Source organism: Heteronotia binoei, chromosome 15, assembly GCF_032191835.1.
Source record: "Heteronotia binoei isolate CCM8104 ecotype False Entrance Well chromosome 15, APGP_CSIRO_Hbin_v1, whole genome shotgun sequence".
Taxonomy (NCBI): domain Eukaryota; kingdom Metazoa; phylum Chordata; class Lepidosauria; order Squamata; family Gekkonidae; genus Heteronotia; species Heteronotia binoei.
The window spans coordinates 25,492,212-25,635,498 of NC_083237.1; the positions used below are offsets into that span (position 1 = coordinate 25,492,212).

A 143,287-nucleotide genomic window follows, 5' to 3' on the forward strand; every position below is an offset into this window, starting at 1 on the left:
TTTCTCCCTCCTCACTTGAGGATGACCTTACCATCTCTGGCTTTCTCAAAAGATAAAAGTTTGCAGTTTGGCTGGTTCCCTCTTTTGGGTGTGATGTACTAGGAGGCTGTGAGGGTAGTAAACCTGTCTCAACCAGAGTCATTAACATAGCAGAGCTTGAACACTCTGTGCTTGGTGTATGAGGACTACTTCCTTCAACCCCATCCGCTCTTTATGCCAGCTACTAGTTTCCAGGTGGGTTCCTGAGAACACAGAGCATAATCACAATAATTGAAATATTGGCGGTGAATTCTTGGGTGGAGCACATTTCTCCGCACAAGCCATGAGGAACAAACCTAAAGGTGGAGGCAACCACCCCTCCAACTTAGGCACTGTGGGAAGGATTTTGAGCAAGAAAGGAGTACAGGGGGAGTTATAACCAGAGAAGGGACAGGACTTAGGACCAGAAAAGCACCCGCTCAGACTGCTCCAGGTGTTTATGTGACGGGCATGAAAACCTACTCTTTCCTTATTACCTGCCTTGAGTGAGTGTGCAAAAATGTTTTTTTGTGAGGTTAAAAGGTTAAAGAGTAGTTAATTTATTTATTTATTTATTTTATTTATTTATTTTATGACTTCTATCCCGCCCTTCCCAACAAGTGGCTCAGGGCGGCTTACAACACAAGAATATAACATAAATAGAAGTTAAAGATAAAACATTTAGATTTAAGTATTAAACCATTAAAACATTAAAACATTTAAAACATTTGGCATTTAAAACATCGGGGCAGCGGACATCCAGTATAGCTACACTCACTTTCTTGTACCAGCTAGTCATAGGCCAGCCAGAAGAGGGTTGTCTTACAGGCCCTGCGGAACTGGGCTAAGTCCCGCAGGGCCCTCACCTCTTCCGGCAGCTGGTTCCACCAGGAGGGGGCCATAATAGAAAAGGCCCGGTCCCTCGTCGATTTTAAGCGGGCTTCCTTTGGCCCGGGGATAACTAGGAGATTTTGTGTTCCTGATCTCAGTACTCTCTGGGGAACATGCGGGGAGAGACGGTCCTTCAGGTAGGCAGGTCCTAGGCCATATAGGGCTTTAAAGGTAATAACCAGCACTTTGTACCGGACTCGGTAAGCTATCGGCAGCCAGTGCAGATCCCGGAGCCCCGGCCGGATGTGCTCCCTTCTTGGGAGCCCTAACAGCAGCCGGGCCGCGGCATTCTGCACTAGCTGCAGCTTTCGGGTTCGGCACAAAGGCAGCCCCATGCAGTAGTCCAACCTCGAGGTGACCGTGGCATGGATCACTGTTGCTAGATCGTCACGTTCCAGGAAGGGGGCCAGCTGCCTTGCCCGCCTAAGATGAAAAAATGCGGACTTGGCAGTGGCCGCTATCTGAGCCTCCATCGTTAAGGAGGGCTCCAATAGTACCCCCAAGCTTTTGACCTTGTCCGCCGCTATCAGCGGCGCACCCTCAAAAGCTGGTAGGGGGATTTCCCTCCCCAGGCCCCGACGACCCAAGCAAAGGACCTCTGTACATTAAGTGATCCTGAGCAAGTGCTCTTTGAAAGTGATTTTCCCATAGGAGAAAATATCAGGAAACATTCCAACCAAGCCTCTAAAAACTGACTGTTCCAATAATTTCTCTGTAACCTTTTCAATCCCAGTTCCTTATCCAATACCCAGATCCTAAACCTAAAATAAGGTGCAGCCCCATGGTGCTTTTTTTGCCCCGTCTGCTACAGTGTGAGAACATAATCCTAAACATGATAATAATATCCACTTGTAACTTCTTTTCCTTTCTGTGCATGAGGTAAGCTTGTCACCAAAAAATTCCTGCATCAAGCTAATCCAGCCATTTTTTTCTTATGACGCCTCCCTCTACTGACCCTTCTTCATGTTGCGTCTCATTGGTTCAGTCCCTTTTGCAGACACCCTGGATTCTTTGCTCTAAGACGGTCTCCCTTCTCACTCTCTCAGCCGCTGGGAATAAAACTGTGGAAGGAAGCAATGGCGATTACGGAGGTGGCACCAGACACTGAGGACAAAACACTTCCCTTCTTTTGTGACAAAGCATGTCCGAATGCGACCTTTCCCCCACCTCCTTTGGTGCATGGACTATTATATTAATATACTATTTACTTATTTATTACTGAGATATATGTATCTTCCAAATCTCTGTTATCCTAAATGGACACCTACCAACCTGCATTTGTTCTCCTAAGTTGTACCCGGCAATCTCTTTCCAGCTTTAAAACCGAGGTGTGGTAAACCGAAGGTGGTGCATTCAGCCCCCCAGTCCCCACCCTCCTTGTTCTCCAGAGCTGTTCTTGAATGGCAAGTTTGTCTAAGTTCAGTCATGATTGTTTTTGCTTCACCTTATTGACCTAGGAATTTTTGTGCAATATAAAGATTGGTCAGAAGCAGGCAATGGCCAACCACCTCTGAACATCTCTTGCCTTGAAAACCTGCTGGGGTCTCATAAGTTGACTGTCACTTGAGGACACTTTCCACCCCAAAGACTGGTACGCACTACTTGAGGGGAAAAACCATCAGACTCAAGTTCTTCTGTGGCTCCTTCCACATGAAGTTTCCACAAGTTTCTCCAGTTGCTAAATGCAGGGGCATTTGCACTGGCAAGGAACCTCCCACATGGGAATTTTGTACACGCTTGCCTGCCATCAGCCTGTTGGGTCCTTTGCTGTTCCACGAGGGTGTTTTTTTTTTTTTTTGCTGTTCCACCAGGATTTTTTTTTTAAATCTCAAATTGTTACGTTTACAGTGCAATCCTAAGGAGAGTTACTCCAGTCTAAGCCTATTCATTTCAATGGGCTTAGAATGGAGTAACTCTCCTTAGGATTGCACTGTTAGTGTTCTAGCTTTACAGCTGCTTCACAGGGTTTGGTTTTTTTAAAGCCTTCTGACAGCATGGCTGGGGAAATGGCTGTTGTGAGGGACTGGCAACAGGAAAATAGTACCAGAAGGGTGGGATCTTTGGAAAGGAGTGCCTTCCCTTCTAGATGGTACAATAACAGACTTGGGCAGCATTGTGGTGAAACAGGCCCAAAGGCAAACCTGGAAAGAGGACTAACTCTCAGACAACTTTGTGTAGATGTCCCTTTTTTTTTTTTTTTAAAGCTCCTAGTTGGAAGCAAATGTGGAGAAAAAAACTGTGGTGTGGAAGCAGCCTGGATGTGGTAAATACCAACTTTTGCCACAAGTGGGCACATTCAAACAAAATGTTTGCTGTGCTAATCTGACATGGTTCAAATTGTCCTTCTGGCTATTTCTGCTGTGCCAAAAAGTAATATGAAAACTATGCCTGAATTGGCAATGGAAGGGGGGGGGGGGAAGAGGAGAATGATTCTGTTTCGAGAAAGCTTTGCACTTGGTGGAACGTTGAAATGTTGCTCCCTTTGCCTTATGGAACAAGACTCCCAGTCTTGGAGCAGCAGGGTCAGCACCCCTGTTTTGATTATCCCGTGTCACCCTGAAGCTTTCTGAATGCAGATGAATCCTCTGTCGGTCCACACATTCATCAAACTATGCTAGGCAGCCACACATGGTGCAGGCCCCATGTCTTCCTCTTTGGAAGGCTGCAAACGTTGAGGAGTCTAACAAGTACCCAATAGCCCATGAGGGAGGCCTGGCCTAGATTACTGTGTGTGGGCAAGAGGCTATGAGTTTGGTAGGTCTGAGAAGGCAAGCACTGTGCAAATTGGAGGGCACAGGTGCCATTGTACATAGGTCTTGCTGCCTATTGGCTAGTCAGACCATCACTGAAGTATGGGAGAGAGGGAGGCTCTGACAGACATACACGGGCTCCAGCTGACATGTATTTTTCTTCAGCTACTTAAGGCAGTTTGGGACTAGTGCAAAGGATGATGGGCAGCAGAACGCCTGAGTTCACTGGGAGGCAAGCAGGTTTCTCAGCACAACAAAAAGCTTTACCTGTGCCCTGAGTCAGGACTTCCTTGTTAGACTCTCTTCTGTAGCTCTTTTTCTTCCAGCTATTCCTGATCCCTCCAGCCCACCAGTCTTCCATCAGTTTCCTGCCTCAACCTCTTCACTTTGCTCTTAGCTTCCCTGGTTTGGGAATAATTGTAACATCCTTCACACTTTCTTTCCTTTGGCTTGCAGTTCCTTGTAGCCCGGGCCCCGTACCATAGACTAATGCATTTGTCTATGCATTTCAGTATAAAAGGTATTTATCCAACCCATGGCATGTCTTGTTTTTCTGTTCATTTTATCCTGCAGCTGATAGAGGATTTGGATTCTTGGCTCCAGGGCTGTGGATGTGGGGAGGGCAGTGGTATTGGAGCTGGTAAGATTCTGGCGGGTCCTGTGACATTGAAGAGGTCAGCAGAGGGCTAATAAGCATTTTCCTACTGCTGGGAAAGGCTGGAACAAAACCAGTTTAGCAAAACAGATACTGGAAATGCAGGGCCATTGGAAATTCTAATCCCTGTAAAGCTTATCTCCCCAAGGACCCTTGAAGAAAAGTTAGTGTGTATCTGAAGACAAGCACCCGTAGCCTTTCCCCCTCTTCCAAGCCTGAACTCCTTTCTTCCAGAAAATGGTTCCAGAAGTAATTAAAGGCAATGGACACCAGATGCAGCTGCAGGTACCTTTATTTGCCCCTTGGCAAAACTCCATGCCTTAACCTGCAGCCTCATAGACAGACAGAAATTAAGCCAGTTTGGTGTAGTGGTTAAGTGTGCGGACTCTTATCTGAGAGAACTGGGTTTGATTCCCCACTCCTCCACTTGCACCTACTGGAATGGCCTTGGGTCAGCCATAGCTTTCACAGGAGTTGTCCTTGAAAGGGCAGCTGCTGTAAGAGCTCTCTCAGCCCTACCTACCTCACAGGGAGTCTGTTGTGTGTGTGTGTGTGTGGGGGGGGAGATAGAGGAGATTGTGACCACTCTGAGTCAGATTCAGAGTATAGGGCAGGATATAAATCCAATATCTTCTATTGTGTTTGTATTGTATTGTGTTTGCGGTGATCCCTCAGAAGCTATTGAGTAAACACACTAGCTCTGTTCACAAGTTACACTGGATGCATGTACATCTTACATGCATGTGTGTACCTGTTTGTCAGCAAGAGCAAACATTAATTCACTTAACAAATGAAACCCGGGACTACTACCTGGATAAATATGCATTTTCAGTCACACATTCAACTATATATGCATTGACCATAAAGAATTCCCCCTTGCTATAACAAAAATTAATAGACATATAAAGAAAGATAAGTGTATGGATTATGTGTTTTGTCTACACCTAATAAAAGGGAGGTGCTGTTCTTCAGATCTATTATCTTCAGCCAACAGATCAGAATTAGGTGAGGCACCTTTGAGTTGTGAGCCCATGTAAAACTTCCATTTTTGCAGTGTCTTGTAAGGACCTAGTTTAGAACTGTCAACTCCAGAATGTGAGGGCAGGGTTTGGGGAGGGGATGGACTTCAGTGTGGTATAATGCCATAGAGTCCACCTTCCAAAGCGGCCATTTTCTCCACATGGAAATGAGTTCTAATCCCAGGAGAACTCCAGCCACCACTTTAGGGGTGCCAATCTCCCGGGCAGGGAATCCCCCGGTTTGAAGGTCCTCTCCCCACTTCAGGATCATCAGAAAGGGAGGGGGAAGGGAAGTGTCTGTTGGATAGGGTTGCCAAGTCCAATTCAAGAAATATCTGAGGACTTTGGGGGTGGAGCCAGGAGTCATTGGGGCGGAGCCAGGAGCAAGGGTGTGACAAACATAATTGAACTCCAAGGGAGTTCTGGCCATCACATTTAAAGGGACTGCACATCTTTTAAATCCCTTCCCTCCATAGGAAATAATAAAGGATAGGGGCACCTTTTGGGGCTCATAGAATTGGACCTCCTGGTCCAATCTTTTTGAAACTTGGGGAGTATTTTGGGAAGAGGTACAGGATGCTATGCTGCAAATTTGGTGCCTCTACCTCAAAACCAAGCCCCCCCCCCAAGCCCCAGATACCTGTGGATCAATTCTCCATTATTTCCTATGAGAATAAGTCTCCATAGGGAATAATAGAGTTCCCTCTCCCCCCCCCCCCCCCGCTTTCTCTCTCTCACTCACACACATGCTTAACTGTCTCTGGTGCCTCCACAACGAGGTCTGGAAAGTATAGGGGCTACGCTGCTATCTTTTTCACACACACTCACTTGTCAGAAAGGAAAGCAAAACAAACGGAGGGGCTGCACTCTGAGGAGGTCTGCTGTTGCTAACCCTTCCCCATGAAGTACTTCCTGCTCCAATTTAAAGGAGCACACACGTTTTAAAACCGGACCTATTTGCAGGTCCTGCCCTAGATCTAGAGGTACATGGTGGCTGTGGGGGAAGCCTATAAAACTGCAGGATCCCCGACTGGGACCTGGGGATTGGGAAGCCTACTGCTGGGCACTCCATTATAACCTATGGAGACCAATTCCCATAGGGTATAATGGAGAATTGATCTGTGGGTATCTGGGGCTCAGGAGGACAGAAGCACCAAAATTGCAGCATAGCATCTGGTGCCTCTCCTCAAAACACCCTCCAAGTTTCAAAAAGTTTGGACCAGGGGGTTCAATTCTATGAGCCCCCAAAGAAGGTGCCCCTATCCTTATTTCCAAATGGTGGAAAGTCATTTAAAAGGTGTGCGGTCCCTTTAAACGTGATGGCCAGAATTCCCTTTGGAATTCAATTATGTTTGTCACACCCTTGCTCCTGGCTGCACCCCCAAAGTCCCCAGATATTGCTTGAGTCGGACCTGGCAACCCTACCTGACCACCTGGAGGTTTGCAATGCTAACCTGATTAAAGAACAAGGGCACCGTACCCTCCCTTCTCCTCTTCGTGCACACACTAAGGAGCAGCAGGACAACAATCCATGCTCAATCTGTGGGAGGAAGGACTATGTCTTTTAGCAATAGGAAGGTTTGAAACCTCTGCTCCACCCTTTCCTGTCACGTGATCCTGCCACATCCTTTCTACTCCATGGGTCACTGCTGCTGCCTAGACTAGAGTTTAAACCTGGTCCTAAGTATGTAAGTGTAAGGTGACCTCTACAGCGAATAACAAACAAACATGGTCCTGGCCTATGGAGCTTGAGCTCCAACATTTGCCCTGGGTAAACACCAAAGGAAAGGGAGGTAAGCAAGAGTCAGAACCTTTCAGTCCTGAAGCTTCTGTCTAGTTCTGAATATGAATCTGAGAAGGCTAAAGACTTTTCAAAGAGGTTGATTTTGAGGAGGACTTTGAAGGACAAGGTGAGCCTGCTGTCAAGGTTGCAACCTACCACTGTTTCACTGGTCTGATCATATTTGGTCAGGTAACCCAAGCTATGTGCTCATGAACCAGTAGATTCTGCTAGCCTTACTACCTGCTGTATCATCCAGGGCTCTGCCCAGGGTTAGGGTTGTCAGCCTCCAGGTGGGGCAAAATGTGAGGTGGCTGTGAATTTTGCTCAACCTTGACCATGCTCCCCTTGTTTAGGTGCCAAGCCTCCAGGTGGGGCCTGGAGATCTGCTTTTACAACCAATCTCCAGCTAGCAGAGATCAGCTCACTGGGAGAAAATGGCTGCTTTGGCTGTGGACTCTATGGCATTGTACCATGCTGAGGCCCCTTCCCTCCCCAAACCCCATGCTCTTCTGGATCCACCCCGAAAAACTCCAGGTATTTTCCAACATAAGATCTGACAACCCTACCCAGGGTTGTCAGGTCAATGGAGGGAAATCCCTGGAGATTTAGTGGGGTGGAACCTGAGGAAGGCAGGAGTCAGAGAGGGGAAGGCCTTCAATGGGGAGTAATGCCAAAGCCATTTTCTTCATGTGAACTGATCTCCAGGCACCACTTGGAGGCTGACAACTCTACTGTAACCCCATCAGGTTCCAACTCTGGTCTGACATCCTTTCTGCCCCTGATCCTCCATGTCCAACGCTGCGCCTGCTCCTTACCTCCTGTCTTTCCACAGATGCTCTCAGTTGACCCAATGGGTTCTGTTCTGACTTTGCCCTCATGTCAAAGTACAGTTAAATCAAAAGTGGGCCACCTTCTGCGAAAGAATTCTGTAGCAACGGAACCGAGTAGAGCTCTCTAAGAGAGCAGGAGTTGGTATAAATGAGAGTGTGATAGTAGTCAGACAAATGTATGATGTGCATATTGCTGCAATCCAATGCCACTGAACACAGTGGGAATTTCTTCTGATTCATTGTGCCTGCATGTATTTCTTTGTCAGCTGGCTGATGCCTACAAGATTATTTCTGCTGTTTTGGATTTATTCAAGTGACCGGCTTGAAATCTGCCTGATGTTGTAGTCCATCCACTCCCCCCCCCCCCCCCCCCATTCCCCTCACCCGGTTTTGGCTGCATAGTAAGTTTGGTTCAAATTTCCAAGGGCTTAGGCAATTGGATTGTGAAAGTGTTTTCTCTTTATATGACTCTGTAATGACAACATTAAGCAGGAGTTGATCCTGTTTATTGCAGGTGGAATTCCCGTTATGCAAATGCAGGCAGCTGTTATTGTTATGGAGGCTCTTGAATTGCTTCCTGTCTTGGCAGTTTGTGTGCCCTCCTGGGGAGAAAGCAAATTCTTAAATCATTCCTTGTGTACGTTTAGGTCTGTCATCACAGCCAGCGTGCTCACTCTCTCTGCAGTCTGGCTAATGCATATTTTGTGCGTGTGTGTCTGTTTTCATGTGGAGCCTATTAATCCGCTAGGTGACTGTTTTGGTGGGTTGTGTCTCACCAGGTGTTCAGGCTGACACTGCATGTGTAAGTGAGAGTGCTGTGCGTGCGTGTGTGACGTCCCTCTCTGCAGTCGCAGTGGATTCGTATTCTAGTCACCCAGACTTAGACCTACACAGAGACAGGCGGCTGGGCATCCCTCAGCCTTCCTCCTCCTCCTTTCAAAAGAACTAAGAGGACAGAGTGTTGGAAGAAAGCCATTTTAGTCGACTTGGTGGGAGGAACATTTTTTGCATTCAGGCCTCATCTCAGATGCGTTCAAGGTAACACTTATATAAAAAACACAATGCAAGTGTTACAATATTGGCTGCTGTTGTCCTTTTAAAAAGTTTCCCATGCTATCAATAGTAGACTGGGCAAAGAAGCACCCCCTGCCCCCACCCCACCTCCCAGCCAAAGAGTTGGAGGCTTTGACTTGTACAGCCAGTGCAATGGGCCCCTTTAATTCAAGATTGCCAGTCAGTGCAGTGAATGAGAGAACTGGTGAAGGAGGTGGGTACTCTTGAGGAATAATTATGTGCTCTGAAATGCAGCTGCCAGTCTTCTCCAAATAGTGCCTCTGGAGGGCTGGCAGACTGGAAAAATACCTTGGGTACTCGGAGGCAGAATGTGGAAGATGCAATTGGTTGCAGAGCTTGGGCAGGACTGCTGAAATGTCTTCTACCAAGTTGCCAACTTGGGTAGTAGTTTCTGCTCCTGTGCCTTTCACAGAAGCCTGATTCTGCAGGCATTTACTGGTGCTTCTCCCCCTCTGAAAAGTATCAGTGCTGCTATCTTATAGAGGAAGGACCTGTTCAAGGCACAAGAACAAGTGCTTCCCCCATCAGTTGGCAACCCTGTGTTTTTAGGGATAGAGTTTAGGGCGTGACATATGGCTAGCAAGAGCCCAGACTCCTTGGTTTTCAAGTGGAGTGAGCATACTGGAACTGGTCAGGGCTGCCACCATGAAAGAAGCAAAAAGCCTGCCTTTAACAATTGACCCACTTAACTGCATCTCTGCACTGGAAAAGCTGCTCCTCTGCTGCCAGAAAAGTGATAATGGCCTTATGGAGGTGGTTGAGGGGGGGGGGTGGCAGCGTGGGAAGCTGAAGCAGAACCCAGACTTCTAGTTTACCTCATGAAGGAGGACAGATGAGTGGGTTTCTAGGTACCAGGACTCTGGGGTTCTATTCCTGACCTCTTTCTCCCTTGCTGCAGCAGACTTTGCTGATCCTGATAAAGCTTCTTTGCCCTGTTTACGTCTCTGGGTGTAACTGGAGAGGCTGAGAGCAGGACCAGAATAACCAAGGAGAGAGCCGTGTGCCTTGCCGGAGAACCCCTTCTCCCTCCTGTGGGGACGCCCTGTCCCTGGGCTGAGATGCTGACAGGGAGGAATGGAACCCAGCCCTCTGTGCTGCACCAGCCTGTGAAAACCCACACAGCTTCCAAGGCCTGGTCCCCCGAAGTCGCCTGACTCCTCGCTACCCCCCAACTGTTCCTCTCCGAAAGGTAAAATAAGTAAATAAATAGAAGGTTCAGTGACAGGCCTCAGCACTAATGTCTGGCACCCTAGGCAATGTCTGGTCCTAGAATGTCTGGAACCCTAGGCAAGGCTAACTTCTGGCACACACACCCGCCTGCACCGATAACGTCACTGAGTCACATGGGGGCACCCAGTTTGGTGCCCCCAGAAGGCCAGTGCCTTAGGCAATCACCTAGTTTGCCTAGTGCAGGGCTGGCCCTGACTAAGACACAAAGAAGAAGACACCTCAAAGAAGTCTCTTGGAGGATTCCTGGATGTCAAGCTAAAATCGTCTTTGGGGTTCCTAAGTCCCTGATGAAAGCATAACCTCCTGTGTTTGGCTAAAAGGGTGCATCTGATTTTTCAAATGCCTGCTTTCCACCTTGCGTTAACTGTCGTTCAGAATAGCATGCTTCAAAAAGCTCTAGATCTGATTTAAACATGAGGCCAACTGAGGCAAAAGAATTTGTCTGTGGGACTTTGTGCCTGCAAAACATTTCCTTGAAACAGGGCTGTTACTTGTGCAAAACAGCTGCACGTGCAGATGGCCCCAGAAATGGACTCTTTTTCAAACTTCCTGCCCCCAGGGCCTTCTGCATGTATTAATGTATAAAGTAAGGAATGTTTATGCATATGAAGGAATCTGTGTGTGTGGCAGAGCATTCTGGGAGGCCCTATTAGTAGCAGTCAGCTGTGACACACCTAACTCTTGCCTGCAGGTCGAGAAGCTTGTAAATGACAGACGGGTTGTTTTCATTACTGACCTTCTGCATGGGAGATCCCAGGTAGGGCTGCCAATTCTGGGTTGGGAAATTCTTGGAGGTTTGGGGGTAGAGTCTGGGAAGGAAGGATTTGGGGTCCTTAGCAGGGTGTAATGCTGTAGAGTGCACCCTCCAGAGCAGCCATTTTCTCCAGGAGAACTGATGTCTGTAGTCTGGAGAGCAATTGTGATTCCTGCAGATCTCCAGGCCCCACCTGGAAGTTAACAACCCTAAGCTGACAAAGATCTTCCATTTTAGTCACAGGTTTTCTGGTACTACTGAATTGAAAGTGGCACTAATCAAAAACAATAATAGACTGTGGGTAAAGGCACTCTAATGATGTCATTATAATTTTTAATATTTTATTCATTTACTTCATTTATACCCCACCATTTTCCCCAGTGGGGGCTGAGGGTGGCTTCCATCATTCTCCACAGGGTTCTTTTAAGTGTCAGGGGAAGTCAAAATGCTTCTCATAGGAACAAAATGCTTCCTAGGGCTACCAACCTCCAGGTGGTGACTGGAGATCTGGGATTACAACTGATCTCTAGGCAACATAGATCAGTTCACCTGGGGGGAAAGGCTGTTTTGGAAGGTGGCATGGAAGGTGGCCCCAATGAAGTCCTTCCCCAAACCTTGCCCTCTTCAGACTCCACCCCCAAAATCTCCAGGTATTTCCCACCTGGAGGTGGTAACCCTACTGCTTCCCCTTCACCCATGTTCAACTAATTCAGAACCCATCTGGACTAGTTGTTCCAGGTCTAATGAAATAACTTTGAGGCAGGTTTATACTCCACCATTTACTCTGGTTAAAAATTAAAGGCTTGGTGATGATTCCCATCCCTGCCGTTGTGCTGCTGTCCTTGATACATCCTGTGCTTCAGAACTCTCCGTCAAGCTTCTTGTTAAATATTGCAGTAAAATTGAGGTGGTCTTTCATTTGTAGCACAACTGAAGTGAGGATTACCATCTTAATAAAAAAATAATCCCTTAAAACAGTAGGCTATTAAAATTAATTGGGATTGGATATCAAGGGAAGATTACTGTGTCTTAATACTGCACCTCAGGAATGGTAGGAAAGCAAGAATGTAGGGAGGCTGAGGTAAACGTGACAAATGTTGGGCAGTTGTGGGCAAAGATAGATGAGAAGCCAGGAACATTCAGAGCTGTGAGGAAAAGGCTGTGTGTGTGAAAATGCCTTGCCGTGTCCAATGTGAGTCTCCCTTGGCTTGTGAATATTTGGCCAGCTCTGTGGTTTGTTTTCACACTGTCTTGGTTTGCTCTTTCTTGTAATGACCATGAGAAATAAAACTGTATTTTTGGTTGTTTGAAGTGTAAATTTTAGTAATCCCAAATTCTGAAAGGTGCCAGTGTGTGTTATCGATGCACACTGTTGATCCTGACTGACTTTTAACCTCCAGCCATTGCTCCTTGTCATGAGGGCTCCCTCCCTCCTTGGTTCTTCTTTCCATCACAGAAATGTTTTTTCTTTCTCCAGGAGGCTTGCTTTTGTGCCCTTTGATTTGGGTTTGTTTTTTTTGCTTGTCACCTGACTCAGAAAACTCCACAGCCGTCTCTTCCCATCAACCCAAATGACACATGAATTTTCAGGGCACATCGTGCACCAAGGAGAAGACAAAAATGACACCCCGTGCATCCTCTTTTGAGAAATTCACAGGATCTAAATTAGAAGAGACAGTTCAAATGGTTCCTTGGTGGCTCATATGCGGCCAAGCTTGAACAGTGTGCCGCTGTAAATATAAGAACATTCAGGCCCTTTCCAGATGATGGAAAAAGTTTTTTGCTTCCTTAAAATAAGTAGCCTTGCTTGGGGAGACAGCAGTGCTACAGGGGGAGTCATCTGTTGTTTTGTTTTAAACATTGAAAGTATGGAGTCCAGCAGTGGAGAGGAAGGGCATGATGGAGAAAAGGTGGTTATTATGGAGAGTGGGGTAGCTTTGCTGGTATTCTGCATCCACTACCCCTTTAAAAGACTCCACAAGGACTCTTTCTAGCATGGTGCTTCTGGGTTTGTTTGGTGTAGTATAGAACCAATTTGGGATAGTGGTTAAATGTGCAGACTCTTATCTGGGAGAACTGGGTTTGATTCCCCACTTCTCTGCTTGCAGCTGCTGGAATGGCCTTGGGTCAGCCATAGCTCTTGCAGAGATGTCTTTGAAAAGGCAGCTTCTCTCTCAGCCCCACCTACCTCACAGGGTGACTGTTGTGGGGAGGAAGGTAAAGGAGATTGTGAGCCGCTCAGAGACTTTGAGATTCAGAATGGAGGGTGGGATATAAATCCATTATCATCATCGTCCTCTAAAGGGGAGAGACCAGCATAAACCGGAAGAGTGGCTCTGGGAAAAAAAACACCTTTTCCTCTCCCACTCTTTCCTGCCTGAAGCTTGCCCCCAGCAAACTGCTGTTACCCAAGCTGAGGGGAAAAGTACATGTACCCCAATGTCTTTCCGTGGCCCAAGTGAGACCATTTTCAGTGGGAGAGCAACCCAAGGTTAGAAAGATCCCTCTCCTCTTGTGTTGGCCTTTTTCTCTAGAATGCCATCCCAAGAAACTATATTTTGCTTTTAAAAAGAATGCTGGAATTCCATGTAATGTGCTTAGAAGAGGCATGGCCACCCCTATCAGTAGCCTGGGAGAAAATTTTGGAAGAAAGAAGTTCTGTGCTTAGAAGAGGCATTCTATTGCATGTGAACGAGAAGGACGAATGCCTCCTCCAAGATTGCACCTGCCACTTACAGTTTTTGTATTAGAAGTAGTTTTAAAATATATAGGGGCCACAATTTAATCAATTGAACTAATGGATTCTTTAGCAGACGAGTTGGTAGGATCCAACCCATACTCCCTATCTCCCCCCATGCCAAACCTTAAATATTTATCACATTTCAGGAAACCATGTGAGAGTATCTGGAATTCAGGGCATGATCTACCTTTTTTTTGTTTCATATCTTCCCCTTCCTTTCCTGCCCACTGTTCTGCATCTTTTGCCATTTTGCAGGCCTCTCCTGAGTAAATAGGCAACCGCATCAAGCTCTCAGAATTTAATAATTTCCTACCAGTTAGTTCTCTAAAACTTTACTTTCAGCAGCATCAATAATTAGGAATATTGCCTTTTTTTAAAGTTCAGATAAGGAGAATTTTAATGTCATTTTTTGTAAGCAAAATAGTTTTTTGAGAGTTTTGTCCCTAATGAAAATAGGTCTGTAAACTGCAGTGGAACCAGCATAATCTTTCCCAAGTTTGTGGAATAACTGGTTCTGAAATTACTCTGTGCTCCAGGGTACCCTGCTGTGGTAACCTGCTGCAATTCCCGGGAACTTTCAGGTTGATAAGCCTCATGGATTCCTTACATCCTGTAACAGTCACAGGGCCCAGCAGGGATGGGATGCTCGAACCTATGTGTCTGAGTTTGAGCATTTGTGTGCTATGCACACACATAAGCTCAAGGAACTTAATTCTCTGCTTGGTACAGAATTTCATGAGGTCAAGGGGCTGTGACCGACAAAGCAATTTTAACAAACTCCAAGGCACAGCCCCTCCATTGAGCCATTTATAAAAACCAGGTTTTAAAATACAGCCCTTTATCCTCCCTTCCATCGTAATTGCTCCGTTCATTAACACTGCTTCCCCCACATTCACAAAGAGAGCCCTTTCCTTTCAGTCCCTCCCACCCTCGACCCATCCCCCATCCCAAACAAAACAAGCACTAGTGGTTCTATTTACAAGTCACAAAATGGGGAGGGGAACTCAGTCCAGATGGAGAATCAGGGCGGATGTGTGGGGTGTGTGTGTGTGAGGGGTCAAGGTTGATTCTTCCCATCCGCTAGAGGTGGGTGGAGATACAAATATATATGTGTGTGATTGTGTGTTGCACAGTGATACCAAGAGACTTGGGGGGAGTCTTCCCTCCCATCCCAAAATGGGTTTTAGGAAGTGGTGGTGCTGCTTCTGCCTTTGATGCAGTATTCCCAGGGCTTTTTGGGCAAGCTTGGGATGGACAGAAGGATAAAACAGCCCCCGCCGAAGATCAAGATGGATCCAGCGGCCACCGCACAAGCCACAGACCAGGAATATTCGTACTCCAGGGGGACGGTCTCATCAGAGGTGATAAGCCACCGGACCGAGTGTCGGAAAACCTCCAAGCATACCAGCACCATGATACCTGAAGAAAGAGAGAGAAGATGGGGTTGGGCATTTTACACAGAGGCCTTGACTCCTACTTGGGAGAGGAAGACAAATGTATTTGATGTGGCGAACCTGCTTTGGCTCTACATTCACCTCTGCTTGGACAGCATACAAACTTCTGAAATGACTCAAGCCCAAAGTAACTGGTTCTTCCTGTTTACTGGAAAAGATGGCTGCCCAAAGGCCAGCCAAGAGCCAGCCAATCACCACCTCTGTCCCCATGAGACAGCGCTGATAGCCACAACAGCTAGCTAATCATCAAGCAGCTCCCACCTCTCCTTTGCTTTATTTAGATTCTTATACCCCACTTTTCTTCTCTGTGAAGACCCAAAGCAGCTTACAGCATCATTCTCCCTTCATCCAATTTCTGTCCACCACAGCCGTCAGAACTACGTTAAATTGATAGGAGTGACTGGTTTAAGGTCACTCAGCCAGCCTCCTTGGCAGATAGGGTTGCCAACGCCGGGTTGGGAAATTCCTTGAGATTTGGAGGTGGAGCTTCAGGAAAGTGGGATTTGGGGAGGGGAGGGGAGGGACCTCAGCAAGGTGTAACGCCATACTGTCCACACTCCGAAGCTGCCATTTTCTCCAGGGGAACTGCTCTTTCTAGTCTGTAGATCAGATGGAATTCAGGCAGACCGCCAGACCCCACCTGGAGGCAGAGTGGGACCTTTGAACCCGAGTCTCCAAGATCCTAATCAGACACTGGGCACAACACCACACAAAACACTAGCTTAAAGGAAAGGTGCCGATTAAACACTCAAATGAAAACGTCAAACATCTGAAAAGATGAGGCTAAAAAAAAGCCTGCCTAAAGCATTGTAAATAGAAATCCATGGCAGTTCATGTGGAGGAGGGGGTGCGGAGCTTGCCCTGGACCCAAAGAAGGAAGGACTGTTCAGGAGTCTTTTCTTACCTGATATAATAAAGAAAATGGATGCTGGTTTCAGGAGAAATTCAATCCCTTTACTCAGAGCCATAGTGATGCAAAGTGATCCCATGGCCATGAGCGTGATGCTGAGAAGGGACACCACAGCGGCTGTAATGTTGAGCTCTACGCAGCATTGCCGGGTTGGAGGGGGAGAGAAACAGCAGTTTATTTATTTAGGAAAACTTTTGGGCCGCCTCTTCAGGAACCTGCCTGAGGTGACTTAGAAAATAAAAATAATAAAAAAATGAAAAAGATATTACTTAAAATCCAGTATTAAGGACTCAGCCCAGCATAAAAATATAGACTATCAAAAACAGACTACTGCCTACTTAAAATAAGCTTGGGATCAACATACCAGCAGGACTGCCTAATCCCTTATAAACCCACCTGACTGTTAGTCAACTTTGGAGGCCCTACTTCAGGTGCCTCGCATTGTGAGATTAGGTGAGTGGCAGTCTGGGAGATGGCCTTCTTGATCATGGCTCCAAAGCTCTGGAACTCTCTCCCATATGAAGACTTTTTTATTTAGTTTGGCATCCCCTCCTTCCTAACGTTTTTATGTTTTGCTTGCATTTTAACTGTTTGCATGTATTTTAAACTTTGTTTTTAACTCTTTTTAAAGTTGTTGCAATGATATATGTTTGGGAGGGAGGATGATTTTAACAGTTTTGTAATGTACTTTTAATTATGTACATTTTAAATTGTTGTCAGTCTTGGAAGCCCTCGTATGGGCAGAAAGGTGGGACACAAATTTTGTAAATGAGATAAATCCAATGCTGGAGAGGATGAGTGTACAGTAGGGGACTCTTCTGAGCCAAATCTGACCCTTGTAGCCAGTGCAGGAGAAAGCAGCAGCTGTATGAACCAGGCATGGCCAGAGGCTGTGTTGGGGGCTTGGAGTCGAGGAATGGCCCCTCCACGCATAACTATTCTTAAAATAGCCCTCCAGGAAATCTGGTTGCTGGCCATGGGCATACACAGCCTTTAAGAAATGGAATTTCAAATGAACCAGCCTCAAATGAACCAGCCTCTGAGTAGACAATATTGACTTTGATGGACCGAGGGTCTGATTCAGTATAAGGCAGCTTCATATGTAAATGGTGATGTTTACAAGCAGTTTCCACTAGTAACGCAGGGACTGCTCAGACTCTAAGGAGCTGCACAGCTACGTATTTGGGGGAGGGGGGAGAGTCATAAGCAGAATTGCAGCGAAGGTGCTGGCAGCTGCTGTGTGGAGCAGAGAAAGGCGTGAGGCTTAACAGCGATAAGAATGGAAAGGTGGAAAGAATGGGAGGCCAGCTAGAGAGGCTTGGCAGGCAGAATGGGGCTCATAGTTTCCAGCATTTCACAGATGGAAATAGGGACATGCTTACAACACACACACACATACACTCTGTATCAAAGGTCACTGCCTGAGGGCACCTCCACAATGACACATAGCTACAGGGGTTTTTTTTTTTTTTAAATGCAGGATTTTAGTCACTCTGCAATAGGCTGTTCTCACCTCATTTAAAAGCCAAGGTTGTGTTTGATCTTTCAGTTAAAGGAATAGCAGACAAAACATCATTGTCCTTCAGTTTATCAGCAACAATGCAGAACAGATACCTCAGCAACTGAAGTGTGTCAGGCAGCAGGCTTGTGATGCTGAGTGTATCGTGCATGTGGGTTTAGATGTGTGTCTGCTAGAGTCAAGGCATCCATATCTTCACCCACTCAGACATCGTGACAAGCAGAGGTTTGCCTGTGACGGGCGCAAACACAGCCTGTGTTCATGCTTGGCTAAAAGAATTCCTAGCTTGAGAAGCCTGAATCAAATTCCAGTTCATAGTGATGTCCTGGCCCCATTTTGGGCAGGAGCTCACAGAAGCAGAGCTCCAGAACCTCTAAATTTTATTGTGCTCTTTCTTTCTTTCTTTCTTTCTTTCTTTCTTTCTTTCTTTCTTTCTTTCTTTCTTTCTTTCTTTCTTTCTTTCTTTCTTTCTTTCTTTCTTTCTTTCTTTCTTTCTTTCTTTCTTTCTTTCTTTCTTTCTTTCTTTCTTTCTTTCTTTCTTTCTTTCTTTCTCCCCCCACCCCACCAGTACTTGCTTCTGGGCACCATTGTTCTAACCCCCTCTGAGGATTTTGTTGAACTCTTAAGACTTGACAAACTTTCTAATATTTTTTTCCATGAAAAATGGGAAAATAACCAAAACATATAAAGCAGATAGATGGAAATCTTCATCAGGTCTCTGTGGCCTCATAGGAGAATGTAAATTAAGAAGTGTGATGGGAGTAGGATTTTGTTATGGCAGTTATAACTCAAGAAGCATTTTAAGGTAGATGCTCAGCCGATATAATTTATTCGCCTTCTGGTGATGTCAGGGTGTGTGTAGGGTTGCCAAGTCCGACTCAAGAAACATCTGAGGACTTTTGGGGTGGAGCCAGGAGTAAGGGTGTGACAAGCACAATTGAATCTGAAGGGAGTTCTGGCCATCACATTTAAAAGGACCACACTCCTTTTAAATGCCTTCCCTCCATTTAAAATAATGAAGGATAGGGGCACCTTCTTTGGGGGCTCATAGAATTGGATCCCCTGGGCCAACCTTTTTGAAACTTGGGGGGTGTTTTGAGGAGAGGCACCAGATGCTATGCTGAAAATGATGACCCCGAAGCAGGGGGAGGGCCTCCAAACCAGGGGGGGTCCCCCTGCCCCAACCTGTTTTCTCTCCAGAAACTGGGATTCTGAAGCCTCAATTTAATCCCAATTTAGTATCCCGGTTTGTGGAGAGGAAACAAATTGCAGTCTGTCCAGGAACCTGCATTTGGATGTCACTAGGAATGGAGTGCAATTCAGAGCTTTCCAAATCCAGAAGCTTTCAATCATGTTCTGTGCATAAAGGAGGGGGAAGGGTGGGGCGTGTGAGACCCTGACAACAAATTGTTTCTGCCTGTCACAGACAAAACCAGAGACCCTAGCGAAATGGTAGTCTCTTAAAGGGACTCACCCTAACACAATGTTAACAAGGCATTTTCCCAAAGAGAATATAGGGGCGTGGAACAAAGTCTGAGTCCAATGCAGGGCTTTTTTTGAACAGGAACGCAGAGGGATGCAGCTCTGGCTGGCTTGGCCAGCGCTCCAGCTCAAAAAAGGTCTCTGGCAGAGGGAAGGCACTAGGCAGCCACGTGCTCCCAGGAGAAGCTGGGCCTACTGCTGCCTGCTCCACCACATATGGCTCAGTATCTCTGTCTATGTTGGGGGTGGGGCACAAAAGGTCTCTCATTGGGCTGTGTGAGAACACACATCCGTGAAATGCAGCTGATGGCACTGTGGTGTTCTGTGTCAATATGCAGAGAGCAACCTGCTAAATAGGTGATGTCACTTCTGGTGACAACAGAGGGTGTGACCTAATACGCAAATGAGTTCCTGCTGGGCTTTTTCTGCCAAAAAAGCCCTGGTCCAGTGACACCTTTAAGACCAACAGAGTTTTATTCACAGTGTAAGCTTTTGTGTTCACGCACACTTTTTCAGTTACAGTGGAACAGAACCTCCTCAACCATTACTTACAGCGGTGGGGTGGGGGTGTTGTTGGGAAGGGCCACTTAAAGCAGGGGTGTCAAACATCTGGTCTGGGAACTGAATCAGGCCCCCGGATGGCTCCTATCAGGCCCCTGAGCAACTGGCTGTCATCTGCTTCCTTCTCCCTCTCTTGCTTCCTTCTGTGTAACAGCTTGCTTTGCAAGGCTTGCTCAATCACACAGGAGCTACAGAGCAAAACCTCTGTTTTCTCAATTGGTTGAGGCTCCTCCCTTGGGAAAGAAGGAGGGGGAAGGAAGAGCTTGTTTTGCCATGCTATCACAATTGCACAGCAGAGCTATTGAGCCAAGCCTCTCTTCCTTCTATTGGCTGAGGCTCCCACTCTCCTGGTCCCTTGGGGAAGGCAGGAAAGAGCCAGAGCTTCCTTTGCCCAATTCTCAGGATCCCACGGGAGAAATACAAAGACATCACCTTTAAGACCAATGAGTGCTAATGTTTTAAGCATGTTTTAAGTTTTTTTAAAAAAGATCTTTAATTGTGTTTTTCTGTGTCCTTTATAAAATTTATATCTCTGCTATCTAATCTTAAATAAGTACACATATGGCCCGGCCCAGCATGGCCCGACCCAACAAGGTCTTATTTATGTCAGATTCAGCCCTCATAATAAATGAGTTCAACACCCCTGATTTAAAGTCAAGATGCATAAGTACTGAGTGAATACAGCCAAGACTGGATGAGGGAAAGATCTGTGAATGGCAGTAAATTACAGTACAGTAATTGTATCATGAATAAAATGGCAGTAAATTGTACCGTGAATAAAACTTCTGTTGGTCTTATAAGCGCCACTGTATTCAAACTTTGTCCCACTGCTTCAGATCAACCCAGCTCCCTTTGCCCTCATGTATTTTTTTAAATGGTGCCGTTTTTTTAAAATGGTGCCGTGTCCCAACTTGACATGGAGGCAGGAGCACCAACCCCAGTGACCTGTTCTTGATGACTGAGAAATAATGCTGGTTTCACCTTTTTTAGTTGTCCTCTGGAAGATGTGAGCATTCTCCCCAGTGGTGAAGAACTTGAAATATGAACAGTTGGCTTCTGAAATAAAGAAATAAAAGCAAATTAGAACAAATGGGGGCATATGCTTAGGGGGATGGGTGGATTGGGTTGTGGTGATTGAAGAAATAGCTGATAAAAGAGGCACAGTGGACAAAATTAGGCAGGTTATACAAGATATATATTTACTTCAGAGCTTCGGCATGGGAGGGGGAGAGCTAAATTTCCCCCCTCCCTCCTTTGAATTTTTGTGACTTAAGTGGCCTACTGGAGTTGCTGTTTTCTCTGTCAGGGAACCAGACTCACAGTCTTCATGTTTCCCCCAGGAGAGCAAACAGCAGCTCTGAAGGGCCATTCGAGGTCAGGAGAGCAGTGTGTGTGAGGAGAAAAGTTAATCCCACCTCCTGGGGCTGCTATCTAGTCCATTGATCCAGAGAGCTAGGATGAAATTTAGAATGCAGGCAGAAATAACAAAACATTTATTTCAAGCTTTGACTTTGAAAGTAGCTCTCATTTTGAGAGCAAACTGGACCTAGGCGTGGTTGATGAACCACTGTGCCCCTGTGAAGTTGCCATAAAGTATCACTGCTGGAAAGTGGAGTAAAAGATATCATGCTGTCTCTCTGGTCCTGCCAGAGCTGGCAATACTGTCCAGGAGGTTCTGTTTAGAATAAACCTAGCCTAGGGTTGCCAGCCTCCAGGTGGGGCCTGGAGATTCCCCCCTTTTTCTGCTGATCTCCAGCTGACAGAGATCAGCTTCCTTGGACAAAATGGCTGCTTGGAAGGGTGAAGTTTATGACCTGCTGAGACTCCTCCCCAAACCCCGCCTTCTCCCAGAGCCACCCCTGAAGTCTCCAGGTATTTTCCAACACGAACCTGGCAATCCTAGACCTAACCTCCATGAATCTATCTAAGCAATATACTTTGAAAGATGTTTGAGTCACATGACCTGTTGCCATAGAGTTATCAGCCTTCAGGTGGCGCCTGGAGATTTCCCAGTATTACAACTGCTATCTAGACTGCAGAGATCAATTCTCCTGGAGAAAATAGCTGTTTTGGAGGGTGGACTGTATGGACTTTCCCCTCCCCAACCTCACTTTCTCAGGTTCCACCCCCCAAATCCCCAGCTGGGGATTGACAGCCCTAGTTTAGACTACCAATGTCTTTTCAGAGCATTTTTGGTTTCTCTATTTAAGACCTCTTCAAATATTACAGATTATTTTATCATATTACTTGTTTGCCGCAGGTTTTAATTATGAACTCCAAAAACTGTGGAATGGAAATGCAGATTTGGGTGAGGTGTGTCTGTTCTTGGGGGTTTTTTTAAAGCACATACTTTCTGCAAATAGCCATGATTGGCTCCCCTCAGGGCCATTAGAGACTATATATATTATATTCATAGCACGCCTGCAAATTTTGCAACATGTGATCTCAAGGACTAGAAGCTTGAGTGTTTTTTGAAAAAGGGAAGTTGAGACGATGAGACATGATTCAGTAGTTAACCTTAAGCAACTTCACAGGCAAAAATGCCTACACTTTCCACATTCCTACTAGGCTTCCCAACCCCCCCGCTTTGGCGGGAGACTTCTGGGTTCACAGCTTCATCCCCCGGTCTCCAGAAATCAGGAAGCGGGGGGGGGGGGTGGAGGGGGGGAGAACATACCTGTAGGGTTCATGTTGGTGTAGCAGTTTGTAAAATGTCTGTCCTGAGCAGTTTGTAAAATGTCTGCCCCTTTAAGGCTGGGCAGGAAGGAGGAAACAGGAAGGGCTTCGCCGGAGAACGGCCCCTCCCTTTCTTTGCTTTTGTTTTCACAGCAGGCAGAGGGAAGAAGACCAAGTAAGTATTTGTGTGTGTGAGAGAGGGAGGGGGCAGGGAGGGGGGATTCCCTGGTATGGAGGCCCTCCCCCCCCTTTAGAAAGCGTGTGGGGGGGGAGGGAAATGTCTACTAGGCACTCTATTATTCCCTATGGAGAACAATTCCCATAGGGAATAATAGGGAATTGATCCGTGGGTATTGGGGGCTCTGGGGGGGGCTATTTTTTGAGGTAGAGGCACCAAATTTTTAGTATAGCATCTAGTGCCTCTCCCCAAAATACCCCCCAAGTTTCAATATGATTGGACCAGAGGGTCTAATTCTATGAGCCCCAAAAGATGGTGCCCCTATCCTTAATTATTTCCTATGGAAGAAAGGCATTTTAAAAGGTGAGCTATCCCTTTAAATGTGATGGCCAGAACTCCCTTGGAGTTCAAATATGCTTGTCACATCCTTGTTCCTGGCTCCACCCCCAATGTCTCCTGGCTCCACCCCCAAAGTCTCCTGGCTCCGCCCAGTCCCCAGATTTTTCTTTAATTGGACTTGGCAACCCTAATTCCTACACTATTTGCCAGTGTATTTAAAATTTGAAAGAGCCCCGTGGTACAGAGTGGTAAAGCTGCAATACTGCAGTCTGAGCTCCCTGCTCGTGACCTGAGTTCGATCCCCAGTGGAAGCTGGGTTCAGGTAGCCGGCTCCAGGTTGACTCAGCCTTCCATCCTTCCGCGGTCGGTAAAATGAGTACCCAGCTTGCTGGGGAGAAAGTGTAGATGACTGGGGAAGGCAATGGCAAACCACCCTGTAAAAAGTCTGCCATGAAAACATTCCGTCACCCCAGAGTTGGAAACGACTGGTGCTTGCACAGGGGACTAAAAAAGTAGAGGTAATCCCCTGTGCAAGCACCAGTCGTTTCCAACTCTGGGGTGATGTTGTTTTCACAATGTTTTCATGACAGACTTTTTATGGGGACAGAGGACTACCTTTACCTTTTTTTTTAAATTGAATTTAATACTGGGGAAGTTTTGGAGAAATCCAGGAGATGACGCTGAAAGGTTCTACTTTTAACTATGTTACACAAACTTTTTTTTTTTAATTGGTGGACAGGGAGGAACTTGCAGAACTTGGCAAATGAAGCAAAGTTGGAGACAAAAAAGATTCTTTTGCATCTCAAACCTCGGGGCTTGTCCTTTCTAAGGCCTTACATTGCCCAGTGGAATGTATTTAATTGCGTCCCTGGAGAGAGAAACATTAGCAATTACTTACTCTGTACGGCTGGACAACTTCCAGTTAGCCCCAGGGTGTGGGGAGCAAGTGTGTGCATTCTCTTTCTCTGTATGCATTTATGTGTGTGCAGGCAAGACATTTGCGTGAAAGATTGTGCTGGTAAAATATGCGGTTGTTACTGACTGTAAGATCATTCCCCTCATGGGCGTCCTTTGTGAGCCATGCTTCAACCCTGCAGTCCTGTCCCATGAGGTTTTAGCTCAAAGGAACAGTATAAATGGGAGGAGGTGGAAGATAGGAGAGTTTTGGGGTCTGACAAAAAAGCATTGGAAGCCATTCTGAGGACACTGCCTGGCAGATGCAATGTTCTAGGATGGCCAAATGTCAGAGAGGCTTTAATTGTGAAGAAGAGAAATTTGTGCCCAGGGCAGCTTGTCATGTCTCAATACTGAAAGGTGAGAAAAGGTGTACCAGGCTACAAATCCCCCCCATGTCTTGGATGCAATATTAAAGGAACAGGAGACCTGCCTTCTATTGTAGTAGATTTCAAACTTACTGCTCTCCAGAAACCTTTTCTATGTCAATTTTAATTTTTCTGTCAAGGAATTCCTCTGCATAGTAGAAGGTTCTGTGGTGTGTTTTTAGAGGGTATTCTCTGTTTATAGGCAAAATTGACTGGGCTTCTTGGGCCTCACCTAGACTATACAGTCACATGATTGTAAATACTCAGGGTCCAAAGTCCAAACTCAGTGATCAAATTTACATAGGTGTATTATTTACAGCTTTTTCTTTTGCAGCATACACAAGCACTGACAAGGAAAGGATCATTCCAAGCAGGAGTCATTTTGCAGAAAAAGAGGTGCTGGAGCTCATTAGTACAACTCATTTGCATAACTTATTTACATATGCCACACACCCCTGACATCACCAGAAGGTGTTCTAAATTATATCAGCTCAGCATCTACCTTAAAATGCTTCTTGACTTAGAATTGTCATAATAAAGCCTTACTCCCATTCAGTGTTCCCTCTAAGCTGAGTAGAATTTTTGCTCACAAGACTCCACAGCTTAGAGGGAACATTGCTCCCATTATACTTTTTAAATTACTTTCTCCTATGTGGCCACAGTGGCATGAGGAAGGTTTCCACCTGTCTGCTATATATGTTTTGGTTATTTTCCCATTTTTTGTAGGGGAAGATATTGGAAAGTGTGTCAAATCTTAGAGTTCAGCAAAATTCTCACAGGGGGTTTGAACAATGGAGTCTAGAAACAAGTATTTTTTTTGGGGGGGGGTGGTATTTGAGAAAGAAAGAGCACAATAAAATTTAGAGCTTCCGGAGCTCCGCTCCTGTGAGCTCCTGCCCAAATAGGGTTGCCAATCCCCAGGTGGGGGCAGGGGATCCCCCGGTTTGGAGCCCCTCCCCCCGCTTCAGGGTCATCAGAAAGCGGGGGGGGGGGGGAGGGGAGGGAAATGTCTACTGGGAACTCTGTTATTCCCTATGAAGATTTATTCCCATAGAAAATAATGGAGAATTGATCCGCGGGTATCTGGGGCTCTGTGGGGGTTGTTTTTTGAGGTAGAGGCACCAAATTTTCAGTACAGCATCTAGTGCCTCTCCCCAAAATATACCCCAAGTTTCAAAATGATTGGACCAGGGGGTCCAATTCTATGAGCCCCAAAAGAAGGTGCCCCTATCCTTCATTATTTCCTTTGGAAGGAAGGCATTGAAAAGGTGTGCCGTCCCTTTAAATGTGATGGCCGGAACTCCCTTTGGAGTTCAGTTATGCTTGTCACAGCCTTGATCTTGACTCCACCCCTAATGTCTCCTGGCTCCACCCCCAAAGTCCCCAGATATTTCTTAAATTGGACTTGGCAACCCTATGCCCAAAATGTGGCCTGATTTCAAGAATAATTTCAAAGGCAAACACACATTGAGAATGTTCCAATTTCAAAACTGTAAATTCAGGTTCTGAATGCTTGCTGAATTATTAATGTGTGCAAGACCGCAACTAGCATTCCTATACTGTAAGAGGCTGGATGCAGATATGCCGTCTCCAGTTTTAATAATAATAATAATAATAATAGATTTTATTTGTATCCCGCCCTCCCCGCCTAGGCGGCTCAGGGCGGCTAACAGCATTTTATACATTTACATTAATAGATAAAAACTGTAAATTTAACAATTAAAATTAAACATATAAAAACCAGTTAGTAGATTAAAATACATAATTTAAGTTAATTTAAATTTATCTGGCAGTAGTAGTGGTTAGTTCTGTGATGCTGATTCTGCCAGTTTAAATGGTTCGATAGTAATGTAGATGGCGGGTCCTTTATTCACAGCAGTTCAGCAGTTGATGTCGATATATGCTTGTTTGAAAAGGACGGTCTTGCAGGCCCTGCGGAACTGGTCAAGGTTCCGCAGGGCCCACACTTTCTCCGGAAGCTGATTCCACAGTGCAGGGGCCGCAGCTGAAAAGGCCCGAGCGCTGGTGTTTTGGAGCTTGACCTCTCTCGGCCCAGGGATCGCCATTTTATTTTTTCCTACTGACCTCAGTGCCCTCTGGGGTTCATATGGGGAGAGACGGTCCCTTAGGTAGGCTGGTCCTCGGCCATGTAAGGCTTTAAAGGTAATGACCAACACTTTGTACTGGACTTTTGCTCTCGGATTTTGCTCTCAATCAGGGCCTGACTACAAAATACACTCTTCAGATCCATCTGCTTTGGGAAGGGACAGTGGCTCAGTGGTAGAGCATCTGCTTGCGAAGCAGAAGGTACCAGGTTCAATCCCTGGCATCTCCAAAAAAGGGTCCAGGCAAATAGGTGTGAAAGACCTCAGCTTGAGACCCTGGAGAACCGCTGCCAGTCTGAGAAGACAATATTGACTTTGATGGACCAAGAGTCTGATTCAGTATAAGGCAGCTTCATATGTTCATATGCTTTGGGTCCTGTCAAGAACACATCTCCTTGAAGTTCCTCATTGAAATTTAAATCCTCATTCAGATTGGGACAGCAAAATGCAGGGAGAGGGGAATTAAATCTCCCTCCAGTGCTGGTTTCTTTAGAAATAACACCTCTGGGTGGAGACATTTCTGGAGATTCGGGGTGGAGCCTAGGGAGAGCAGAGTTTGGAAAGGGAGCTCATCAAGGATGTGATGCCATAGACTCCACCCTTCGAAGCTGCCATTTTCTCCAGGGGAACTGGTTTCTATAGTTTGGAGATGCTGGGCCTCCCTCTTTGTTACCTGCTGGGGCCTGAGGAAATGTGTGTTTGTGTTGGAGAAACACACAATGGCATTGCACTGGCATGTTTACATCACCTGGTAAAATCTGGAAGAGACATGTTGGGCAATCTGGCATTTTGCAAAATCTCCATGGTTCTGTAGAGTTTTTGCAAAATGCTAGCACATCTACCATGTCATTTCCTGTTTTTACTGGCAATGTAATAAGCATGTTGGTGCATCAGGGCTCACCCCACATTTCCTCCACAGGGTTATTTGCTGTGGCCTGTCAACCCTACTCAGCTACTCAACTCTCCCAGCAAGAGAGGTTAGTGTCCCTACTTTAAGTGTGTGATAGTACCTGGGAGGAGTGAGTGAGCTGTAACACATTTGTTAAGGAACAAACTTTAATAAAAAGTTTCCAAGTGGTTTCTAGCATAGCACTTAAAAACAGTTAAACTGTCAAATTCCATAGAACAACAACAACAACAATTTTTATTTGTATCCCGCCCTCCCCGCCGGAGCAGGCTCAGGGCGGCTAACAGCATTATTTCATACATTAATCATACAATCAATAAAACTACTACATTGACAGTTTAATTAAAATTCTAATTAAAATTCTAAAATTAATAAAATATATACTGGTGCTATAATTACGTTTACATTTATGATGGCGAGTTCTTTAGCAGTTTCCCTCTTAATCGGTGAAGGCCAACCGGAAGAGGGTAGTCTTGCAGGCCCCGCGGAACTGCAAGACTACAGAACAATAACTGTAACCAATATAGAACCAACTTAAACACTCAGATGTGCAACATTTACAGTATGTAGTGAGGCCTGTCCCTCTTTCCTGCTCCTAAAACATTGTATACCAGTTGAATGAAGTGCTACCCATTTTATGACTGAATGGGCAGGACTACCCATGAACCCACTAAACCACAACTGCCAATCAGTGAGAGAGGAGTAGGGAGGAACCTAGTCTGTAGGCTTGCGTGGCATCCTGTAACGGGTAATGTAGAATATAAGACTGAACAAGGAAACATACAGTATGTCACAGAAGTGCGTACACCCCCTCACATTTTGTAAATATTTAAGTATATCTTTTTATGTGACAACACTGAAGAAATGACACTTGGCTACAATGTAAAGTAGTGAGTCTACAGCTTGTATAACAGTGTAAATGTGCTGTCCCCTCAAAATTACATAACACATAGCCATTAATGTCTAAACTGCTAGCAACAAAAGTGAGTGCACCCCTAAGTGATGTCCAAATGGGGCCCAAGTAGCCGTTTTCCCTCCCTGGTGTCATGTGACTCATTAGTGGTACAAGGTATCAGGTGTAAAGGGGGAGCAGGTTATCGCTCTCACTTCCTCATACTGGTCACTGGAAGTTCCACATGGCACCTCATGGCAATGAACTCTCTGAGGATCTGAAAAAATGAATTGTTGCTCGACATAAAGACGGCCTAGGCTATAAGAAGATTGCCAAGACCCTGAAACTGAGCTGTAGCACGGTGGCCAAGAGCATCGACCAAAGAAGTTGAGTGCCTGTGCTCAGCGTCATATTCAGAGGTTGGCTTTGGGAAATAGACATATGAGTGCTGCCAGCATTGCTACAGAGGTTGAAGGGGTGGGGGGTCAGCCTGTCAGTGCTCAGACCATACGCCACACGCTGCATCAAATTGGTCTGCAGGGCTGTCATCCCAGAAGGAAGCCTCTTCTAAAGATGATGCACAAGAAAGCCCGCAAACGGTTTGCTGCAGACAAGCAGACTAAGGACATGGATTTCTGGAACCATGTCCTGTGGTCCGATGAGACCAAGATAAACGTATTTGGTTCAGATGGTGTCAAGCGTGTGTGGGAGCAACCAGGTGAGGAGTACAAAGACAAGTGTGTCTTGCCTACCGTCAAGCAAGGTGGTGGGATTGTCATGGTCTGGGGCTGCATGAGTGCTGCCGGCACTGGGGAGCTTCAGTTCATTGAGGGAACCAGGAATGCCAACATGTACTGTGACATACTGAAGCAGAGCATGATCCCCTCCTTTCGGAGACTGGGCCGCAGGGCAGTATTCCAACATGAAAACCACCCCAAACACACCTCCAAAATGACCACAGCCTTGCTAAAGAAGCTGAGGGTAAAGGTGATGGACTGGCCAAGCATGTCTCCAGACCTAAACCCTATTGAGCATCTGTGGGGCATCCTGAAACGGAAGGTGGAGGTGCGCAAGGTCTCTAACATCCACCAGCTACGTGACGTTGTCATGGAGGAGAGGAAGAGGACTCCAGTGGCAACCTGTGAAGCTCTGGTGAACTCTATGCCCAAGAGGGTTAAGGCAGTGTTAGAAAATAATGGTGGCCACGCAAAATATTGACACTTTGGGCCCCATTTGGACATTATCACTTAGGGTGTACTCACTTTTGTTGCCAGCAGTTTAGACATTAATGGCTGTGTGTTGCGTAATTTTGAGGGGGCGGCACATTTAAACTGTTATACAAGCTGTAGACTCACTACTTTACATTGTAGCCAAGTGTCATTTCTTCAGTGTTGTCACATGAAAAGATATACTTAAATGTTTACAAAATGTGAGGGGGTGTACTCACTTCTGTGACATACTGTACATCCAACTCTCCCTATGGACCACAGTATATTAGACAAAGGAGAATTGTGGTGACAGTTTCCTCTCCAAATTAATGCAATTTCTAATGTCAATACCAATTATTAAATTGTGAGTTATCCCACACTGAAAAGACACTGCCTTCCCTGTAGCATCCTCTCCTCAACCAGTTCAGAGAGATGGCCTACATTTGAATCGCAGCCTGCATGATGGGAACCGTTGCCAATTGTTTCATATCATACCACTGCCTTCTGTGCTCACCTTTACAGCCCTCATTTCCTCCAAGAAACACAGAATGTGAAGCCATCCCATTTTTACCCTCACAACAATTGTGGGAGTTAAAGTGTCTTGCCCAAGATTTACTGATAAGGTAGGATTTGAATCCAGATATTCTTAGTCTGCGTCCATGATTGTAGTCATTATATCACAACAGATCAGCCCATGCATTGTGTCTTATGGAAGGTGATTTTTCACTGCTAGGCCATTCAGTTTGGTGTAGTGGTTAAGTGTGCGGACTCTTATATGGGAAAACTGGGTTTAATTCCCCACTCCTCCACTTGCAGCTGCTGGAATGGCCTTGGGTTAGCCATAGCTCTCACAGAGCTGTCCTTGAAAGGGCAGCTTCTGAGAGAGCTCTCTCAGCCCCACCTATCTCACAGGGTGTCTGTTGTGGGGGAGGAAGTAAAGGAGATTATAAACCACTTTGAGATTCAGAGTGAAGGGCAGGATATAAATCCAATATCATCTTCTTTTTCTTCATTTTCTTCCTTGGGGCCCCCTGTCTCCTAAGAGTAATATTTGGGGGGAAATTTTGATTGTAGCAGAAAGGAGAAATTGAGGAAGTTGTTTTCTGATGGGTAATAGAATGTTTGTAAGCCCATTCTGTTTTGAGGGATAGGAATTGTTGGGTGAATTTTCAAATACAATATTACACAAATGACTGAAGACTATTAATTGGTAGGGCAGGTTTACATAAATATATGTAGAGTCAGATACATGTATATTGGTGATAAAAGTAGCCTGTTTGTGTTGATGTGTGGCTTGGGAGAGGCCAATTTATACATTTAATAAAGTTACATTTAGTTTTAACTGCACCACTCCAGGCTGCATGTTAGTTTTCCTCCCACCATGGGAAAGTATTCAGACATTCAGCCTCCACTAGTTGACTGAAGTGGTACTGTCCAGAAGTGCCATACTACTTTTCTGCTGAATATACAAACAGACTCTGGAGAGAGAGAAGTGCAGTTTAAATATATAGATGAAGGAGGGAAAGTATTAGATCCCCTTGCCTCTCTCTCAGCTCTCAAATTTTGTTTCTGGTCTACTCCCACCCTTTTCCCCCGAATCACCATTCTAATTTCACAGCGACCCAATAAAGGAGGCTACACTGAAAGGTTCTGTCTTCCCCAAGATCTCCCTCTTTTCCCACCAGCTGGGACTGCTTCGCACATTTTGTGGCAGGAAACTGTTGAGGTTGCCAGTTTCTAGGCACACCTTCCTGGGGGGCCTGCTGCAAAAGGAGCGGTTGATTAGTTACTCGAAGTCGGGCCTAGCTCAGCAAAAGGCAGCGGCAGTGGCTCCAGTTACGGGGAGATAAGCCAGGAGCATTAGCCAAGTAATTGGCTCCAATCCCTGTTTTCCGGGCTGTTCTCCAGGCGGCTGCCCACAAGCCCAAGCTGCCGATTAAGTTACAGCTCAGTCACCAGCCCTGTCAGGCTAAGGAAGAAACCAGTCGATCCTGGACACAGCCGTGGGAGATGGCTGGATTTAAGGGCTCTGGCTCCTGGCCCTCCTGTTATGTCACACCCAGCCCCATTTTTTCCCACAGAGAGAATCAGAATTCTGGTGGCCTGTTGGTTTAATTTCCAGAACCTCTGTCCTGAGGAGTCCTGGCTGCCACCCACCCAGCTCCATGGCACTAAGGCAGGAGTGCCGAACTCAGTTATGGGGATCGGATGTAATATAAATGAGATCTTGTCGGGCCAGGCCATGTGCGTCATAAGATGTAATGCCAGGTAGCAGAGATATAGACTTTATAAAGGCAAACACAAAGATTTAAAAATAATAATAAAAACATACTTAAAACGCTAGCACTCATTGGTCTTATAGGTGCTTTCTTTGTATCTCTCCCATGGGATCCAGGGAACTGGGCAAAGGAAGCTCTGGCTCTTCTGTTCCTTCCCCAGGGAACCAGGAAGGGGAGGAGCCTCAGCCAATGGAAGGAAGAGAGGCTTGGCTCAATGGCTCCACTGTGTGATTGAGAGAGCCTGGCAAAGCAGGCTCTCCCTCCCCCCTTTCCTTCTCAAGGGAGGAGCAAGACTGGATCTACATATTTTTTGAGGAGAGGGCAAAATTTAAAAAAATGATACCCCCTTGTGGGCCCATTCTACCTTAAGGGCACATAGAATAGAATGGACTCCATACTCAATTTGGTGCCCTCCTCTGGTGGTGCCCGGGGCAAGCGTCTCCTCCGCCCCTCCCTAGATCTGGCCCTGTGGAGAAGCCTCAGCCAATGGGGAAAATAGAGGTTTTGCTCTGTAGGTGTCAGACTTGAAACTTCAAAGTAAAATGGACCATAGTTTGTAGCAGCTTAATCCATTTATTTGAGAATTTGTAGTCTAGGATAGGGACGGATTGAGATTGATACAAATCAAAGCAGAACATGCCATTTTAACCTCTAACATCAAAAGCTAAACAAAAAAACCATTCTCACACTTTTGGGAGGCAATAGCCAGTTCCCAGGCCTCCTTATCTCTTTCTCAAGGAAGGAACCCTGCTGGTTACCTTGAGGCTCACTATCTTCAAAGAGCTGTTACATTTGTTAGTGCTATGCTAGGAATTTCCCAAGGGAGTTAGTAACTGTTGCAAAAGTGTTTGAAATGCAAGCTTTTATTCATAGGGTTGGTAGGATCATTCAAAATGGAGTCAGTTAGGGCAAGGGGACATGAACAGTTTAAGGCACATTAAACAGGTAAGTTACAATGTCTGACATACTGCCCCCCCTAAGCTCTTGCTCGGGGTTTGTCTGGGTGCAGTAGGTAAAACTTCTTTAGCAACTGGGGGGCTCTTAGGTCAGTTGACTTAACCCACTCGTCACAGCTACTAGGGAAATACTTCCAGCGAACCAAGTAGTTCAATACCCCCCTCTTTAATCCTGACTCAGAAGTACGCATCCCTCAGATCAAGCTTGCTAAAAACCCGCCCTTCTGACACTGTGCTCAGTAGGTCTTTGATCAGGGGGATGGGGTAGGCATTGGACATGGAGATCCCGTTAATCCTGCGAAAGTCTGTGCAAAGTCTCAGGCTCCCATCCTTCTTCCTGAAGAGGACCGGGGCAGTGTGGGGTGCCGTGGCAGGCCTTATGAACCCCCGCTTCAAATTTTTGTCTATGAATTTTCTCAGTTCGTCCTTCTCCGCCCACCCCATTGAGTATAGTTTAGCTCTGGGGAGCTCCTGCCCCGGAATCAGTTCAATAGCACAGTTCGTGTCTCGGTGGGGCGGCAGCTCGTTAGTTTCCTCCTCACTGAACACGCGTCGGAGGTCCTGGTATTCTTTGGGTATCGACTGGATTTCCTCCACCGTTACACACGTCTTTTCATTCGCCGGAGGGGGTGTGGGGCCCCATTCCTCCCTCCAGTGGTGGTGGTTGCACCGCCAGTCCGTAAAGTCTATCGTTTGGGCTTCCCACTGAATGTCTGGTTGGTGTCGGGCTAACCAGCCCACCCCCACCACGACATCGAAGGACGAAGATGGGGCTACTACAAAGACCTCCACCCCCAGTGGTCTTGGGTTCCCACTGGCACCTCTTGGGTCTCTTCTGTGCACGGCTTCCCCCTCATGGCTGTTCCATCCATCTGTTCGAACTGGATGGGGTGGGGGAGCGGGACCTTGGCCAGTCCTAGGGCTTCTACTAACCAAGGGGTAATGATCTCCCGGGTGCAGCCAGAGTCTATTAACGCTCAGGTATGCATGAATCGTTTTAGTTTGGGGTTTAACAATGTCACTGGCATAAACAGCAGGGCCCCCGTTATTCTCACCCGTAGTGGTGCCGTCAGTTCCACAACCTGCCGCTCGGCACCCTTCAGTGCAGGTCGCTGTCGTTTCCCGCCGACTCTGGATCCCACAATCTTCTCCCGAGTCGTCGACCATTATAATATCCTCGTCAATCGCCAGGGATGTGGCGGCGCTGCCCCGATTGGGCTCCTTCGGCTTGCTCCCTGCTTTCTTGGGTCCCATGGTTGACTGCTTTGGGGTCTGTGGCGGGGCGCGTGGCTTCTTGGGGCAATTAGCCGCCAGGTGCCCGGGGTCGCCGCAGCGGAAACACCTCCGTCTGAGGCTTGGGGCCAGGCTGCTCGTATATACTCACGAACCATCTTCTCGCGGCCCCCTTCAGCTTGGAGGCCAGGTAGTCTACTCTGCTCAGCTCAGTTGGGAAGGTTCCCCCCCAGTGCGTCATAAAGCTGTTGCACTGGATAGTAAAGTACTCCACCTCCTCCGGATCCCCGTCAAAGGTTAGCTGTAGTTCTCTCCCTCTCCCCCCATCCCATAGCCCCGGGATCTGGGGGGCGAGCGGTCCGACTGGCCACCCTGGAGGCAGTGCTGGCATGGGGATGGGGCCTGGCGGTGGTCCTGCCAGCGCTGGTACCGGTGCCTGTGCAGGCGCAGGGGCCAGGCCCGCTGGTTGATCGGGTGGCGGCCCGGCTGGTTCCTCTGGCACGTCTGCGGGGGGGGGGGGGGTCCGCTGGCGGACGGTCGCCTGGGCCCCTCTGTATTTGCTCGCGGATCAGGTCCAGTTGCCTCTGCAGTTCATGCGTGATGTGCATGTGGCTGGCCTGGACCTCGTTCTGGATTTCTCTGGCCCACAGCAGCATCTCGTTCCTCAACAGGAGGGCCTCCTCGCTCCCTCTCGAGATTTGGCTGTCTCCATCTCCGGGGCTTCCCCCTCTTTCTCCTCCTGTTGCCGCATCCTCTCCCTTGGCGCCCACTCCGGAGATCAGGGTGGTGAACTGTCCGGCGGCCTCATCCATCAGGGCTGATGATTTGCGCGGCTCCCACTTCCTCGGGGTGAGGAGTAGTGTGGAGAAATGTATCGGGGATCCCCCCTTCCTTAGGGTTATGGTAACTCTACGTGGGATCACCGGCTCGTCTGTTGGCTCAGTGGGCTCTCCATTATCCGGTACTCTGGCAGCCATCCAGCTAAAAGTTGCCGGTTTGGATAAGCTCCAAAATAGGGATCAATCTCAAAATGTCAGACTTGGAACTTCAAAGTAAAATGGACCATAGTTTGTAGCAGCTTAATCCATTTATTTGAGAACTTGTAGTCTAGGATAGGGACGGATTGAGTGATACAAATCAAAGCAGAACATGCCATTTTAACCTCTAACATCAAAAGCTAAACAATAAAACCATTCTCACACTTTCGGGAGGCAATAGCCAGTTCCCAGGCCTCCTTATCTCTTTCTCAAGGAAGGAACCCTGCTGGTTACCTTAAGGCTCACTATCTTCAAAGAGCTGTTACATTTGTTAGTGCTATGCTAGGAATTTCCCAAGGGAGTTAGTAACTGTTGCAAAAGTGTTTGAAATGCAAGCTTTTATTCACAGGGTTAGTAGGATCATTCAAAATGGAGTCAGTTAGGGCAAGGGGACATGAACAGTTTAAGGCACATTAAACTGTTTAAGTTACAATGTCTGACAGTAGGTCCTGTGTGATTGAGCAAGCCTTGGAAAGCAAGCTGTAATGTAGAAGGAAGCAAAAGAGGGGGAGAAGGAAGCAGACAGCAGCCAGTTGCTTGGGGGCCAGATAGGAGCCCTCATAGGGCCACATGTTTGACACCCCTGACTAGGGAATCTGCTTTTCCTAAGCACTCATATTATCAATTCTTTTGACCTAGCTGCTAGTACAATTCAGACCCAAGTCCTTGTTCACTCATTTATGGAAGCCAGACTACAGAAATCAGTTCCCTCCTGTGGAGGGTGGATGCTATGGCAGTATACCCAGCTGAGATCCCTCCCCCTCCTCAAACCCTGCTTACCCATGCCCAAAATCTCCAGAGTTGGCAACCTTAGTTATTTAGGAGTCTTACTAGGGTTTCCAGCTCCCAGGTGGAACTAACAACTGATTTCCAGACTACAGAGATCAGTTCCCATGGGCAAAATGGCAGCTTTGGAGAGCAGTCTATGTGTGGTGTCACATCCCTGCTGAGCTCGCTCCCCAAACTCCACCCATCCTAGGTTCTGCCCCCAAATCTCCAGGAATTTTGCAGCCCAGAGTTGGCAACCCTACTCCTTGTGTAGATAGTCAAGCTGTTCAACTGGCCAACCCACCATAGAAGTAAAAATATTTGATGAGGTGGCTTAGGGCTGCCAATACCCCGTTGGGGGCAGGGGATCCCCTGATTTGGAGGCCCTCCCCCCACTTCAGGGTCATCAGAAAGCAGGGGGGGGATGTCTGCTGGGTACTCCATTATACTCTGTGGAGACCAATTCCCATAGGGTATAATGGAGAATTGATCCGTGAATTATATCTGGGGCTCTGGGGGGGCTTTTTTTTTGAGGTAGAGGCACCACATTTTAAGCAGAGCATCTGGTGCCTCTCCTCACCCTGCCCCCAAGTTTCAAAAAGATTGGCCCAGGGGGTCCGATTCTATTAGGGTTTCCAAGTCCAATTCAAGATATATCTGGGGACTTTGGGGGTGGAGCCAGGAGACTTTGGGGGTGGAGCCAGGAGACTTTGGGGGGTGGAGCCAAGATCATGGCTGTGACAAGCAGGTATCTGGGGCTCTGGGGGGGCTGTTTTTTGGGGTACAGGCACCAAATTTTCAGTATAGCATCTAGTGCCTCTCCCCAAAATAACCTCCAAGTTTCAAAAAGATTGGACCAGGGGGTCCAATTTTATGAGCCCCAAAAGAAGGTGCCCCTATCCTTCATTATTTCCTATGGAAGGAAGGAATTGAAAAGGTGTGCTGTCCCTTTAAATGTGATAGCCAGAACTCCCTTTGGAGTGATAGCCAGAACTCCCTTCAGAGTTCAGTTGTATTTGTCACAATCTTGCTCCTGGCTCCACCCTCAAAGTCCCCAGATATTTCTTGAGTCAGACCTGGCAACCTTGGGGTGGCTGAAAGGCCTTTGTCCAGAAACTGAAGACTTCTTGTTTGTCCCAATGGCTGATGTTTGATGCTAGTGCTGAAGGATAGGGCAGGGAGGTTAGTACCTACTTAAAGAAGCACTAAGTGACTTTTGGCCTGTCTTAGTTGTGTGCATATGTGAATGCCTGTAGGCTGACACACATCACTGGATTTCACTCAGCACTTAAGGATTCACAGCTGAGTGTGTGATGTGACTGACACCATTCTTAAGTACTGTTTGAGACAACAGGGAGAGAACAGAATGCCTGTAGGAACGTGATGCCTGTAGCCTGGTACAGATTTGGGGTGAGTCATTCATACATACACACCAAGTTGGTGGCTTATTTTTGCAGCAATGAAGGGGTAAACATGGCATGCACAATGTGCCTGGCAGTCTGGATTGCAGATTTGCTTGTATTTATTTATGGTTTTTTATAGTCTGCCTTTCTCACTGGAACTCAGGACAGATAACCATGCAGGATGGGACATTCAGCAAACAATGCCATAGGATTAAGATTGTAGAACTAAACAGAAATCTGAAGCAAAGTATTAAGTTTTAACATGACACATTAATGATGCAAAATTACACAGTAGGATCCTACTTATAGCAAGCCGAATCCAGTGGTATAGACTGCAGTCCCTAATCATTTATCCATTTTGTACAGCACTATTCTATTCCCTGCACAGAAAAGCCCTCTTGAATAATTAAATCTTGCATAGTTTGTGGAAAGCCAGGAGAGTGGGAGCCTTCTCAGGCAGGGTATTCCATAAGATGGGGGCCACAACAGAGAAGCCCCATGTGCAGTTGTTGATTTTGCCCATTTTAGGTTGACACCTACAGAGGGCCCTGCTCTGATGAGCAAAGCTGCCATGGTGGCGCATAGAGGAAGAGGCGGTCCTGTGGATATTTTGAGTCAGCAGGGGTTTGGATTTGAAAGGGGATATACACTCACCCTTTGGGCACTTCCAGTGTCACCTGTGAGCAGATAGTTATAGGATGCTAACAGTCGTCCATACACCAGTGTTTCAGTACATGCACATCTTGCATTGGATGACATGGGTTCTGGCCCCTGTAAGCTCACGCTTCAGTAAATCTCTTAAAGTGCCACCAGATTCCTGTATGTTTTTGCTACAACATGGCTGCTACAACTCAGATTTGTTACCCTAAGGCTGTAAGCTTTCCAGAGGTGAAGCTTTCTTGTCCTCACTTTCTAGAGAGGGGCTGAGTGGGTTTTCACTTATGAACAGCTGGGTCTTTGGAATCTGCTGGAGCATTAGTGTTTTTGTTAAGGATTTGAGGGGGAGTGATTTTATATGGTTTTCAAGACTCTTGTGAAAACTGCCTCTAGGATAATTTGCACATGCAAATGTATCACTTTTCCTATGCTTCCCTATTGCATGTTGAATGACCCACTGCCCAAGTTGACTTCATCGCAAGGATTGATTTTAAGATTATATGGACGTTCTAGCAGCTCACAGGGCTCATCTGGTTGGCATGAACTGCTTATTCTGCAGTAGTTGTCAAAACAACCCAGGGTTATTGAAATTTATTTATAACCCACTTTCCTCCTTATTAGCAGCCCAAATAGCCCAGCTTTTAGCCCAAGCTAATTAGAACTTGGAAGCTAGGGAGGGTCAACCCTGGTTAGTTCTTGGATGGGATGGAACACCACTGAGGAAGACAGAGGTTGCTACACAGAGCAAGGCAATAGCACCTCTGTTTGTCTCTCACTTCCAGTGTGCTGTGGATGGGGTTGCTGTGAATCAGTTGCAACTCAAAAGCATGTTCTTCTTTCTCTCCAGCGAGGACCCAAAGTGGTTCTCTCCTTCATTTTTGTGCTCACAGCAACAACCCTGTGATTTAGGTTTAGGGTTGCCAGGTCTTTGTTGGAAAATACCTGGAGACTTTGGGGATGGATCTGGGAGAGGGCAGGGTTTAGGGAGGGTAGGGGCCTCAGCATGGTACAATGCCATAAAGTCCAACCTTCCATGCAGCCATTTTCTCCAGGTGAGCTGATCTCTGCCATCTGGAGATCAGTTGTAAAGAGGGAGATCTCCAGGCCTCACCTGGAGGCTGGCAACCCTAGCTGAGAGAGTGACTGGCCCAAGGTCACCTAGCTTGCTTCTATGGCAGTAGAAGATTCATACCTGGCACCAGTGTTCCCTCTAAGCTGAGTTAATGTGAGCTAGCTCACAGTTTTTGGTGGTTAAAACAATTTTATTTGGTAACATATGGTAACAAATTATATTTCTTGCATCATTAATAACTTCTTTTATCTATCCCATATATTACTTTCTACCCACCCCTCCCCCCGTTACTTGACCCCCACCGGTGTTATTTACTTAAAGTACTAATGTTTAAAGGTACCCTTAACTAATAAAAACAAAAATTAATATTCTTCTTTTTTCTAAGACTTAATCATTATCAAAAATTGTCCAGTGTCCTTTTATTTTCCATTCTTTTTCTACATATCTTCTGAACTTTTTCCACTCCATCTTAAAAACTTATAAATCATAGTCTCTTAAAATTCTTGTTAATTTGTCCATTTCACTTCATGTCATAACTTTTACAATCCCATCCCATTTCTCTGGTATTTTTTCTGGCTTCCACAACTGCGCATATAATGTCCTAGCAGCTGAAAGCAAGTACCAAATTATAGTTCTATCTTCTTTTGGAAATTTTTCCATTTGTAATTCCAACAGAAAACTCTCTGCAACTTTCTTAAATTCATATCCCAAGATCCTAGAAATTTCTTGTTGAATCATCTGCCAATACTTTTTTGCTCTTTCACAAGTCCACCACATATGGTAGAAAAAACCTTCATGTTTTTTACATTTCCAACATCTGTCTGGCATCTTATTATTCATCTTTGCCAATTTCTTAGGACTCATATACCATCTATACATCATTTTAAAACAGTTCCCTTTAATACTATGACACATCGAAAGCTTCATAGAGTTCTTCCACAAATATTCCCAAGTTTCCATCTGTATTTCTTTATTTACATTAATTGCCCACTTAATCATTTGAGATTTCACTACTTCATCTTCCGTAGACCATTTTAAAAGTAATTTATATAATTTTGAAATTAATTTTTCGTTGTCTCCAAGCAAAACTTTTTCCATTAATGTTTGCTCTTTTCTTATTCCTTCAGTTTTAATGTCATTCTCCACCAAGCTCTTTATTTGTTGTATTTGAAACCAATCATATTTATTATTCAGCTCTTCAGCAGTTTTCAATTCTATTTTGCCACTTTTTAAAATAGTTGATTATATGACAACCACTTTTCTTCACCCGTCTCAGCTGTAATTTTTATCACTTCGGCTGGCACTATCCATAACGGTTTTCTCTCATCTCCATATTTCTTATATTTCATCCATGTATTTAGCAAGCTGTTTCTTATATAATGGTGAGAGAAAAAGCCATCTATCTTTCCCCCCCATAATACATATAAGCGTGCCAGCCAAATTTATTTCCATGACCTTCCAACGCTAAGAGTTTTTTGTTTAACAACATTATCCATTCTTTTATCCATACTAAGCAAACTGCTTCATAATATAATTTTAAGTCTGGTAATTGAAATCCGCCTCTCTCTTTTGCATCTGTTAAAATTTTCATTTTAATTCTTGGTTTCTTCCCCGCCCACACAAACTCTGAATTTTTTTTTTGCCATCTATTAAATTGTTTACTGTCTTTCACAGTCGGAATAGTTTGAAACAAATACATTATTCTTGGTAGAATATTTATTTTAATTGCGGCTATTCTACCCAACAGTGACAAATTAAGTTTATTCCACTTTAACATATCTTCATCCATTTTACGCCATAGCTTCTCATAATTATTTTTGAACAAATCAATATTCTGCATTGTTATCTGCACACCCAAATATTTTACCTTGGAGGTAACTTCACAGCCCGTTAGTCTCTGTAATTCTTGTTGCTTATTTATTTGCATATTTTTACATAGAAGTTTTGATTTTTCTTTATTAATACAAAGTCCCACCAACTCCCCATATTCTTGTATTTTGGCTAACACACTGGATAGGTCTGGGGGTAAAAAAAATAATAAGGAAGGAAAATTGCTAAAGTCTTTTTTTGAATTGGTCAAACAAGAAAATTTGGAGGATATATGGAGGAAATTTAATCCTGAAGTGCGGGACTATATCGCTTTTTCAGCAAGACATAAAACTTTTTCCAGAATTGACATGTTGTGGGGCACTAAAGACTTAGGCCTTATAACAAAGAAAATAGAGATTTTACCTAAAATTGAGGCTGACCATAACCCAATAATGTGGATTACAAAATTGTCTAAGAAGTTGAGAAGATGGAGATTGAATGAAAATTTACTACAGAATAAAGAAATAGTGACATCTCTAGAAAATGAAACTAAAGCTTTCTTCCAAATAAACGATAAAGAGGATATAGAATTTCAGACTGTCTGGGATGCTTATAAAGCAGTAATGAGAGGAATATTGATTACATTGAATAACAAAGATAAGAGGGCAAAAGAAAAACAGATGTTGGACATTCGAAATAAAGAAAAAAGAAGGGGAACTGAGAAAAAGGCCAGGGAAAAAGAAAATTATAAGGGAGATTACAATATTACAAACGCAAATGAGACATTTGTTAAATAAAGAACTGGAATGGAATCTGAAAAGATTGCAGCAGAAATCTTTCGAGGGAGCAAACAAACCCGGAAAATATTTGGTCTGGCAACTGAAAAAAGAGAGAAAGTAAAATTATTAATAAAATTGTGGTGGATGGAAGAGAGGTGGTAGATCAAGAAGGAATAAATAGCGAATTCTTTAAGTATTATGCTGAGTTATTTAAAGGTGATAAAATAAGGAAAGGAAAGATGGATGAGTACTTACAAAAGATAAAAATAGCACCCTTAGCAGAAAATATGCGAAAAGTTTTGAACGATCCAATTGAAAAAATAGAAATTGTAGCAGCAATTAATGCAATGAAAAATGTAAAAGCACCTGGGCCAGATGGATAAATAGCTAATTTTTTTAAAACCCTCAAAGAGGAGTTAATCCCGAAACTTCAGAAATTGATGAATATGATAAGAACAAAAGGGAAAATACCAAATACGTGAAAGGAAGCTGTTATTTCGTTGATTCCAAAGGAAGATAGAGATGTTACGAACGTAAAAAATTATAGACCAATTTCATTATTAAATAATGACTTTAAAATATATACAAGAATCTTGGCAGAACGGTTTAAACAATATTTGATAAATTTTAATTAATGAAGATCAAGCGGGGTTTCTTCCCAAAAGGCAAATAAGAGACAATATCAGAACTGTTGTAAATATTGTAGAATATTATGAAAGACATCCAGAAAAGGAAGTAGCATTATTCTTTACGGACGCAGAGAATGCATTTGACAATTTAAATTGGGATTTTATGTTTGCAGTAATGGAGAAAATGGAGCTGGGAGAAAGCTTTATAAGAATGATAAAAGCAATATATACTGAACAACGTGCAGGGCTATGTATAAATGCTGATCTTACAGAAGACATGATAATTAGTAAAGGTACAAGACAAGGTTGTCCACTTTCCCCACTGGTGAAATATTACTGATGCAAATTCAAGAAGATAAAGAAATAGAAGGATTAAAAGTAAAAGGATTTACTTAAAAAATACAGAGCATTTGCAGATGATATAATGTTTATAAATGAAAACCCCACACAAGCTAGCTCACAGTTTTTAACCTCCAGCTTATACATTTCTGTCTTAGCTCTGGAAAAATGGCCCCAGAGCAAACTAATTTATGCAGTATCTCATTTCTTTAATGGCAGTAGCTCACAGACTCCACATTAGAGAGAACACTGCCTGGTGCTCACAGGTCCTAGTCCACCACGCTAAGTATTGCACCACACAGAGTTTAATTAAAGCATCACCTGGAACAGTAGTGTTTGGGAGGCATTAGGGGTTGGGCAAACACAAGGCTTCAGGTTGCATCCCTAGAAGTAGGCCTTGATGCATAACACAAATAGGCCATGTTTTACAATTTAGCAGATTTTGTCTCTTAGTTGCTCATGTTTATGTATCTCCTTCAGAGAATAAGTCGAAACTCCAGGGAATCTGAGACTCTTTGCATTTAGTCTTCTTTTGAAGGTGCCAGATGCCCATGTTTTGGTAGCCGGTGACTTTAATGCCAGAACTGGCCAATCCGATGAGTCACTATGCTTAAGTCATAATGCAGCCCCTCCTCCCCCTTTGAGGATTTCACACGTCCTTGGCAGTCTAAGGATGTTGATAAATGGTCTGACTCAGCATAAAGGCAGCATCATACATGATGTTGCATAAGGATGCAAGAGGTGCCCTGTTGGGTCAGTCCAACCATCCTGTTTCATGTAGTGGCTACCCAATTGCCCCAGAGGACCAGTAGATAGGGCATATAGGTTAAGGCCTTCACCTGATGTTGCCCCCTAGCACTGCTATTTGGAGCTGTCTTCCTTACAGGTTTCCCTGCCCTAGTCCCCAAGCAGTGGCCACCCCTTCCCCTGAGCCACCAGGGCTTTTGCAATTTAAAAAAGACACCAAACGGTGGTGGAAAGTGCCATCAGGTCACAGCTGATTTATGGTGACCCTGTGGGGTTTTCAAGGCAAGAGACGTTTAGAGGTGGTTTGCCATTTCCTGCCTCTGTATCATGACCCTGGTATTCCTTGGAGGGATCCCATCCAGAAGAAAAAGAATTGCAGATTTATACCCTGCCCTTCTCTCTGAATCAGAGACTCAGAGCGGTTTACAATCTCCTTTATCTTCTCCCCTACAACAGAAACCCTGTGAGGTGGGTGGGGCTGAGAGGGCTCTCACACCAGCTGCCCTTTCAAGGACAACCTCTGCCAGAGCTATGGCTAATCCAAGGCCATTCCAGAAAATACTAACTAGGGCTGACCCTGCTTCACTTCTGAGGTCTGACAAGATCAGGCCAACCTGGACCTTCCAGGTCAAGGTCACTAAAATTTAGTGGGTTTTTTTTTTAATAGACCGCACTGATGGGAGGGGTGGGGAGAGGAAATAGATGCCATGGGGACAACAGGGTCATAGGAAATGGCTGCCATGTGGGTCAAGAAATTTGAATTTATCTACTCATATAGCAGCTGTCCAGGCTTGCTTGCAGTCTCCCAAAACTTTTGAGGAAAGCCGATTTGAGAAAGACCAAAGCTGGGGAACCCCCACCCCCCAAGAGGTGCATGAATATACTATGATGCTGTGGGGAAGCTGGAAAAACACCCACTTCCCAAAAGCATTGAACTTGGTGCAGATAACCCGTGTGGAAGACTCCAGAGGCTTACTGTCTCTGGATAAGAAGGTTCCTTTTAGTTATCAGGGCAATGCAGTTTTATTTAATGATGAACATGCATGCGTGAACCAGCCTTAGTTCATTGCAGGATTGTAAAAATTGCCTACCATGCTGAGTAAAATCAACAGAGAATCCAGCAGTCTCTTAAAGAAAAAACAACTTCGTGTTGTATGCATTTGTGGGGCAGATCCCATTACATCAAGCCACAATAAATGTGTCATCTGGGAGTCATTAGACTCTTTGTTGTTTTTGTGGGCAAGGGATTAAGATCCTTGCTCCTGTGGAATTTCTCACTGGGATGAGGGAGGGATTGCCTCATAATAAGCCAAAAGGAATTTTTAAAAAACATTATATGAGAATGGGTTCTTATGTTCCATAAATATTGGCATTTATGGGTACATGAGCTAACAAAGAGGGAGGGTGTTGGACTGGTAATTAGTGCTATGAATTAGTTCAGAATAGATGGATGTCATCTCAGTTCTTCTTTGGCTTGGAATGCTGAATGAGATTCTGGGCATGCCGCAGCGTTCAGCTGACCGGGCACCCCAAGCCAGCTGCTTTGTAGATGCATGTAGAGAAGTTCTTTTAATATTAACCTCTTGCTGCCCAATGAAGCTTTCACTGTGAAATTATTATGTGAACAAGAAAACCAGACTCCTTGTAGGTACATGCACTTTGCTGTTAACTCTTCATATTTGTGGACTGCTGGGAACTCTGTTACCAGACCTGCCTCTTTGGTGAATCTCTTATCTGCTTGGATAAATTCTTTTGATTGTTTTTTTCAAACATATCTGTGGGGAATACTATCACCACAGTTGTGATCTAAAGCCTTCTCTTGCTCCTGACTTTGTTTGGAGTGGCTGAATTTTTAAGCCGCTCTCCGTTATGTGGGGTACATGGTGTGTGTGGGGGTGGAACTAGTGCAATTATGTCACCTGGAAGGACCTGGCAACCCTACATTCCTCAGTTTGCAATACCCAGGCAAAATGATAAAGAGCATTTGTTAATGATAATATGATAATGATAAGGTGTTAATGATAATATGTCTTGGAGGTCATTAATTCATCGGGTCACCATAAGTTGGAAGCAACTTTACCACTCTCCACACACACACAAATGTGTCTGGTTCCCTAGTTATTATCTCATCAAATTGTATTAAAATAGAAAGAACAAATAGCTAAAGAAAGTGGCTGATTAAAAAGGAAAACGACCTTTGAAAAATTAATCACTGGAGATTCATAACATCTACTAGGAAAAATTTTATAAAATGTTATTGTAGTATGACTCAGAAACACAGCAAGTGAAAAATTGCATGACAAAATGGATGCAAAATTTTGGAGAAAATATACACAGGAGTCCATAGGAAAATCTTTGGAGTAAAGAAATTAAGTTTACTGAATGCCAAACAGAGAGGGAACTGATATAAAATGTTCTTTAGATGGTATTATCCATAAATATATAACAAAAGCAAATAAAGATTATAATAAAAAGTGCTGGGAATGTTAGGATACAGATACAAGGAAAGGAAAGGTCCCCTGTGCAAGCACCAGTCGTTTACGACTCTGGGGTGACGTTGCTTTCACAACGTTTTCACAGCAGAGTTTTTACGGGGTGGTTTGCCATTGCCTTCCCCAGTCATCTACACTTCCCCCCCCAGCAAGCTGGGTACAACATCCTATCATATGTGGTGGGCCTGTAAGAAAACTAGAAAGCATTGAATGGAGATACATCAAGAAATGCAAAAGGTACTAAAACTAAAGTTTGTAATGGACCCAAAAAGTATGCTATTAAATGTCTTACCAAGCAATAGTACAAAAATACACAATGAATTATTTAAGTATATGTTGACAGCGGCAAGAGTAATATTTGCAGCAAAATGGAAGGCAGCAAATGTTCAGACTTGAAGGAACAAACTGAATGAATACACAACAATGGCAAAGCTAACATCTCTCATACATAGGAGACCAACTTCAGAATTGAAAGAAAAGTGGAAAGTCTTTTTTAGTTATATAGCTGAAAATCAAGAAACAATAAATCAAAAGAGAATGATAGAAAGATTTATGTAACACATACTTTATAATGAAAATAGTAGATATGTAGGTAGAGAAGATAGAAAAAGTAATTAAATAGACGCGAAATATTAAATATTAAAAAATAAATCTAAGCAAGTTCTTTATAATGTAACTAAATATTTGATTTTGAGTATAAATAAGTATAATTTGTATTTTATGTCTCTAGGTCTGCAAATTGAAATGTAAATATGTATAAAAATATTTTTTTCTCCCTTTCTTTCAATCAGTCTGTGGTCTCAGGAGACCACAGCTTCATTACAAATTACATAATAATGAAAGCAATGGGTTAGCCAGTTTTATTACCTTGCTGTTCCATCACGGCTTCATTAGAAACTGGCTTCACACATGATGTGAAAGTAAGTGTGCATTGTATGAGTGAGTTTCTGTGTTATCCTACCATGCTTCAATTGTCTCATGTGGGGGTGGGGGTGGGGGAGTACAGCTCAGTGGCTGAGCACAAGCGTTGCATGTTGAAGATCCCAGAGGCTGTCTTATCATCACTAGTTGGACAGGATCTTAGCAGTGCTGGTAAAGGATCTTTGCCTGAAATTCTGGGAAATCATTACTAGTTGGAGTAGACAGTTCAGAGTTAGATGAGCCAATAGTTTGGAAACAGGGTAGATTGATGTTCAGGGGACTTTCCTCTGTCCTCTGTGGGTAGTAGGGTTGTTAAGTTCCATTCAAGAAATATCTGGGGACTTTGGGGGTGGAGCCAGGAGACTTTGGGGTGGAGCCAGGAGCAAAGTTGTGACAAGCATCATTGAACTCCAAAGGGAGTTCTGGCCATCGCCTTTAAAGGGACTGCACACCTTTTAAATGCCTTCCCTCCATTAGAAATAATGAAGGATAAGGGCACCTTCTTTGGGGGCTCATAGAATTAGACCCCCTGGTCCAATCCTTTTGAAACTTGGAGCGTATTTTGCAGAGGGGCACTGGATGCTATGCTGAAAATTTGGTGCCTCTAACTCAAAAACCAGCCCCCCCTGAACCCCAGATACCCACGGATCAATTCTCCATTATACTCTATGGGAATTGGTCTCCATAGGGAATGATTAAATATCCAGCAGACATTTCCATCCACCCCCCCATCCCCCACTTTCTGATGACCCTGAAGCAGGGGGAGGGCCTCCAAACTGGGGGATCCTCTGCCCCCACCTGGGGATTGGCAATCCTAGTGGGGAGATGCATACATGTTCTTTTTATGCAGGCCTAGTGTTCATGTATCTCTCTGTCAAGGGAGATGTTCAAGTCCTTCCTTTGTGCAAGCCATCGGAAGCACATACAGAACATCATGGACTTATGTATTGTTTCTCATGCTTCTGTACCACACAAACTCAGAGTCAGAAGCAAACAAACAAACAAAAAGTAACCTAATTCAGCATCCAACATGGCTCCAGCAGAGCCAAACTAGCCAACTCTAGTCCTTACCGTTCACCCAATGCAACCCAGATTCTAGTGAGAAAGAGATGCGGTAGGTGCAATTCAGAAAAGGGCTTGCAAAAGAAATAATATTAGACAAGTTCATCTGCAGGACAAAGCCAGTCAGCAAATGAAAAGCAAATTCTCTCCTGCTTTCTTCAAGTGCATTCCAGCCCCTCTCTGGCTGGTACTATGAAAGAAAACCAGAAAGGCTGTTTTAAAGACCAGGTTTCTGAATGGATTAATTAAGAATCGGTGCAACTTGATTTACAATCACATTTCAGCTTCCTGCACTTTACAATGCCTGTGTGGTTGAGCCCCCCACCCCACCGTTTCATTCAGTCAAGGAGAACTTTACTGTTTAACTGAAGGGCCTCTTCCTTCCCAGTTCCAAACTGTAACCAGGTGGTCATGATTTAAAGATACCAAGAGAAATAACGGAAAGGGAAAAAATGTAGATGGAATTCAAAAGCAGAACTAGACCACTCATAAATATAAATATGATAGATGAGGTTGGGTTTGGTTACAGGGTTTAATTCATGCTAAGGGTTACCAGAACTCCACCTCTTTTCAATATCATGGTCTCATCTACTACACAGGGTTATTGTGAGGATAAAACAAAGGAGAGGAGAACAACATAAGCTATTCTGCATCTCCATTGGGGAGAAACATGAAGTGAATAAATAATAAAAAGAGATAACTGAGAGGAAATTGTTTCCTGATTGACTTGGCATCCTCATTCCTAGAAACAGATCAATAGATGGATGGGGAGATGGGTAAAAGGCTGGCTCAAGAGTGTCTGCTGCTATAGATGTGGCAGGCTGTTGTCTCACAGACTAAGTGTATACCTTGGAAGACGAATTGAGGTAGTGGATAGAATTAGGGTTGCCAAGTCCGACTCAAGAACTATCTGGGGACTTTAGGGGTAAAGCCAAGAGACTTTGGGGATGGAGCCAGGAGCAAGGGTATGACAAGTATGATTGAACTCCAAAAGGAGCCTCCAAAGAAGGTGCCCCTATCCTTCATTATTTCCTATGGAAGGAAGACATTTAAAAAGGCATGCTGTCCCTTTAAATGTGATGGCCAGAACTCCCTTGGAGTTCAATTATGCTTGTCACACCCTTGTTCCTGGCTCTGCCCCAAAGTCTCCTGGCTCCACTCCCAAAGTCTCCTGACTCCACCCCCAAAGTCCCCAGATATTTCTTGAATTGGACTTGGCAACCTTAGCAAACCTAGATAGAATGCAGGGTTTAATCCAGGAAAATCCAAGTTTAAACCCACAGCAGCACAGTTTGTTTATTATATAGTTATTTAACAAAAATTATATCCTGCCTTTCTGCCCTCACAAGGATCAAAGCCTTTACTGGGTGAGCTTGGCCCATCTACCATGTCTCAGCTTCATTTACCTCATAAAGTGGTTGTGAAGATAAAAGACCTGAGAGAGGAGTATACTACCCTGATTTTTTGGGAGGAAGGATGGGATATCTGTTTCTAGATAACTAGATCACAATGGAAGTATATAGGTATGTAAAAAATAAAATTAAAAATTAAAAAATTAAGGCCTAGAGGTCTCTGCAGCAAGTCCTTCTGAGTCCTTGTCTGCTGTCTTTTTTAGACAGGCATCTAGTTTCAGTTTGATGGAGACTCCACACCCAGGCTCAATCATCGCCCCTTGCTGTGAAAACTTGGTGCCTCATTTCTAAATGGGAATGTGTCCCAATATAACTGGCACCAAAAGGTGTTTTCTCTAGAGCAGGCCTTCCCTGTTTGGACTTTTCCTACACAGGCTGTGCAGTTGGTCATTCAGCCCTGAGCACCTCATTGGAACCATAGTTCAAGAACTATTTTGTCAACTGCAGCAGGACTATGTCTCCTTTGCATATTGAAATGACATGCATCCTAGAAAAACTGCATTTTGGGGGGTGGCTGCCAGTTTTTGCCTTTGTAAAATACTTGCATCCAGAAAATTTAACTCTCAAATGGATGGGGGGCGGGCAGCAGACTCTTGACAAACTTTGTGTGCTTTTAGTGATTGTGAAAGCCTATTTGCCCAGTCTGTTGTGAGCAGAGCTTTGCCATATTGCTGCCCAGCCTTGAGGGGCCATCTCCAGTCCCTGCAATAGAGGGATTAGTGCATCCCCAGGTCCCCCCCCCAATCCTCTTCCATGCTTGCAGAGGTTCACTGAATGTGGGAAGTTTAAAATGTGCTTTGGAGTGCACATGCCTGAGCTCAGGATGGTTCTGAGTTTGGAATTCCAACCGGGGAAAAAATCGGAAGTGTTTTGCAGAGCTGGGATTACCCTTGTAAAATGTACCCTTTCATGGTGCCCATAATCTGTTGTTTGAGGCAGCTGCCACGGGCTGTCTCATTATTTTTAGATGGGCTTTTGTGCATTGTTGTGAGGCTTTCTCTGACATCCTACTGCAAGTAAGTTGTATAATTGACAGCTGCTTTTGGGGGGATTCTTGCTAGAAGGTATTTGGCCCATAGAGTTTTTGCAGACTGAAATCTGTTAAATAAATAAATGTCATGTCTGGCACTGGAATGTTAGGGTGAGGGTTTGGGATGCTGGACTGTCCAAGACTACTTAGGGTTGCCAATTCTGGGTTGGGAAATCATTGGTGGTTTTGAGGGTGGAGCCTTGGGAGGCGGAGTCGGGGAAAAGAGAAACCTTGAAGGGGTATGATGTCTTAGATCCCACCCTCTAAAGCAGCCATTTCCCCCAAGGGAACTAATTTCTGGAGATCAGTTGGAATTCCATATCTCCAGGTACTGCCTGGAGGTTGACAACCCTCTAAAGCCCAAGGCTTCTTTTCACAGGTTTGGCCTTGGGATGGGGGGAGACATTTTTGTCCATTCTTGTTCATGCCTTCAAAGCATCTGAAACCAGTTACCAAGTTTTTGTTTAATCTCCTTTTCCTCCAAACTAAACATATCCTGTTCCTTTCTCTCCCCCTCATTTGTCTAGCATTCTAAACCCTTTCCAGTTTGTCGGCAGTGATGGGCGATGTTAAGGGGGAAGAGAGAATGGGGTACCACAGCCTTAATCTTAAGAATTAATCCATCAAAGGATTCCTTCAGTCCTTTTCTTTCTTTCTTTTTGGCTACAGTTTTGCACCTGGAACTCGCTTCCATTTCATGGGGAAGCAGTTTAAAAGTAGGTTCCGAATGAGAAAATGAAGCAAAAGGATGTCTGTAGTGTTCAGTGGAAAGAGAGAGTCTTTAAGTATAATGTTGGGCTGATGCGTGAGATCCTTTTTGGTACATCAAAGCAGGAAATCTAAGCAGTTCCTGGTGAAGCTGTAAACACATTTCTTGTAAGTGTGTCCTCATTAAATCTGTTGTGTAAGGCAGCAGATTGGCAAAAGGCAGCCTTGAACAGGCAGTCATTAGTCTGTGGCCAAGAATGCTTCACTGCTGTACCACTGTTAGCCAGTTTTCTCATATATCTTCACAACAGTTGCTCTCCAGGTGCTCACACAGCACTTAGGGAAAGGCTGTGCCTCAGTGGCATGGCACATAGTAGGGTTGCCATCCTCCAGGTGGGACCTGGAGACCTCCTGGAATAACAGCTGACCTCCAGTCTACAGAAATCAGTTCCCCCAGAGAAAAATTCTGGCTGTTTTGGAGAAAGGACTCTATGGCATTATTACATCTCTGAAGTCTCCCATTCCTAAACCCTGCTGTCCTTGAGCTCCACCCCCAAAATCTCCAGGGATTTCCTAACCCCAAGCTGGATAACCACCCTGAGTCTGCTTTGGCGGGGAGGAAAAGAAAAGATCCCCTGTGCAAGCACCAATAGTTTCCGATTCTGGGGTGATGTTGCTTTCACAGCGTTTTCATGGCAGACTTTTTATGGGGTGGTTTGCCATTGCCTTCCCCAGTCATCTACACTTTCCCCCCAGCAAGCTGGGTACTTGTTTTACCAACCTCGGAAGGATGGAAGGCTGAGTCAGCCTGGAGCTGGCTACCTGAAAACCCAGCTTCCACCGGGGATTGAACTCAGGTCATGAGCAGAGCTTAGGACTGCAGTACTGCAGCTTTAACACTCTGTGCCACGGGGCTCGTGGGGAGGGCGGGATATAAATCGAAATAAATAAATAAAATAACCCTATGTTGAGTACAACCTCTGGCATCTCCAATTAAAGCCTCCCAGATAGGTTTTGCAAAAGACCTTCCCTTGAGTAAGACCTTAGAGCAGGGTTTCCCAAACTCCCCCCCCCCCCGTGGCCCGGTTATTTTTACACTTCTCCTTCGTAGCCTATTAAAATTTGTGGGTGGAGTCAGGAGACAAGAAAGCCTGTCTCTTTCTTCTATAGAGGTCTCCCAAGGAAAATGGAGCTAAGGCTTTGCAGCCTGTGTCGGTCTTCAAGCCTAGCTTTTCTCTGCACAACAGAGAGACAGGAAAGGAAGGAAGCAGAGCAGAGCTCATGCTTTGCTGGGGGCGGGGCTAGCTTTGACTATTCTTGTGACCCGGTATTGAGGCTTCCGTGGCCTGGTACCGGCTCGTGACCCTGCAAATGAGAAACACTGCCTTAGAGAATGGCAGCAAAAAACACAGCTACACAATCAGTTCAAGGAAGTCCCCCTTACAACAGAATCAAATCTGCATGTTTTTTGAGGGGGGGGGGAATTTAAAAAATGGCTCCCCCTTATGGGCCCATAGAATAGAATGGACTCCATACTCAATTTGGTGCTCCCTCTCCGGTGGTGCCCGGGGCAAGCACCCCCCTCTGTACCCCCCCACCCTGATCCAGCCCTGCCTGACAATATGTTTCCCTTATATCAGATGTCATGGGAGGAAGTATAACTCAGTGGTAGAGCACCACTTTGAATGTGGAAGGTCTCTTGTTCAGTCCCCATTCCATTCAGACCCCCTAGTTCAAGGATCCCAGATAGTGGGTGTTGAGGAAGACCCTGGAGAAGTTGTGCCCCTTGGAGTAGACAGTACTGAGCTTGAAGGACCAATGATTTGACTTGATATGAGGAGCTTTGTATATAACCCTGCACACAAATGTCCCATTTATGCCCACCCAAATTATGGGTGATCCATAAGTTAATTATGAACAGCCAGTGTGATGCAGCAACCAAAAAGGCAAATGCCATCTTGGGGTGTATCAACAAAGGCATAACATCCAGATCACAAGATGTCATAGTTCTGCTATGACACTCCCTTTCTTTCACCCTGCATTCTTCTCCCAGTTTCTCCTCCTCTAAGCTAGGGTTGCCAGCCTCCAGGTGGGGCCTGGAGATCTCCCACTTTTAGAACTGATCTGCTGAAATCTCTCACTCCAGGATTCTGTAAGGTTGTATGCTGTTGTACAGACTGATTTTCCTGTCCCTTCTGACTTCTTTAGAATGGTGCCCAGAAGTGAATAAGTCCTTCAAAAGGGGAGTAAGAATATGCATACACATGATAGATTTGCCCCAGTTATTTCTTGGTTATAACTCCCTAACCTTTTCCAGAATTTGGGATTTGTGGCATGCATTGTTGACAACTGATGGGGCAGGGAATGGATAGACATCTACAAATAATTATTCTGCTTATTCTACAATGCTTTGTAAGTACAAAAAATACCAAAAATTAAAGCTACTAAAAATAAAAACCCCTTCAGATTAAAGATAATACATTAAATCAGGGATGTCCAAATTCTATATTCTTGGGGAACACACTGTTCTCCATAGTGTATTTGAGGGGTTGTAAAACATATTTTGTTTCAGTAATTGATCTTTCCCCCAGATAACAGTTAAGATCTTCTCAGGGAGTAGCAGCAATACATACAACTGCAAAAGTTTATATACCAGATGTGGCCAGACTGTGGCTCAGGAGCCACATGTGGCTCTTTCACACCTATTGTGTGGCTCTCAAAGCCCCCACTGCCCCATTGACTGACTTGGAAAAGTCATTTCTCTCTTGAAATCACTTCTCCAAGCCAAACCAGCTGGAGGCTTGAACACACACACATACTGTGGCTAACAGCCACTGATAGACCTCTGCTCCATATTTTTATCCAATCCCCTCTTGAAGCTGGCTATGCTTGTAGCCACCACCACCTCCTGTGGCAGTGAATTCCACATGTTAATCACCCTTTGGGTGAAGAAGTATTTCCTTTTATCCTTTTTAACCTGACTGCTGAGCAATTTCATTGAATGCCCACGAGTTCTTGTATTGTGAGAAAGGGAGAAAAGGACTTCTTTCTCTACTTTCTCCATCCCATGCATTATCTTGTAAACCTCTATCATGTCACCCCGCAGTCGACGTTTCTCCAAGCTAAAGAGCCCCAAGCGTTGTAACCTTTCTTCATAGGGAAAGTTTTCCAAACCTTTAATCATTCTGGTTGCCCTTTTCTGGACTTTTTCCAATGTTATAATATCCTTTTTGAGATGTGGTGACCAGAATTGCACACAGTACTCCAAATGAGACCGCACCATCGATTTATATAGGGGCATTATGATACTGGCTGATTTGTTTTCAGATCCCTTCCTAATAATTCCCAGCATGGTGTTGGCCTTTTTTATTGCAATTGCACACTGTCTTGACATTTTCAGTGAGTTATCCACCACGACCCCAAGATCTCTCTCTTGGTCAGTCTCCTCCAGTTCACACCCCATCAACTTGTATTTGTAGCTGGGATTCTTGGCCTCAATGTGAATCATTTTCACTTGGCCACATTGAACCTCATCTGCCATGTTGACGCCCACTCACCCAGCCTCAACAGATCCCTTTGGAGTGCCTCACAATCCTCTCTGGTTCTCACCAGAGAGCCAGTTTGGTGTAGTGGTTAAGTGTGCGGACTCTTATCTGGGAGAACCAGGTTTGATTCCCCACTCCTCCACTTGCACCTGCTGGAATGGCCTTGGGTCAGCCATAGCTCTGGCAGAGGTTGTCCTTGAAAGGGCAGCTGCTGTGAGAGCCCTCCCAGCCCCACCCACCTCCTAGGGTGTCTGTTGTGGGGGGAGAAGACATAGGAGATTGTAAGCCGCTCTGAGTCTCTGATTCAGGGAGAAGGGCGGGATATAAATCTGCAATTCTTCTTCTTCTTCTTCTTCTTCTTCTTCTTCTTCTTCTTCTTCTTCTTCTTCTTCTTCTTCTTCTTCTTCTTCTTCTTCTTCTTCTTCTTCTTCTTCTTCTTCTTCTTCTTCTTCTTCTTCTTCTTCTTCTTCTTCTTCTTCTTCTTCCAATCTGAACAATTTAGTGTCATCTGCAAACTTGGCCACTTCACTGCTTACTCCCAACTCCAAATCATTAATGAACAAGTTAAAGAGCATGGGACCCAATACTGAGCCCTGCGGCACCCCGCTGCTTACCGTCTTGGAGAATACATTTGAAATTAGTTGCTTTCTTTCTACCTCTCTCTTCTCCCTCCCCATCTCCATCTGTTTTCCTTCCTTCCCTTGCAGCTCTCAAATATCTGGCGTTTATGCTATGTGGCTCTTATGTTAAGCAAGTTTGGACACCCCTGCTGTAGAGCATACAACCCCTGCCCCCCATACACAGCCTCCGGGAGGGGAGAGTGGGGCATGACACTTTCACATGCCTTTAAGCCAGTGCTGTTAAAGCTAAAAGAGATCACTACCTCAGGGCACTTCTCTTGATGAAATGGGAGATTGCCTGAGATGTCACAGAAGCCTCTGGGGTGATCTCCCATTTCTGGGGTGGGGGAGATGGACCAGGCTTCTCTGTTCAGCTGCGGGATCACTGCCAGGCTGCAGCCCCTCAGCAAGTGGTCAGTAGTGCCAAACTTTGACCCTTGCCTGGTCTGCACCAATCAGCATTTCCTCTTCTACACAACTGAAGTAAATGAGGTAATTCCCTCCATTGTCTTTGATCACCATAATGAAGAAGAAGGAGACTGCAGATTTATACTCCATCCTTCTGTCTGAATCAGAGACTCAGAGCGGCTTACAATCTCCTATATCCTTTCCCCCTACAACAGACACCCTGTGAGGTGGGTGGGGCTGAGAGGGCTCTCACAGCAGCTGCCCTTTCAAGAACAACTCTTGGGAGAGCTACAGCTAACCCAAAGCCATTCCAGCAGCTGCAAGTGGAGGAGTGGGGAATCAAACCCGATTCTCCCAGATAAGAGTCCGCGCACTTAACCACTACACCAAACTGGCTCTCTATTTTTTTTTCCAAAACAATTTTTATTTATTTAAATATAATGTTTGTATACAGAGAATAACATTGATACAGTAATGCCTTAATTTTCATTACACATACATACTGTTATATAAAATAGTTGTACAGCTATAGAGTGATCACAAGAAAAGAATACTCTTGTGGATAACCCTTTGGTTAAGTGAAGAAGAAAGAGTGGTGTCAACCTCTATCCTATCCAGAATTGGATACCACTTTGCATAGAAATCATTAGCTGCCTTTATCGGGTCTATGGTGTCAGTATCGGCTGTGATTTTCTCCATCGTGAAGTCCCAAATTTTGAGGGTCCAATTATCTATGGACAAATTGAGCTTAGATTTCCAATTCAGGGCTATTATATTCTTGGCTGCTGTTATAAGCGAGATAATAAGGGATAGTTTAGATCTTGTAGCCTTTACAGAATGCCAATCATTTAGAATAATGATCTCTACTTGTCTTGGGATAGTAGTTCCAGAACCAAACTGGCTCTCTAATGAACATGGATGGAAGGGGGATTTCAGGTGTGGGACCAGGGTCCTAGAAGTCAGTTGAAAATAGCTATTTTCTCAAGTACTGGGAGCAAAGGCTGAGGAGATGCAGATGAAATTGGTTTGTGTGTGTGTGTCCTCCCAAAGTTTTATGGAGAACCTAGTAGTGATTCTGCCTTGGGCCTGCCTGCCAATCTGCTACTTCCTATCCATTCTTTTTTTCCCCCCAGGCTGTAAATAAACAGATTTTGACACGGATGTTGTAAAACTCTGGCACTCTCCTCTGAAGGAAACTGGAAAGGCTGCCCAGAACTTCCCACTGCTGAAAGCACAGAGGGCAAGATGACAGCGCCGTGTCCCCTGCTTATCGTCTTGGCAAAGGAAATGACAACAGTTCTCTCCTCTGAGGGCAGTGGCAGGAGGCCGGCAAATTGGGCAGATTTTTGGACTGGCGATTGGAAATTTCAAATGAGGTAAAAAGTGTTGCCAGTTATACCCATGCCTCTGTAGAAAAAGCCACCCAGTTGCGGTTGAAACTTGACCTAGCACCAAACAAAATGTTATATATTTTTTCTAGTAACTCATGTTGCCTCAGCCAAACAGCAGCTGCAGGGAATGGCTTCTTAAAATAAAAGAGAGAGAGAGAGAGAGTCCAAACAGGCTCAGAATGGCACTGTGGAGAGAAGAAGTTCCGCCACTCCCCCAAGTTAAGGTTGCCAGCCTCCAGGTGGGGCCTGGCGATCTCCCACTTTTACAACTGATCTCCAGCTGGCAGAGATCAGCTTCCCTGGAGAAAAGGGCTGCTTTAAAGGGTGGACTCTATGGCATTGTACCCTGCTGAGGCTTCTCCCCTCCCCAAACCTCACCTTCTTCTGGCTCCCAAAGTCTTAGGCTTCCCAAACCCCCGCCCTGCCGGGGGACCCCCGAATTAGCAGCCTCCTCCCCCGCTCTCCAAAAATCCGGAAGGGGGGGGAGGGGAAATGGCGCCATGTCTCTTTCCCTGCCTGCCTCCCTCGCAGGCTTCAGGCTCCTCCCTTCAGGTCACAAAGACCCGCCCACCGCCGGCCTGCTATTCGCTCCAGTCCGGCCTCCCTTCGTGAGGTGCATGCTGGGACTCATAGTCCTTGCGTCCTCTCCGGCTGCCGGGTGGCGTCTCCTTGGGGAGTCTGGCTGGCGGGGGGGGGACTCCGTCCCAGAGGCTCATGTGCGTTTCTACCTCCGGAGGCTTCAGTCGCTGATTGAAAGGCTTCCTCTTGGGATGGTGTGTCTGTGTTACTTTGAAGAAGTTGGCAGCAACTCATGAGTAAAGAGGCCTATCCCCCTTCAGAGTCGCCAGAAATGGGGGGGGGGAGTCTGCTGAGCACTTATTAGTCTCTATGTGGAGATTGATTCTCATAGGGTATAATGGGGAATTGATCTGGAGGTTTCGGGGGCTCTGGGGGAGCTGTTTTTTGAGGTAGAGGCACCAAAGTTTCAGTATAGTATCTAGTGACTCTCCCCAAAGTATCCCCCAAGTTTCAAAACGATTGGACCATGGGGTCCAATTCTATGAGCCCCAAAAGAAGATGCCCCTATCCTTCAGTATTTCCTATGGAAGGAAGACATTTAAAATGGTTTGCGGTCCCTTTAAATGTGATGGCCAGAACTCCCTTGGAGTTCAGTTATGCTTGTCACACCCTTGTTCCTGGCTCCGCCCCGCTGTCTCCTGGCTTCACCCCCAAAGTCCCCAGATATTTCTTGAATTGGACTTGGCAACCCTACAAAGTCTCCAGCTATTTTCCAACACAGACCTGGCAACTCTACCCCCAAGATGTTTTCCTGTTCAAAAACCTCACTTGGAAGAAGTTATTTCACCAGTTTTGCTTCTCCCTATGTAGTACCTGTGCATGCAGAGCAGTAAAACTGGTGAAGAAACTCCACTCCCTAGCATGGTTTTCATGTGGAAAAATGCGGCATCGTTCTGAGCCTGTTTGAGCTCTGTCTCTCTTTTTAAAAAAGAGACTGTTCCCCACAGCTGCTCTTTAGCTGCAGAGAACATGGGATGGGTCCAGGAAACCCAGGCCCAATTCTTTGTTAAAAAGTAGCATTTACCTCTCATTGTGGAGAAACCTCTCTCCTGCCCCAACGCTGGTCAAGGCTGATCATGCCAGATGGCAAAGGGAGGCAGATGCTGCACATGGTAATCTCTGAGTGCCCTTAAAGAATGAAACCCATTGTTGACTATTTTGCTGGGGGTAAAGAGTAGGGTTGCCAAGTCCAATTCAAGAAATATCTGGGGACTTTGGGGGTGGAGCCAGGAGACTTTGGAGGTGGAGCCAGGAGACATTAGGGGTAGAGCCAAGATCAAGGCTGTGACAAGCATAATTGAACTCCAAAGGGAGTTCTGGCCATCACATTTAAAGGGACGGCACATCTTTTCAATGCCTTCCTTCCATAGGAAATAATGAAGGATAGGGGCACCTTCTTTTGGGGCTCATAGAATTGGTCCCCCTGGTCCAATCTTTTTGAAACTTGATGGGTATTTTGGGGAGAGGCACTAGATGCTATACTGAAAATTTGGTGCCTCTACCCCAAAAAACAGCCCCCCCCAGAGCCTCAGATACCCACAGATCAATTTTCCATGATTTTCTATGGGAATAAATCTCCATAGGGAATAATAGAGTTCCCAGCAGACATTTCCCTCCCCTCCCCCTGCTTTCTAACGACCCTGAAGCGGGGGGGGGCCTCCAAACCGGGGAATCCCCTGCCCCCACCTGGGGATTGGCAACCCTAGTAAAAGGGGTTGCCAACAGGCCTGGAGAAAAATGTCCTGCCCCTTTAATAGAAGCTTGATGTGCATAATTGGGCAGCTAAATCTCTCTCAGTTGTTAATGTCTAAATGGTTCTGAAATGTATTTTAAGGATGTTTTACTGTGATTGTTTTAATAGTGTTGTAAATTGTCAAGAGCCCTGCGGTAGCAGGTTGGGCGATCCATAAAGTTAATAAATAATAAAATAATAACAAGCATTTCATGATTTGGAGGTAAATGGCAATCTCCTGGTAGATAACACCCCATTAAACTTCTTCCAAAGGGACATGGCTTTTTTTTTGCTCTAGGCAGCTGGCAAACATCTGCATTTTATTAGAGCTTCCTTAGAAAGGTCAGGTTTTGTTTTTTTAAAAAAGAGCTTTTTTTACCCACCTGCTCCTTATTTTTAAACTCAATATCAAAGCCAAGCAATGTAAAACTTGGCATGGATTTGCATTTAAATAATAGAAGTGAATAAACAAGGGACTGCCCACTGTTCTGGGGGTTTTTTTTCAGGGGGGGGGAGGGGGGAGGACTGATGGTAGTAATCTAGGTTTCCAGATTGGAAGTCAGAAAACAAAACCAGAGTGGAGGAGACACTGTTGGTTCATTAGGGTTATATGCGTGAGTTGCTGGGGGAAATTCAGGGTTTGCCTGCAGAGGAGGGATCTAGTCTATAAAGCCACCTTTTGTTTTTAAAAACAAGTTTCTAAACCTGGGGCTGAGCTCACCAGGGCCAGAGCAAAGCCCTCAGCTCACATTTAAGTGCTGCAAACGATTTAGTGCAGTGGCCTACATGCAGCTGTAGGAGAAAAGCCTTATGAAATAAATCTCTGTTTCCAAATCAACAAGAGAGAAGTGAAGGCATGTTCAGGGGTGGGGGAGTAGTAGGGTTGCCAGTCACCAGGTGGGGCCTGGAGATCTGCTTTTACAACTGATCTTCAGCTGGCAGAGATCATCTCCCCTGGAGAAAATGGCTGCTTTGAAGGGTGGGCTCTATGGCCTTGTACCATGCTGAAGCTCCTCCCCTCCCCAAACCCCATCCACTCCTGGCTCCACCCCCAAAGTCTCCAGATATTTTCCAACACAGACCTGGTAACCCTAGGGAGTGGTTAAAAAGGTAAATGTGCAAGCACCAGTCGTTTCTGACTCTGGGGTGACGTGGAAAACCCCAAATACCCTAAATCTCTGCAGGGCTAGGCTTTGGGAAAGCCCCGTCCAATTTCTACTTTATCACTTGCAGGGAGGAGCAGCCAGAAGGGAGCATCTTGCCGAAATTGACTAGGAAAAGTTCATTGGAAGGCAAGTTTAAATCAAATACCCCCAAGAGAAAGGAAATATAGGTAAAAAATAATTGGGTGTATGCATGAATGGCCTTTAAAAATGTTCTTTAATGCAAGATATCTCAATTGGAATCTGTGCAAAAACCAGGAGTCCCTCGCAGCCTTCATATCGGTGGGAAAGGGGTTTGGTGGTGCCTCAGTGCTGAGAGACATGCTCACTGCCCAAACCCAGGGGTGCTCTTTTCTTTTAGCTGCCTTGCATGCGTGTAGCCAGCTTTCCTTCCATTATTTAAATGGAAAACCATCATATCTTGAATGAAAAGCCTTTTTACAAAATTAGGTGGGTCAAAATTCCGGGTAAGTCTTGGGGCCCCCTGCTCCAGGATTGACTGCAGTCCTGGGAAAAATAGTTCTGTATCATATGGGGGCCTCAGCCACTCCTGAAACCATGAACTATTTCCAGGATGCCATAGCTGGAAATTTTGATTTTGTTATCCTTCTCTACTATAGATCAGGAGTATTCTATTGTATTCTGTAGACAAGCAGACAGAGCACAGCAGGAGTCTGGAAAATATGCTAGCAGAAGCACAAAGATTATCCTTCATTAGCTGGTGATAACCAGTGCATCAACATCCTGCATTGCAAGGTTTTGGCAAAGTCTGACATTGCTAACAGGTTCCTGAGCTGATGGGATTGAACTGGGGTGCAACCAAGCCTTGGGCAGGTGGGGCAGAAGACAGGAAGAAAATATATGTATTGGGGGGGGCAATAAAGAGATGAGAGCCCTGATCTGGATAACGCAAGCTAGCCTGATCTTGTCAGATCTTGGAAGCTAAGCGAGGTGGCCCTGGCTAGTATTTGAATGGGAGACCTCCAAGGAATGCCACGGGCATGATGTGGAGGCAGGCAATGGCCAACCACCTCTGTTAGTCTCTTGCCTTGAAAACCCTATGGAGTCGCTGTAAGTCAGCTGTGACTTGGCGACACTTTCCACCAACAGTGAGAAGAGCAAAGAGTCCAGTAGCACCTTTAAGACTAACAAATTTTATTGTAGCATAGGCTTTCAAGAAACACAGCTCTCTTTGTCAGATCTGATGAAGAGAGCTGTATTTCTTGAAAGATTATGCTGCAATAAAATTTGTTAGTCTTAAAGGTGCTACTGGACTCTGCTATTCTTGCAGCAACAAACTAACATGACTAACTCCTCTGAATCTATGACCAAAGAGATAAGAAGAAATGGATGATGTGTTTGGGATGCATGTGTGTGAGTTTAATGACTTGGAGGAGATCATATTACTCAATCAGATTGGGCGGGACGGTCCTACACTTGTTGATCCTGGTACTCACTAGCAGCCCATTCCCGGCCACTCTGATCACTTTTTCATGATGACAATTCTTCATGGAGCTCTCGTTGCCGCTGTAAATGAAGAAACATTGGTAGTGGCTGTGGAGAGTCAACGTTACTATTTCCCTTACATTTTGCTTGACTCAGCCCACGACAGCTGCCATTCTCCCCCCATACCACTGGAGCGATTTGGGAAGATTAAAAAACCCCAGCTGTCATGATACAGCTATTGCAGATATTTTAAAAAGGAACCTGAAACATGCACTCCAAAGCAGGGTTGCAGGTGAATCTGACATTAAGTTAAGGAAAAAGATGCCATTGTGGACAAAAACTGCCAAGATGTGTATCTTCCTGTCCACCCAGGATGCAAACAGACTTTGACTGCAGTCTTTCATAAAAGACTTTCTCAAACAAGGTTTGGGAAAATTTGAAGCAAAAGAGGTGGGGGGGAAGGGATAGTGGATAATCAGGCGGACAAATAAAAATGGGCTGCTTCAGTTTGAATGCCAAACCAGAACAAAACTTCCCTGTGGAAGCAACCTTTGTTTCCTTATGAACGGCGCATGTCATTTCTTATGCTGTTGCACGTAAGATGCATCGAATGGAAGCATGGTGACAGTAATCGGCACCACTGGAACCACAGTGGAAGAAGTGCATGTTGGGGATAGTGGTAATAGAACAGGGAGGAAAAGGAAAGAGGAGGGCACTCAGCAGAATGGTCAAAGTGGCCACAGGAGCCAGATGTAGCCTGTGCAGGGCCAGATCTAGGGGGGAGCAGAGGGGGCGCTTGCCCTGGCTGCTGCCGGAGGGGGGGCACCAAATTGGTATGGAGTCCATTCTGTTCTATGGGCCCATATAAGGGGGCGTCATTTTTAAATCCCCCCCCCCAAAAAAAACACATGTAGATCCAATCCTGAGCCTGTGGGTTGCATGTGGAAAGAAAAGGCTGCAGATTGTCATATGTGCAGAGGGAGGGGGAGACAGGCGGGAAAGAAAGGGAAATGGGGAGACAGTTAGTGATAAGATTACCTCCAGGCAGCTCGGCAGGTCCACAGGTTGCCCGCTCCTCCTCCACATCCTCCACCCAGAGTTTTTTGTAGCAGAATTTCCACAGGCCGTAGTGGGCCGCCTCGCAGATGGCGGTGTGGTTCTGTTTGAAGGTGTTCAGTTCCACCCAGAATTCTGTGCCCACAGCCAGCACCGTCAGGGTCATTCCCACAATGGCCACAAAGAAGGCCAGCTTGATCTTCCCCTCTTGCTCGTCGGTCAGAGTCTTGCGCCGCTTGCCCCCTGCCCGGGTGCGCGCTCCCATGCGCTGTTCCTCATCCTGAAGGAAGAAATTAGGCCACATCATAGCCCCGTTCCCTGCCTCTCTTCTTCTTCTTCGAGGGCCTCTATTTTGCTTTAAAAAGAAGCTGAGCCCCACCCCAATTTGTAACGCCCCCAAGCTGTATGCTTGGTCTTCTTTGAGAGCTCCCCGCAGCTTCTCTGGGATCTTATCTAGGTTGCTACACTGCAAGCAGTGCTGAAAAGTTTCTCTCCTTCTCTCTCTCTCTCTCTCTCTCTCTCCACCCCTACCTCCCCACCCAGTGCCCCGATTTGACAGGGTGAGGCAGGGATGGAACAGCAGCAACCTCACACCCCCGCGGTGGCCTTGGCAAATATGTGGAGCACCTGTTACCGTTCCTCATCCATTGCCTAGGCGATATGGGTTATTTTAAGGCTGCAGGGTGCACAGACAGTCTGAATGTGTGTGCGCGAGTCTGATGGCTTTAAAGATGCAGAGACCAAAGCCGAAAAACACCCTTTGCCAGCTCAGCGACAAGGAAGGAGAACTTTTGCCTCTGCCCTCCGCAGTGCCCCCTGGAGGGTCTGGAACTGCCAAAGGCATTTCCCCCTTACAAAACAGAGCCCGGTCCTAGCGTACACCCTGTGCCTTTTCCGAAGGTTCCCCTGCCTTAGCAGCGTTTGTGCACGACTCCAAAAAAATGTGCGTAAGAGAGCAGAGATGCGCTTTAGCGTGTTCTGTGCAAAAAATGTGCCAGGAGTCCCTCCCTCCCCCTCCCCCTCCTCCCTCCCCCATGTGTTAGCTGGCATGCCTGAGAAGGTTGATTATAATGCTTCTGAGCACACTGGTTTAGAATCCGCATAAAAGCAATAATTCAATTTATTTCCAAGTAAGTGTAATATTATTCCCTTGTCCTGAAATTGCGACCATTAAACTTGCCTGGGCAATGAATTCATTTGGTGGTTACAAATCAGGCCATGATCTCTTGGCCTTGGCCCACCATTTACAGCGTGAGTGACTTTTCTGGGTTCTTGTCAGGATGACTGAGGTCATTTCGTGTAGGACTAAAAAAATGCTGTGGGAACACTGAGTATTAAAGTAGATTACAAGCCAATGTGGTATAGAGTGTTGGACCAGGATGGGGGGTCTTGGGTTACTCAGCTTGATCTACCTCACAGGGTTGTTGTGGGGTTAAAATGCAGGAGGCGAAAACTGGATGCTGTCTTGCTTTTGATGAAGGGCAGGATAAAAATTTAATGGGTTAGGAAGCGCAGAGCACATAGCATGTGTGGGTGGGTGTGTTGAGACATGACTCTACCCTTTTAGTGCTCTTTATGAAGAGGGTTCAAGTTGTTGTTAATCTGAACTGAACAACGCATTCCATCAGAGATGATTTGGGTCTGATAGTAGCCGACCGCCCATTTCCCTCCCCCCATCCCTTTGCGTTTGGAGTCTTCAGAGACAGCATAATGCAGGTATTGTAAAGAAGAAAAAGAAATCCTATTTAGGCTGTTAGGTCTGGTTTAGAGAACAGCATCCTGGATTCCAGCCTGTGTGTTCTGCCATTGGGCCTACTGTTCAAAACCCTGAGAAGATGGCATTATTCCTGCTTTTCTGAAGGCCTTGCGGTTGCTTGGCAACAGCACTGGGGCTCTTGTCCCTTGGCTGCCTGAAAGCCCGTTCTGTTGGCGTTGCCAAGCCAGTAGATTTCCCTAGAAAACCAGGGCTTGGAAGAGGAGGCAGGGAGATGCTGGGGCATCAGCATCTAGGGCTGAAGACACTAAGTGAAAATTTGAGGAGGGCAAAGCGGCAGTTTTTAGGATGTTCATCCATGCAGTTAGAAAGCAGACTGGAGCATCTGGTGCCAGTGTCTCTGCAGGGAGGAGGGGGAAGCAGGACAAGCTGAGCACACAGCACAAGCTGATCAGGGGAAAGGGCTGATTTATCACAAAAGGGGAGCTTTTGGGAGGGGAGGGATAGAGGGGGAACAGCAGGGGGCACTGTTGCAAGGCAGCAAGGTGCATGTGTGGTACTGCTGGGGAGGGTGCCAGATCGAGGTCGTTTTCGTTTTCCTTATAAATTTATTAACAGCCTGAATGAGGGGCACATCTTGGGCCTAAGTAGGGTCGCTATCTTCCAGGTGGGCCCTGGAGGTTTCCTTGACTTAAAACTGATCTCTGGACAACAGAGATCAGTTCCCCTTGAGAAAATGGCTGCTTTGGTGGACTCAGTGGCATTGTACCCTATTGAGATTCCTCCTCTTGCCAAACCGTACCATTTCCAGAGCCACTCACAAATCTCCAGGAATTTCCCAACCCATGGTGACAACTCTGTGTGGTCAGCGGAAGCCTTAGCATAAAATCCCTGATTGGTGTCCTGGCTTCTAAGAACAGGCTATTTTTTGTGTTCAAAAGCTATTATAGCAGCTGACACCATCTATTGATATAAATAACAGGAGTTTGTATTTGGGGCAGTGGTATTACTGTGAATGAAACAGGACCCGTAAAGGTGTGTAAGGGAGAAAAAAAAATCTGATTTCTTCCCTTCTCTCTCCCTGTCCCGCCTCCTAACCCCCTTCTCCAAGCAGTGTGGCCCTCCCTGTTGCAAATGAAGTTTGTGGAGGAAGTTGCCCATGTATCAGACAGCATGTCCACTTGTTCCCATGACTGGGGTTTGACTGGCAGCCAATGTGCTGCCCACACACAACCGTCTGTGCTCCAAGCCTCATAGCCCTTCTTTCCCTGAAAATGAAGGTGCATTTTATGCATGGGTGCTTTCCCTTATATTCACCATGCATGTCTGTTGGGTTTTCTTTGTTGTTCTGCATTTCCCTTCACTTTCAATGTAAATGTCCTTTGAGTCTTCTTTTCCATTCTGCATTGATTCTCCCTGCTCCCTTCAGTGCTCAGTTTGCTTTTTGGTCGCTGTTTCCCTGGCTTTCCTAAGAGCTCGTTTGCACCAGTTTTTTCCCTTGCTTTGCTTTCTGAGCTGAAGTTAATTCAAAAGCATACATATTCCATTGGGTTTTTGCCCCCCCAGCCCCTCTTCTGGCCCAGGAAGGTTGATCCCTGCCCACATGGAAGTCAGTTATCTTCCCCTCCCCTCCCTCTCACCTTCCAGAGCTTGCAAAGAGGCTTCTTTTCTTCAGTGATGCAAGTCCAGTAAAAGACTCCTTTTGCTAGACTCGTGTAAAAGAAAAACTAAAACTTTTGTACCTTGGGACCGTTGAGCAGCTTCTCTTTCCTTCTGCTTTGTCTTCCTTGGTGGGCCCTTTGGATGAGAAGCCACCAAGGAAGTCCAGGGTTGTGTTGCAGAGGCAGGCAATAGCAAACCACCTATGAACATCTCTTGCCTTGAAAATCCCACAAGGGGTTGCTGTAAGTCCTCCAGACTTAAAAGGCGATGTCTACCTCCTTCCTCCAGAGATCTGACATAGCCCAACTCATTGAAAGTGATGCTAAGACTCTTGTTTCTGAAAGAGTCAGAGACAACAAAGATTCTAATGGATCAGAGACAGCGAAGATTCACACTATTATGCTCTGAGCAGGAGAAAGTAGCTTCCTTGATGCGGCATGCTCTGTACTTCGCTAACTAGAAGAAACTACAGTTTGGAGAAGAAAGGCAGCAGCTAGTGCTAACATGAGATGATACCAGGAATTATTTTGGAGTGTGGGCTTAACTAAAGCAAGGAAGCAACCATAGAGGCAGGGACAGTCTTATTGATTCTGGGCCTTTGGCAAAAGTCCAGGACAGGGCCCAGAATCACTGCCCCCACCACCCTGCCAGGTGTGTGTGTGAGACAGGTGAGAGCTGGCACTGGAAGCCAGCTGCCCGAGCTTTGGACATAAATGTATAAAGAAAGTTCTGTGGAAATAACTAAACAACCTCCTATAAATATTAATTTATTATGATTTTGTTAAAACTAACATATTATATAAAATTAAATTAAATTTGAAATTGGTTCTGGAGCTAAGCTGAAAGCGACGATTCTCTGATCTGTGTGGAATTGTTATTTTCATCGGAATGAATTCTACCTCTGAGGAAGCAGGTGTGAAACAAATAAGGAAGCCAGCAAGTTTGTGAGGCTGAAAGCTGCAGGTTGAAGGCTGCATGGACTGAAGGGTGACGATTAAGACAGTGAGGCTGAGGGCTGATGGCTGCAGGCCACATAAACTGAAGTCTGAGTATTAAGACACAATAGGAATAAAACTAAACATTCAGTAGAGCTTTGAAACACAATGTGAACTGTGAAGTGAAGTACTGACTAATTAAAGGAACCTCAATTGGATTGCATCTTATATAAACATTGTATGTTTGGAATTTTGGGAACTGGGACCTTTATGTTCCATTGTAAAGTAACCAGGGCTTTTTTTTGTAGCAGGAACTCCTTTGCATATTAGACCACACACCCCTGATGTAGCCAATCCTCCAAGAGCTTACAGGACTCTTCTTACAGGGCCTACTGTAAGCTCCAGGAGGATTGGCTACATCAGGGATGTGTGGTCTAATATGCAAAGGAGTTCCTACTACAAAAAAAGCCCTGAAATTAACTAAATGTTAAGGCTTCTAAGCTGTTACTGTTACGTGACTCAGTGTAAAAGTTTCTAAGATATGAATTATAGATAGAGTTTTCAAATAAGCACGTTGATATTTATTGAGGTAGCACTTTAGATTTTTGTCTATTAGTTTTAACAATATCATCATCATAAATTAATATTTATACCAGGAGGCTTAGTTATTTCAACAGAATTTTCTTTATACGTTTACTTTCCTATCTGTGCTTCTCTGTTGCTTTTCAGGCTTTTCAGTGCTAAGCCAGCTACCTGAGCCCCAGATGGGAAGACCCAAGTGGTTGTTGCTGCGAGCAGGTAGGACTAAGCCCACGTCCCCAGGCAGCAGCAAGAGTCTGCTGGTTTTCTTTTCTCCCCTCCATTGCGGGGGGCGGGGGGGGGATGGAAGTGTGGGTGGCTGGACTCTCCCCAGCATTTGGCCCCAGCATCTGCCCTGTTGCCCATTGGCGAAGACTGCCCCTATGGGGAAACTCAAGCACAATGGCAATTACCCAGCACAATGGTAGCAGAGATCTCTGTTTTCTTTCCAATAAAACTTGATTGGATGAAGCCTGGCAGACAGCTGTGCTCTATCAAAGCTCCTCAGACAGTGCTCACCAAGGGGCAATCGTGGCTTTTTGGAATCAGAGGCTGCTTCATTTTGGTGCTTTGTGTGGAACAGAAAGGGTTGGATTAGGTGACCCTGGGGGTCCCTTCCAACTCTATGATTCTATGACTAGGATGCCTTGTACCCTGTTGCCATACACCACCATCATTTCATCCAGTGTGCTGTGACACTTCACCTGTTTTACTGCATTGGTGTCCAGAGAGGGAAGTAGAGTCGTTCATGGTCCTTGGGAAACTGCAGAGTGCTTTCCGGCACCTGCTTTCCCCAAATTGTCAAATGTTTTCCTGCCTTTTGGGGAAATCCAGCAATGCTCATCGGATTCCTGAGGATCTGTTTTGTGGATGTGGGCAAAGCCTTGTCTTCTGCAGACACAGAGAATGAGATAAGGTCTGATGGGCTTAAATGACTGAAAGGGAGTTCATTTGAACATTAGGAGAAATTTATTAGCTGTCAAAGCAGTTCAGCACTGCATCAGTGATCTGTTGGTATGGTGGGATCTCCCTCATAGGAGCTGTTCAAGCAGAGGCTGAACAACTCTCTCTCTGGAATGGCCTAGTTTGGGACTGATGGATTGAGCTGGCAATTGGTAGCCCATAAGCACATTTCTGTCTCTGTGATTCTGTTTATGTCCCTGGCACTCTAAAGCAAGGCAGATACAAATCAGAAGGTGGGAGAGATGACGACATAAAGGTCTCTTTAGCCATCCAGTCACAGTCACCCAGACCATTCAGTACAAAAATCGCAGGTAGGCTTTCCCAAAATTCCCAGAACGTATTTTTGTCTTATCCAGTACGTAAGTAGCCCAAACCAGCAGGGTGATACCAAGCAGTAAATTTGGGTGTGGCAGTGTTCCCAACAGAGCCACCATTTTGGCTTCATTTTGCTTTCCTTCAATAACAGCCTCCCCTGAAAAATATTTTCATAGGACTTTATTTGAAAGGTAGATTCCAGTAAAAATCCATGCATTTTTGTTGCAATTATGACAGACAGACTGTTTTTTTTTGTTTGCTTGTTTTTTCCTATGAGTTTCTCTTCTTTATTCACCAGTAATTAGCACAATCAATAGATTTTGCCAATATTTTTCTAGGATTTTTAATTGGCTTTTTAAAATACGAAACCCACTTTATACAGAAAACTTGGAACAGATGATGCTTTTTCATTTCTCTCTCTTTATATCTCTCATAAATATTAAAAAGTCCAATTTCTTTTTTAAAAGTCCGCTCTCCAAAGTTTTTTCCCTTTGATCTCTCATTGTCACATAAAAACTAAGAAAGCAAAAAAGAATCATCCCTCCCTATATGTCTACTCCCCCCCCCAAATTATACAATTTCATTAAGAAATGAAAAAATACTATTCCTTAAAAGGCTAGATTAAACAGTAAAGAGACAGTCACAGTTTCTAACTGTTTTTCAGACATGGCTTTCTCAAAACATTAGTTACTAATAGAAGAGAGTGTGTGTCCAATAAACTTATTGGCAAGAAGTATTTCTATTATAAAAAAACAGGTAATTGACTTAAAGTTTTAGATACTCTCCCTGGCCATATGGTTAAGCTGAACCTTACTGCATTTAGGAAGTCTGTATTTCCTTGTGAAATTCAGTCCCCAGTTGTGCTGCTGGAGAATTCCAAATCAAAATTATTTGCTCAGAATTACAGGAAGTGGTTAGCAGTCTATCACTACAAACATTTACTTAGCATTAAGTCTCATAGGCCAGTTATGTCAGGGTGTTTTCCCTCACTTTCATGGTGCATGTCCACCAGGTTTTCTTTGTCATTCTGCATTCATTTTCCTCCCTTCAATGCTCAGTTCACTTTCTGGTTGCTGTTGACCCATGTTTTCTAAGAGTGCTTTTGTGCCAATTTTTTCCTGGTTTCACTTCCAAGCTGAAGATAATTCGAAAGTTTACAGATTATTTCGGATTCCACACACCCCCGTCCTTTGCTGCTCCTCGGAGGTCACTTCCCTGCTCGCATCAAGATTGTTTTGGCCTACTCTGTACCTTCCGCCATCCTTCCCCCTTCATTGTTTTGCAAGCTCCATTTCCCCCTCTTTTTAAATTTCTTTTTACAAGTGGAATGAGTCCAGCTATAGGAGACTATCACTAGTCTTGGATAGCTGAATTAAAATAATTAAAACAACAGGGGGGATTTAAAAGGAGCTGTGTGAGGTTTAGTTCCCTTCTAGTATTGACTTAAAAGGAAGGTTGGAGAGGAGGCAAATGGGAGCATCCCCAGTGCACCTAAATAACTAAAAAAAAAAGGTTTTCAGTGCTGCATGCAAACAAAATGAAGGAGGGGGGATTGTCAGCATGAAATGAATTTGACATGAGATGTAGAGAGAAACAGACATGGGGATGGGAAGCCTAAAGCTCTGAAAACATTTTTCCCTTTTATGCTTTAGTGAACAAAGTTGGAGGGGAGGCATTTTGGCAGTCTCTGGAAGCCTAATAGTAAAATGGTGTCTGGGCCGCATGGATCTTCCACAATCCACTGAACTTAAGAATTGCTTGGGATCAATCCATTTGGAGGAAAAGTGCAATCCACACAGGATGTGATCTAAAAAACTAACAAGATCACAACCAGTGTGCAGGATCAAGTTAGAGAATCACAAAGAGAAAACCACACAAATTTGCAAGGACGGGAAATTAGTGGTACTATGCAGCTGCACTAAGACATCAACAAAAATACTCTCCCTGCTTTTCAATTTAGTGGGACAAAACTAAAAAAGCTCTCCAGAGCTTCTGCCAGAGGACTCCTCCCCCATTCAAATTGTTCAAAGCCCTGTGCAAAGTGTGGTGGAGTTGCAGCCGACTTTGCACAGGTGTGTGCACACGCACGCTTAAACACATTGTCAACAATCACAGCTTGCAGTGACAGTAGGTTCTGCCATGCATTCTGTACACTCAACATGTTCCCCCACATTATGAGATTGTGTGACTCCCATTTTTCACAGTGGCTAATAACACAGCAGAGAATCCCCTAGTACTGCGCAATATGGAAAATGGCTTCACAACTGCTTGTCAGTTTCAAAAAAAAAGGTCTGGTCAATTTCAACATCAGTTTCCCCACCAACACCTTGCCAGCATTCCTTTCTGTTCCCTTTCATTCAATAAAATAACTGACCGTAAAATGTATGCATAAAACCTGAACCTCAAGGATTTAAATGGAAGGCTCTTGCTGGACACTTCTGCACAGCTGTGATAGGGCAATTGCGTAATTATTAAAAGAAAACTTTGGACGCCATCCCCAACACGTCACAAGTGACCTTCCACACTGATTTAGAAAAGTGCATTTTTTTTATAGTAGCTGCAGAATAAATACACCAGGGGAAAAAGAACAGTGTGTAAGGCGGGCACAGAATCTGAAGCCAAGATTAAAGGCTTACTGCTCTGAAAATCTGCAGTAAGATGTGCGTGCGTAATGGGCCATAGCATCCGGGGGAATTTACTTCCCAGTAAGTACATTCAGGATTGCACCCTAAATCAATGTGATTTGTTCTGTCAGTTTCTAGACATTCATCTTCCCAGTATACATCACATTCTGTTCCATCAGTTTTCTCATTCATGAAAGGAGAATTTGGAGTTTAATAGCCTTATTTTTACACTTAATTTTTGTATTCCACCTTCTCCCGCCCAGCCATCCACCCCATCCTGCAAGCCTTTAGATATGGCAGTCTGCTTTGTTAAACATCTACTTATTGTAGCCTTCCCTGAGTCTGTGTTTTAGGGTGGTTGTAAACCCCCACCCCAACAATCTGGCACCCCAATGGCAGCACATGTAAGATAGGCTTTAAAACTCTGGATCCTAATGCAATTTGTTCAACTTCTACTTTTTCCCTAGATGCGGGAGCCAGAGCCCCATCCTGGTTGATTACACAGCAGTAGATAAACTAGCATGAGAGAGAATATGTTTCTAATAGGAGGAGGGAGGGTAACTTCTGCATGGGGCCACAAGGTCCTGCAGCACACAGATCAGGGGTATCCGCGTGGATTGGCAGTGAGGATCTGCAGATCCATTTCTCCATGTGCAAGGTAAGAGCAGCAGAGCAGCATAAGGGAGAGGACACTGGAATGTTCTCAGGAACAGAAATATTCTGTTGGAGAAAAGTGATTGGTTCCCCAATGGGGATGAGTTTCACCGGGGGAAAAACCAAACCAACCAGCAAGCAGTCACCGAAATTCCATTTCTGACAGAAACTAAATAAACCAAGTCCTAAGAAACGTCACAATCATTTTTGCCTACTCTCTCGTCTATGTATGTGTGTGTATATTTATATATTTATAGTACATGTAAAAATTCTCCCTAGCAAACTGGTTGAGGGTGCAAGGTTGAGGATGAGCAGAGGTGTAATCCATTGATTGCTTCTTGTTGGTTTTACATTTCTTCTTTCAGAAACGGAAGAGAAAAATATATTCCATATAGATATGGGTGGGTGAGGCTAAAAAACTGAGTCAGTAATGGTTAACACCACTTCAAAAAAAAGAAAAAGGGAATGCCTGTTTAAACATCAGGGACCACTCCTCCCCAGAGGCAGCTTTATCTAAAGAACAGCTATGGCTCCGTGTTTGGAAACGGGCCAAAAGCCGTACAGACTTCGGTCAAAGATGCAGCAAAGCCTAATGGATTAGAAATACCTCTGATCACCAGCAGGGGGCAGCCGGTCCTTTTAGATTTGTCAAAACCCCCCTTTTTTATTTTTCCGCACTGTATTTTGGCACAAACTTTTGTCAGCCCTTAATTAAGCTGCAGCGAAGGAGAAGAGAGGGTTCCCTTACACTGGCTGAGGAACAAAACACCCTCTTGATCTACGCTGCAGCCCCAAATTTGGCACAGTATGCTGTGGAAGCCATCTTGTAGTAGGCTTATGAACAGAGGAGTCTAGGCTTTCATTTGTACACTCTGCTTTCAGCCTCTTAGGCCCTGTTCCCCTCTCACAGGATCCTGGGATCATGGCTGTCCATTATAGATCTTAACCAAATAGGCAAGAACTCCCCCAAGCCCCAGTGCGATATGACGACACTCCTCATTTTAAAGCCCTATGCAGAAAATAGCCACTCTGGTTATTCTGGAAGTGCCTTCTTGAAAAAGGACAGTGGTTTTTGTTTTATTTCTAACTGTTTAGTAGGAATATTTGATCCCTGCCACTTCTTTAATGAAGTGCCTCGTGGTGGACTTAATCCTCCACCTCTTTCCCACAAGATGTGAGATGTGTACTCAGGTCCCAGTGGTGGGTTTCAAAAGGTGATGCAAGATCATGAATGGATGGAGAAATAGAGGAACAGATAGACAGGTGGAGGGATAAATAGTGGGAGGAAGGAAGATAAGAAAGTGGAAGAAGAAAGAGAAGGAAAAGGGAAAAGCAAAGAAAGGAGGAAAAAGCAAGATAGTGGAAGAGAGAAAGGAAAGAAAGAGAAAAAAGAAGATAGTGAAAGGAAGAAAGATGACCGCATGGGTAGACTGCTTGCTCACTTCACAACATTCTGACTCTCCCTTCAAACTTTGACCTGTGCCTTCCCTTCATGCTTCCTTCCTGTGCCCTCTCCTCTCTTACACTGGTGTTGTCTTCCTGTTGAGCGTGTTGGTGTTGGAGGAGGCATCTTTACCCAGAGTGCCCGTAGCCCCTGCTACACCAGGCCCAGTCACTGTGACAGTGACACCAGGGTCCTTGGGGAAGGTGTTGTGCAGTTGCAGGAACCCACCGCCGGTACCGGTTGCACCCGATGCTGCTGCACCCGTGGATGCCGTTTCACTGGCACCGCCATAGAGCGAACTGACGTTGGCTTTGGAGGGGTCCCTTGAGAGTGTGTACATGGAGATGTCGGTGGAAGGGAAACCCTTCAGGCCGACGGGCGAGGTTTCTCGAGACTGTGATGGTTCGGTGGAGCGGGAGCTGGAGCGTGACCGGCGTCGATATCGGAAACGGTAGCTGGGCAAGCGCAATATGGCCGATGATGAGGAAGATGGGTTCTTCAGCAGCTCTGTGCGGCTCTTGCAGTGGGCTTCCCGGTTCTTCTCAATGTATATGTTGACGGCAAGGACCCCAATCATCTCAGCCAGAATGAAAGAGAGGCCACCAAAGTAAAAGGACCAGCCGTAAGAGTAGTGGCTCTTCTTCTCGTCGTCACGCTTTGTGCCAGGGTCTCCAGCGTTGGCTGAGATGTAAACAATGACCCCAATGATGTTGCTGAGACCTGACGGTGTGGAAATAAAAGACAGCGAGATAAAGGATGTCAGGTGGATGGAATAAGCGGATGGCGTGACCGAGTGCAAAGACGTGTTTGAGAAAGGAGGGAATGCGAGAAGAGGGGCATTTCGGAGTTCACAGATGTTTTGCTGGACAGAAGGACAAACTGGTGGCTCTTCGGGGAGGGTTTTAGTTACTTTTTTGATTTTATTTTTAGCCCAACTTTTTTGCTAAGACTCAAAGTGGATTTAACAGTATAGAACAGTGCAGTGAACCAGCATAAGGAATGATGCAAGAGGACTGGAATCACAAAATTTAGGAAAAAATGCAAAAACCATGAGACTTGATATTGCCTGGAAGTGAAGGAGAGAAAAAGTGGTACAACAAGATTTAAAAAAAATATATGGAGGGAAGCATGTAGGAGGGAGGTGGCGATGGAGAAGAGAGGAATTCAGTGGGTGGGTGGGTGGAGGGGTGGCTGATAGATAAGAAAGGATAGAGGAAGATGAGTCAAGGCCAGGCAGAAGTGAAGGTTCAACAGTGAGGAAGGTAGAGAGGGATGGAGGAGGAGAAAAAGAAGGAGTGGAGGGAGAAGAAGAGTTGGATTCATACCCTGTTCTTCGCTTGGAATCTCAAAGCGGCTTACAATCACCTATTGCTCAAAAGAGCTCTCTCAGTCCCACCTACCTCACAGGCTGTCTGTTGTGGGGAGAGGAAGGGAAGGAGATTGTAAGCTGCTCTGAGACTTCCAAGTGAAGGGCAGAATATAAATCCAATAACTTTCTCCTCCTCCTCCTTCCCACAACAGACTGCCAAGGTCACCCAGCTGGCTGCATGTGGTGGAGTGGAAAATCAAACCTGGTTCTCCAGATTAGAGTTTGCCGCTCTTAACCACTACACCAAACTGGCTCTCTATGAAAACATAGCTGGATGCATGGAGTACTAAAGACAGGGAGAAAAGAAGGAATGGATGGCCAGATAAACAGATGAAGAGGTGGAGAGAGATTGATGGATGGAGAGAGAAAGTGAACTGACCAGAAAACCTTTGACTGACCAACCTATCCTTATGTCAGAGCCTGAGAGGGATTCTGTGAGCTCTGCCCTGTCCATCACTTACCTGCAGCAACAAAGAGGATACCAGCCCCAAGGATGATGTTGCGCTTGGACTTGTAGACGCGGCTGGCAGCCACGCAGAAGCCTCCCAGCAGAAGCAGGATGGCGCTTAGGATTGGGAAGATGCTCGAGGCTCGTACCACACCTGCAGGGGAGGGATGGAAGTGGGACAGTTATCAGACTGGAGATCTCGAATGCTCGAGAGTAGAATCAGATGAATTGTGTGGCCACACCTCTTGCTAACCGGTAGCACTTCACACTGTGGGAAGGAACTTGTGTATGTGAACAAGATCACACCCACCTCCTATAAAGAAATTATCTGCATGTAGAAAAGTAGCTTGTCATTGAGAAGAGTTCCGGGCTAGTCTTGTTCCTGGTGAACTATTTTTATGTGCGCTCAGAGAGCTTTTAGATACAGGAAAGAGTTCAGTTTGTACCCACTCTAAATGGTACGACCCTAAATGGTACATTATGGGATTTTGCTGAATTTATGGTTCTGTAGCTCAGCGGTTTCAGTTAGATCTGCTTTAATGTCTTGGAAAGAACAGAACCGCCCTGACCTGGATAGCCCAGGCAAGCCTGATCTCATCAGATCTTGGAAGCTAAGCCAGGGTCGACCATCCGTAGCACTTGGATGGGAGACTGTCCTTGAAATAGCCAGTCAGGAGGCAGGGGCAGGCTTATTCGGGGGCTAGCCTTACAGTGGCTCTCCTCCTTTCTTGATGGTCGGGGACAAAGGGTGGCAATTGGGGGGGAGCTGTCTCAGAGATACCCACTTCATTGTGGTGTGCCTCAGGGGGCAGTTCTCTCCCCGATGTTGTTTAACATCTTTATGCGCCCCCTTGCCCAGATTGCACGGAGGTATGGGCTGGGTTGTCATCAATACGCAGATGACACCCAGCTCTATCTATTGATGGACGGCCGGGCTGGCGATGTCCCTACAAATTTGGACCGGGCATTACAAGCCGTGGCTGACTGGCTCAGGCTGAGCGGGCTGAAGTTGAATCCGGCGAAGACTGAGGTCCTTTGCGTGGGCCGCGGCGGACCGGGAGGGGAGATCACTTTACCGGCCTTTGACGGTGCGCCACTGGTACCAGTGCGCAAAGTCAGGAGCCTGGGAGTGCTACTGGAATCCTCTTTATCAATGGAGGCCCAGGTAGCCGCCACTGCTAGATCCGCCTTCTTTCACCTTAAGAGGGCGAGGCAGTTGGCTCCCTTCTTGGAGCGCACCGACCTAGCAACTGTGATCCACGCAACGGTCACTTCGAGATTGGACTACTGCAATGCCCTCTACATGGGGCTGCCCCTATACCGAACACGGAGACTTCAGGTAGTCCAGAACGCGGCGGCCAGGCTACTGGAGGGACTACCACGGTGGGAACCTGCGCGGCCTGGGCTGCGGGATCTGCATTGGCTGCCGGTTGTCTACCGTGTTCGCTATAAGGTGCTGGTCATTACCTTTAAAGCCCTATATGGCCGAGGACCTGCCTACCTAAAGGACCGCCTCTCCCCATATGTGCCCCAGAGAGCGCTGAGATCCGGTTCTCAGAACTTACTAACAATCCCTGGGCCAAGAGAAGCTAGGTTGAAGGCTACCAGGGAGCAGGCCTTCTCGGTGATAGCCCCTCGTTGGTGGAACGACCTTCCTGAGATGGTGCGAGCCCTGCGGGACCTGAACCAGTTCCGCAGGGCTTGCAAAACATTTCTTTTCCAGCTGGCTTTTGAGATAGAACTTGATTAATCCAACGAATGGACATCTAGCCATCTTGCGTACATTATGATACAGTATTTTAGCACCATTTTATATATTTTAACTATTTTAAATAATTTATTTGTGACTGATATATTTAAAACTGTTTATGTTGTTTTATGTGAATCATGGGATCCCCATGTCTGTTAGCCGCCCTGAGCCCGCCTGGCGGGGAGGGCGGGATATAAAAATAAAATATTATTATTATTATTATTATTATTATTATTCAGCTATCTCTCTGAATATCCTCCAGGCCCCCAGTAGGGGTCAGTCACCTGAGGTTGACATGACTTCCAGCTGCAGATACACAGACACACCTAAAATACACAAAAATACCCCCAAAAGAAGAAGAGAACCCAATAATGGAAACTCTAAAAGTTTTTGCACTTCATTGGTCAATCCATTTGGACATTCTAAGGTTACAGGTTCTAGAGCAGTGGTTTTCCAGGTGTGTGCCAAGGAGGCCGAGGATATGTGAAAGCATATCAGGAAGTGCATCCAGAGCAGTGGGCAAGCTTCCCTGAGAGACATCTTGTTTGTATCCAGTTTTCCCTGGCTCAGTGCAGATGCAAGAGACATATTCTAGGGGTGGGGTTGTGGCTCAGTGGGAGAGCATTTGTTTGACATGCAAAATGTCTCAGGTTCAATCCCTGGCATCTCCATTTAGTAACAGGCAACTGGGCAGTAGGCAACTATGAAAGACCCTGGAGAGCTGTTGCCAGTCAGAGCAGACAGGTCTTGCTTTTGTATAACGCAGCTTCATGTGTGTCTCATCCATGCAACAAAGTGAGCATTGGCTCGATCCACCAACAAGCTACTTCTTATATGCTTAAACAAGAGCTCATTGACCAGAACGCATGACATGCATCAGATATGTCTTAAGCAAATTTTCCGTGTTCCTCTTATACTGTGAAGTGCGGAATCATCCCAGAAGCCCCTGAGAATATCGAGTAGGGATGTTGTGAAAGACTTCTGCCTGAGGCCCTGGGAAGCTGCTGCCTTGGTCTATGTCAGGAATGGCCAAACTTGCTTAATGTAAGTGCCACACAGAATAAACATCAGATGTTTGAGAGCCGCAAGACATGAATGTCAGATGTTGGAAGGAAGGAAGGAAGGAAGGAAGGAAGGAAGGAAGGAAGGAAGGAAGGGGTGGAAAGAAAGCAACTTTAACTTTAAATGCATTCTCCAAGCCACCAGCTGGCTTGGCTTGGTGAAGTGATTTAAAGAGACAAATTCCTTCTCCAAGCCAGTCAACGTGGGGGCTTCAAGAGACAGTCTGTGTGAAAAAGCCACATATGGCTCCCAAGCCACAGTTTGGCCACTCCCGGTCTATGTCCTCTGTGAACTATGGACCAGATGTGATTTTTAACTAGTTAGGTCTGGTTTCCCGGAAGGTGGAACATTAAAAGAAGAAAATACTGCTCTAGATTCAGTTTTGCCTTAACTACCTTATAAGTGGGGAGACCTTTTTTGTTTGATTTACTTGGACCTTGAGCTGTTGCTACATGGAGTGCCTTGGCCCAGTGGGACATGTCAGACTAGGAACAGGAAGGCCTGTGTTGAAATCTGCACTCAGCTGGGACACTTCCTAGCAGTCCTTAGGCCAGGAGCTTTCACCGTCTTCACAGGGCTGTGGCGAAGAGAAGCATGCAACCCTCAGCTTCTCAGAGTAAGGGTGTGCAACCCATGTGAAAGAGCTGATTGCCACAGTGCTTTAAGCTTCAGCTTATTTTAATCCATCCCCTCTTGTTTTCCACCCTCCACCCCGAATTGTCATGCATTGTTGGCATCTTTAGCAAATCCTCCTTCTCACAAAACCTTCTTCCCACAAAAGAAAGAAATACTCAAACCTCAGTATAAAACCTTGAGATAAAGTCAGATATCCCAAGAGTTAACCCCCCCCCCCACAAAAATGGTACATGGGGGTGGTGGAGCTCCTAACAGCCAAGTCAAAATGGATTTTCACAGAGACAGCCAAGAGAACTTTTTTGCCTCCAAGGTTCATCTCAGTTCCAAAAACTGAGCTATGGTGCCTCAGCTGTACTGACACTGGACAGGAGGAAGGCAAAGATGGAGCTGGTGTGTGTGTGTTTAAGGCAAATGTGCAGTGGCTTTTCTCCTTTGCAAAATGTCGGAACATTTTGTTTGCATTCTCTATTTTTGAAAGAATGAACCCTCAGCCCAGGGTTGAGAGAACAGATTTGGGGAAAGTTGAGGATGTTTTAAAAAAAAAAATCAGAGCAGCTGTCAAAAAGGATTTCTGTATGTAAATGCTTAAATGACTTGATTAAAAAGAACTGCAGATTTTGTGAAGATGAAGTTCACTTGCAAGAGAAGCCTGAGACAAATCGACAAAGAGTCCAAACTATGCTCCAAACTTTGTTAATTTGGAAGGAGTAGCTGAGAAATATGTTAATCTGCCTAATCTTACCCATAGACTTTCATTTCCCGGGGGGTGGGGGAGACAGGAAGAATGTGACTTGAAACAGTTTGAGAGTCAGTGTAGCGTATCTCCTGCTTTAGACTGAGAGCCTTGCTGGATGTGACATTGCACACAGTTTGCGTTTGGCTAGTTTAGCTTTCCTTAAGCACTCTGCTAACTAGTGGGAACTGGACCTGGCCTAACTATACCAGTTAATCCCAACAGGGCTTGCGTTGCCACTGTGGGATACTTATACCCAGCACTTTTTTTGTAGCAGGAACTCCTTTGCATATTAGGCCACACACCCCTGAAATAGCCAATCCCCCAAGAGCTTACAGGGCTCTTATTACAGGGTACCTAGTAAGCTCTTGGAGGATTGGCTACATCGGGGTGTATGGCCTAATATGCAAAGGAGTTCCTGATACAAAAAAAGCCCTGCATATACCTACCCCTCAATTAGGAGGTGAGAGGAGGAGGGGCTGCCTCAACACGAGAGTTATGAATTGCCTGCAAGTGCAGAACTAGGTGACATGAATGGGGAATGGAGACCCATGCATAGATGACATTTTTAAAAATGTGGGCAAACAACTGTCCCAGTGAAGACTGAGGGCCATGGCATGGTTGAGGGTTTAACCCTTCCCCCCATCTTTTAAGTGCATTCAGAGGTTACAGTGAACTAGCACATGATACATGTGGACCCAGTGAGATACATGTGAACCCAGTTTATTGCTGGCCCCTTGCCCACTCCTTGCTCCTCCCCTTTTTATTGTACAACGAACCCAGGTGAGGAGCTAACATATGAATGTGCCCAAGTACGTGCAGGTACACATGCCCATGAGTTAGATGGAGTTAGTTTTCTCTCCACAAACTGGGATTTTAGGTCTGAATTCAGCACTAGGACCAACACTCCAGCCTGTGTTTTGTTGCAATGGTTTGCCCAAATAGCTAAGCAGTCTGGCCAGCAGTTTGGCATACATAGCTAAGAATAGCCCAATTTGTACAAATAATTCAAAACAGGCCATTGCAGAAAATAACCCGGTCTGTTAAAATACTAAAGCAGCAGGAACAGCTGGGCGAAGCCGTTTATGTGTTGTCATCTTGGTGCCGAGTCCCTGCCTGCATTTGTATATCATGGGTAACTGGAGAATTTCTAACCAAGCTTTTCCATGTGAGAAAGGGGAAAGGAGGAGTTAAGTGTCCACACAAGCACAGGAACAAGCTGGGTTCATGCAAATCCTGGTTTAGTGTTGCTCAAGAGTTATTTTGTAGAAAAAGAGGGTGCTGGAGCTCAGTAGCACAACTCATTTGCGTTTGCCACACACCCCTGACAGCGCCGGAAGGCGTCCTAAATAATAGCAGCTCAGCATCTACCTTAAAATGCTTCTTGAATTAGAATTGTCACAAGAAAACCTTACTCCCATCATACTTTTGAAATGACTTTCTCCTATGTGGCCACTGCCACAGTGGCATGAAGAAGATTTCCATTTATCTGCTTTACATGTTTTGGTTATTTTCCCCATTTTTGTGGGGGGAAATATTAGAAAGTTTGTCAAATCTTAGAGTTCAATACATTTCTCACAGGGGTGTATGGCCTAATATGAACAATGGAGCCCAGAAGCAAGTATTTGGGGCGGGGGGGTGGGGGGTGGGGAGAGAAAAAAAGAGCACAATAAAATTTAGAGGTTCCAGAGTTCCGCTCCTGTAAGCTTCTGCCCAAAATGAGGCCTGGTGTTGGCCTGTTGGGGCCTGAGTGCAGTCCTTGTGTGGAAAGCAACCTTATTTATTTATCTGGGGAGGAGGAGGAGGAGAAGATATTGGATTTATATCCCGCCCTATTCTCTGAATCTCAGAGTCTCAGAGCCATCACAATCTCCTTTACCTTCCTCCCCAACAACAGACACCCTGTGAGGGCTAAGAGAGTTCTTACAGCAGCTGCCCTTTCAAGGACAACTCTTACGAGATCTATGACTGACCCAAAGCCATTCCAGCAGCTGCAAGTGGAGGAGTCAGGAATCAATCAGTGGTAGAACATGAGCTTGGCATGTAGAAAGTTCTGCAGACAATGCCTGTCATTGTCAGGTTTTTTTTTTTTTTAAATCTTGGACAACGGGGGCTGGGAAAGGCCTTTCACTGCCTGGGAGCCTGAGATGGGGATCTACTGCCAGCCAAAGTAGGCACTGCAGCACTGAGCTAGGTGGACCCAAGCATCTGACCTGGTATAGGAAAGGAAAGGTCCCCTCTGCAAGCACCAGTCGTTTCTGACTCTGGGGTGACGTTGCTTTCACAATGTTTTCATGGCAGACTTTTTACGGAGTGGTTTGCCGTTGCCTTCTCCAGTCATCTACACTTTCCCTCCTGTAAGCTGGGTACTCATTTTACCGACCTCGGAAGGATGGAGCCGGCTACCTGAACCAGCTTCTGCTGGGATCGAACTCAGGTCGTGAGCAGAGGGCTCCGACTACAATACTGCAGCTTTACCACTCTGCGCTCGGGGCTCTGACCTGGTATAAGATAATAATTTTTTTTTAAAAAAAAATAAGATAATAACTTTAGAACATAAGGGCCCTGCTGGGTCAGACCGGTGGTCCATCTAGTCCAGCATTCTGTCTCTTACCCAATAACCAACCAGTTCTACAGATCCAACAACAGGGCAGAAAGGCTGAGGCTTTCCCCTGATGTCACCTCCGGGCACTGGTATTCAGAGCTTCACTGTCTCTGAATGTGGAGGTTCCCTTTATTCACTATAGCTAGTAGCCACTGATAGACCTGCCCTTCATGAATCTGTCTAACCCCTTTTAAAGCTGTCCACGCTGGTGGCCATCACTACGTCCTTTGGCATTGAGTTTTAATTTGTAATCACTCATGGTGTAAAGAAATATTTTCCTTTTGTTTGTCCAGAACGAACTTTCCATCAACTTCACTGGATACCCCTGAGTGCTAATATTTCAGCAGATTCAAGAAAAATTCTCCCCATCCACTTTTTCTATCCTGTGCATAATTTTATAGAGTTTACGTGTTTCAGTATCAACTTCCTCTGATCAAAATACTTCATAATCTAGAATCTTCATAATCATCACGTGTGGCCTGGGCTGTGGGAACTGCACTGGCTGCCAATTGTGTACCGGGTTCGTTACAAGGTGCTGGTTATTACCTATAAAGCCCTATATGGCCAAGGACCTGCCTACCTCAGGGACCGCCTCTCTCCATATGTTCCCCAGAGGGCACTGCGTTCCAGTTCACAAAATCTTCTGGAGATCCCTGGGCCTAAGGAGGCCAAACTTAAAACAACTAGAGAGCTGGCCTTCTCCATAAAAGCGCCCCAATGGTGGAATCAGCTCCCGGAGGAGGTGCGGGCCCTGCGGGACCTCAACCAGTTCCGCAGGGCCTGCAAAACTGCCCTCTTCCAAGAAGCCTTCAAGACGTGACCAGACTGAATATTATGCCGCCAGGATAAACAGAGATTGTAGCACCATATTGTTTTTAGCTTTTTAATATTAATGTATATTTATATTCGTATTTGTATTTATTGTGAACTGATTTTACTTGTATTGCCACTTCATGATATTATATCATGACATATTGTAAGCCGCCCTGAGCCTGCCTCGGCAGGGAGGGCGGGATAGAAATAAAATTTATTATTATTATTATTAGAACCAATGCTCAAAAAGAATATACATGCAGTTAAGTCAATTACTCCAAAGAGGCATTAGAGAACCACTACCTGGGAAACGTGTTATCAAATATACTTATTTGTCCTTGAGTCTTCACTACACTGCAACATTGTTGTTTTGAGAGTCTTTCAGCAATAACTGTTTCTTCACCCAGAGGTCTGCTTGTCAACACTGCTACACTATAGCAGCCCTTTTAAGTGACTCTGGTTTTTGTATGATTTGTAATGATTTCAATGTATTTTCATAAATTGTGAGCACGTCAAAATAGGCTTATTGCTTTAAATACATTTATAACTTTATTACTTAGCCTTAAAGTAAATGTATCTTGGCATTGAGCTTTTGTAAGTGTTTGTAGTTTATTGTTAGTCCTTAGAGACTTTTCGAGAGATTTTATATCTCTTTTGAACACGGTTCTCTCTAGGTTCTCAGCCATACTGTGTTTTTCCTGTTTGGTTTACAAATCCCCAGGTGGGGGCAGGGGATCCCCCAGTTTGGAGGCCCTCCCCGACTTCAGGGTCATCAGAAAGCCGGGGGGGGGGGATGTCTGCTGGGCACTCCATTATTCCCTATGGAGACCGATTCTCACAGGATATAATGGAGAACTGATCCATGAATATCTAGGGCTTGGGGGGGGGGGCTGTTTTTTGAGATAGAGGCACCAAAATTTCAGCATAGCATCCGATGCCTCTCCTCAAAACACCTCCCAAGTTTCAAAAAGGTTGGACCAGGCGGTCCAATTCTGTGAGCCCCCAAAGAAGGTGCCCCTATCCACTATTTCCAGTGGAGTAAAGACATTTAAAAGGTGTGTGGTCCCTTTAAATGTGATGGCCAGAATTCCCTTCGGAGTACAATAGTGCTTGTCACAACCTTGCTCCTGGCTCCATCCCAATGTCTCCTGACTCCACCCCCCAAAGTCCCCAGATATTTCTTGAATTGGACTTGGCAACCTTATGCTGCCGATACCCACAGTGGCTCCACAGAAAAGCAGATGCCTGTCTCACCTTTAGAGGAATGGACATGATGCTGAACTAGAACAGGTAAACTGTCTTTCAGAGGCACCTTGCCAAGCTCCTGCCCCTAGTCTCCATGTCCCTAAGGTCCTGGTGGAAATTGCTTATTTGCAAGTCAACATACATAGGCTTGTGTGACTTGACACCTTATGCTGAACAGATCCCCCCAACCCATATGCCATTGTGTGCCATCTGCATTCATTCACAAAAATGCATTTATAAGAAGAACTGCCTGTGCTGGAACAGAAAGATCCATCGATTCCTTTAAAGGTTTGACAGGCAGTTGCTAGCAACTGGCAGAAGGGTTGGGTGGGGGCAGCATGCTCTCTACTGTCTCCTCTTGGCCGCATGATATGTGCTGCAAATTCCCCTATATCTGCAAACATAGTCAGTGGTTCTTATTGACATACTTCAGGCATCTAAAAGATGCTCAGGCAGGGAATAAAATGGACATTGGGATTTTTTGTTTTGTTTTTGCAAAACCAAGACAAAAATGTTCAAACCAAACCCACATTTGGCTCAGACCTTCCTTTGAGAAGTAATTAGTACTGGGGATGGGCATGGATCGGGAAAACGGAGGTCCACGGAGGATTGTGGCTCGTGACTTTCATGAACCACAAAATTCCACAGACTTTCCTGGTTATGATCTTGTTTGTAGTTCATGAGGTCCATGTTGCAGCGGGACCTGGAAGTGGGCTCAGGAGGCATTTTAAATGCCTTCTGATCTGAGCCCAAGGCAAGCCAGTGTGCACAGGACGCATTTAAATGCCTCTTGAGCCCACATCTGGATTGTGCCAAAATGCCTCCTGAGCTCACTCATCACTTCAAAGGGTTCCTGGATGCCAGCACGTCTGGCTTACACACCTCTCCAAAGGATCAAATGGACCACCTAAAAAAATTGCAATCCATGGGCAGTCCAGCAAAACTGCAAATGCACAGACTGGGCACAAAATTAGGTCCGTGGACCAGTCCGTGCCCATCCCTAATTAGTACTCTGGACCAGCTCTTGATATTCCATTGTGGCGATGAAAGAAATTTCAAAGCCAACAAAACCAGAGGGAAAGGAAAGGTCCCCTGTGCAAGCACCAGTCGGAATCTGAGGTGACGTTGCTTTCACAATGTTTTCACGGCAGACTTTTTACGGGGTGGTTTGCCATTGCCTTCCCCAGTCATCTACACCATATGTACAACAGAACCAGAGCCATGCCACAAAACTGGGAATCCTGAGAATTGCTGGCCCAGCTGTGCCTTCAGGGTTGCAGCTGCATCATGTCCGCTTGCTGGTAATCCCCTCAGCACCAAGGCCAAAGTGTGCATCATCTGCAAGCAATAAGACAGGCGCCAGGGAACCCCCTACACCAATATGCAACTGCACGCCTGCTGGAATATAATAGCCTCCAGGAAACAACCAGCACTGGGCGCTGATTCATCCCTTTTGCTGTGTAATAGCTGCAGCCCACCACCAAATAAACCCTCAGTTATCACAGCCCCGGCAACCTCTGACATGGAGATTCAGCGGCATTCAAACTCTGTTTCCCCTGGTTACAGAGAACAGTGGAGAGAGGCCAAGGAAGAGGAATGAATAAGCCCCCTATTTATACGTACGTAGGAGGTATTCCGCGCTGTCGTGATCATAGTCTGTGTCCTCTGGAAAATGGTTGATTTTCACGCACACCCCTCGCCTCTGCCCTGAAATGGAGAGACAGAAATGACTAGCATCCAAAGAAGTTTCTTCTAAGCTCTGACCCAGGCTGTGTCGGCATTTGAATGCAGGACTCAGGTCCTTGACCCCTATGCTGGATTTTCCTATCAGATATCCAACCCTTACAACAGTCAGTTTGAATGGCAGCTGGGTCTCAAACCAGGGACCATCTTAGCTCCCCTGTGAAAGTTTAACCCAGTATGCCATCTAAGGTCTTGTTGTATGATGCTATAGAGCTCACCATCTTTTGTCATCTAGAGATCAGTTGTAATTCTGAGAGATCTCCAGGCCCCACCTGGAGGTTGGCAAACCTACATGGGAAACTCTTTGAGTTTTCTAGTGGCAGGAGGGTGGGTACGAACATTCTGCATTTTGATGGGACACCAGTAACGTGAGTCACAATTGGCTCATTTTAAGACCTCTATAAGGCCCATGTTCTTGAAGGCCGCAGATGCCAGCTCCTTATGCGGGAACAGTGGAAAGCACTCAAAAAAATGGATGCCATGGTGCCACCTGCTCCAGCCTTCCACTGACAGAGTTGCCTGTTCGTCTCTCCATCTGCTGTGCCCAGCAGGAGGATAATTGGACCCTCCGTGGGTGACGGGCAGGAGTAATAGGGGGAGAAGCACAGCCTTGCTCAGGACTGGAACGTTTAAAGGCAGAAGTGCTGTCGCTGGGCGAGGACCTGGCAACTCTGCTTCGATCTTACACAAGCAATATGGCAGCTTGTCTACTGCTTTATGGATAGGGTGAGAGGCAGAGGATGTGCCAGGCTGGGAATCTGTAATTAAATGGATGTTGGCTCTACTCCAGTCTGGTTTCAGGCCTGCTAATGGGACTGAAATGGCCTTGGTTGCCCAGGTGGATGATCTGTGCTGGAAGATGGACAGAGGGAGCGAGAATGTTGATTTTCTTGGACCTCTGGGTGGATTTTGATACCATCGATCATGGTATCCTTCTAAACAGCCTTACAGGGTTGGGACTGGGAGACACCTGTCTGAAGCAGTTTCAGTCCTACTTTGAAAGTAGGTTTCAGAGTGTGGTACAGAGGGGGGCGGAGCTGCTGCTTTGCCCTTGGGCCCCTGTGAGGTTCTGGAAGGTCTCATTCCCCATGCTTTTCAATAACTACATAAAGCCACTGGGAGAGGTCATCCAGAGATTTGGGCTGAGTGGCTACCAATATGCAGTTGACCCTCCGTTCTTCCAGCAGATCCCAGGGTGATGGTGTGGAAATCATAAACCCTGGAGGCAGTTTTGGGGTGGATGAGGGCTAACAAACAGAAACTTAGTGCCAACAGTATGGCAGTACTATTGGGGGGGGGGGGCATGATTGACCTGGGAAATGGAATCCTGTTCTGGATAGGGATGTGCACCCCTCTAAAGGAGCACATTCATAGTTTAGGGGTGCTGCTAGACCTGGGCTTCCTGTTGAATAAACATCTGGCAGTCGTGGCCATGAATGCCTTTCACCAGCTGTGGCCTTTCCTGGGCAGGAAAGATCTTGCCACTTTGGTGCAGGTAGCAGTAACATCTAGATTAGATTACTGTACTGTGCTGTGTGTAGGGCTGCCCTTGAAGACTGTCCAGAAGCTTCAGTTAGTACAAAATGCTGCAGCTAGAATGTTGACTTAAATGGGTCTTAGGGACCTTACCGATCCACTCTTGTGCCATCTGTACTGGCTCCCAGTTTGCTTCTAGGTCTCACTCATGGTGCTGGTATTGATCTCTGAAGATCTGTATGGCTTGGGAACAGCAAACCTTCAGGACTGCCTTCTACCATATGAACCTACCCATCCTTTCCAGTCCTGTCAGGGAGAATATACTCAGTGTCTTTATAGTACAGGACCCCATCTGCTTTGGCCCTGAGGAAATCTGGAGTAGGAGACGCTTTCAAATTAGTAACAGATATTTATTTATTATATTTACTTTGTTTATATCCCTCCTTTCTCCACAAAGGAGACCCAGAGTGGTTTACATCTGTCTCTCTCCTCTTTGCTGTTTTATCCTCACAGTAAACCTGTGAGGCAAATTAGGCTGAGGGTGTGTGACTGGGCCAAGGTCATGCTGCTAACCTCTGTGGCAGAGGAGGGATCTGAACCTGGGGTCTCTGAACTAGCTTGCCCTTATTTGGGCAGAGGATGAGTGCAGAGGGACGGCAAGGACTGCTGGAACTCCTTCCAGGACCTCTTACGGTGAGTTCCAGACTATTCATGGTCTGGAGGGGTAGGTTTTGCCTTCCTTGCCTCCCCATTCACTTATATGGAGAGCCAGTTTGGTGTAGTGGTTAAGTGCATGGACTCTTATCTGGGAGAGCTGGGTTTGATTCCCCACTCCTCCACTTGCACCTGCTGATGTGACCTGTTCCTCTCAAGAGCAATTTCTGTCAGAGCTCTCTCAGCCCCACCTTCCTCACAGCATGTCAGTTGTGGGTAGGAGAAGGGAAAGGAGATTGTAAGCTGCTCTGAGACTCTTTCAGGTAGTGAAGGGTGGGGTGTAAATCCAATCTCTTCTTTTATACAGGATGATGTAAAGCTCAGGGAGGCTGTTTTTAAAAATTGTGTGTGCGCATCCAAGCTTCCCATCCAAACACTTGCCACGGCTGACCCTGCTTAGCTTCCGAGATCTGACTAGAGCAGGCTTGCCTGGCCTACTCAGGTCAGGGCAAGCTCAAGGAGGCTATTCACATGGGGGTCAAATCTACTTCTTGTGTGTCCTCAGTGATCCCACGGATTAGGAATCAAGCCTTCCCCTGCCTGCCAATCCCCATCCTCTAGGTTCTGTTTCTTGGTGGCACACATGTGTCAACAGAGAGTGAGACAGAATGTAGTTGTTTGCAATATGTATCCTGTCAAGACAGCAATAGGGTGAACATGGGCATATGGACAGGGTAGAATGGAGAACTGGGCAAATGTATGAGATAAATGAGGCAGTTCAGCCAAAGAGGGGAAAAACCAAAGCCCCTGCAAGAGTGGAGAAAGCAGATCCATTAAGGAAGAGATGGGATTTCCTTTTTCCCCAAAGGTCCTTGCCGATGATCTGCTTGTCACAATTATAGCTTGCTGTTCCCACTATTTCCTTTCCAACCTTCCTCTCGCCAGCTAGCTGCCCTCAGTCAATTAGGCCATCATTTTGTGATGGAATTGTGGCAAGTCTGGCAGAACTGCCATGTCCAAGGCTCAGCTCATTGTTTTCCTTATTTCCCATTCTTTTCTTGGTTCATGCCTGCAAGAGAATGAGGTGGCAAAGCCATGATGTGGTAGAAGGCACTACACCACATGAAGCTGCAGATGGTAGATACCAGCTCTGAGTATTCCTTTACATTTTAAAAAAAACGCCATGCAAATAGAATGTAGCAAATTAGGAAGAAAGATTCCGCCCTCTCTCTTTGCTTGCTATGCTGATTTTCTGTTTGCAGGGAGTTTTTGGTTCCTGTAGAGGAGCATCTCAAAATATGATTCTACATGAATCCTCACACCTGCTGTCCAAAGTGGTATGGTGTATTCATGCTGCCCATGGGTGCCATGCTGCCCACTGACATCTTTTTTTGGCTCCTGCCCAGTGCTTTTAGAAAGCGGGTAGGGTGCAACCAAGCCTTGGGCAGGTGGGGCAGAAGACAGACAGACAGAAAATATATGTATTTTGGGGATTATAAAGAGATGAGAGCCCTGACTTGGATAACCCAAGCTAGCCCAATCTCGTCAGATCTCAGTAGCTAAGCAGGTTGACCCTGGCGATTTCTTGGATGGGAGACCTCTTTGGAATACCAGTAGGCAGGAGATGGGCAGGCTTTATTCAGCCACTTCCTTGAATATCCCCTGGGCTCCTAGTAGGGATCAGTCACCAGAGGTTGCCATGAACCCACTTCGGCAGGGAGGGCAGGGTATAAATTGAATAAATAAATAAATGACTTCCAGGTGCACACAAACACACACATGCACATATAAAAATACAACCCCCCCCCAAAAAAAAGGGTGGGGGGGGAGAAAGCAGGTGGAACCAGGTGGTTTTTTTCTAATTGCCCATTGGAAATTTGACTGGCTTTGCAGATTTTTAAAAATGTTGCATTGGCAGCAACCACCACTACGGCTCGCTTAGCCAAACCAACAATCTTCACTGTGTGACTAAAGGCAAGCCATTTTGTGACTGGCTCCGCCTCCTGCACCAACCACATTGTGTCAGAAATCCAGTGGTACGCACAGGTTCCAAAAGATTGGGGACCCTTGGTTTGTTCTGCTGCCTATATTCTATTGCTTTGATCCCCTGCATGAGTGAACCAGGATTTATGTCTCATTGGACATGTCATCCTTGTCCTCAGCTGTGCCTGGATGACTCCTCCAGTATGGACTCTTCACCTTGCCTGACAACTGCTTTTATTTTGGTCCAGTTTGAAACCTTATGGTATTCTTGTTGTGGGCCCAGATGTCCTTAAACTTACTTTGCTTTTGAGGATGTTCATGTTCATGGCCGTCTCTGACAGGGCTTTATCCCAGAACTGAATCTCAAAAACTGATGGGAGTTCTTTGGAATGGGTTTCTCACCTTCTAAACAGCATATCCTCCAGAGGCCTGAATGGGTGAGCCCCCCAGGATCCTTCTTGTCTTTCTGGGGAGTCTCCTCAGAGGTGATGTTGGTGGTATTGCAGATGAAAGCACGGGCGTAAAGCCAGTAGTCTGTACCGATGGCAATGATCATGAGGCCGAAAGCGGCAAAGGCCCCCACGGTGGTGAGGAGTATCTGGACTCCCTTTTCGCACCAGACCATCCTTTCCTCATTCCAGCGCTTAAGTGACTCCAGCTTGGCGGTAATAAACGAAGCCAGCAGTGACAGATGTAAGCCGCAAGGGCCACCGGTGAAGATGCTTTGAAGAGAGTCAGATGAGGAGTGCCCTGGCTTTCAAGGGCAGCTTCCTCTTCTGGAGGGCAGAATCTGGAACACAAGATGTTGTGAGGGAGAAAAGCAGTCTTCTGTCCCTAATTCAATGTGTAGGTGGGGTATGGATAGAAGAGAGCCTATGAAGAAGATCTTTAACCGTTGCTGCAAAGTTCTTGGGGGTGGGGGGACTCTGTGAAGAACGCTGATAAGAGTTTTCTGGATTGCTTCTAAAATATTAGGTTCTCTTGGAAGCCCTCTCTTCAGATATTTAGAAGGAACAACTCTAAATGAACTTCAAGTTAAGTTTCCAGAGAAGATGTAGGAACCTCCTAGAAAATTTTGTAGAAAGCAGCAGAGGACATTTAGAAAGGGTGTGGATGATTTATTAAGTTGTTCCGCATAAGTATAGGCAAGGTGTTCTGGAGGGACTGTTGGAAGATGCACGTTTATTAGAGTGTGGAGTGTCAGAAATAGGAGAGGCTCTGGAGAGGTTCTGGATCACTGGCAAATTAATCCTGAAGAACTAGTGAGAAATGCCAGAAGCTGCTTCAAGCTGTCTTCTACTGGTTGAATTCTGGAGAGCTACTTTAAAACACTTACTAAAGTTTTTCTGGGAGTCCTTCTTTCTGGAGAGCTATTGATAAATGCCTAGAGAGCTATCAGGGACTTCCAGCAAAAAAAGACCCTGGGGGACAACTGATAAATCTTCGGAGATGCTATGGAGAGTTTGAAATAGCACATCCAAAGCTATTTTCTTGATAAACCATGGGTCTTCTAAAAGTCTTTGTTCTTTTGAAATCTATGCTGCAGATTCAGAAAATTTTCAAGAACACCTAGAATCAGTTTCTTGACTTCAGTTCCACTTGGTTTTCTTGCTTTCTTGTTCTCCTTGCCGTTCTTTGGGATTCTTCTGAGTTTGGGGGGACCTTGTGTTCCAGCTGTTTGGTTTTAGGCACTCATTGGTTTGCGGGGTCAGACTGCTGGGGATCCCTCAGTTTCCCTGACTCAGCTTGATATGAAGCTGACTAGCTCCGGGACTATATGGTTTCTGGACAAAGAAATAAAAGAGAGGAAAAGATAACTTGAGCATGAAATAAACATGAAAGAGCCTTTATCCCATTTTCTGATATCCTTAAACACAGAATTTTTTAAACCCCAGTTGAAAAAAGAACATGCTACCTGAAGATCCTAGGCTTGGTGGACCAATTACTAGTAAAATAAAAGTCTAGGGGCACCTTGAAGGCTGACAGCTTTTATTCCAGCATTTGTGAGTCAAGCTCAGAACTGTTTTTTGTCTTTAAGGTGCTGCACTGGAGTTCTGTTTCATTTTTGCTACAATAGACTAGCAAGGCTACAAATCTAGAACAATCGTGGGGAGCCTCAAATATACGTGTGTGGAATAGGAAATTAGGGCTTTTTGTTAACAGCAGCTACTGGGGAAACAGAAGTGGGGTAGGGATTGGAGCTATAACCTGTCCCCTAGGGTAGTTAACCTCCAGTTGGGGCCTGGAGATCTCACAGAATTACAGTTATCTCCAGATTACAGAAATCAATTCCCTTGCAGAAAATGGCTGATGGGTGGGGGGGAGGGGGAGTTTGACTGTATGGCATTATTTCCCACTAAAGTCCCCAACATCAGACCCCATCCTCCTTAGACTCCATTTTCAAATCTCTAGGAATTTCCCAATCCAGAGCTGCCAACCCTAAAATTCTCCTAGTTAAAATACAAACAACAACAAAACCCCTTTCACTTAGATCAGGGGTCGCCAACCACTGGGCCATGGACCACTCCCAGTCCATGGACTTCTAGCAACCGGGCCGCAGAGCAAGGCAGAGGCGCCACAGAGGGACCCGGGCAGACGAGAGGCAGCGCAGCAGTAATAAACTGCTCTATTACTTTTATTTTTCAGAATTTGGCTTCTGCCATACCTATTTTAGCCTTACCTGGATGGCCCAGGCTAGACCAATCTCATCAGAGCTTGGAAGTTAAGCAAGCATGGCTCTGGTTTGTACTTGGGTGGGAGACCACAAAGGAAGTCCAGGTTGCTACACAGAAGCCAGCAATGGCAAGCCACCTCTGTTCATCTCTTGTCTCTAAAACCCTCTGAGGTTGCTGTAAATTGCCTGTGACTTGTTGGCAGTTTCCACCACTATTCTTATTTTACAGGGATTTTTGAGGCTCAGTTTCAGCAATGGCTCAGTGCCAGGCCTTAGCTATGAAACATAAGAAATATTACTGAAAGGCTGCCTCTGAGCATGTACAACATGCTTTCCTTTCATCATGGAATTCAGCCTTTGTACTTAGGTCAGTCTACTGCACTAGAACATAATTATGTTTTTCTGCTAAGTTTATATTACATACTCAGCTCATCTGGGCAGTTTGCAATGATTCAGCAGTTTTACCACGGAAACAGATATATCACATTAATTGGAACTATGTATTTATTGCTGCGCATGCAAGCTGAGGGGACACAAGAGTGCACCTGAGCATGTGATGTGCCTGAATGGCATTTCCTAACCACTAACTATAGCAAGTCTGGATGAATTTGAACATGGGTTTGTTGGGCAGGGTGTGTGGTCTCCATAGAAGTTTATGTCTCTATTCCTTATCAAACATTCAGGGTGCATACACACCACAGATTTTAACACTAATTCTCACCTTCTAAAGAATTCTGAGATTTGTAGTTATGTGAGTGAGACTAGGGATCTATTACAGAAAATTTTTGGATAATACCAGTTCCTAGGATTTCCTGGGAGAACATCATATCCATAAAACTCATAAAAACTGATATTAGCTTCTAGTGGAGATATTACCTTAGTGGTTAAAGTGTATGGATGTTGCTAGTCCCCTATACTTCCTTTGGTTTCTTTTAGGTATTCTGGGTAGGGTTGCCAATTCCCAGTTGGGGGCAGGGGATTCCGTGGTTTGGAGGCCCTCCACACACTTCAGGATAATCAGAAAGGGGGGAGGAACAGAAATGTCTGCTGGGCACACCTTTATATCCTGTGAAGACTGGTTTCCACAGGTATAATAGAGAATTGATCTATGGGTATCAGGGACTCTTGGAGATGTTTTCTGAGATAGAGGCACCCAGGGCTTTTTTTGTAGAAAAAGCCCAGCAGGAACTCATTTGCATATTAGGCAACACCCCCTGATGTAACAGTTGTTTCACAAAGGGCTTTTTTGTAGAAAAAGCCCAGAAGGAACTTATTTGCATATTAGGCCACACACTCCGATGCCAAGCCAGCCGGAACTGTGTTCCTGTGCGTTCCTGCTCTGAAAAAGCCCTGGAGGCACCAAATTTTCAGCATAGCATCTGGTGCCTCTCTTCAAAACACCTCCCAAATTTCAAAAAGATTGGACCAGGGGGTCCAATTCTGTGAGCCCCAGAAGAAGGTGCCTGTATCCTTCATTATTTCCACATAAAGGGAAGGCATTTAAAAGGCATACAGTCCCTTTAAATGATGATATTGGATTTATATCCTGCCCTCTAGTCTGAATCTCAGAGTCTCAGAGCAGCTCACAATCTCCTTTATCTTCCTCCCCCACAACAGACACCCTGTGAGGTGGGTGGGGCTGGAGAGAGCTCTCACAGCAGCTGCCCTTTCGAGGACAACCTCTGTGAGAGCTATGGCTGACCCAAGGCCATTCCAGCAGCTGTAAGTGGAGGAGTGGGGAATCAAACCCGGTTCTGCCAGATAAGAATCCACACACTTAACCACTACACCAAACTGGCTCTCATGTGATGGCCAGAAATCCATTTGGAGTTCAGTCATGCTTGTCACACCCTTGCTCCTGGCTCCACCCCAAAAGTCCCCAGATACTTCTTGAGTTGGGCCTGGCAGCCCTAATTCTGGGAACTGGAGACGTTGGTGTAAATCTATGGAAAATGGTCATGCCAAGCCGGGACTAGAATACAGGATACAACATAATTACCATATGGTAAGCAGTGTCTCCATCTTTAAAGGTACAGAAATCTTTAGTGACTTTGCACATTAATTGGAATATTTATTTCTAGATTTTAGTTACTAATAGTGCATTCCTACGCAGAGTAATTGCAGTCTAAATTCACTTATTTCAGTACTCAAGTAACTCTGCCCAGGACTGAACTGTAAATAACTAAGATTTTCAGGGTAAACCCTATCTCAGAATTTACTAGGGTTGCCAAGTCCAATTCAAGAACTATCTGGGAACTTTGGGGGTGGAGCCAGGAGAATTTGGGGTGAAGCCAGGAGCAAGGTGGTGACAAACATAAATGAACACTAAAGGGAGTTCTGGCCATTACATTTAAAGGGTCCACTGCATACCTTTTAAATGCCTTCCCCCTATTGGAAATAATGAAGGATAGGGGCACCTTCTTTTGGGGCTCACAGAAGTGGACCCCCAGTCCAATCCTTTTGAAACTTGGAGGGTATTTTGGGGAGAGGCACTGGATACTATGCTGCAAATTTGGTGCCTCTACCTCAAAACACACACACACCCCTGAGCCCCAGATACCCACAGATCAATTCTCCATTATACCCTATGAGAATTGGTCTCCACAGGGAATAATGGAGTGCCCTGCAGACATTTCCCTTTCCCCACCCTGCTTTCTGATGACCCTGAAACAGGGGGAGGGCCTCCAAACCGGCCAGGGATCACCTGTCCCCACCTGGGGATTAAAACAAAAACAACTGTGCCAAAACAGTTACAAACAATCTCTATTTCATTAAAAAATATATACACAGATACCCTATAAACAGTATATTCAACAAGGGGTAGGTTCTATGACAACAAAGTCCATCAATTCATGTGGCAACAAAATTGCTCCTGAGTAGTTGAGGAACCAGATCCCCTCAAAAGAAGGCTCCAAAGGTTGATATATCCTTAATATGCCTGTCGACTTCTTGGTACACGTTTCACATCAAGATGCTTTCTCGTAGAGCCAGTCCTGAATGAAATTTTTAACAGAAATATTTCTTTACCAATGGCAAGCTATGTCTTCACACAACTTACAAACTTACAAAGGGCACATGGAGATTGGCAACCCTAGAATTTACAGAGGAGAGCAGAATGCAGATAGCTTGAAGTGTAGCATATGGAATATCTTCTGTTTTTAAAAGTTTTTTAAACCACTGTCAGGAATATTGTATATTAATGAATGTGAATTTTTATGCTGTGGTTTCTTCCACTTTACATTCTCCATGAAGACAAGAAAGTGTGAGAAGAGCCCAACACACTCTTTTGGATTGTCAAATGTTTGTACATATAGTCTAGGCCAAAGCCAGCCTAAAGTTAGGAACTCAGTTTCTACTTTGGATGGCCCACATTTTTTCTTTTTATAAAATATGTACATTTTACTGCATTTTGCGTTTATTATGTGTTGATGTTGATCTGAAGATGCCATAGGAAGGCAGCTAAGAGAGATAGAGATACAATACACCCTGAGAGGAAACAAATATAAAGCAATCTAAAAATAACAAAATAGTTCCATTGTGCTTTCTCATTTAAGGTCGTTTTCAGCATTTTGTTAGGTTTTTTTTTTAAAGGGGGGAGTGGCAAAATAGGAAGAACAGTTCCTAGAAGTCAGAATGGAAAAGGCCTAGCTGAGGAAAGAACCCAACCACCCATATTCCTGGTTTCTTGTATTTAACCTAGGGTTGCCACCAGGGGTTAGGTTAGGGTGGGCAGGGTTGTTAACTCCAAGTTGGGAAACTCCTGGAGATTTGGGAATGGAGCCTGGGGAGGACAGGGACCTCAGTATGGTACAGTGCCATAGAGTCCACCCTCCAAAGAATTCATTTTCTCCAGGAAAACTGATCTCTGTAGTCTGGAGATGAGCTATAATTCCAGGGCATCCACAGGTCCCACCTAGAGGCTGGCATCCCTACCTAGCATTGCTAACTTCTGGGGTGGGGGGTGGGGGCAGGGAACAGGCTGAAGATCTCCTGGAATCACAACTGATCTCCAGGCTACAGAGATCAATTTCAGTGGAGAAAATGGCTGCTTTGGCTGGTAGATCCTATGGCATTATATTCTGCTTTGTTTCCTCCTGAAGTTGCACCCTGAAATCTCCAGGAATTTCCCAGTCCAAAATTGCCAGCCCTACTGAGTTCTGTCCCTTCCTCAAAACCTGCTATCCCCTGAAATTTCCCAACCTGCAACTGGCAGCTTTAGCCCTACCACTGATGCCCTTCAATAAGTCAAGAATTTTAACGACCAGGTCAAAGTGCCTCTGAGGGCATTTTTACTAGTGGCAACACCTTTACATCTTGAAACCAACATCATTTGTGAGCAGTGTTCCCTTTAAGCTGAGTTAGTGTGAGCTAGCTCACAGTTTTTTAGCTTCCAGCTGGCATATTTTTGTCCTAGCTCTGGAAAAATGGCCTCAGAGCAAACTAATGTATGCAGTCACTCACAACTTTAATGCCAGTAGCTCACAAGACTCTAGAGCTTAGAGGGAGAATTGTTTGTGAATCTTGCTAATGGAAAGTAGAAAAGTGAAGGCAGCCATTTTCTTATCGAGCACGTACTTTTAGCCAATGTGGTTTTTCAGTTGAATTACAGATGCAAACACAAGTTTAAGTATCACTTGTGAAACCAGCCTCAACCTTTTTGCTGAATAATTTTTTTGTATGATAGCTCTCATTCATATAGCAACTTTGAGTGGCAGAGATTGAACCTAATGTTGAAATATTTTGACACATAGGGCTGGATCTAGCCACTTTGTCCATTATCAGAAAGAGAAGAAGGTGTCTTCTGTGGCCATTAAGAAAGGCTATGCTGAGGAACATGGGTACTGTATAAACAAAAGCCAAATGTGATAGAATAGGGTCTGTAATGAAGACGAGGACTGGGCAAGATTTAGTAGCAAAGATGACTGAATCTAACTCCTAGATGCCACTCTCCTGGAGTCCCCTGTTACTTGCAGAAATCTTGTTCCTTTGCCTTTCTTGGAGCTTTTTTTCTCTGGGAAAAGAGATGCCAGAACTCTCTAGAGCAAAATGAAGAAGAAACACACGGGTGCCCCTTTTAAACATTTTTTGAGAATTTTGTTCCACGATGATGTTCCAGAATTCTGTTCCACCGTGTTCCCCCAGGGAAAAAAGCCCTGGCTTTTCTGAAATTAAAAGTCACCAAATACTCTGTTTTTCAGACTTTCACTTGCAGAAGATTTCAAAATCCAGTTCCCAGATAAGGCTGGGCAGCAATAACTGTCTAAGAGAAACAGGGAGGTTTGACAGGTGAGCTCTTATGTTCATTACAAATTAATTACACATCAAATTGATAGAAGGTAGAATAACTTCTAAACCCATTGAAGAGGTACAACTGAAGGATATCAAAAACGGAAGAGTTCTGTATCTGTCTTAAAAAAAATAAAATAAAATTATCTGGGCTCCATCGTTCTTAAAAGTTCTGACCTCATCTGTGCTAACAAACCAAACCAAACTCCCACTGCCTTCACAGCAAACCCAGGAGTCCTAGCTTGCAAAGATCTGTCCTGCTGGTTTATTCCACTTTTCTGCTGCAAACTGCTGCCAGAGAATATATCTACCACATAGTAGCTTGCAGCCCCCAGCCCAGCAGTAGCTGTTCTTTTGCTAGATTGCCCCTGATGGGTGGGAAGCAATCTATCCTAATGGTATCCATGGATACCATTTAAAATGTTGACACCTGCCTTATTCCTCCCTCCCCCCCCCCAATTTGGAGCCTTGAGGCCTAGAGAATAATGCCTTCTGGAAATGCCAATTAATGGGGGGGAGGATAAGCATGAATCAAGACTGTTCCGGTCTCTGCCATCTTCAGTGACCTTGGGATCAAATATGCAAAATGAGAAATTTGCTTTTTCACCATAAATGACAGACACATGGAAGAAGTGTTTTTTTTTTCCCAAGTACAATCGAATTCTGTTTTGCATCTGTTGTGAGTGGATGGAGTTTATCAGTTTGTGCTTCAGTATGAAGATATAAATGAGTTTTTACTTTACAGCTACACCGTTCCAGACTTCCCTTCTTTTGCTACTTTTGTCTCTTTTTCTCACTTGCCTTACATCTTCTATGGTCAAACTAATCTGAATTTCCGTTCGGGTCATTTTTTTTTAGTTATTTCAGCTGTCTCATGCGATTCATTCAGCCATTTTGTTTGCTAAGTGAGAATTTTGCTTGAGAAAGCAAAAAGGAAAAAAAAATCAAAGAGGAGTTTACATCTGGATTCGAGCCATTCAGACAAGAGAAACGTGAAGGGCAGATGGTGCATCTGGGGATGAATGAAATAGTAGATGTCTGGGTGTAGGTAGTTAGATGAATGAATAGAGAGAAATATGGAGGAGGGAAAAAGACGGATGGAAGGAAGGCAGAAAGGAAGAAAAATGATGGTTGATGTTCAGATGGAATGTAGATTGAAGTGGCTAGATAGACCAGTAGATGAATTAATACTTCGGACTGATACACTGGAGATCCTGAAGGAAGGGAAGAAGGAAGGAAAGAATGCAAGACATTTTAAAAGTTGTGTGAAAAGATTAATTGATAAGTTAATAGGTGGGTTGGTAGAATGTGTTCAAGATGAGATGGTTGTAAGAAAGAGGCAGGAAGATATGATTTCTTCTGGTCTCACCTTAATTGACTGGAGGAAGGTGACTGACTAAGAATGTTTCTGAGGTTTTCTCCCTTTTTGTGTGGAGATTTCTCTTGGACCCTTTGTCCACCAGCAGCATCATTATTAATCAAACATTTAATTTATACTCTGCTTTATTGGGAGCATTTAAGGTGGCTTACAACCATCACATTCTCCTACAGATATATAGCACAAACTCAGCATAAAGCAATCACAGAATAAACATACATATACCGCCACCACAATAGGAATCAAGAATCTGAACCGGGATAAATACAATGCAGTACTTTGGACATGGTAACCCTCCAAATGCATCTCTCCATCAAAAAGTCTTGTACAGTTTCCGGGGCTCCTTTCCCTTATCTTTCTTTGTCCAATGGCAACAATCAGCTGATTCACAAGCCCCGGTCAAAAGCGACCTCCAGCCTTAAGTTAAAATACATAAGCTCTGAAATGCTGAGGACAGATTGTATGAAGAGCCCTATCTGAATCCAAGGCCCTCAAAACAGGACCTTAAAGCGTACAAAAAGAATCCCAAGAGTCCCGGTTGGCAATCTCGTTACCTGACTCCTCCACCCCATTATAGAGGGCCCTGAAGGGCTGTCCCAGTGTTATCTGTTCCGTGTCTCTAAGCACCCTTTATTCCCAAGAGAAGCTGGGGGTCCTGACTCCCAGCACTCCTTGTTCTCAGACCCTTCCTCTAAGTCTTTTTGAGAGCACCCAGGAACCCTGGTTCACATTCCCCCCCCCCCACCTCAGTAGTTCCTTTCCCAAACCTGGGATCCCCCAGACTCCTTCTAACCCCGGTCCCGTTGCAGATGCTTTTTCTTCAGGCCCTCCTTTTCCTGATATTCTTGGGGTTCTTCTAAAAACATCTCTCTTTGCTTGATAAATACCCAGGTGGGGATGGCTCTGAACCCTGGAGAAAAAAATGCTGACAACTTGTTGGCTGCCCCCAGTCCTATGCAGGACAAAGGCCTAGCTTTTGGCTGGCCCGAATCTTGAAAGGGTGGCCTGAATTGTTCTCCCCCCCCTTTCTACTTAAGGCATGGCTCTCCTAACCTCAACGCAAAACCACAGGAAGGACCAGCATCCAACCGGCAGCGCCATGCACGGTCCAATCGAACGGTACAGCATCTCTTGCTTCCCTTGATTTCTTCTCTGTCTTTCATGCTGAATTCCCCATTCATTCAACAGCTGCTCCCCACTGGCAGCTCTCTTCGGTAAGGCCGAAATCCCGCAGCATGGTTGAAAATTTCATCTCTCCCCCCCCCATCTCCAACCATGCTGCCTTTCCAGATGTGTGTACATTTTTTTTCTTGTCTCTCAAAGCTGCCCTGTGGGACCCACAATAAAAGAAAAGAAAGAGAGCGGTGCAAAAATCTGCCTGGCATACAATTTACCCAATCTTCGATGCTTTATTTCCCCCTTATGCATATGCCAGAGTGTGTTTAAGCAACAAATGAGAGGAGAGAAATTCACAGCCATTCAAAGAGAAATCCGTGGGAATGGAGAGAAATAGGATGCCAGGGGACATTTATTCCACTAGATCTGTTGCCTCCCATGCAAAAGCGGTCTGGAGGTGGGTATCACCTGAAGCAAAGAAGGGAGAGGTGGCTAGAAATTCATTCTAGCGACCGAGAGTTGTGGATTTATTCTTTGATGTACAAGAGAGAATTCTCGTTTGGATATAAACCCTTCTCTTGTAAACCACAGGCAAATTCCTTCCCCCCCCCGCACCTGCCACTACCGATTCCTTGCACATATATTTTTTGCAGAACAGAGTGAAGAATATTGAGATGTAGCAGGCTTACCTTGCGAATAAAGATCTGTTTTCCAAAGGTGTCACTCTCCGGGGGAGGTGAGAGACGGCTTCTCTCTTTGTCCCCCCACCCAGCAGCGGGTTGTTGGTGGCACCAGCCAGAGAAGATTCTGTGAAATGGCGTTTTATATCCAGGGGTATTTTGCTGTATAGGAGAGAGATGCTAGCATGCTGTTATTATGTCATTGGGAGAAACCATTGGACGAAGGAAAAAAAGAAACAGCAAACGAAAGAGGCTGGTTAAAGGAACCGAGAGGCATATGGGGTTGGGATATGTGTATGAAAGGGAGGAGGGGTGGGGGGGCTGTGCGATGCCAGAGCGTTGTTAGGCATTGTGTATGTGTGTGTTTCTGCACTGGGTCACCACACCAGAATGAGTTGTTGTGCGTTGTGTGGATGTATAGCTCAAGCACTGCTGTGAGCTACATCGTGTGTGCGTACTTGCATCCTGTGTGAGAAAGCCATGGGATTGCATGGGGGGGGGGGTTGTCACTCAGTTGTTCATCTGAACCTGTCACTGGGGTTGTTTTGTTGCATCGTGTGTGCATGTCTATCATTATTTTTGTTTTGCTTGGACACATCCGTGTCTGTGTGCAAATGCACACTTACACTGTAAAATCTGGAGTTGTAATTTTAAAATGACATGATGGTATATGTTTATGGATAATTTTGTGTATGTATGTGTGTGTGTGTGTGAATTTTGTGGGCCCTGGTGCAATGCATTTGTAACATTGTATTGTGTTTTTCGCACACATGTGTTTGTTTGCATGACATGACATTGTGAGCGCTCTTACGCAACTATGCATTGCTTGTCATTGCATCCACAGGGGTACCATGTCACAGTGCATGCTGGACTGTGTTTGACAGACTGGATCTGTATCGCTGCGTGTTGCGCACTGCACATGTTACCGTTGGAAGCACACTGGATGGGGTCAGGGTTGCTTGTGAAGTTCCACTATTGTCATGTGGTGTGTCATGCTCTTATAGCATTGTGCATCTTCTGTGGATGGGTATAAGTGCTTTGCTCAATGATCATGTTAGCCCTTTCATGTTTTGCTCACCACTGTGCTGTTGTTCCGTGCACCTGGGCCATGCTCCTATAGCATGTGAGTAATTATTAGTTATTACTTACTATCTCTATGATATCTTTAAGTGGACAATTCTTGTATTTTCTTACAGACCTGAGAGATAGGGCAGGTTGAGAAAGAATGACTTGGTCAAGAACATGCAGTGTTCTTCATGGTTGATGCAGATTTGAACCTGGGGCTCTCTCATCTAAACCCAGCATCTTAGTATTGCCTACATGCATCATATTAATTGCACATGTACATATTCATTGATCTCCTGAGAAGAAATATAGGGCTCAGCTAGGGTTACTCAATCCCCAGGTGGGGGCAGGAGATCCCCCAGTTTGGAGGCCCTCCCCCCACTTCAGGGTCATCAGAAAGTGAAGGGGGGGGAAATTGCTGCTGGACACTCCATTATACCCTAAGGAGATCGATTCCCATAGGGTATAATGGAGAATTGATCTGTGGGTATCTGGGGCTCCATAGGGGCTGTTTTTTTTAGATAGAGGCACTGAAATTTCAGCATAGCACCTAGTGCCTCTCTTCAAAACATCCCCCAAGTTTCAAAAAGATTGGACCAGGGAGTCCAATTCCACGTGCCTCCAAAGATGTTGCCCCTATCCTCCATTATTTCCTATGGAAGGAAGGCATGTAAAAGGTGTGCTGTCCCTTTAAATGTGATTGCCAGAACTCCCTTTGGAGTTCAATAGTGCTTGTCATGCCCTAGCTCCACCCCCAAAATCTCCTGGCTCCACCCCCAAAGTCCCCAGATATTTCTTGAGTCAGACTTGGCAACCCTACGCTCAGCTGAAAGTATGACTTCATGTCTTTGTATAAACTTAACCTTCACCAACAAGTCTCAAAGTTGTAATCTGCCCTGAGGCTAAGCAAGAAAGGTGGAATGTAAATGAAACCAATGAATAGTAAAATAAGCAGCTTTCCCAGAGCCTTATTGAGCATTGTAAGGACCAGGGCCACAAACAACTAGCAGCTCTTGGAGTGATCAATTTGTCTGGATTTCTGCAGCACAAAGTGTGTCTGTCTTTCTTCTTGGTTCGTTCCACAACACTCTAGTCCACCTTTCCTTACACTTGTTCTCAGGTGAGATCGTATCATACTAAACTAGAAATGTTAGAAAAATAGAAATATAAAAAGCCAGTTTATTCAGTAAAACAAACCCTACTGTAGTACGAATGTCACTTAAAAGTTTATTTGAAAATAACATTTTGTCTTTCCTTCTAAAGGCACCAACAGTTGATGGGTTTGTTTGGATTTTTAGAGAGAGTTGTATTAGGGGGCCATAGCCAGGAAGGCCCTGCTACACTGTGCAAAATAGGGGAGATATACTTGGTGCAGATCCACTACCTAAATCTGCAGGGCTTAGTAGTTTAAAGAAATAGTGCTTGGACTCAGATTGCTGTTAGACTACAGAAAATTACAAAAATCTGTTGTTGGCTTTTATAGGGGAAATGCTGCTATTTGTTTCTTTGTCAGCATCCTTTGGTGCAATTTGAAATCTCTTTTATATCCAGGACAACTTAATTCAATTAAGTCAACAAAGTATATCATATTGATTCAATAAACAACAGCTTCTGAAAACCATCTTGGATATATCCCCAGGTCCAGTTGAATCCACACACCCCTCCCCCCGTCAGTCTGTAGGATCCAGAAGAAAAGCTGACTTCAAGCACAGGGAAGACCCAAATCCAAAGGGCTGATGTCAAAACAGGAGTCAGCATGTTTAGGCAGTTGGGGAGTCCTACTGCCCATTAGAAGGTCATCCCACATTTAGAGACCCTGGATCCATCTCCCATTTCCCTGTAGGAAATATGTCTGGAGGAAGCAGAGTACAGGAGAATGGTATACTTTGCTACTCTTTCCAAATAGCCCTCCCACCTGGAAATTGGAGATTTCCCTGTTGAGGCTTCTAGAGCAGGGGTGTTGAACTCATTTGTTATGAGGGATGGATGTGACATAAACGAGACCTTGTTGGGCCGGACCATGTTGGGTTGGGCCGAGCCATGTCGGGCCAGGCCATGTGTATACCTATTTAAGATTAGGTAGCAGAGATATAAACTTATATAATTATATATATATATTTAAAAAACTTAAAACATTAGCACTCATTGGTCTTGAAGATGCTTTCTTTGTATTTCTCCCATGGGATCCAGGGAACTGGGCAAAGGAAGCTCTGGCTTTTTCCTTCCTTCCCCAGGGGACTGGTGGGAGAGGAGCCTCAGCCAGTAGAAGGAAGAGAGGCTTGGCTCAGTAGCTCTGCCTTGTAATTGAGAGAGCCTGACAAAGCAAGCTCTTCCTCCCCACTTCCTCCCCAAGGGAGGAGCCTCAGCCAATGAAGAAAATAGAGGTTTTGCTCTGTAGCTGCTGTGCAATTGAGCAAGTCTTGTAAAGCAAGCTGTGATGCAGAAGGAAGCAAGAGAGAGGGAGAAGGAAGCAGATGACGGCCAGTTGCTTGGGAGTCTGATAGGAGCCCTCCGAGGGCCTGATTCGCCCCCTGAACTGCATGTTTGACACCCCTGTTCTAGAGCATTCCTGGATAAAGAAGCACTTGAGGAACAGGAATCCAGACTGCTTTTCAGACCCAGCAGAGCTGCAAGGGGAGTTGTAGGAGAGTAAGGAGCCAGAATGGTGGGGAGAGATGACCATGCTTCGAGAAGAGAGCTGTGATGGAGAGACCTATGGATGCCCTGAGCCTTTAGAAATGTGCAGCCAGGCTTGATAAGCAGTATGTTCGAATGTCAGAGTTGCTGGAAATAGTGGTGGCTGGAGATCTTCCAAAATTAGAACCGGTGACAGAGACTTGTTCCTCTGGAGAAAATAGCTGCTTTGGAAGGTGGGACTGTATGCCAATATATCCCACTGAAGTCCCTCCTCTCCTCAAATCCCACCCTCCCCAGGCTGTACCCTCTATATCTTCAGGTATTCCTAACCCAGCACCTGCAGTGCTAGTTGCCAACCTCCAGGTGGGACCTGGTAATCTTCTGGAATTACAACTGATCTCTGGACTACAGAGATCAGTACGCCTGGAGAAAATGGCTGAGTGGACTTTATAGCTTTATGCCTTGCTGAGATCCCTCTTTTCCCAAGCCCCAACCTTCCCAAATCTCTAGGAATTCCCCATCTTGGAGTTGGCAACCCTAGGGAGGCAGGATAACATGGTCACCTGTATACAACAGACATAATTTTAGTCACCCATCTCAGTGTTCCACCGGAGGTTAGATGTTATTCTGGTCTATCCTTCATTGTCATTACATGCTAACTGAATGCCTGCCACTCTTTAGAATGAATGAAGGCCCTTGTACCAGAAGAACACCTGGCACCGGAATCTGGAGGGAGGAAACCATTAACCCTGCCAGGGCTTTTTTTGTAGCAGGAACTCCTCTGCATATTAGGCCACACCTCACTGATGTAGCCAATCCTCAAAGAGCTTACAGGGCTCTTAGTACAGGGCTACTGAAGCTCTTGGGAGATTGGCTACATGAGGGGTGTGTGGCCTAATATGCAAAGGAGTTCCTGCTACAAAAAAAGCCCTGACTCCCTGCCTGATCTGTATGCCCTGGCCAAGAGTATGTACTTCGCCACATGTTGTTCCATGGGAGCTACCCAGGAGTGGCCCTGCACCTTTCATCATATCCGCCATACCACCCTTGAAGTTTTATGCATAGTCTTGATGCTGGTCATGTGTGCTGCTTTTTGGATGCTGCTTGTCTTCCTGTGTACCGTTCTGTATAATGCATTTTGTATTGTGTGCTGTGAACCATAGTGCACACTTATATACTGAGAAGGGCATAAGATTGTATACTCTTTTACAGCTACTGCTGTATTATGTGATGCAGTGGGAATTACCATAGCCCAGTGCATTAGAGGTGTCCTGTATGTCACATTTTGTGCATTTTGTTGCTGTAGCATTGCTGATTATTGGCAAATTGGAAACTGCTGTGTGTGTCACGCTTTTTATGGTTTTATGCTTGGTTGTGCATTAAGCAGCATTGCATTTTGTAGAGTCTCGTATTCACACCTCACTGGTCATAGCAATATGCACTGAGCGATGTGTGGTGCAGCCATGCAAACTGCACTGTCACGGCCTATTGTGTTGCTGCTTCTTGCTGTTGTTGTTGCTTATTGAAGTTGTGCATGGTGTTGTTGCTGCATTGCATAGGGCCAAGGACCTCCGTGCACTGATAAAGCACTGCCCTATTGAGTGGGGTACACCGGTGTGAGCTGTGGATTTTGGTTCGCTGTGGATTGCCCCTGTTCTTTTGGCGTATGTTGCTGCATGTGGGTTCCAGACACAGCCAGGAAGCAAGCATCTCTTGGCTGCTGCCTCCCTTTTCCTCCTCCCGCCTGCTCTGGTTGTCATACCAACGCAGAATGCTGTATCTCTGTTCAGCAAATGCCAGCATGAAGATCTCTGCCACTTCTCCCCCAGAAGTCTAGGCCTGGAGGGTATTCTGATACTGTTGTGGTGGAGAGCCCCCTGTCTCCCCTCCTCCCTCTTAACTGGAGTCCTGAAACCTGGCTTGAATGTCAGTGCTCACCTGCCTTGGAACAACATCTTTTCCTGTGTCAGAGGGGCATGGGTGGACAACTCTGTAGACAGTAATAAATGACGATAGAAAGAAGACATCAATAATGTTCTGTCAAAATGCTAAATACCTCGACTTTGATCTGTCATTCTTGTGAAGTTTGCATTGTCTTAGGATAGTGTTTCTTGTGAAACTTAACTTATGACAACGACTAGAAAATTGCCTGGTCTGTAATAAGTTTTTCTCCTCCTTATATGGACAGCTACAATATAAACACCCTATAAACTCTATGAAAGAGGGAAAGTAGTCTAGATTTGTCAGATCTCAGAAGCTACGATGTGGGTACTTGGAAAGAAGACCACCAAGGAAAGCTGTGCGGAAGAAGGCCATGACAAACCACCTCTGCTTCTCACTTGCCTTGAAAGCCCCTTGCTGGGGCCCAGTAAGAACAGAAGAGAAGCCATGTTGGATCAGGCCAGTGGCCCATCCAGTTCAGCACTCTGTCAAACAATGGCTGAAACCCAGGTGCTATCAGGAGGTCCACCAGCAGGGCCAGAACTTCAAAAGCTGTCCCACTGTTGCCTCCCCAAGCACCAAGAATACAGAGCATCACTGCACCAGAAATAATGTTTCATCTATACCTTGTGGCTATTAACCACTGATAGACTTCTGCTCCATATGTTTATCCAGTCCCCTCTTGAAAATGTCCATGGTTGTAGCTGCCACCACTTCCTGCAGCAGTGAATTCTACATGTGGATTACTCTGGTCACCATAAGGCAGGTGTCCTTGACACACACATGAAACCTGTAAACCCTAAATATCATGTGGCTTCTGGAGTCTCCCCCCACCACGGGAGCTCTCAAGAGAGATGCAGGCATTAAAAACATTTTAAATAAATAAATAAGCCTGCTTGCAGGAAAGGGTGGAATATAAGTAAACTAAAATAAATAAATTAAAATAAATAAGAACAAGGGGCTACCAAAATCCACATGTGCTAAAACTTTGGAATACAGAAGCTCTGTGGTGTTCCCGCTGCAGTTGCAGAGCTGGATGGGCACTCTTCCAATTCTGTCTGCCACATTATGTTTTTCCTCCTCTTTGGTCTCATAAGAACATAAGAAGAGTAGTCCATCTAGTCCAGCATTTTGTTTCACATGGCAGTAGCCAACCAGTTTTTCTGGAGGACCAATCACAGGGCATAGAGGCTGAGACTTTCCCTTGATGTTGCCCCCTGGCTCTAGGATTCAAAGGATTAGTGCCTCTGGATGTGGAGGTTCCCCTCAGTCACCATGGCTAGCAGCTGCTGATAGACCTCTCCTCCATGGATCTTGTTCCCCTTTAAAGCTGTTTATTCCTGTGGCCATCACGAATCCTCTGGAAGTGAATTCCACATTTTAATACTTCTCTTTGTAAAGTAGTTTTTCTTTTTGTCCATCCTGAATCTACTACCCATCAACTTCTTTGGATGCCTTTGAGTTCCAGAATTTTGGGAAAGGGAGAAAATCTACTCTTTGTCAACTGCTTCCACCTCTTGTATAATTTTATAAACCTGTATCATGTCCCCCCTTAGTCATCTCTTTTCTAAACTGAAAAGGTCCCAGATTCTTCAGCCTTTCCTCATAGGGGAGGTGCCCCAACCCACTTAATCATCCTGGCTGCCCTCTCTGCGCTTTCCCCAGCTTTGTAATGTCCTTTTTGAGACATGGTGACCAGAACTGCACACAGTCTTCCAAATAAGGCCGCACCATAGACCTGTGCAGGGGCATTGTATTATTGACCGTTTTTTTCCAGTCCATTTCCTATTAATCCCTAACATAGGGTTTGCCTTTTCCACTGCTGTAGCACTGCTGCAGGGTAGCTTTCCATTTCAGCCTCAAGCTCCTAGTCCTTTCAGCCCAAGGCAACAACATCACACGTGTATTGTAAAGCCCAGGGAGGTTGAAATGCAATGGTTAGCCAACCTTCCTGCATGGCCATCAGTTGATGCAGAGATTCAGAATACATTTTAAATAGGTTTCCCCCCTAAAAAGCTCTTGAAAGGTGCCATGTGAACTTGGTCTAAGGCTAGACCTCTCTGCCTCTGACTATACTCTCTGTCTCTTATTTATTCAAAGTTATTGACAGTCCACTTTTCTCACTGAGACAAAAGGTGGATTACACAGTGTAAACCCATTAAAACAAAAGGAATAATACATCTGAAAAGCAATGCAATAGGACTAGGATTGCAAGAATTTGAAATAAAGCTGTCATTGGAACAAGGCAGGTAAGTGGCAGGACATAGGGGGAGAGGCAGCCTTGCAGATATGAGGGCCCAAGACCATGAGGGGCTTTGTGTGTGATAGCCAATAGAATCATAGAATCACAGACTTGGAAGGGGCCATACAGCCAACCTAGTTCAGCCCACTGCTCAATGCAGGACCAGTCTAGAGCATCCCTGACAAGTATTTGTTCAGCTGCTGCTTAAAGACTGCCAGTGAGAGGAAGCTCACCATCTCCCTCGGTAGCTGATTCCACTGTTGAACAACTCTTCCTGTAAAAAAACGTTTTCCCTAATATTCAGTCGGTACTTTCCCTTCCCACCCTTAATTAAAACCTATTATTGCAACCTCTGCTGCCAACAGGAACCGCTCCCTGCCCTCCTCTGAGTGGCAGCCCTTCGGATACTTAAAGAGAGCAATCATGTTCCCCCTCAACCTCTTCTTCTCCAAGCTGAACATTCCCAAGTCCCTCAGTCTTTCCTCCAAAGGCTTGGTCTCCAGGCCCCTGATCATCCTCGTTGCTGTCCTCTGCACCCACTCCATTCCACCACATTCGTTTTGAAGCGAAGCCTCCAGAACTGCACACGATACTCTAGGTGCGGCCTGACCGATGCACTGTACAGCGGAACTATGACATCTTGTGATTTGAATGTTATGCCTCTGTTGATGCACCCCAGACTTGTACCAATACCTGGGGCTATTTTGGCACTTGAGATGGTGCATGGGTGGGGGACAAGAGTGCTAGACTGTGAGCCCAATCAGACCTTTGAGTAACTTTAAGATGAGTTGAAAATAGTGGTATTGGTGTCCTCATGGTGGCCAAGAAGGAAGGAAGAGGAGGAGAAGGCTAAATTGTCTGTCTGAAACATCACGGCTAATTGGGCCCTGAGTGCAGAAAAAGCCCTGCACCCTGGCCCATGACAAAGTGGTTCAGGCAACCAGCCTGCAGGTGACAAAAATGGTTCTCTCCATTCCCTTCCATCCCTCCTTCATGTGCTGATCTTTTCCCCTCCTGCCAACTTGCTCCTTTCCTTGCTTGCTCCTCAGCTTCTCCTGTCTCTCTGCCTGCTCCCGACACCCACTCAGTCCTCGCCCCCTCCCACTGCTGCATTTCAGACAGACAATTTAGCCTTCTACTCCTCTTCCTTCCTTTGTTTCCCCCAATTTCCTCCCCCACATCCTCTCGGCCCTAATCTCTTCCCCCAGATCCGTTCTTCAGATCTGTTCTCCGGCACTCCCCCCTCTCTTCCCAGTGAATGCTGCCCATGGTACTGCCTCCCTCCCCCTCAAAAAACCCCCCTGCTCCCAACCCTGTTCAGCCAAATCCCCGCTTCAGTCCCCACAAAGGTTCTTCTTCCTTGTGCCTCTACAGCTTTTCTCTGTTTCCTGCCAGTCTCTTCTTCTGCAGACCCTAAATGCCACCCTCTCCCTCCCTCCCCCACCCTGTCATCTCTCAGACGTCTCCCTGCCGCATTTTTCTTTTCTGCAGTTGTCTCGGTTTTCTCCCTTCTCTCAGTGCTTTCTCCTTTCCCCCTGTCTCCAATTTACCCTTGCCTCCTGTTAATTTTGACTGTGCAGTCGTTGCTACCTACACAGTGACTTTTTCTGTTCCCTGTTAATCTTTGCCCCTTAACTGGCTTCTCCAAGTCCCTTCCCAAACCTGACTCTCTCCCCCTCCAACCCTCTGCTGCTTTCGCCTCCATCAGCTGCATCCGTCTGCCACTGCACTTCTCTTTTCCTCCCTTTTCTTTCCACCCGTCCATCTCAATTTCTTCTCACTTCCCTCCCCCATCAAAAGCATTTCTCCTTCTTTACCCACAATCATTGCATCCTTCCTGATGCCACCCCCCCCCCACACACACACATTCCCTCCCAGCTCCTCTATGCGGCACAGTTTCTGCCAGTTCCTCTGCTGCCACGTGTGCATCCAAGGTACCACATTCCAGCTCGTTGCCATGGTGACCATTAACCCCTTCTGTGTTTTGCCAGGATGCTGCGATTGTCTCTAGGCCCAGCCTTTCTTTTTCAGAACTGGTAGCTCATTGGTTTGCTTTTCATTTCTGTTTCCCTAACTGGTTTCTGGCAGGTGCTGGAGAAGTCGTGTCACGGAGATACCCATGCCCAAGGAAAGGGGAAAGCACTAGAGTCCTGTCTCCCATTCTTCTCCTCATCTCCTCTCCTCAATTACCCAGCAGCCCCATCCTTCCTCCCACAGTGGCTTGCCAGCTTCCAGGTGGGGCCTGGAGATATCACAGGATGACCACTGATTTCCAGACTACAGAAATCAGTTTCCCAGGAAAAAATGGCTGCTTTGGAGGGTGGATTCTGTGGCATTATACCTCATTGGGCTCCCTCTCCAGGCCCTGCCCTCCCTAGGCTCTGTCCCCAAATCTCCAGGAATTTCCCAAACTGATGTTGGGAACCCACAGGCTCTCTCTGGTCCCATCAGATTCCCACTCTCCTCTTCATGAAAGCTTCTAGTAAGCACTCTCTAACAACCCCAGAAACTTGGTCACCTCATCTCCCTGCTGCCTCCTGGACCTTTCTTACTCTTCTCAGACAACCAGGGTTCTGTCACAGTTCTTAATGTAATTCCTGAGCCCTAGAACATATGAGGCAGTAATAAAGACAAGTGCCTCTGAACACAGAAGAAGAGTAAGTTTTTATACCCCACTTTTCTCTAATGAGTCTCAGAGCAGCTTACAATAGCCATTCCCTTCCTCTCCCCACAACAGGCACCTTGTGAGGCAGGTGGGGCTGAGAGAGCTCTGAGAGAACTGGGACTGACCCAAGATCACCCAGCAGGCTTCATGTGGGGGAGGAGTGGAAGTTAAACCTGGTTCTCCAGATTGAAGTCTGCATCTCTTAACCACTGCACCACAGGCAGGGTGTCTTTCCCAACCAACCTGATAAACAGTGGTGTACCCTTGTAGGCCAGAGAGAATAAATTCTAAACCAGTTTATGTTGTGGAATCCATCATTATAGAAGTTAGATGTGTCTCCATACGCACAAATCCTGGCTGTCCTTCTAACATCTTTCATAGGGGATCTTGTGGACATGACAAGGTGACATCATTTGTTTGAAATAAAGTTTATTGAAGTCTTATTTACATTATAGTACAGAGTAAATAATGGATTTTTTCCCCCAGCTTATCCCTCCTCCATGGCAAGGAGGGGAGCTGGGGTTGGGAGTTTTTATTAATCATCATAATAATTAATAATCATTAATAACCATTTTCTTGTAATTGATTTTTAAAAAACCCCACCCAGGTTCCTTTGTTGGTTAATTAAACCCCACCCCCTCCCCTTAGATTCCCCTTGTCCCCTGAACCCCATTCACCCCAAAATTGTAGGATGCAGACTAAGAAAATAGATTCGTCAGCGCCTCTTCTCCAAAGCTGGCCTCTCAGCTTTGCCTCCCCATTAGAGGTTCTGCCTTTCTCACAGTGGCAGGCTCTTCTCCCTCCCCCACCCCGCTACCTTTTCAAAGTTAATGTTCTCTGTTTTAACTTATGAACTGCTTGTTGGGAATCAGGTTCTCAGCCGCTACCATGACAAGTGTGTGTGTGCGCGTGTGTGTGTGTGCAAATGCAACTTTTGTAGCACCACCAGCATATCCCCAACTCCTCCTCCCTCAGTGTGGTTGAGATCATTTTTAACATTTTCATTGCCATAAAAAGGAACATTTTGCCATTGGGAACTATATTGCCTAAACATTCCCTGTAAATGTAATGCAAATGAGATGTTCCTAATCCCCAGCCTCTTTAGTGCGTGTAAATGGTACACAATGGCTTTTAGCCCTTAGAAGACTTTCACCCCAAAGGGTGTTTTGTGTCCGTGCATGAAGGAAGTGAAGGTCTTTTAAAAAAAATGCTTTCAGTACCAAAATGCATGAAGCTCCATGTACATACACACAACTATAGAGAAGTACCAGCTTTTTTTTTCCCTTGCAGGGCTCCTGAGCCATTGTTACGGGGTAGAAGTTGAACAAGTACAGCTTCTCTTAGCATGGAAATGCAGTGATGGTGAAAACTTCACCTGTTGGATGTTTGCTTTGGGGAAAAGCATAAGAGCCCTATCAAAAGCAAAAGATGGTTGATATACAATAAAAACCAAACTATATTCCCCCCTACTGCTTTCAGTCTTTCTGGTTTCTAGCAAAACTGTGCATTTGACAGGGGTATACAGCTAGACTGAGGAGAAACCACCCCCTACCTGCAAAAGATGTATGGGAGAAAAATTTTGCCATTTGCATCTTACATTCCATGGAATTATCCATCCTGTACTCTTAAAAGCCCCTCCTTGGAATAGTTCCGCCAACTTTGCTGTCTTTGTGTGGGTTTCCCATTACCTGTAAAGCGAAGCATGTATGCTCATGAACAGATGGAGAGGAAAAGAGGGTGAATCCTTTCACAGATTCTCATGTGCACGTTCATCTTTTGATGATCATGGAGTCAAGTCATCCCTTCTTGGTGTGAATGAGCAAAGTTATTCTGCATCATAGATACAGTTTATACCCCAAAGCCAAGCAATGTGTGAAGTAGTACTTTAGCTGTGCCTGAATCGTGCAACGGTAAGGAGTTAATGACTTCATGTTAGCGATTGTCTCAGGTGTATATATGAATTCTGCAGACAACGCAACAGACAGCTGAGAAAATGAGGTCTTGCCACCATTTTCATTGGACAGGCTCCTGTGTCTTTAAGAAGTACAAGGCACTCAGGAATCCCAGCATCTCCATGCCAGGAATGGGTTTTTATTTTTTTGCCTTTGTGCAACACTTAACAGCACAGGAGCCTATCCATGCAAAAGGTGATTCTGGCGAAACACGTTTGTGTGGGAGAGAAACCTGGTTTCTTCTTTAGATCCCAAGCATTTGCTTTCAAGAACACTTTCACCATCTATAGTCTTTAATCTTACATTAATTCATAAACAACTTTAAAAAGCCACCCTGTTTTTTTCTTAGCAATACATGATCCTACATTCATATGGCCTATGAAGTCTTATGATTCTTTTTATATGCTTATGCATTCATCTGCTTTTTGTGCACTGGCTTGAGTTGTTCTATTGACAGTAGAAAAGTTCCTGTCATTAAAAAAAAACTAGAACATTTTGAATGGAAATTTGTATCAATTACCTTCCAGGAGGAGGCACAAGAAATTAGGATTCTTTTCAACCCAGCATGTCCAAGCCTACTGCTTTTAAAATATAGATATTTATAACCTTTCCTTGTGGACTGTACAGTTTTGGAGACTGTGGGGGGAAGCTTCAGGTCTGTGGGCCAAATCAGGCCCAATTTGCATTTCTGCTTACCCCTTGCCCTAACTTTTGCAAGCAAGGCTTGCAGTTGACCAGGAAAATAACTCCTCAGTCTGTATGTAGCAGCATGACATGTGAAAATTAGCTTACAGGGCCTTTCTCAGCATTACCACACTTTCACAGAACTCTGATCCTAAAGCAGAGCTTACAGCAGCCATTTGCAAAAGCTTGGTTGTTTGCAGGAACCCTTATTAATTTGGCCCTATTTTATTGTCCCGTGGTCCTGGGTCAAGATTTCCAACATGGGGGAGGAGGGCAGCCTGGGAAATGTGGCCCTTCTGTTCCCATTGGTGGAAAATGCAAAAAAGGCTATAGATCACAACCTCACATGACCGAATCTACATGTTTTTGAGGGGTGTGTGTTAAAAAACGATGCCCCTTATGGGCCCATTCTATCTTATGGTCCCATAGAATAGAATGGACTCCATACCCAATTTGGTGCCCCCCCCCAGCAGCGCCTGGAACAAGCACCCCCTCTGCTCCCCCTAGACCCGGTCCTGCAACCCCATTACTATAAGGCTACCAAACTTGTCGCTGTTTATTACTTGCTGTTTGCCTCGTCCTGGCCACATTTTCCCCCATTTAGGTACCCTTTGTATGTCAATTGTCAGGACATAGTCTTTGTATTCCCCCACTACATTACTCTCTCAACTTGTTAAACCTTTGAGTATGAAAAGCTACACTTGCTCAGCCTGCTGATTCTGACCAATTTTGCACTAGATCTTTAATCCTAGTTTAGCCCTGTCCCCAAAGTGACATTCTTCGCTAGAATCAGAGAAACCAAATCTATGACTCTATGGGTGAGAACAGACAGGTGTTTAAAGCTGCCCCAGAAATAGGAGGCAGGCAGACCAAAAAAGCACATCCAGATGTGCACATCTGCCTCCTGTCCCCATCCCACCCGAGTCGCCCCTAGCTTATCGGGAGCCAGCTTGAAAAGGTACCACTTTGAAAGTGGTGCCTTTTCACTGGGGCACCTTTGAGGCGCCTCCCCGCTGTCTGGAAGGCTGGGAAGCACCTGGAGAGTGCCCAGGGAGCCGCGGACAGGATGTGTGAGCGTTCCAGAGCTCCCTGGGTGCCCAGGGCCCGCTACTTTCCCAAGCACCTTCCAGAAGCTCTGGGACGCTCTATTTCCAGCTGGCTCTTTTCAGGGTGGCTTCAAGCCACCCTGAACCAGCCATCTGTTGTCAGTCAATGAGTCTATGATTTTAGTGTAGAATGCCAGCTTGGGGACAAGGCTAAACCAGGATTAAAGGTCTAGTGCAAAATTGGTCTCTGTGAAAGATTGAACCACAAATGTGAATTCATGATTTCTTTTGGCCATTAAAAAGCAACAGCCCATGAGTTTCAAGAGACAACGATGGCATGGTGCCTGCTGCCTTTGAAAGGTGCCATGTAGCACCCATGAGTGGTTCACATCATGTTTTCCTCAACAAGAAAAGTCCAGGGCCCAGTGCAACTTGATCGACATCTTCCAAGTTTGAACACAACCATGTGGGTTGTGAATCATTCTAAACAAATAGGGCTTGACTGATAGATGTGGGATTAGAACTCCCCCTACCTGTGTCATGCTCCTGCCACCCAGTTGAGGGTAATTTGAGGGCCATTAAGGTCTTTTCTTAGCTCTGTGACATCAAGAGGACTAGAAACTTGTCCTTTGCGGGGGGGGGGGGGGGAGATTCTTAGGATTATATGTGGTGCTGTATGCAGAGTAGGTAGGACCTACAGCCTGGAGGTGGGAAGGGACTTCTAGCTGAGACAGCCTGATGACTCCTTTTACCCTTAATTCTCCTTCTTTGGGAATATGGACAGGGCTTTTTTTGAGCAGGAACACAGTTCCAGCCGTCGTGGCATCAGGGTGTGTGGCCTAATATGCAAATGAGTTCCTGCAGGGCTTTTTCTGCAAAAAGACCTTGTGTGAAACAATGGTGACATCAGGGGTGTGGCCTAAAATACAAATAAGTTCTTGCTGGGCTTTTTCTACCAAATAAGCCCTGGATATGGAGCTTTGAAAGAGCTGCTTAAAAATAAATAAATAATGGGCACTCTCTTGCAACAGGCGACACTTGTCAACCTTTGCTAATTCTTAATGTGGCTGGGAGGAAAAAGGTGATGCTTTAGGTAGCAGATGACAGGGAAACTCCCACACAAAATAGGTTCAGTGCTGGATTCTGATCTCCAAAGCAATGCATGAAGGTGAACTTGACTGCAGCTGGTGCTGAGTCAGCAGGAGGAGGAGGAGGAGAAGACATGCGGGAAAAGGGAATCAGAACTTTTTTGTCAAAAGCTGAATCAGCTGTATCTTTCTTTCCACCCCTTTCAAAGCTGTGGCAGCAGGAGAGTGCATGCATCTGTTCCTTCTCCTTCAAAGGTCCTTGCCTGCCTTCTCCTTCCCGTTCTCTCCCCCGTTTTCTACTGCATCTCCATCAGATGGTCCACACTATGTGACCACACTTCCAACATAGAAACCTTCTGGAATCTCTGGAAAGCATTCAGAATTCAGGAGGATTCTAACCCAGTGGGTGCAAAGAAGCTTAAAACCTGGGAAAGAAAGGGGGCGAAGTTTGTAGCTTTGGCATCCTTAGCTTTGGGGGCACAGGGCAATGCTGGCTGAAAATTCTGTTCCTCTTCCAGTTCACTTTTCCGAAATCTTGGCTAGCTCAGTCCAAAAAACAGTAGAGGTTCTTGCCTGAGCAACGGCATTCCCATTTTTCCTTATTCCATACAAGCAAAAATCTCATCAATTTAACTCCATTTGCTTGGACAGAACAGGAAAGAGCCTGCAATACAGGAAGACAGAAGGGAATACAGTTGTCCTTCTGCTGTGCACAGAACAAGATGTAGAGAGGGCACAATTTTAATTTTCATCCAGGTCAGCAAAACAGTTCAACTTGGCCCTGGGAATGGTCACCCCTGAACAGTCAGAAACACAGCAAAGAATAAAGCCCCTCCCCTCCCAATATTAATATCTCATCCAAAGGAACGTCTCCTTTCTTTGATCATCTCACCCTATAATTTCTGCACCACATGCAAAATTCTGTCTTCCTTTTATCCCCCCTACCCTTCCCTCTCTCATATTCCTTCAGTCCATTTTTCTACTTCTTTCATTCCATCAGCCTCTCCCACCACTTTTGTGTCCTGTGAGTGTCTTTCTTCTCAAAATTTTCACTTCTTTTTCTTTTTGGTCCTCTGTTCTTTGGGTAAAGTGCAGAGTATCCACGTGTAGGAGCTAAAGTTGCAGAAACGCAGCTGAGAAAAGGGAAGGAAGGAATGGGGGGGGGGGACAGAACAAATGGGAAAAAAGCTAACAAAGTTATATTAAGAGAAATTTAAAATGAGAAATAATAAAAGAAAGATGCAGAGTAAAGAAGGGCAAAACAGAGACTGGAATCCTTAGGGAAAGGTGGCTTGTAATAAATGAAAACAATAGGAAGATGCTGAGGTAAAATTTAAAAACAAACAAACAAGGGAGCAGACAGAAAAGATGCAAGTGTAAAATTAACAGGAAGAAGAACAAAAGAAACAAAACAGCTGACAAGCAAAAAAAAAAAATAAAGGATAGAAACTAAATGGGAAAGAATTGAAGCAGAAAGGAGAAGGGCTCTGAATAGATTTAAAACAAAAGTAAAGAAGGAAATAACCAAAGTCTGAGAACTGTATGAAAGGAACAGAAAGATAACAAAAGTAGCTGACTTAGCAGCTGGATAATAACCAATCCTTTCTCTGTATCTCATTCTCTTCTTCAGTCTTAGCCTCGATGGCCTCAAGCGGCCTCAGGGCTGAAGGGAGCATGCTTGAAAAAGAGTTTGGAGTTCTTAAGAGTTTCTGTTGGTGCCAAGACATGGCCGTGACACCTGCTGATGGAAAACCAAATGGTGGGGTAGGAATCTTTGAGGCATTGATGGCTGGAAGACACAGTTGTTTCCTCACCCCTCTACAATAGTGTCATCTCTCATTTGTGGGGCATAAAATAAATAATGTCTCTTCAAATCATACAGTGGGTTCTTCGTCAAAATGCTTGTAGAAAACAAAGACGGAGGAAGTGCCTGTCAGGAATGGGGTGAGGCCTTGGGCGAAATTTCAGAAGTGAGGTTGTTTTCTTCTATGATTGGAATAGAGGTTGAAAACAATAATGACAGGACATTTCCTGACAGGAGAAGGCCATATTTTAGCCAACTTAAGATGGTGGCATAGCACTTTGCTTCTGGGATTCAATGGCATCTGAGAGCCAAACTACATGTTTTGGGTTTTTAACAAACCAGGATCCAATTCAGGTTTCCCTCAGCTGCACAGCAAATGCAGGGAATGGCTTTTAATAATAAAGGAGAGCCTAAACAAGTTCAGAATGATGCCACAGGGGTACCAAAAGATCCTGCCTTCCCCCTAAGCTGTTTTCCTGAGCAGAACTAGCATTAGTTAAGTTTTCTCCCCTGCTCAATGTGGAGAAGCAAAAAGAGGGGAATAGCTCCCCCAGCACTTTTTTTGTGTGGGAAAATGGCTGAGGGGGGAGGGAACCAGGAGCCCTTCCCCCACCCCCATAGTAGCATTCCAAGTGGATTTGGGTTGTCCTTTATTTTTAAAAAGCATTCCCTGCAGCTGCTTGGACCCAGCTTGTTTAAAACCTGAACATGTAGTTTAGCCCTGAGTCAGTAAAAAATATACTGAATGGGTGCTGGAATTGGTATGTTGTAGGAATACCAACATGGTGGCCTAGTCATTTCCTGCCATGAACTAGATGAAGCACAGAAGTGAGGGAAACACAGCTTTTGGCAGAATTGGTCATTTGTGGGTACAGCAAAATATCACAGGAAGAATCTTATGCTAGAGTTTTGTACTTCTGTGACTGAGATATTGACAGAGATGAATTGAGGGAAGCTTTTCTGTCAGGACTAGATATTTTGAGACTAATAAACATTGCAATCCTAGTAGATCTAGGTCACAAACAGAAGTGATAAAAAAGAAAATGGGGTAAGAAACTTCCTTTTACTTGGTTATTTTTGGTCAAATTAAGATAGCAGCCTAATGTACTTCCTGTCATTTCTTAAGAAAAATTGTCTGGAAGAATGGTTGTTTCTCAGTGGGTAAGCTTGAAGAATGATGGGGTTGGATATTGTGGATTTGTTGTGCTAATTGTTTTTGCCCAGCAGAAGAAACTTTCTGATGCAAGAAGGTGTCATTTACAGCCAGAAAACTAGGGTATCAATAATAGATTATTTTGTTATGTCAAGTGGGAGTACTTTTTGGCAGAGGGAGATGATGGCAAGGGGCCATTTCCTGTCAGGATTCAGGAACTGGATTGATAGGGGGGGAATTCCTGATGGGCATCTTTCTCTCAAGAACGTGGATGGTTTTGGAAAGCTACTTTTTGCCAAACTATTATTGGGGGGGGGGCTAGGAGAACATGCTAGATGAGCCCCCTTTTCCTGCTAGGCTTTCCAACCACCTGAGTGAGAGAGGAGAGGTATTTTGAAGCAGTGGAACCGAAAATAGGAAAACGTATTTTGTAGCTATATTTCTTCCACTGCTCTATAGAGGATGGGCAGGGCAGATGTGACTGTCTTCTGGACATATGTATAAGGTGGACTTTTAAAATTTGATAGCTAAGGGGAACAAGAAATTAGCACAGTTTCCAAATGGGGGAGAGCATCCGGCAATCTCAAAGGGTGGTTGAATGGTTCCCACCAGCTGGAGAGAAACAGAGAGAGAGGACAATTTCTAGCAGAGCAGGTGGTATGAGTCTTCAGAGAGGGGGGAAGACAGGACCCCCATGGACAGGGGTGTCTCCTAGGCAGGAAGGGGCAGGACGGTACTGTCTGCAAGCAGATGCTGGCTTCCTTGTCCGGCGCGTTCTCCGGCACGTTTAGCAAGGTGAGGTGGATATGTGCATGTGTTCAGGGTACTTGATGGCCGGTGGGTAGTTCTGAGTCATCTGGATGGAAACATCGCTGGAGATGTCCGAGGGGCTGCGTCCACGATGCCACACCTCCGGGTGCAAGAACTGGCCAGAGTAGTCAGAACAGTCGCTCAGGCGTGGGCGGTAGAAAGCAGGGTGGGGACGGTACATTTCCTCCTCAGCGTAGCGCTTTGTGAAGAGGTAGACAGACATCACGCCTGCGCCCTGCAGAATGACAGAGAGAAGGGACAAAATTAAGAGAAGCCCTGCAGATATATTTAGAGGGTAGCTAAATTTGTTTGCAATAGAACAGTTAGAGCAAGAAGATTTTCAGGGTGTAAGCTTTTGAGAGTTGAGAGGCTCTTGGAAGCTTATACCCTGAAAATCTTCTTGGTCACTAAGGTGCTACTAGACTAAATGAATTCCCTGTTCCTGCTAGGTTTTAACTGTAGATATAGTAATATTTTGTCACGGGAGCGGGGCTTTTTTTTGTAGCAGGAACTCCTTTGCATATTAGGCCACACACCCTTGATGTAGCCAATCTTCTTGAAGCTTACAGTAGGCCCTCTATTAAGAGCTCTTGGAGGACTGGCTACATCAGGGGAGTATGGCCTAATATGTAAAGTAGTTCCTGCTACAATAATTATTTATTTATTTATTTATTTATTTATTTATTTATATCCCGCCCTCCCCACCGAGGCGGGCACAGGGCGGCTAACAACATTTCATAAAAATTATACAGAGTTTAAAATCACATTAACTTTAAAACATTCCAATTAATCAAGCATTATACAGGTTTCCAGGTGCTAATTCCATTTATAAATGATAATTGCAAAAGTCACCCAACAGCGGTCTCTCAGCCAGCAAAGGCCATCCTGAAAAGAGTGGTCTTGCAGGCCCTGCGGAACTGGTCAAGGCACCGCAGGGCTCGCACTTCTTCCGGGAGCTGGTTCCATAGTTGTGGAGCTGCGATGAAGAAGGCCCGTGTACGGGTGTTTTGGAGTTTGGCCTCCTTTGGTCCAGGGATAGTCAGCTGGTTCTTCCCTGCTGACCTCAGTGCTCTCTGGGGTTCATATGGGGAGAGACGGTCCCTCAGGTAGGCAGGTCCTCGGCCATATAGGGTTTTAAAGGTAATAACCAGCACTTTGTAACGAACCCGGTAGGTAACTGGCAACCAGTGCAGTTCGCGTAGCCCCAGCTGTATGTGCTCCCACTTCGGGAGCCCCAATATCAGCCTAGCCGCCGCGTTCTGCACCAGCACAGAGGCAGCCCCATGTAGAGGGCATTACAGTAATGCAATCTTGAGGTGACCGTTGCATGGATCACTGTTGCTAGGTCCCGGCGCTCCAGGAAGGGAGCCAACTGCTTTGCCTGCTTCAGCTGGAAAAACGCAGACTTAGCAGTGGCTGCTATCTGGGCCTCCATTGATAGTGAAGGCTCCAGTAGAACTCCCAAGCTTTTGACCCGGTGCGCCGCTTTCAGAGGCACACCGTCAAAAACTGGCAGAGGCATTTCCCTCCCCAGGGCACCGCGACCCACGCAAAGGACCTCTGTCTTCATCGGGTTCAGCTTCAGCCCACTCAGCCTAAGCCAAGTTGCCATGGCCTGCAATGCCAGGTCCAAATTCCCTGGAACGCAGTCAGGCCGGCCATCCATTAGCAGATAGAGCTGGGTGTCGTCTGCATATTGTCGTCAGACATAGTGTCGTCAAGCCCATACCTCCGGGCAATCTGGGCAAGGGGGCGCATATAGATATTAAATAGCATCGGGGAGAGAACTGCTCCCTGTGGCACTGCACAATCAAGTGTGTGCCTCTGGGACAGCTCACCCCCAATTGCCACCCTTTGTCCCCGACCCTCGAGGAATGAGGAAAGCCATTGTAGGGCTAGCCCCCCAACCCCTATGTCGGCGAGGTGGCAGGTCAGTAGCTGATGGTCGACAGTGTCGAATGCGGCTGACAGATCTAATAGCATCAGCACCGCCACACCTCATCGGTCCAGATGCCGCTGGAGGTCATCTACCAAGGCAACCAGCACTGTCTCCGTCCCATGACCTGGACGAAAGCCGGACTGGCAAGGGTCCAGGATGGAAGCGTCATCCAGAAAACCCTGCAACTGCAACGCCACTGCCCTCTCAATAATTTTACCAAGAAACGGTAAATTAGAGACGGGTCAGTAATTTGCCAATTCGGCCGGGTCTGCTGTACTTTTTTTCTGGAGGGGACAGACCAAAGCCTCTTTCAAGGGTGTTGGAAAATGCCCCTCAGAGAGGGATCTATTTATGATGTCCCGTAAAGGACATCTAAGCTCCCTTTGGCAAGATTTAATCAGCCAAGAGGGGCAAGGGTCCAAATCACAAGTTGTTGGGTGTGCAGAAGAGAGAATTCCATCAACTTCCTCCAGGCTGAGCGGGTTGAAGCGACCCAGAGCAAAATTGGAAGACATGCACGGAGCCTCAAGTTCCTGTACTGTATGCAATGTGATAGGCAGGTCCTGGCGGAGCGACGTGATTTTATCTGCAAAATATTTCGCAAAAGCCTCACAGCCTATCTCTAATTCCCTCACGTTTGGTCTGCCTTGAGGCAGTGTAGTAATACTTCCAATTATTCTAAACAATTGAGCTGGGCGCGAATTTGCAGACGCAATCCTGGCCGCAAAGTAAGCTTTCTTTGCAGCCTTGACTGCCATCTCGTAAGACCTCATAAACCATCTATAGGATGTTCTCATCGCTTCGTCACGAGTATGCCGCCACTGCCTCTCTAGTCGTCTGAGCCCTTGTTTTAGCTGGCATAACTCTGAGGTGTACCATGGCGCCAGCCTCACACGAGGGCGTAGAGGACGTCGAGGTGCGATCTCGTTGATTGCCCTGGACAGCCGGTTTTGCCAGGCCTCCACCAGGTCATCAAGGGAATTGCCAGGGGGTCAGGGATCCCGCAGGGCCATTTGGAACCGTTCCGGGTCCATTAGGCTCCGCGGGCGAGCCAAAATAGGCTCTCCGCCCATACAGGGTTGGGGCGGCATCTCCATACGGGCCTTGAGGGCTAGGTGATCCGACCATGGTACCGCTTCTACTGCTTCTACAAAAAAAGCCCTGGGAGTACAGTACTGAAGGGTGTGTTGAGTTTGTTTGAGTGCTGTTTTATAATTTCTCAACTGTTTCATTGATTTTTATGAGTGGTTTTATGCTGCTGCTGGTTGCTTTGCTTTTTTTAATTTAAGTTAAACATTCACAGCAATAAAACAGTTGGGAAACTGAGGGACAATCAAAATAGCAGACTCAGCACATCACCCGGTCCTGGACACCTGCACAAATAAAATACAACTGTATCTATCAGGTGTGTCTGTAATTTTTGTTTGTAATAATTACATTCTGTTTGCATTTCAGTTGTAGGTCACCTTGAATGCTATTTTAGTAGTGGGAAAAACGGGGCAAAACTATTGTGAATTAATTAAACTAGCTCTTAATAGTAGAGGGTTTATATGAACACAAAACTATGGCATCCAGGTTTCAGACATGGTATATTGCAGATATAATCTAGCAAAAGGCAGTCTGAGAGCTTTTTAAGATGTCACAGGCACCCCGCAGAATGTGTGCATGTGTACGCAATGTGTGTGCAGTGAATCTCTCTGGTACATAAGATGCATTTCATGTTCAACCCCTTCCCCTAAGGATGCTAGCCCCCTCCCATGGGAGGCCACCTGGCAAGCCCTTTTGTCGCCTGCAGTGCTTCAGGCACTGGTGAGAGGAAATAAAGGGACAATGAATATGTGCCACTGCTGTACCAGTGCACTCATGTCGCTTCTGGTTAAAGCTAGACACATCATAGGGACATTCTAGCATTTTATAAAAACTCTGTGGTAAAAATATGGAGTTATTGAGAAATTCTAGTGTCCCCTATGTGACTCCTGGTTTTTAACCGGAAGTGAGCTGCATGTTCTGGCATGATACTGGTGCATTAGGCCCACCCCACAAGTCTTCCCAGGTGTTGCTAGTTGCAGCCCGGCAAATCTACCTCTCCAAGAGATTCTTGATCCCTCACCCTCACACACACACTATCAGCCACAATAGCAGGCTTTTGCCATCTAACCATCTCTTGCTAGCAAAGACCTATAGGACTGGGAGTAGTAAGTACAGCAGAGGCAAGTGCTTTTCCAAGGCTTGCTGGTCTTTCCTTTCGCTGCTGCCCCAGCACTAAAGCTCTGGAGAGCTCTGGAAGGCTGGCAGAGGAGTGCCAGCCTCCCCGCAGCTTTTCCCACCGATCATGTGATCAGCAGGGGGGGCCAGGAAAGAACCCCAGGAGGAGCTGGCGCTTCATGGGGTGGGGGGAAGGGAGGGGGAGATGCGGAGAGGAGTGGGGGCTGCCAGAGCGGCAGGGAGATCGGGGGCTGTGAGAGCCATGGAGAATGGGGCTGCCAGGAGGGAGGGGCCATAGTGGTCAAAGGGGGGGTCAATGGAGGGGCTGTGCCCCCGTGCCCCGCCCGCGTGGCTACGGGCCTGCGTCAAGGCCAGTATCTTCTGCTTTGAGCAGCAGTGGCTCTCCAGGGTCTCAGGCAGAAGTCTTTCACATCATCTACCATTTGATGCTTTTTAAACTGGGGATGCCAAGGATTGAACCTGGGACTTTCTGCATGGCAAACATAGTGCAAGGGGCAGGGAGGCTGAAGCCCTTCCCCCTCAGTGCTGCTGTCCCTTTCTGAATCAGGACCTTGTGAACTTAGTTCATTGCAGCTGCCATATGACTGGGACACTATGAGAGCTGGGTTGGGTTGGCCTTGAGCTACAGCCCTCCCCTTCAAGAGCAACTTCTGAGCAGAATTATTTTGGGAAAGCAGGATGACTTTTCCTGTTTTTGTTGTTATTCAGTCGCACAGTCAAGTCTGACTCTGCGACCCCATGGACCATGTCATGCCAGGCCCTCCTGTCTTCCACCATCCTCCAAAATCTGCTCAAATTCATGTAAGTTATATCAGTAATGCTGTCCATCCATCTCATCTTTTGCCGTCCCCTTCTTCTTTTGCCTTCTGTCTTTCCCAGCATCAGGGTCTTCTCCAGTGAGTGCTCCCTTCTCATTTGGTGGCCAAAGTATTTGAGCTTCAGCTCCAGCATCTGACCTTCCAGGGAACAGTCAGGGTTGATTTCCCTTAGGACTGACTGATTTGATCTTCTTGCAATCCAAGGGACTCTCAAGATTCTTCTCCAGCACCACAGTTCAAAAGCATCTATTCTTCCGTGCTCGGCCTTCCTTATGGTCCAACTCTCACGGCCATACATTACCACTGGGAATACAATTGCTTTTACTATACGGACTTTTGTTGGCAGGGTGATGTCTCTACTTTTTATTATACTGCCTAGGTTTGCCATAGCTGTCTTAACCAATTAACACACCGTAGCTGTTTTTAGCTTTCATGAACCTCCTCACTGTCTCGTCTGCTTTGGTCCTGAGTTATACACTTATCTTGAACATTAAGAAAGAGGCAGTGTTGGACTGTGTGGGTTTCAGATTTGTCTATGAATTGTGGGTGGGTGTTAGAGTTGTCAACTTGCAAGATTTCCTGGAATTACAATAGATCTTCAGACTACAGAGTTCAGTACCTGGAGAAAATGGCTCCTTTAGAGGGTGAATTCTATGGCATTATACCGCACTGAGCTATCTCCCCTCCCTAAACCCAGTGTTCCCCACCTCTGCACCCAGATCGCCTCCCAGATCTCCAGAAATTTCCCAACCTTGAGCCTGCAATTGTAGTGTGTCTAAAAAACTGGCACTGAATCTCCCATGAAACCTTAAGAACAACATTCTCCTCCTAACAACTGCTGCTCAGAAACTCGCACCTCATGGCATGAAGGTCAAAGCCATCTCCTACATGGAGCTAGGTTGTATATTTGGGTTTCATTTTGGAGCTGTGGCTAGCTGGTTTCTATTGACAGACCAAATCTTTATAAATTATTCTAAAACCCGTCTTTAGCCTTCTAAGCAGGGGTGGAATTCTAGCAGGTGCTCCTTTGCATATTAGGCCACACACCCCTGCTGTAGCCAATCCTCCAGAAGCTTACAAAATAAGCTCTTGGAGGATTGGCTACTTTAGGGGTGTGTGGCCTAATATGCAAAGGAGCTCCTGCTAGAATTACATCCCTGCTTCTAAGACATTGCTGTATCTTATAATAAAGAGTTCCGGTTAATTTAGAATGCATGATGTGATCACTGCCATTCCAAACATCAACATCATATTGTTCTGTTTACTTCATAGGGATCTGTATTTTGTGCTGCTGATGTTTAAAATGAGATTTTAAAAAAAGCCCTATAATATATGAAGCTATCTAAAATCAAAGATCACTGATCCATCTCACTCAGTATTGTCCACTCCACAGGGCTTTTGTTGGTAGAAAAAGCCCAGCAGAAACTCATTTGCATATTAGGCCACACCCCCTGACACCAAGCCAGCCAGAACTGCATTCCTGCTCAAAAAATGCCCTGCCACTCCATATTACAGCAGCTCTCCAGAATCTCCCCTTGTCTATAGCAGCCGAATCATCATGTCTCTAGTGGGAAGAATCTCACTTGGGAACACGGTCCTTTATTCCAGGGGCTGTGGTTCAGTAGTAGAGCTTCTGCTTGGTATGCAGAAGATCCAAGGTTCAAGCCCTGGCATCTCCAGGTAAAAGGATCAAGTACAAGGTGATCTGAGAGACCTCTGCCTGAGACCCTGAAGAGCCACTACCAGTCTGAATAGACAGTACTGACCTAGATGGGCCAATGGACTGATTCAGTATAAGGCAGTTTCATGTGTGTACTTGCTTCCTTCAGAACCCTTAACTGGAGATGCCAGGGACTGAACCTAAGACTTTTTGGCATGCAAGGCGTATGCCCTATGTGCCTCCCCACCAATACTTCCTCTAAGTTGTGGAGTCTTGTGAGCAAAAATTCTACTTTGTGAGCTGCTGACATTAAGGTTGCAAGCTACTGCATTAATTAGTTTACTCTGGGGCCATTTTTTTCTGAATACCGATTTCTCACACAGCTTACCCCGCGGTCACGTTCCTCTTCTCTGCGCAGCATCCGTCGGATTTCCCACTATCTGTGCCAGAGTTTCAGGAAGTGCCGTGGCTTTCGTGTAGCAAACGTAAACTGGGTTTTAGCAGTTTTTGTTTGCTACGCAAAAGCCGCAACACTTCCTGTAACTCCGGCGCAGATAGTGAGAAATCCAATGGACACTGCGCAGAGAAGAGGAACGTGACAGCGGGGAAAACTGTGTGCAAAATTGGTCTAAGACAAAAATATGTGAGCTAGAGGCTAAAAAACTGTAAGCTAGCTCACATGAACTAATCTTAGAGGGAACATTGCTCCCCACTACATTTGTGAATGAAAGCCAAGGCTAGGTTACATTCTATTATAGCCTGAATGTGGGAATGGCAAGGAAACAGCACAATGGATAGCAATTCATGGCCTCTCAGGCCAGCAAGAGGCCCAACCCATATAATCCAAATCCAGATCTGCCATTCAAGACCCAATTGGGAGAGTATAGAGGGGATGTCTTCTGCACTGTACCTCTTTAAGCAAGAAGGAAGAAGCAGCAAAGGCAAAAGACCATCCGTAGCGGTACTGGAAGTATTGCTCCGAGCCACTGGGACGGTTCATCACCTCATCATTGATGCTGGAGATGTACAGGACCAAGCCCACCACAAGAGAGAGCCCTACAAAAAAAGGCATAGAGGAGAGAGGGATGGAAAGAAAGAAGAAAGACTGACTGTTATCTCCCTCCTCCCCCCCAAACAGCTTTGTTTGCCCAACAGACCTTTCCCACTGTCTGCATAACCACCTTCTGGGGGACAATGGATCTTTTACACTTAGCTCAATATCAAATGCAGCTGTTTATGAACATATTGAGCATGACCCCTCCCACCACCCCATGGTCCTATCTAATGCAGAGTGTTCTTTTTAAATTTGTGTGCGTGCGCATGTGCATGCCTGGAAGTCATGGTGGCTTCTGGCAACCCCTACTGGGCATGGAGGATGTTCAGAGAAGGGGCTTGATACAACCTGCTTCTGCCTCCCAGTCCTGGTATTCCAGGGAAGTCTCCCATCCAAGTACTCATCAAGGTCAGCACTGCTCAGCTTCTGAGATTGGACTTGCCCGGCTATTCAGGTCAGGGCTATCCAATGCAAAAAATGTGGGTGGGGTTTTTTTGGTTGGTTGGTTTTTTGGTCTCTATGATGATAGTCTCCCCAGACCGCAGTCTATTTTACAGAACTTAATGGAAACTATTGATAATTAAGCCTGGTGTGATCTGCCAATTCCTCCCCTTCATCTGCATAACCCCACCCTACATTCCATGCTTTGGTTGTGATAGGTAGGCATATACAGCCCATAGTTGGATGCATCAGGTTCTGTGGAGCAGTTCTGCACTGTAGTTCTGTGGGCTGGTCCATGCTTGCCCAACATACCACACTGCAGCTGCATCACAATTGATACTCAGTTCTTCCAACTCTCTACATTAATAACAAAGCAGAATTCCAGGCAGCTCTGTCTGCTGCTTCTTCCTCTGGATCTCTTGCCAACGTTTGAGAAATACCTGAAGATTTGGGGGGTGAGGAATGCGGGGCTTGGGGAGAGAGGGACTTCAGTGCCATAGAGCCCACCTTCCAAGGCAGCTGTTTTTTCCAGGTGAGCTCATCTTTATCACCTCGGGATCAGTTGTAATCCCAAGAGATCTCCAGTCAATCACATGAAGCTTGGCAAGTCTGCTCTTATTTCATAGATAAAGAGGTCTTGTTTGCTTGCTTTGGTCTCCTTCAAATGTTCCCAATAGGGTTTCCAGGTCTGTGTTGGAAAATACTTGGAGACTTTGGGGGCAGGTCTGGGAGAGGGTGGGGTTTGGGGAGGGGAGGGCCCTCAACATGGCACAATGACATAGAGCCCATCCTTCAACATATTCCCAAGCACTGTGGGGCTGCATTTGATTTAGGAGCATTGTATGACAGGAAGAGAGGTTTCAGCCTTCCCATCTGCTCTGTTTTCCTGAGTTGGAATAGCCTGTTTGCGCCACTGCTCTGTTTTGAGTCAGGAAAATGGTCCAGGAGGAAAGGCAGAAGCTCCTCCTTCTCCTGTATAACATCTGTGAGGTGAATCTAGCTTTGCAGCTCTTGAGAACATTAGTTCCCCAGTGTTCCGTGTAACACGTAGGGTGGGGGGAACCTGACCTGACTTTTGTCAAATATATTGTAATTGAACCCCTTAAGCGTATGAGGCAGCAGAAAGCAGCTAGTATTTTCTTAATTCTATGGCAGCAGGAGGAGATGGAAGGAATTATGAGGGAACAGGAACAGAAATGCTGGGGAAATGGGGGGAAGGAAGAGAGAAGAGGGTGGCTCCTTCCCTTCCAAAACATCCCCTTCGCATCAATGTGATAAACTAATAGCTCAGAGTTGCAGCTAGTTGTTTATCTCCCTAGGCAGCCTTAAAAAAAAATCTGTCTTTGTGTGCCCAGCACCATTCCTTTCCATGCTTTGAACAAATATGCCAAATTACAATGGTAGAATTATTTGTTTTGGTCTTTTCTCAGCCCTTGCTGCACTCCTTTCCACTGTTCTGAGCGGCTTAATGTGGTGCACTGTGTTTTTTTATTCTGCTTAGTTATGGCACATTTTTCCTGATACTTTAATAAACATCTATTAGTTGAAATGAAACCTCCTGGTGTCCATTGCCCATTTAAAGAATCCTCTGTCCCACTATGAAGAATAAGGTCCTGAATAATTCTCTGCTTTACATGGCAACAACACATCCCATTGGTTGTTTCTTAAGCAAAATGGGGAGTGTCCCAGCAAGATGCTGAGAAGGACATTCTAAGAAGCAGTTCTTGGTCTATATCCTGGCTGCCGCCAGGTTATCTGTGCAGCCCACCTCCCTGTTAGCGACACTGAGGCCACAGTGCCCTCTATGGAGTGCCCCCCTCCACGCCTCACCAGAGAGGATGAAAAAGATTCCAGAAACAAAAGCCAGGATGGTCCTCTGAGGCCGGATATGTCCGATGTTGCTAATGACAAACGCAGTAAAGACGAGGAAGAGACTGACCATGGGGAAAGGAGTGGCTGTGCGGATGGTTTCTGCAAAGAGATTGGTGTGGAGGAACAAAGAAGGGTGAAAAGTCAGACACACAGGATTGCAATCGTTAGATATCTAAGCTCAGGAGCACCTTAGAGACCAACAGGAATTTTCAGGATAGATGCTTCCGAGAGTCAAATGTAAGCCGGTTTTGATTGGTCTGTTTGCAAGTTGCCTTGAACCGTGAGGAAGGCAGGACATAGAGGTGTTAATAAACAAATTGGAAACTGTTTTGAATGCCATGGCTCAGCCCTGTAATAAGTAAAGTGATCATATAGGAGGGAGAAACTCTGAGCATGTGCAGAGGTCTTTTCTCTTGCCACCAAATAAGTGGCTTGTGTTCTTGTGGGGCCAAAGTCAGGGGAATTCCAGATTGGCTTAAACCTCATGCCTATAGTTCAGTGAGCTGAGTGAAAAATCATAGAATCATAGAGTTGGAAGGGACCTCCAGGGTCATCTAGTCCAACCCCCTGCACAATGCAGGAAACTCACAAATACCTCATATCCAGCTCTCAGCAAATCCTATAAAGCCCAGCAGCAACTTATTTGCATATTAGGCCACACCCCCTGACACCAAGCCAGCAGGAGCAGCATTCCTGTGTGTTCCTGCTCAAAAAAAGCCCCGGGCCCAACTAAAACGAATACGTGTCTGCTCTGACAGGCAGTGGCTTTCCAGGTCTCAGGCAGAGAAGAATCTTTCTCATCACACACTACCATCTTTTTAGTAGAAACACTGTGGGTTGAACCTGGGACCTTCTCCACCACCAAGCTGTGGCCCTTCACCACACCCTACTTCAAACATCATGGCTAAAGCCCGTGATGTCTCTTGAACTGGCCATTTAAGGGATGGCAGGTAGGAACTCCATCTGAGTACCACCATCTTGGATGTTTCCAGCCTGTTCCGTCGCTAGCTTTGCTCAAGTTTAATACATGGCACATAAAGATACCCAATACAATCTGTGTCTATTAAGTGATTAAACCAAAATAATAAATATACTAAATCAACCCACCCTGTTCTGAGACCTAGTTATTTAAATGCTTAACCCTGACAAAACAAGGAGATACCTTGTAGTGCTTCTAAAACAGTCTTTGGATTGGGTTTTGGCAAATGAGAGGATGATGAAGGAGCAGGGTTCAGTGATAACTGTCTGCATTGCTTTGACTCAAAAAGTTTGAGTTATTTATTTATTTGGTCGATTTATACTCCGCCCTTTTCCATACAGGCTCAGGGCAGATTACAGTCGTAATAAAACAATTAAAATACAGTAATGACTCAATAATATACCAATAAAACAGTTACAAAGAATATACATAGGCGGGCAGGCACATATTTCAGATAAAACAAATATTCCAGCTCGTTGTAATTTCATAGCCCATTGTGGGGGAGGGTAATAGATGGTATAAGCATGAATGAATGAAGGGACGTCCACCTGCCTCAACTGAAGGCCTGGTGAAACAGCTCCGTCTTGCAGGCCCTACGAAACAGAAGTAAATCTGGTAGGGCCCAGATCTCCACAGGGAGCTGATTCCACCAGGCTGGGGCCAGGGCTGAAAAAGTCCTGGCCCTGGTTGAGGCAAGCCGGATGTCCCTTGGGTTGGGGATGGCCAGAAGATATTGGTTGGCTGATCACAACAGTCTTTGGGGCTCGTATGGGGAGAGGTGGTCCTGCAAGTATTTCGGTTCCAGGCCACGTAAGACTTTAAAGGTCAATACTAAAACCTTGAAGCGGATTTGTTACTCAGTAACCAGTGCCAATGTGCACAGCATCGGCCGACTGCCCATAAAGGCAGTCCAGTTACTCGCCGTGCAGCTGCATTTTGCACCAGTTGGAGTTTCCGGATCAGCCTCAGGGGCAAGCCTGCGTAAAGCAAGTTACAGTAGTCCAGTCTGGAAGTGACTGTTGCATGGATTGCTGTAGCTAAGTCACAGGGGGTCAGATAGAACACTAGCTGCTTGACCTGCCGAAGATGATGAAATGCAGATCGTGCAACTGATGTGACCTGGGTCTCCATGGAAAGTATTAGGTATTAGGGAAAGCAGCTATTTCTGATCTAGACCTTGTCTCATTGTTCCATTGTAGTTAGCAGCAGAAAAGAGAGCCCTGGGTAAGTGAGGCCTGCTTGGGCTGGCTAGAGATCGCTCTCCTGGGGCTCTCCTTGATGCCCCCCCCAGTCAAAAGGCCAACAAGCCACCTGCTGCCCAAAATGTCATAAAAGGTGGAGAAAGGGTGGTGTGGGCTTCTCCAGGGGTTAATGAGGGCTGCTGGGGGTCTGGCAAAGCTCCTGGTGGCTGGCTGGCTTCCCGCTCTCCTAATCCAGGGATTGTTATGCAGTTGCACCTACTATTCAATGGACAAGGTAGGTAGGTGAAGAGGAGGAAGGTGGCCATCAGAAGGGTTCAGGAGCTGCACTCCTATGAGCTCCTGCTGAATTCAAGGCCTGGTTAGCAGGGAGGCAGGGAAAAGACTACTGTCTCAATAATGCCATACCACTCCAGCTGCCACTGACTTTTGTTAGACACAAGGGCTTTTTTTGTAGCAGGAACTCCTTTGCATATTAGGCTACACCCCCCCCCCCCCCGATGTAGTCAATCCTCCAAGAGCTTACAGTAGGCCCTTTAAGAAGAGCCCTGTAAACTGGGAGGATTGGCTAGATCGGGGGGTGTGTGTGTGTGTGTAGCTTAATATGCAAAGGAGTTCCTGCTATAAAAAATCCCCCTGTAATAGATGCACAAACGCATGAAGCCTCTTTATACTAAGCATTGTCTCAGACAGGCAGTGGCTCTCCAGGGTCTCTGGCAGAGGTCTTTTGCATCATCTACTACTTGTTCTTTTTAACTGGAGATGCCGGGGATCAAGCCTCGGACCTTCTGTGTGCCAAGTTGATCCTCTACAAGTGAACCATGGCCCCTCCCCTGATTAAAGCAATATCTTCAATACTGTTAATGTTAGGACTACCATATTTTACCATGTTTCACTGTATCTGAAGAAGTGTGCTTGCACGTAAAAGCTTATACCTTGAATAGAACTTTGTTGGTCTTAAAGGTGCCACTAGACTCAAACTTCCTTTTTTTTTATTTATGACGTATTCACTGTTCTCACCATCTTCTTCCCACAAGGCCAAGAATGTCCCATATCAATTCTATCTTGATGCTACATGACTTTCCAACAGGGCCATACTGCTTGGTTCAGGATCGTAGCCTGAAGCAGGTTCTTTTCCTCCAGCTGTTTCCCATTTTTTAACTTCTAGCCTCAGTGCCGGATTAAGCCCTGTGGAGGCCCCTAGACAGAATCTTGGGGGACCCCTTGCAAATGATCTCAGAGTCAGAGCACCTGCCCAGCTGCCCATGGCCCCCACTGCAGCCTGCATGCCCCTTCTCAAAAGCCCCTTTGACAAAGCTGCAAGGGAGAGGCACAGAGAGGCAAACTTGGCAACAACACCAGCAGCAACCACACCAGGCAAGTTGGGCAAAGAGCAGCTCAGTTGCTAGCTGCGCATGCAGGCTCTGAAGGCAAGCGGGGAGAAACTGGGGTGGGGGCGAAACTGGCCCGGGACCCCTAAAGAATTGGGAGCCCATAGGCCAGTGCCTACTTGGCCTAATTGTTAATGTCTAGCCTGATGAAGCATTCTAGAGGACTGGAAAGTTTGCATACTGTTTTGTGTTATTTTGATTGGTCTTACTAAGAGGTATTACCTGTGCATGGCTTTTGGTTTTGGACTTTGCTGTTACCTGCAGCCCCTGTTCTGTTTAGTCAGTGGAGGTTCATTGACTCAGAAATACAGTACCAAATATTTATGTTTACATTTATTGTGTTTACATTTCTTACACATCACCAGTTTGGTGTAGTGGTTAAGTGTGCGGACTCTTATCTGGGAGAACCGGGTTTGATTCCCCACTCCTCCACTTGCACCTGCTAGCATGGCCTTGGGTCAGCCATAGCTCTGGCAGAGGTTGTCCTTGAAAGGGCAGCTGCTGTGAGAGCCCTCTCCAGCCCCACCCAACTCACAGGGTGTCTGTTGCGGGGGAGGAAGGTAAAGGAGATTGTGAGCCGCTCTGAGACTCTTCGGAGTGGAGGGCGGGATATAAATCCAATATCATCATCATCTTCTTCTTCATATATAAGATGTGATATATTAGTCTACATCTTCGTGCCAATTTGGAGAATTATGAAATGCTTTTAATTTGTTTGACGTTCTTATCCAATTTTATAGCCAGATTTTCCTCAAGACAACTTAGAGGAGCAATTAACAGTGCAATATGAAATAATGTGTACATTATTTTTTTAAAGCTATGTAACTATCTGATGAATTATATACATTTGCATACACAAAAAATCCAGAGCTGATTCTATATCAGCTTTATAGTCTGAGTGAAGTTATGAGTGGATCACCTCATCCTGTCTAGTTTCCCTCCCCTCAAGCCTGACTTCTCTACTGTACTTGAGATATGCTCCCCCACCCACTCCATGGAGTTTCCAAGAATGGGGGGTTTCATTATCCTAAAACTGGATTTCTAGAAATGGTTGCCCAAATTATCTGTCTATATCTGGCAGGGCTGGAATAACAATTAGGCCCAGTAGGCACTGGCCTATGGGCCCTCACACATTATCCACTACTTATAGTGTTGGGCTATTTTAACTTGATGATGATGGGTTCACAGCCCTCCCAGCCTGCACGTGCAGTCAGCAACTGAGCCACTCTTTGCCCAGTTGGCCTGGTGTGGCTGCTGCTCGTGTTGTCGCCAAGTTTGCCTCTCCCTGCCTCTCCCCCGCAGCTTTGTCAAAGAGGCTTTTAAGAAGGTGCCTGCAGGCTGCAGCGGGGGCCATGGGTGGCAGGGCGGGTGTTCCAACTCCAATTTGCAAGGGGTCCCCCAATATTTTGACTGCCTAGGGGCCTCCACAGGGTTTAATCTGGCACTGATATCTGGCCTCAAGAAGATGGCACAATTGTCAACTTACGGAGAATTAAGCCCTCTGGAACAATAAAGACCTGTCAACCACTCTTAAATTTTCTTAGCTGGTCCATGCATGTTTCTTTTGTAAAAGGTATTTACAGGTAGGGTGATTCAGCTCTTGGAATGTTAACAGCTGTGTGGAAGGAGAAACAACTGCAGAAGACATGTGTTGGTTTCTCTATGACAAGCTGCCAGAATCTCTTACTTCTGGGCATCTATTCAAGGTACAGGAGTCCAGACCTGCCTTTGCATCTGGTTTCTTTGCTTACAGAACCACTTGAAATAAGGACTCTGTTTGAAAGATGTGGGGGAACATATAGAGAGTGCCACTGAGTGTATGCAGAGTTCATTGATCTCTCCTTGAAGTAAACACAGACCCCACTTCTATACATTTTCGATTAAGGAGAAGGGAAACCACCAGACAGGCTTGACAGAGGGGTAGACAGACATTGGCAGGTGGTAACTGGGTATTATGACATATATAGGGATCAGTGTTCCCTATAAGCTGAGTTAGTGTGAGCTCTGGCTCATACATTCTTGTCTTAGCTCAGGAAAGATGGCCCCAGAGCAAATTAATTTAAGCAGTTGCCAAATTGCTTGCTCACAACTTTAATGCCAGTAGCTCACAAAGTAGCATTAGTGCTCACAAGACTCCACAGCTTAGAGGGAGCATTGGTAGGGATAATGTCAAAATCAGCAGCCCTGGCTCCCTACCCCCATAATATACCGTGTGATGTTGTGGATTGTCAACCAGCCTGGAGAACAGAGGCTTAATATGTGGGAATGAGCAGGTAAAGCTTTTCACGGCATGGGCGGAAAGGCAGCATAAAAATATTCTAAATGAAAAAAATGTTTTAAATAAAACATAAATAACATCACCTGGCAAATGACATCAGATCAAGCCTCTGTTTAAGGGACAAGAGAGCTTTTCTCCAAGCACTTGTTAATGCCAGTAACAGCTGCTACTAGTCTGCTAGGGCTTTTTCACATGTCTGGGGTTACCTTTTTGTATACAACCACTGACTAGCACGATCTCATAAGAGCTAGGAGGTTTTTTGTAGCAGGAACTCCTTTGCATATTGGGCCACACCCCTCTTATATAGCAATCCTCCAAGAGCTTACAGGGCTCTTAGTACAGGGCCTACTGTAAGCTCTTGGAGGATTGGCTACCTCAGAGGTGTGTGGCCTAATATGCAAAGGAGTTCCTGCTACAAAAAAAAGCCCTGGTTGGATGGGAGACCACCACGGAAGACTGGGGTTGCTCTGCAGGAGAAGGCAACGGCACACCTCTTCTGCTTATCTCTTGCCTTGAAAACCCCATGAGGGGTCACCACCAAAAATTGGTAGCGACTTGACAGCACATAATTATTATTTATAGTTGTTCTCGGTTCAGAATGAAGCATCTACATGTGATTGTCCTCTCAAGGTTATACTTCAGTTGTAAGGCTGTTTTATTTACCTATTACTGAGAGGGAAAAATTAAATTGTGAGGGAAATGAGACCCTCTCCTCATCATATCTACGCCAATTGCTATTAATGTGTAGAATGTGGTTGCATTACAGTTGATAACAGAGCTGGAGAAAAATACTCTGCCCCTTTAATAAAAGCTTAATGGGATGTTATTTAAAGCTGATGTTATTTACCTCTGTGCCATGGAAAGCTTCAGCAGCCCCTTGTCACACATCAAGCCTTGATTAAAGGGACAGGACTTTCTTTTTCTCCAGGCAACTGGCAACCCTGGGCTGCATAAATGTTATGTGCAGCCATGGAGTATTGCTTGTGACATCGCTAAAGATGAGCTGCAGAAGTCTTCCCACTCCCTGCATGACTGCACCATTTTGTGACCTGTGCAAGCTTTTGGAAATGTAAAAATATTTTCAGCTTTGCAGAGCTGGGCCATTCCTTGTTCTATCCAGCAGGGGGCAGTGATTGACTCTCTCTCTCTCTCTCTCTCATACACACACACACATCCTGTTTCAGAGATGTGCTCACAATAGTAATAACCCAAATATGATTGCCAGCTGAGCTTAATATAATAGCCTGGCCTGCTCTTGTGCCTTTAAAAGTGACTCAATACCCAGAAATCAGCAAGAGTCTGCTTTTCACAGCCTGGAGAGAAACATCATCACCTGCTAGTGTCCGTGTGTCAGGCTACTGACAAAGGCATAAGAGCCAAGGTTGACTGGAAGGCTGGCAGCCATCAAGTCAAGGTCTGAAGAGACCAGGAGGGACAAGTAGGGTTGCCAATCTCTGTTGGGGTCAGGGGATTCCCTGGTTTGGAGGCCCTCCCCCCCCCCCCCGCTTCAGGGTTATCAGAAAGTGGGGTGGGAGGGAATGTCTGTTGGGTACTCCATGCTATCCTATGGAGACTGATTCTCATAGGGTATAATGGAGAACTGATCCACGGGTATCTGGGACTCCAGCAGTGTTCCCTCTAAGCTGAGTTACCATGAGCTAGCTCACAGATTTTTAGCCTCCAGCTCACACATTTTTGTCTTAGCTCAGGAAGGATGACCCCAGAGCACCCTAATTGATGCAGTAGCTAACAGCTTTAATGCCAGTAATTCACAAAGTAGAATTTTTGCTCACAAAACTCTGCAGCTAAGAGGGAACATTGGGCTATGGGGGGGCTGTTTTTTGAGGCAGAGGCAGCAAACTTTCAGCATAGCATCCAGTGCCTGTCCTCAAAATACCTCCCAAGATTCAAAAAGATTGGACCAGGGGGTTCAATTCTATGAGCCCCAAAATAAGGTGCCCCTATCCTTCATTATTTCCAAAAGAAGGGAAGGTGTTTAAAAGTTGTGCGGTCCCTTTAAATGTGACAGCCAGAACCCCCTGCAGAGTTCAGTCATGCTTGTCACACCCTTGCTCCTGTCTCCACCGCCAAAGTCCCCATATATATCTTGAGTTGGACCTGGCAACCCTTGGACAAGCTGGTATTGTTTTTGGCACGGAGCCCAACTCTCTGGCCTACAGATGGTAGGGTACTGAGCCTTGCTAGCTTTCCATCATACTCTTTTTTGTCCAGGGATGCAGAACTGCTCCAATCATCTGTCCTGCCTCTTTAAAGGCAGGGCATAAAGCACGAAGAGCTATAATGCACAACTCTTTCTCTCTTTTTTTTTAAGCAGAGGAAACAGCAGTGCAGGGTTAGAGCAGCTGCCAACATATTATCTCAAAGAGCTGTAAGAATGAGCTCTGCAGCAGGCCAATCAGCCACTTATTGTGGTCTGCAGTGGCATTTCTTAGCCACACACACACTCAGCTTGCAGGCCCAGACAGATAATAAACAAAACCCCAAACGATGCCACAGAGTTTTACTGAGCTGCTGTGGACTAACATGCATGCCAGAAGGATTAATCAGCTCTATGGAGCGCAAGCCAGAGCTGTGGCATACAAACAACAGCCTAATACTAGAAAATGAGGGTTGCCAAGTCTGGCTTGGAAAATTCCTGGAGTCTTGGTGGAGGGGGGGGAGAAGCTTGAGGAAGGTGGGGCTTGGGGACGGGAGGTAACTCAGTCCACCCTCCAACGCAGCCGTTTTCTCCAGAAGAGCTGATCTCCATCATCTGAAGATCAGCTGTAATGGCAGTAGTGCTCTAGGTGGAAACTGGAGGTTGGCAGCTGTATAAAACCAAGGCTACTGATGGCAACCCCATAGGGCTTTCAAGATAAAAGGTGATTTGCCACGGCCTGCCTCTGTGTGACAACACACGTCTTCCTTCGTGGCCTTCCATCCAAGTACTAACCAGGGGCAGCCCTGCTTAGCTTCCTATATCTGACAAGATGCATATCCTCAGGCCTCATTTTGGGCAAGAGCTCACAGGAGTGGAGCTCTGGAACCTTTACGTTTTATTGTGTTCTTTCTTTCTTATGCCCCCCCCCCCAAAAAAAACTTGCTTCTGGGCTCCGTTATTCAAACCCCCTGTGAGAATTTTGCCGAACTCTTAAGATTTGACAAAATTTCTAATATTTCCCCCACAAAAAAAGGGAAAATAATGAAAACATATAAAGGGAACAGATGGAAATCTTCGTCGTGCCACTGTGGCCACATTAGGGTTGCCAAGTCCAATTTAAGAACTATCTGGGGACTTTGGGGGTGGAGCCAGGAGACATTAGGGGTGGAGCCAAGATCAAGGCTGTGAAAAGCATAATTTAACTCCAAAGGGAGTTCTGGCCATCACATTTAAAGGGACGGCACACCTTTTCAATGCCTTCCTTCCATAGGAAATAATGGATAGGGGCACCTTCGTTTGGGGCTCATAGAATTGGAGCCCCTGGTCTAATCATTTGGAAACTTGGGGGATATTTTGGGAAGAGGCACTAGATGCTGTACTGAAAATTTGGTGCCTCTACCTCAAAAAACAGGCCCCCCCCAGAGCCCCAGATACCCACGGATCAATTCTCCATGATTTTCTATGGGAATAAATCTCCATAGGGAATAATAGAGTTCTGAGCAGACATTTCCCTCCCCTCCCCCCGCTTTCTGACGACCCTGAAGCAGGGGGAGGGCCTCCAAACCGGGGGATCCCCTGCCCCCACCTGGGGACTGGCAACCCTAGGCCACATAGGAAAAAGCAATTTTAAAAGTATGATGGGAGTAAGGATTTATTATGACAATTCGAATTCAAGAAGCATTTTAAGGTAGATGGTGAGCTGATATAATTTAGTACACCTTCAGGTGATGTCAGGGGTGTGTGGCATAAAATAAGTTATGCAATTGCATTCTGCTAATGAGCTCTGGCACCTCTTTTTCTACAAAATGATCCCTGTATATACTTTTCAAAAAACATTTTCTTGATTTATTGAGTATCCCTGCATATACTTAATGTCAGCGGGTTCTGGTGCACAGATGCACAGCAATCCCCTCTCTTAAATCCAGTTAATCATTTATGGTATGCTGGATTTTGAGCTCTAGTGCAGGGGTGTCAAACATGCAGTTCGGGGGCCGAATCAGGCCCCCAGAGGAGTCCTATCAGGCCCCTGAGCTACTGGCTGTCATCTGCTTCCTTCTCCATATATCTTGCTTCCTTCTGCAAAACAGCTAGCTTTGCAAGACTGCTCAATTGCACAGGAGCTACAGAGCAAAATCTCTATTTTCTCCATTGGCTGAGGCTTCTCCCTTGAGGAGGAAAGGGGAAGGAATAGCTTGCTTTGCCAGGCTCTCTCAATTGCACAGCAGAGCTACTGAGCCAAGCCTCCCTTCCTTCTATTGGTTGAGGCTCCCCCCAGTCCCCTGGAGAAGGAAGGAAAGAGCCAGAGCTTCCTTTACCCAGTTCCCTGGATCCCATGGGAGAAATACAAAGAAAGCACCTTTAAGACCAATGAGTGCTAACATTTTAAGCATGTTTTAAGTTTTTTAAACTATATATTTGTGTTTGTCTGTGTTCTTTATAAAATTTATATCTCTGCTACCTCATCTTAAATAGGTACAAACATGGTGCAGCCCGCTATAGATCAGCCCAACCAGCCAAGGCCTGGCCCAACAAGGTCTCTTTTATGTCAGATCTGTCCCTCATAACAAATGAGTTCGAGACCTCTGCTCTCGTGGCTCAAGCCAAGAACTGGGGCAGCAGCTGCCCTCTCCAGGCTGATGTGGGACTGGGACATTGCATGACAGAGGCTTCCTTGCAGGGATTTTTTTTGTAGAAAAAGCCCAGCAGGGACTCATTCGCATATTAGGCCACACCCTAATGTGGCCACACCCACATGCCAAGCCAGCTTCATTCCTGCTCAAAAAAAGCCTTGGTTCCTTGGAAGTAAGTCCTGGTGAAATCAATGAGACTTACTTGCAAATAAATTGAGGCCAGGTCTTTTTTTTATTATTTAAAGCAAGAATGCTCAGGAACGCAGCTCCGTCTGGCTTGGCATCAGGGTGTGTGGCCTTATATGCAAATGAGTTCCTGCTGGGCTTTTCTTCCAAAGAAAGCCCTGAGTGAGGCAAACGCTAGGATATAAGGAGGGGGTTCATACTACAGGGCCTCTGCTTGCAGCCTGAATGGGAAGAATTGGGCTGCAGACACCGGCAACATTTCTCCATGTTCCTTCTGTTGTCACTGTGAATGCAGAAACATTCACGGTGGCAATGGAGTGTCCATGTGGTAGTTTCTCCCCACACTTGCCCCAGCCCCCTCCCTGTGCTGCCAGTAGGGTTGCCAACCTCCAAGTGGGGCCTGGGAATCTAGAATTACAACTGATATCCAGATGACAGAGATCAGTTCTTCTGGAGAAAAATTACAGCTTCAGAGGGTGGACTGCCTGGCACTGTGCCCCACGGAGGTCCTTTTCCTCACCAAACCTTGTCCTCCCCAGGCTCTACCCCCCCACCAAATCTCCAGGAATTCTCCAACTTGGAGCTGGCAACCCTAGCTACCAGAGGACTTTGGAAACATTAAAAAACAATGGTAACTGGCATATCACTATAGGTCTTTAAAGAAGAAGAAGCTTGGAAAAGCCCTTAAGTGGCACAGAGGGGTGCAGGTAGGGGAGAGCCAATCCCAGAGGACTGAGGCAATAAAAATGACAGTGATATGGGGAGGGGGGCATACAGACATGCACACCTCATGGGTCACATAACATGCAAAGGCATTTTGACTGCAAGCTCTCACAAAAGGCTGCACAAAACCGAGTTTGAGAAAGATCACACAGTAGAGCAGGGCAAAACTGGGAACATGGACAATTGTGTGGATGCTCAAAAAAACACCCCACTTCTTCGAAACCAAGATGTAGCAGAAGCAGTCCTAGCTGAGATGCTGAGAGTTCCACATATGGAGCACCACCAGCATTTTTTCTCCATTAAATAGTGGCTGCGTTGGACCCTGATTCAAATTGGGGCCATGGCAGAGTGAGGGGGAGAGGCTATGTCTTCTCTTGAACTCAGATGCCTCCATACAAGTCTTGTAGGGTTGGCCAATTCTGGGTTAGGACATTCATGAAGATTTTAGGGATGGAGAGGGTGTGGTTTGGGCAGGGGAAGGACCTCAGGACAGTATTGCCATAGGATCCCATCTTCCAGAGGAGCCATTTCTCCAAGGGAACAGATCTCTGTATCCCAGAGATCAGTCATGGTTCCGGGAGACCTCCAGCCCCAACCTAGAAGTTGATAAATTTATGTATCACACAAGAGCTTACAAGGAGCTCTTGGAGGATTGGCTACATCAAGGGTGTGTGGCCTAATATGCAAAGGAGCTCCTGCTAGAATTCCACCCCTGAGAAACTGGTAATGGAGAGGGACATTTGGCCATTTCCCCTGGGTTATTTTCTCCACCCAAAGCCTCCTTCTCTGATCCCTCCAATATTGCTATTTGCCATGTGGGAGAAAACATGTAGCTTCACAGTTTTTTCCCTGCAGGAAAATTGAAGTTTCAGAGGGAAGGGCTAATTCATTTGTAAAGTATTGTCAAGTTTTAGCTGACTTACGGTGACCCCACAGGGTTTTCAAGGAAAGAGACATTCAGAGATGGTTTTGCCCTTGCCTGCCTCCACAGCAGCCCTGGAGTTCCTTGGTGGTTTCTCCCATCCAAGTACTAACCAGGGCTGACTCTGATTAGCTCAGGAGATCTGATGAGATTCGGCTAGCCTAAGCCACCAAGGGGCAATTTAGGTCAAGAAAATGACATTGGTGAAAAGGTCAGGCGTTTCTTCCCTAACTCATTTCTTCTGAGACCCGTTGCTGCCACTTTGAACTTTCAAAACAGAACAAAACCTGCAGGCAATCCAATCCTGGATCTTCCTGCCCCTCGCCAAGGTTGGCCATAACTGTCCAAAGACAAGCAGCGCTGGTGAAAGGGCTGCAAGGACAGAGATAAAGGCCAAGGTTGAAGGCAGTCTCTTGTGATGAGCAGGAAGGACTTGGGCAGTGTTTGAGAGAACAGGAACACAGGAGGACCCGCTGCCCACCAAACAAGCAGCTTACAGCTAAGTAAGTTCAACCATTTACTTACTGAGGATATTTTCTGTATTCTCCGTCACCAAGGGGCCCTCAGGGTCCGGGTCAGGCCGAGGCTCCAGGAAGTATTCTGAAGCGAC

General features: G+C 45.7%; 3 protein-coding genes and 2 non-coding genes across 5 annotated transcripts in view; 2 read left to right on the forward strand and 3 right to left on the reverse strand.

Moving 5' to 3' along the window:
* Window positions 1-14,112: 14,112 nt before the first annotated feature.
* On the reverse strand, window positions 14,113-63,489 carry CACNG6 (calcium voltage-gated channel auxiliary subunit gamma 6). The gene is made up of 4 exons (XM_060256324.1): window positions 62,553-63,489; window positions 20,652-20,726; window positions 16,103-16,240; window positions 14,113-15,163 (listed from the first exon to the last, which is right to left on the reverse strand). The coding sequence occupies exons 1-4, from the start codon at window positions 62,875-62,877 to the stop codon at window positions 14,928-14,930; spliced, it is 774 nt and encodes a 257-aa protein (XP_060112307.1). The 5' UTR covers window positions 62,878-63,489; the 3' UTR covers window positions 14,113-14,927.
* On the forward strand, window positions 26,450-26,520 carry TRNAR-GCG (transfer RNA arginine (anticodon GCG)). The gene has a single exon. It is a non-coding gene; the product is annotated as a tRNA-Arg (tRNA).
* Window positions 63,490-73,352: 9,863 nt separating the features above from the next.
* CACNG8 (calcium voltage-gated channel auxiliary subunit gamma 8) lies at window positions 73,353-90,881 on the reverse strand. Its single transcript, XM_060256361.1, has 4 exons — window positions 90,380-90,881; window positions 85,745-85,828; window positions 75,291-75,431; window positions 73,353-74,180 (listed from the first exon to the last, which is right to left on the reverse strand). The coding sequence occupies exons 1-4, from the start codon at window positions 90,600-90,602 to the stop codon at window positions 73,537-73,539; spliced, it is 1,092 nt and encodes a 363-aa protein (XP_060112344.1). The 5' UTR covers window positions 90,603-90,881; the 3' UTR covers window positions 73,353-73,536.
* Window positions 77,627-77,698, forward strand: TRNAV-GAC (transfer RNA valine (anticodon GAC)). The gene has a single exon. It is a non-coding gene; the product is annotated as a tRNA-Val (tRNA).
* A 28,200-nt stretch (window positions 90,882-119,081) lies between the features above and the next one.
* The window catches only part of CACNG7 (calcium voltage-gated channel auxiliary subunit gamma 7), a 43,519-nt gene continuing 19,313 nt past the window's right edge, over window positions 119,082-143,287 (reverse strand). The window contains exons 3-6 of the mRNA XM_060256409.1: window positions 143,203-143,287; window positions 130,167-130,307; window positions 127,752-127,897; window positions 119,082-120,433 (exon numbers count right to left, since the gene is read on the reverse strand). The exon at window positions 143,203-143,287 is cut by the window's right edge and continues 20 nt beyond it. Coding sequence (XP_060112392.1) covers window positions 120,176-120,433; window positions 127,752-127,897; window positions 130,167-130,307; window positions 143,203-143,287 — 630 coding nt within the window. The 3' untranslated portion in view covers window positions 119,082-120,175. The remainder of the gene's footprint in view (window positions 120,434-127,751; window positions 127,898-130,166; window positions 130,308-143,202) is intronic.

Coding starts and splice junctions, on each gene's coding strand:
- CACNG8 (XM_060256361.1), bottom strand. CDS start 90,602: ATGGTCTGGTGCGAAAAGGGAGTCCAGATACTCCTCACCACCGTGGGG. Junction 75,432..85,744: donor CAGCGCGGAATACCTCCTAC/GTACGTATAAAT, acceptor CCTCCCCTGCAG/GTGTGGTACGAGCCTCGAGC. Junction 74,181..75,290: donor TATCCTCTTTGTTGCTGCAG/GTAAGTGATGGA, acceptor CCACACCGTCAG/GTCTCAGCAACATCATTGGG.
- CACNG6 (XM_060256324.1), bottom strand. CDS start 62,877: ATGATGTGGCCTAATTTCTTCCTTCAGGATGAGGAACAGCGCATGGGA. Junction 20,727..62,552: donor ACCTGCCGAGCTGCCTGGAG/GTAATCTTATCA, acceptor TCTTTATTTCAG/AAGCCAACTGTTCATATTTC. Junction 15,164..16,102: donor CATTTTCTTTATTATATCAG/GTAAGAAAAGAC, acceptor CTCTTTCTTCAG/GTATCATGGTGCTGGTATGC.